This window comes from Colius striatus, chromosome 6 (genome assembly GCF_028858725.1).
Source record: "Colius striatus isolate bColStr4 chromosome 6, bColStr4.1.hap1, whole genome shotgun sequence".
NCBI classification, from domain to species: Eukaryota; Metazoa; Chordata; class Aves; order Coliiformes; family Coliidae; genus Colius; species Colius striatus.
Genome location: NC_084764.1, coordinates 10,169,621 through 10,297,367, shown reverse-complemented (window position 1 = coordinate 10,297,367; position 127,747 = coordinate 10,169,621). Strand labels below are relative to the sequence as shown.

Here is a 127,747-nt window from a genome sequence, read left to right as displayed (position 1 = left end):
TTAGTCTTAAGAGTGTTGGTTACAAAGTGAGAAAGCCAAAGTAAATGAGATTTTACATAAAGTGGTGTTTTGGAATGAATACAATTCCAGAGAGTTGTAACAGTTGCTTAAAAAGAGAGCATGGAATTTGTTCTCTGCATTTTTAAAACTACTTTGCTATTTAGTTTTAAGGGGTTTGATTATTTCATTGATGGTCCTTTGGCTTTTCTAAGTAAAGATTAGTCAGTGAGACACTTGGCTAATTGTGTTGTGATAAAGTTCAGTTATTTTTGTATAGAACACTGAATAAAGCTGCACACTTTGACGTCTCACACTTAAAAAAAATATTATTATTTCATATTTATATGGTAGCACTGCTTAGGAGCAGATGCTGGTATCAACATGCTAATTTACTGAATGAAGATATAGGAAGGGTAGCTGGAACTTTAAAATGATATTTTTATTGTAGCCTGTCGAAAAGGCAACCTTGTGCTCCTAAATCAGGATGCACAGTGCTTTGTGGTTGTCTCGCTATATAAAGTACATGCAAGCTCTGCTTCACAATGAAACAACAAATGTTGCTTCATGAGCATTTTTAAATTTTGATGGTAACTTCAGTAAAATTTGTATTAGTAGAGTTTTATTGAATGAGTTCCTGGCCTCGCTGAAGTCACCAGTAAATCATCATTAAAACCAGCAGGCCCACACTTTCACTGAGTGCTTTTAGTCACAGTAGACCCATTTCTCAGGAGACAGATATTACCTTGATATCAGATACACCCCAGAATTGTGGTCTTCTCTATTAAGCTATTTTACTGGCTGCTGCTCATGTTGCTGCAACTGTGTCTAACCTCAAGCTTTTTCACACCTGGCATACACCACACTCACAGTCTTGTTTTCCAGATCTGTAAAGAGGAATGGTATTTATTGACCTCAAAGATGGTAGGTGAACAAGACTAGTTAGAAAGCAATGGCTTGTCTTGAAATTACTGCATATTGTATTTTATGTTATTACAGCAATATTTGGTTGACATTCCTCTGTACTGTATCAGATGAACTGGTTATGTGGTGTTTGCCTCTCTGAAGTGGTATTTAGTATATTCACACACTAAAATCAGATCAATTTCATTCAATGATGTATTCATGAAATATACTCAAAAGTACCTCAGCTGCACTAAAATCCGCTGGCCTTTCAGATTTGCACCTGTAGGTAGGGCATTGCTGTGTTTGAAGCAATGATTCTGAAACAAGATGAAATGTACAAACAATCAAAGCACAGATCTAAAAGCAGACGCTTTTGTTTCCATTTTGATGTGGCAGAAGTTGGTTTGCAAGTGTAAGTGAACACCACCTTACATTATTAATGGTCTGAGGTTTGGTTTTGTTTATGTGATTTACTGTATCTTTGAGGGTCTGGTATTTACCATTTATGGACCATGCAAAATAGTTAAGTATTAGTATGAATTTTAGTGTTATTCTGATTATGTTTTTCTTTTGATATTAACTGAAATACTATTTTTAAAGTATTCTGTAATTTAGGATTTTGGTTAAATATGGTTTCTTTAGTTTTCTTTAGTTTTTAGTTTCATAGTTTAGTGTTATATCAAAATGTGCAGTTGGAAGTAATGCCTTTTACCTAGAACATGAACTTTTCTAAGCAGTCGTACGGGCTGCAGTGTCTTTTGTATGATGTACCGGGTACAGAGTTCATTTCTAGATTATTCCTCCCTCCCTAATCCTTTGAATAAAACAAATATTTCCCATAGAGCACAAATAGCAGGTTTACCTAAGTCTCACTCTTTACCACTAAATGCAGACAATAAGTACAGCCGTTTCCCAGGGAGTAGAACTAGCAGATCTAAATAGCATCCCTTAGCAGTAAATGCATATTGACTCTGCATTTTTGGTCAGCATGTACTTCATTATGCGAATAGTTGCACGCTTTTCTGGTTTCTCTGCATATATATTTGGGACAGCTATATTACCTTACTCTGCATGAACAACCTAGGGCCCGGTTTAACTGCCTTGACTGGCCTCACAGTAATTTTCATGCCAGTTAAGTGGTATCTACAGTTTCTGCTGTCTTTAGCACAGGAGTGAGTTTCACCCCCAAGTAACCTGGCCCCACACGTGTGCTACTGGAGTGACAGACCAGACTTTGCTCATTTGGCACGTGTCATTGCAGTGACTGCACTAACATTTGCAAACTCCAAATTGACTTTAACAAGCAGCTGATGTAACTGCAAGTGATTCCACTTGCTGCCTCCGAAAGCATTGAGTAAGTTTTATCCATGTATGTACGATTTCTTGAGAGAAGGTTTATATCCCGGGGTAAAACATCAGGCTGAGCAGAACTCGGGCAGGGACAGAGGAATGCAGTGGCACGTGAAAGCACACTTTTGTGACATGTTATTAAGTCATCAAGATAGCTGACACAGACAACTACTACCATTTTCCTTTTCCCTTTTCTTAGGACTGAATCTAGTTTAATCTTCTTTATCTCCATTGCTGACATCTCTAACTCAGGAGACTCTCACTGAGGTTTTGGAACTCATTAGAACAAAAGGTAGGCACCTGGAAGTCAAGCTTTTTTAAACAGGGATAAAACAATGATGCTGCATGCACACAGCCATGCAGTGGAAGGCAAACAAATGCTGACTGCAGGCAGGTGCCTCATCTGATTACACACACACTATTGTTAGCTTTTTGATTCTGAAGAGGCTTTAGAAAAACGGGGACACTTTTCTTCATGGTATTTGTTCAAACTCTCACATTTTCTTTTTTATGTTAATACTTTGTACAAATCCTTCAGTAACTCATGGTAAATAGTTTTCTTGTTCTGAAATTGTATTGCCTGTAGTTTTTCTACAATCACATTATATACCTTGTTTTGTTTGCTTTTATTCAAGGGCTTTGCATTGTGAATTGCCTTGTTAGGAAATGACATGAACTACGTTATAAACCATGGTTCTGATCTCATGTATTTCTTTCCTCACAGAAATAATTCTATTGACTTTAAGGAAATCATCTTTGACTTTTAGTCAGGGAGATCAGAAACATATTCTAGATATTTACAGTACCCTAATTTCTGACTACATCAAGTTCTGTGCTTTGTCTCACCGCATGGCTTCATAATTTTACTTGTATTTACTTCAGCACAATGTCTTAATTCATGAACTCTGTTTAAAATAAAGGTCATATAAACATTGAAGTTTCTGACTTTGTGTTTCTTATCAGTTTTGCAACTATGCACATAATTTCATGGCAACAGTTTTCCTTTTCATTCAAATTGTGGATGCTTTTCATATTTAGGCTGTTCTAATACCCAGAAGCAGCTGTGATTCCAGCTCTGTTCTGGAAGTCACTAAATTAACACAGATGAAGATTACCCTCTGAGTCTCAGCAGTCCTTTCAGCACCTTTCCTCACAGGCAACTGTTTGTCAGAAAACTAAACTAATTTGAAAACAATTTTATTTAGTCTCTAAATGGCTTTTGCTTCATTTACAAACACCATTGCTGCCATTCAGCGGGATCTCGATCAGCATGAGAGTTGGGCAGAGAGGAACCTTATGAGGTTCAACAAGGACAAGTGCAGAGTCCTGCACCTGGGGAGGAACAACCCTCTACATCAGTACAGGCTGGGGATTGACCTGCTGGAGAGTAGCTCCAGGGGAGAGACCTGGGAGTCCTGATTGATAATAAGCTAAATATGAGCCAGCAATGTGCCCTCATGGCCAAGAAGGCCAATGGCATCCTGGGATGCATCAAGAAGAGTGTGGCCAGCAGGTCAAGGGAGGTTCTGCTCCCCCTCTACTCTGTCCTGGTGAGGCCTCATCTGGAGTCTGTGTCCAGTTCTGGGCTCCTCAGCTCAAGAGGGACAGGGAAGTGCTGGAGAGTGTCCAGCGCAGGGCCACCAAGATGATCAAGGGACTGGAACATCTTTGATACGAGGAAAGGCTGAGGGAACTGGGGCTGTTTAGTCTGGAGGAGAGGAGATTGAGGGGAGATCTCATTAATATTTACAAATATCTAAATGGTGGGTGTCAGGAGGTTGGGGCATCACTTTTTTTCTATGGTATCTAGCAAGAGGACAAGGGGTAATGGAATGAAGCTGGAACACAAAAAGTTCCATTTAAATATAAGAAAAAACTGTTTCACTGTGAGGATGACAGAGCAGTGGTACAGGCTGCCCAGAGGAGTTGTGGAGTCTCCTTCCTTGGTGATCTTCAAGACCCGCCTGGACATGTTCCTATGCGACCTCATCTAGGTGAACCTGCTTCTGCAGGGGGGTTGGACTAGATGATCTCTAAAGGTCCCTTCCAACCCCTACCATTCTATGATTCTGTGTTTGTTTCCCTTGCACTATGTCCATGCTAATACGTTAAACCTCTTTACTAGCTTCTCTGCATCCTTTGCCTCAAATTTTGGCTTCTCAATGCAGACTGACCTGCAAAGATTCGTTCCAATTTACCTTTCAGTTCATGATTTGTAGTTTCCCTGTATTCCACTCCAGAATAATCTTTCTCTCTTCCCTGCAATGATATCTCAGGGTTAAAAGACTTATGCAAACCAACTGGTTTGCATGGAATTGATGATGAGCAAATTAAGCTAACTGATTTCCTTGTGCAATCAGGTAATTAGATAACTAATTTCTGGACTTCATAACACCAACTTAATTCTTTTGTTTAGCCTTGAATAAAAAACAATGTTGGATGGAAAAACCAGAACCCATTCAAAAAAGCAAGCCTCAGTGAGTTTCCTGGTGAATTAGGATGATTTGACTCGTTTATTCCTAAATCTGGAATAACTGTTAGAATTTTACTTTCCCTTTATTCCTATTGGAATTGGGATCAGATGAAGAATGATGCCTTCTTCAGAGTACTGTTCTTGGTGGCTGAATATGTTGTAGTTTTCAAACCAGATTAAAGTGTGGGACCTTTTCTACCTTCTGCATCAAGCTTAATATTGTCCATCATACAAAGAGACATGTTAGAAGGGATTTAATTAGCACCTTTCCCAGCAGGACTGGGGGAGAGGTTAAGCAATGGGTGGCTCTTCCTCTGAAGTTGAGCATTCTGAACCAGCAGACAAGAAGATACACAATAAGCATTGCTTGAGGGGGGTCCTGCATACCTGTGGCAGTAGTGGCCAGTGTTCTGTTCCTCTTGTGTGTGTAATAAGAAAGGTTATTGTCTTGCTCTTTTTAAAGAAAAAAATGGGCTTTGGTCTCAGCATTTTCAAAGGTCAAGCAGGGAAAGCAAATCAGAGTTTGATTTTCAGATTTTGTTGTCCAAGCCCTTCCCAGAAGTTAGTCTTGTTTGAAATGGGATAGGATAGGAAATCAAATACAGAGGAAGCTATAGCCACCAATCAGGAAAAAGGAAAAAAGCAAACCCATCCTTCTAACTTTAATTTATTGAGTCTGGCAGTAAGTACATTTGCAGATTCCTTTTCAATCAGAATCCAATATTTCCCTTTTGCTTTGGGCTCCCGGTTGCATTATTTCCTCTCCTTTCAGTGGTCTGTTGGTCACTCTGAACTATGACACATGCTTTAGTGCTACCATTTAAGTTTGTGCTGTGCCTTTCCTGTAGATTAACCAGGTGCTTCAGAGTCCAAGCACCTTTCAATAGCAGTAAAATCCATATATTATTCTCATAAAAGCTGATAACAATAGAGTGTTATTAAAATGTGTCTGGGAACCATAGTGCTGCTTGTTGTGGTTCCAAAACACACAGGTCAGTTGGATGCAGATACAATAGAGATTTACTTCTGCAGTCAAATCTGCTTCATTTTATCTTCTAATTCTAACCTGCCTGAGGAAGAAACATTGATTAGCTGATTCTGAAGACAATCAATGCTCTAACAAGTACAAGCCTCAAAAGTGTCACCAGAATTATCAGAGAATTAAGTACTTTCTGCAATCTTGAATGCTATGTCAAGTATCTTCTTTACAGGCTAGTGTTCATCTGTCTCTTTCTGTTCAAGTCCTTGGGAATAGTGTTTTACTTATGACTTACTCTTCCTTCAGTGACTACAGTCTCTGAGCTGTGATTTAATGCTGCTTGTACTGCTGTTCACTCTGAGGCTGGGACATGGTTTGGCCAAGCAGTTTCTCCTTCCAGATTTCCCTTTGGAAAATGTTACCATCATTTGTCTGCACAAGATAGGGGTTGAGGAATTTGAGGTAATGACAGTAACTGAGAGAGTTTAACTGGACATTGCCAGGCAGTTCAAGAATTGTGGGTAGCCTTTTGGTGGTGTAAAATGGTGAAGGGAAGGGGTGGAGTTCCATTGTGTATCTTGTCCCCCTTTGTTGGTGTTGTGATGATGTGGCTTTAATTTGGTGTGGATTTTTTTTTCAGTTGATGTAGATGAAGCATGTGAAGAGTGCATGATGAATGTATAGTTTAATGACAATTCAGCTGAGTGAGATCTAAGACTAACCAACAAAAGGAGATGCTGACTATTAACTTTCACCAGTTGGAAGGGTCTTTACACGGGCATCATATTAATTTATTCTGTGGAAAAAACAGATAGCACTATATTTTTTGAGCTTATGTAAAGTAGTATGACAAAGGAAATAGGAAGCTGGCATTGAAATGTATGATTTTATAGCAATACCAGACTGGTGGGAGGGGAGTTGGGATGATACACTTTCCATTTACAAGCTCTACCCAAACTATAATCTCCCTTAGCATGTGAAAAGGTTAGAAACAGAAACTCCATACTCTGCTGTTGACTTGAGTTGTGAAGGTTTTTAAGGGGAGTACTGTGCAGGCATGTCTGTGTTGGTAGGAACACTGTGCTACACAAGCTGCTCTGTAAAGGAGTGGCTGCTCAGGGTCTGCTCATAGGTATCAAACGGCCAACAGCTGCTCCTTATTGGCTTTGTTATTCAGGGGTCCAGCATGAGAGCTGGAGTGTGAATACTGAGCTATTATTGTTGGCTCACAAATGTTGAGTGGATGGTATTGATTTTTTGAAAAGATGTTTGGAGCAGTAATAAAAATAAAAAATAAAGTCAAGAATGATGAGGCTTTACAAATAGCCAATAAAGGAATCCACAAAAAACCTTAGTAAACTCTTGGGCTATTCAACCTTGACAATGTCCTTTTCCATCTGAATCCAATCTTCTTGTGCTCTGAGCAGCCAGCTGCATTTGTTTCCACCCTCACAATGCTCCACTGGCTTAATGAGTCACTCTGAGCTACAGCTTGCACTTTTAAGCTTTCACACTCTACACAGTCACCCCAGGAGAGCTGAGAAAGAAATGCACAGTGGAGGACCTGGAGTAAATGATGAAAGTAAATTCATCAGAAGGAATTTCTTCTGAAGTCAATGGGAGCTCATGCCATGGGGTGGTTGTGAAGCCAGGCCCCTGAGCAGACTTCAGATGGACCTCCCAGGTACACATGCTGTCCTTTCGTAGACTTTGGGATTTACAGTGTTTGATTCACCCCGTGAGAAGATTAAAAAAAACCCAGTCATTTTTATTATAAACTTTGCCATCTTACTAGATTTTTAAAAACACAAAGGAGTTGTTGAGCACAGTGGTTTAAAAAAGCAATTTGATGATATGATACGACATGATACTATATTCCACAACTGTAGCCAAAACTGATGTGTGATCATTCAATACCTCTCAAAATAAAAAACTAATTATCCAGAATTAAATGCTCGACATGTAAGCTTTCCATCATGGAAGCCCCTGAAGAAACCTGACCCTCAGTGCCTGAATTGTTTCTGACATGAGGCACTTAAGCTACCACTTTAGTTTAAAACCAGAGTAATTAGTCTAATTTTATTTCACTATACCAACATAAAATTGGAGTAACATGGCTATAAATCAGGCCAAATATTTCTAGAACTACTAAGACACACAAGAAAATGGGTAATACAATGTTCTTTCTGGATAGATGCTAACAGCACTACTCAGTGCTGTACTCACCTGGGAGAATGTCATATCTTACCAGCAGTTCCATGATACTCACTGGGGATAACTGAGGGTTTAACTGTAGCACAAAATGCAGCCCTCTGCAAGAAGGCTCTTATGCAGATGCTACAAAAACACACTTAAGAGACAGAATAAATTCATGAGCTTTGAAATGTACACCGAAACACTGAGATAATGAAAATCAATTTAATAAAAAGACCTCTTCCAGCTCCAATAAGTCATTCTGCTTCAGTCATTATTAGCTGTCTTTGAGTGTGATTTCATTCCCAGGTGAAGAGGAAGTGGCAGTGCAGCACTATTGGAACAGTCTCCGAAGGAAGGACTTCCTTGCTGGTGTGGTTAACTTCCTGGACGCCTTTTTGCCCAGTAGTTTCATGGGCTGCTTCTTTGGATGGGCCACCTTTTTGGGAGTTTGTAGCCCTCTATTAAGGTCGACATGCTCGTTGCAGAAATACTTGATGTTAGCTTGTGAGAGATACAGGAGCATGGGCTCTGAGAGGTCCATGCATTGTGCATGGACCCAGTGGCCCGCCCCACCGGAGCACAGGATCATTGCAGGCTTGTTGAGCTCTGTTGAATAGAAAGGGACCCAGGTGTTAATGTCAACATTGCAAGTGGCAGAACAGGTGATCCAGTAGCCCGTTTCTGATTCATCTTCTTCATCATCTTCATTATAAGTGTCAACGTCATCAACATCAAAGCTATTGGCTTCAACACTAAAACAAAACTCTTCTGAATCTTCAAATGGAGTGGAATCTCCAGGGTCTTCGGATGACGTCTGACTGCCCATTTGTGTTGTCAGTTCTTCCTCCTCGTCTTCTGTTGCTCCTTTGCATCTCAGAATGTAGAAGTAGTTTGCGTCTGAGATTAACTGTTTGTTGGCCCCTGGAATGCCCAGCAACACGGATCCTTTGCCCATATCACAGCCAAACCACATCCTGCAGTGTTTAATATCTGGTGTCCAGTCTGGGCTTGGCCCGTCAGTGATCTCTATCTTACCATCCTTCAGAACTAGGGTGTTACAAACCAACCGTTTCTGGCTGTCAGGTTGGTAGCCCCCAACAAGGACAAATTCGGTATCACTGGTTTGAGTCACTATAGCACTTGACACAGATATTCCCCCTGGCAGGATAGTACAGGTCACGGCAGGGCTGCCCAGGGGGAGATCAACTTTTAGCTTGTACAAGGTGGGGGGCCTGGTGTTGTTTTGAAGCGAATGGCCTCCCAAAATGTAGATTGTATCATCTCTGGCAACTGAAACATGGAAAGCAAGTCCATCTTGAAGCTCGGGAAGTACGTATGACGTACAGCATCCGAACTCAAAGTCAACGAGAAACACAGATGGCAAACAGTCAACTACACTGTTCCATTTTTCAGTGGTTCTTTGTGCAAGAGGAATATATGATCTCCCTCCAAATATAACGCTCACGCGTTTTCCCCGGCTGTGAACGACATTAATTGTATGTCCATATCTAGCTTCGGGGACATCTCCACCCAGGTCTTTTTCAATGCACTGGAATGTGGCTTTCTTGCTGCTTTTGCTTACCAGACTTATCATGTAAATTTTATCAGATAGCTCATTGTTGGGTGTTTTCCCACCGTGGATGATATACTGGTTCTCATCAGACTCCGCATCGCCTCTGAGCATGCAAAGAGCAGGGTAGCGGAGAGGGGGAAGGTAACAGGAGTCTTTTGAGAAGAATGCAGGTTTCATCCTGAGCTCATTCTGCTTTATATCAAGAACAAAAACACCAGTTGGACAGGATCTCTTTGGCCATCCTTTCTGCCCGAAAAAGAAAACATGCCCACCAAAATTCAACAGAGAGAAGCCTGGCTGAAGCAGGGATGAATTGCTGAGGGTCGACACTACTTGCAGTGACATTTTGTCAGCTGATTGGGCCACACTGTGGTATGAGAGAAATATATACTGTGGTTTTCTAAGGAAAAAAAAAAGACAAGAAAACAGCTGAAACGTGCTTTAGACTCTGCAGGAGTTGTTTCACAAGACATGAGTTAAAACAGTATTCAAAGCCCATTTATGTTCACCCTCTGAGACCCAAATTGAGGCCCTTTTCTGCGCCTCAGGACACAGCAGGAGCCCGCCCGCAGCAAGGCGCGCTTTCGTGCAAGCTAAGGCCCGTGACCGCCGCACGCTCCGGGCCGCGCCCCCCGCGCTGCGCCGGCCATCGCGCCGGGAGTTGCCGTGCGGCGCGGCCCGGAGGCGGCGCGGCCCGGAGCTGGCGGTGAGTGCAGCCTCGGCGTCGGCGCCGAGCGTGGCGTAGCGGTTTGCTGCCCGTTTCTCGGCCTGCTGCCGTTGTCGGGGCGCCGGTGGCCCCGCGGAGAAGGGCCGCGGGTGTGCCGGCCGCCGCTGGCCTCTCGGTGCGTGCGAGGCCGCCCGCCCGGGGCCTGGTAGCCCGGCTGCGCGAAGGCTGGGGAGCTGCCCGCAGGCTGGGGAGCTGCCCGCCCGGCCCCTCGGAGCGCCTGCGGAGCCGGATGTGAAGTTTAGTCACATTTGGCAGGTTTACAATGAAAACGTAAAGATTTGTGGAAGCTGTTTCGGAGCAGCCGGTGCCAGCTGCGTTCGCGGCCGCGCAGGTATCGCTGGGGCTGTTGGTGCCGGGGTGAGCAGCTGATAAGCTGCTTGGGGCTGCGGGCTGGAGCCTGTCTGAGAAGCCTCTGTCTGCTGTGAGCAAATCCCTTCTCTCTGGGGTTGTCATTTGCACACGCTTTTGTGAGGAGACTTGAAGAGGTGTCTTTTACTCTTTTTTTTTTTAGCCTGTTTGTTCAGAAATCCAAAGGAGATTATGTAGTTAGCCTGGATGCCAACGCTGGTGAAAGATCTCTGGAAAGCAAGACACCAGTGAGGGAAACAGCAACACCATTAGCACGGGCCTTTGGTGACGGCAGACTTGTGCCTTTTAGTAAACATTCAAGTTCTCTGCTGCAGCCGGTGTTGAATCCTCATAATATAAAGACGTGAACTAGTTTTCAAATATCTTATTTGAATAAAAACCCACCTCAAACATCTATTTTTAGACTCTATTTTTTTGTTTTGAAATATTTAGGATTAATATTTTCTTTGATCCTGCTTTTAATTTTGCTTGTAAGAGCTAAACCAAGACACACAGGGTTTCTTTTTTAAGGAAGGGTCTGTATCTTCTAATTATGTGACATCAAACTTGTTCCATGAGAAGGTAGTGTACAGTGAGAGCCACAGCGAATTTATGGGAGCTGGTGCCACCAACAGCATCAGGTCGCCATTGGTGCATGTCTTTGTGCATGGGAGGAGCTGCTGTACCACCTTCCCACAAACTGGCATGCAAACCCCTGGGCTAAAATACAGATCTGCCATGAAATGCTTTCAGAAGGTGGGCAAGTCTTGTTAGATGTACTCAGGCCAGAGTAGGCGTAGCCATTGCTGAGCCTATTGCAAAAATAATCCATACACATTGAGGAATCTTCCCAAGGTCATGGTCAAGTTCTGTTCACTTGAGTAGTTAGTCCTAAAGCCTGTGCCCTGAAAGTGGTAGTTTTTCTACATTTAGAATCCTTTTCAGACATCCTGCACTGTAGGTGAAGTTCAGTTATGAGTTAATTATTGAACCCTGTTCTCATCATGTCTGTATACACAGCAGGTTTTGGTCCAGTTATATGCATGAAGAAAGATTTGCCAAGTTCTTTACCCTCAAGTGATAACACTAAACAGGAATCTCCGCTGCTTGTTTCTTATAGCTGTTGAAAAATGATGCTGTTAGAGAAGCTTGCACTAAATTGGCTTTGCTGGGTTAGATTTGCTTTTTGTCTCCCTTAATATCATATGGTTACTTAGCTGCTTTGTTTTTACAGAATCTTTAGAAAAGTAATACATCTTCTGTAGTGAAGATGCCATGGGCGCATCTGTAAGTTAATGTTCTGTATTTTGTAACACTAGTGTTCTACATTTGACTGCTGGTTTGTGTTTGAAATCTAACAAGAGTATTGAAAAGGACAAACAGCTTAATTGACAAGTTGATATTCATCTTATGTTCTTACGTGTACTTCAAGAATCTCCAACTATGACAGTTTTTAGTTTCCACAATGTCACTATTTCCCAAATACCGATCAGTAGTCAGTTCTGAAGAGTGCACTATCTGAAGAGGCCGTTGGAGATACAAAGTAGGGAAAAGCCCAGTGAAAATGATTAAAAGAGAAATTGATAGACACACAGAACTTGCTAGTTAAACAAACACACTTGAACACATTCCTCCGTGTTATCCCTTAATATTTCTTGAACTTTACATAAGGAAGTAGTTCAGTAAATAACAGAGAGAATATTTATCCTAGATTCTCTGTCAGAAGTAGCTCCTTAGGCACTTGCTGCAATTGCTTTGAAGTGCCAGGTTGTTTTATGCTAATTATGGTGTGTTAATACAGTGTGGTTGACATTTGGCTGTGCGCATCTCCACCTCTAACCTTCCAGCACTACTTTGGGTCCACGCTTATCAACCCTAAGCAGCTTCAGGGAACCCAAAAGGTAGAAATCTAACCTTATAACAAAAAAGTTTAAGTGTTTTTTTGTCTTTATGCTCCAAACGCTGTCACGGAGGAGTTGGATTAGCATTCGTTCCAATGTGGAGGGAGACAGACTTTGTTGTGGTGCAGCACAAGGTAGAGGGGAAAAGACACCAGACAAGTAAAGATGGATAAGTAGAGAAGGGTGGAATTAGATAAACACTAGCTATGATGACTTGCGTCATGCTTCATCAAATTTGGTATTTTTATAATAAAACATGAAGCTCCAAGGATTATAGAAATCAGTGAGAGTCTCAGCATTACTTCTATAACCTCTGTGTTTGGGAAGCAAACTATAGAGACCTAAGCTGGAAGCTAAGTTAACAGAAGGAAACAAGCATTCTCCTCTATTTAATTTTAAAATCAAACATGATTTTGAGCTGTTGTTTTTCAGTTAAAAGTGGTTTGTATGACAAGAGCTGGTTACAAGGAATTCAGATTTAGATAGATTCATTGGGAGATTTATTTACCGAAGGATCAAATGAAGAGAGAACGTGCCTTTTAAAAGCACTAGCTAATGGAATTTGAAATGTGCTTAGTATGGAAATAGATGGACATAATCACAATTTTGGATGTGGGGTATTATTTTAGAACTTATATTAAGCATTCACTGAGAAGTGTAGGATGAATGTGCTTTGGAAACAAGGAGTAGGATTCAGGCACCTGAACATTAAGTGACATTTCATATGCCTTTGGATATTCTTGTCTTCTAGCACCTTCTTTGGAAGGTGGCAAAACTTCCATAGGTCCTGTGTCCCAGGGAGAGCTAGGATTTGTAAAACATCACTAGATCACTAGGTTTAGTCACTCCCAAACTGTGTTTACTGCACACTGTTCTCTTTGCCTCTGTGTAGTATTGTTCCTTCAGCTGTGTGCTGTGCCTGTTTCTCAACAGAAGCATTTTAATCAGGAGAACAGTAATCAGTACTGTTGTTTAGTCTAATGTTTCATATTTCTATTTGTCAAGATAAAAAAACCCACAAACCCACAGTCCTAATAATGTCACAGTAATTTGAGAGTTAGCAAATAATGAATGATCTGATCTTATGAGCTGTGCAGCAAACCCAAAGCACCTTTCATTGACACAAAGATAGGTATTTTGCCAGCAGTGGTTGGACACAGCGAGAATGGATTGTGGGGTAGCAGAGAATCTGAGCTGTGAAGTGCTCATTGCTGACCGTTAAATTCTGTCAGTATTTTGCAGTTATTTCTAACTTGGCATGGACACAGATATCTATGGTAGAATTACATTTATTTTGCAATATTGTATCTTTGTTTTCCTCTGACTGCTCTGCAGGGTCTCCCTCTGCAAAATTAAAAAACATACCCCTGAAAAGCAAGTGCTTTTCATAGGTTCTTCACAATTGAAATCATATCCAGACACTCAAAAGAACTTTGAAGCCCTCCATAGACAGGCTTGAGGAAGGAAATCTCTATATAGTATTTCTCACAACATTCACTAAGTGTATCAACCATGTCTGCTTTGGGCAAAACATTAAGTTGGACATACCTGGCTGACAGGGAGCGTGTGTGTCCTCCGAAGTCTTTCTATGTGATTAGGATTCAAATGTGAGCGCTTAGAGGAATCTTCTCTGACAGCACAGGGGGTTTGTGGCAGGGAGAGACAGCCCGACGGAGGGGAATGTATTTGCTTGATTTGCAGATGTGCTCCTGCGAACCTGGCCTACTGTGGCTAACTGGCTGTGACTGGTTGTTTTTTTTTTTTTCCTTTCCTTTCCTCTTGTGTTCAGATGGCACAACCAGAAACCCACCAGCCTCCAGCGACTTTAACTCTTTGCAGTAGAACCAGACCAGAGTGCCAGTAGGTGTATTGTCAGTTAGATCACAATCACCTGCAGCATACGCTCCTTTGTAGCTTAACATTTGACACAGCTAAACCTGTCAACCTCACGATCTTCTCTGGAATTTTTCAGTGCCATTTTAATATAAAAGTGTAATCTAAAGTAATTTTTGAGTTCAAAGAAAAAAAATACTTTCATTAGGCAGTAAAAAGAACTCCTGCTGACTGGCATGCTACTGCTTTGCCCAGAATGCGCTGCTGCAAGGATGTAGTGACATTGGAACAGAGCAAAGGAGATGACAAGTGCATGCAACCCAGTGAGTGAGGCCTGACCGAAAGTCCAATTCAAAGTCCACTGAAGTCATTAGGAATGTCTTTTTTCTGCTTCAGTGGCTTTTTGATCAGACCTTAAAAGGCTAATAAAACTTTGCACCCTTCTGTGGTGTTTTTCATCAGTTTCACAGCGCTTTTCTCCAACAAAAAATAATTAGACTCTGGGAAGTCCTCTGGGAGCGTGTCCTCTCAACAGCTAGCAGTGCTGGGGCACACAGGATAAGCCACTTGCATAACATAGCACAGCAAATAAACAGAAACAATCCACTCCTTATAGTACCCTGCTTTTGTTTTCCTCCCCCTACGTCACCCACTTGGGAGTTACATCTGCTGCACGCTGTTTTAGACATATCTCCCATTCGAAGCTGCTGTGAGAATAGGAACAGAAAGAGCTCAAAGTGGAATTTGATTAGTAAAGCAAAGCAAACATACCAAATGTTTGCAAAAATTGTCTTGAGAGGTTGAATAACTGTAATGCAGATGGGAGGCAGTGAGGTCTCTCATCTAAAATACAGCAGCTCTAAGGCACTGTACCCTGTAGCAGCCATGTGGGCTATTACTTCTCTATGGAAACAAAGATAAAAGTAGACTGTACTGCAGAACTGAGTGCTGAAGAATGTAACATCCCCTAGATTTAAGGGCATTCAGATCAGATTTATTTCTATGTTCAGGAGCACCTAGATGACATTTGACAGCTTCTTATTGAAGTGCTTGACATAGTCTGACCCTTGTTTGGGTCTGCTATCAAAGATCTGCTGGCAAAAGAGTTACGGATGTGTGAGTGAAAAATCCAGTCCCCCAGTTGTGTCTCATTTAATATTTTACCTTCATTTTGTCCTCCTTCTGCCAGTTGTTGAGCCTTATCTTTAGAAATTCTTTTTCCAGTTACTGTGGCTGAGAAGATGGACAAGTTAAAAGTTTGTAGGCAATAGTGTGTCAGGTTTGGAAGAACATAAGCTGGTCTTCTGTTAACTGCCAGTGACAGACTGCTTTGGAGAAGCTGCAGCAAGTAGCCTCAGAATACTACCTACAAGGCAGGAAAGTCATGTTCAGAACTGTCTACATCATAGCAAGAACATCTAGGCTTTGCATCCTGAATTTATTTGGCAGAGAACCCACATGAAAATGAATAAATAGACTTTTCCTTTATAATTTCTATTCCAGTAACATTGACACAGGTATTATGTTTCCAGTAGATTGTTTGCTATTACAGAAATGCTTTGTTTCACTTGATCTTCTGCAGTTAATTACTTACTTTAGTATGTGGTTTAAATCTTCTTCATCTCAACTCACTCCAGATTGTATTGAGATATTTCCAGGTCTTTCACTATATTTTCTGCCAGTGAAGCACAGTCATCTCTGAGCTGGAACGTAGCTGGGTCCCTGTGGGCTGCAGGAGCACACTCCAGCTTAACAGGGGAAGGGGAAGGCTGTCTTACTCATTTGTATAGAGTTACCCAGCCAGAATGCAAATAGCCTGGATTTTCAGCCAGGACCCAAAGGCTGAAACCTGTGAAAAAATGGCACAGGGAGTCCAGTGTCCCACAAGTTTCTGTCTATTTGGTAAATAGTATTTAACATGTGAGGGACACAGTTTTATTCAGAGGCCTCATCTAAAATAGATGATTGAATCCAGCAGTGCTTTGACTGTCAAATCCAGGATGATCTCATTCACAGAATCACAGACTTGTTGAGGTTGGAAGATCATCAGATCCTCGTTTTGACCATGGCAAAGGTTGGCTCTGAGGCTCAGTCATGCACTTGGGCCAGCAGATGCAGCTCCCATCCATGGAGATTGCCGATGCGTTAAGTGTGTGCCCTTAAGACCTCCTGCTGAAGGCAGTGGCAAGCATCCAGGTGATTTGAACAGGATTAGCTGTTGCAGATGCTGTGGAATTGAGATATGCTGAAAGCAGGTTCATCTGCAAGTTTTTGTCCTTTGTGATTGAAGGTTTTTCTTTTGTTTGGTTCCCGTGGTTCAGTTGACCTGCACCTGCTTGTGGGCAGCGCTCGGTAGTGCTGCTTTGCTCCAGCTCTGCTCCTTGCAGCTGCTGGGTCTCTCGTGGGGGGAGCAGGGAGAAAAGTAGGGCAGGACAGCAGAGCTTTCTTTTGCAACTGTGGCTTTGCAGCTGTCTAGACAAGAAGGAAACAGTTGACTGCCTTCTGGAAAGTGAGTAACCTTCCCGTGTTGCTCTGCTAAGAAGATTTTGTGTGGTTCTCAGGACAGGAATTCCCACAATTTCTCCTTTCACTTGCTGCCCGGGGATATTTGTTTAGGTAATGACCACAGTCCATAGCTAAAAACAAACATCTATTAAGGACAGACCTGGGTTCAGCTTTGTACGCCTCTCTGCTCCGTGGAGGCTAATGCTCCACATTCCAGTCTCTAGCTCCAGCAGCATTGCGGGTGCAAGTGCTCTGATGACATCTGCTTGTGCCAGTGTGGAGGAAGCACAGCCTTCTGGGCTGTTGAGGAGTGGTGTTTCTGATACGGCTGGGATTTCAGGGTTGCATAAAAAGCTACGAGAGGCTGTCAAAGGGCCAATCCTGCATCCTTCCCTCACTCCTGCTTCATGTTCCCAGTGTTTCCTTGTGCAGGCACTCACCATCATGAGGCACATCAGAGAAGGTGTGTTTGAAACAGGACATATGCATTTGTTCAGTTTAGTTTCAGGTTTTATATTGGTTTATTTTGTCTGGCCAAGAGATGGACTGGAATAACAAAGCAAGGGATGAAGAGGGACAGAGGGTGGTGGTGGCATTTTTGGGAGCAGTCAGTACTTAGATAGGCTTAAATGGATTCTGACTGCAGCCCGATACAGGCTGATTCTTTTTGCAGAGGTGCTTTAATAATATTTTAGCAAATCCATTCTCCTCTAGAGTCTCCTTGGCTCACTAATGTGGTAAATGGTAGTAACACAACAAGGAGTGGAAAACAAATACTTTTCCTCCAGAAGTACTAGTCCCTGCTCTTCAGATTGAGTTTAGCTGCTAACAGTATAGGACCCAGGTCACTCATTTTGTGTGTGAGCCAGATTCCTCCAGCAGGTGTTACACAAATAGAGGGGTACATGTAGGCCAAGAGAGTCCCCAGAAGCAAGATCTTCAGTGCAGCCTGACGTGTAAAACCCCTGTGGCTGAGAGGTGTTAGAGAAATGCTTGTCGCTTAGTTCTGTTTCATGGATTGGAAGAGAGTAGGATTGCTTTGATGAGAGGTTAGATCTGAAGTATTAAAGACTCCTTTGAAAACAGTGAGTTGTGAGAGGTGTAGTTACTGTGCTAGCTCTGTAGGGAACAAAGATCAGGCATTGTCCAGTGGCAACGGAGTCTAACATGGAAAACTAATGTATTGGTGTTCTGTCTGATTTTTGCAGAGATTGTAAAATCTTGAGGTCTATCTAGTGATGTTTTCCATGAACCTATGAGTGATCTATAAATAATATTTCTGAATATCCTTTTTTAAATTGAGAATGATTGTTGAGAGGGCAAATTCATAGTGTGAAAAATTCAACTTATGCCAGAAATACTAGTGATTTTTTTTTTCCCCAGAAAAAGAAAATTGTGTAAGGTTTTAGTGAGTTTGTAGAGAGGATTAGCTTATTGCTCTTTCCATTTACAAATTCAGAATCTTGATTTTTCTTTCACTGCCTATATTATATTTAAACGAAACATAATAAAGCACTCAAAATGCAGCATAGTACAGGAAGCCTGTATTGTGTAATAGAACTAGTAACTGCCTAATTGAAGTCATGCTAATACTCACTTGACCTACCTCTGTGATTCAATGCAGATATTTCTTGGTTGGCTTAAACTACTGGGAAGAAGACTGCGTTTTGAGATATAAAATTGATTTTGCCCAAGCTGCTAATGATCAGCAAGGCTTAATGAATGATCGCCTCAAGAAACCTCATTACAGTAATTTGGATGGATGAGCAGGAGTGAAAGGCAAAAAGGAGAAAGTATAGTTGTTGCTTGAATGCGTTACTTACTGAAATTTGACTCTCAAAAGATCCAGCACAGGGAAGGGATGGGATATCCCTGCCTTACTTTCCTTGAAACCTCCAATTTAGTTTGGTGCCTTTTTGGGAAAAAGGAGAGTTTTAGTTTTCAGCAGTAGTTACTCTCTAGCAGAACAAGGCAGTCTTTTCCTTCACAGAGGTGTAATTGTTCATAAACTTAGTAATTCCAGTCCATTAATGGACATTTGTTTCTTTAATGAGAGCTGAAAGAAGTCATTGCCTTGAGGCTGGGAACTGGATGGTTGCTGAAGCCTTCTGCTTACGTAGAATCTACCGGTTAGCTCCCTGGCAAAGGTGACAGTCTTCTAGTGAGCCTGGTTTCAGCTGTTCACATTACAGAGCTTCTCTGCAGCAGACACAGTGTGGTGTTCATTTATGTTACAGTCACAGAATCACATAATCTTAAGGGTTGTGAGTAAAGGAGCTGGGAAGCAGCAGCGGAATGGAAATGGAAAATATTTCAAAAAACCTTGATAGGTTGAGATAAATTTCAGAACAATTCTGTTGTACCATCCATCCTCTCCCTGTGTTCAGTTTCAGAGATAGTAGGTGTTCTCCACATACCATCCTCTGTGCTTGCTTTCGTTCAGAGTGATGCACTAGCTCCCTGTAGCTCTTCCAAGTCATTGAAAACAGGAAGAGATGAGTAGTTCTACCTGCATGTCTCTCCTCTCTCTTGTTCTGACACAACCTAGGCTTTCATTAGGATCTACTTGGTTTTTCCTCTCCATTAGGAGATGACTCTGTAGACATAAATAACAGCTGCGCAAGGAAATATTTGGTCTGTGTCAGACTGTGCCTTCTGTGGTCTTGCTTTAGATTTTTGAAGCAGAACTGTGAAGTTTCTATAAAAAGCAATGGAAGATGGATGCAAAAGTGACAAATGGGGATTTCTCCCTTCTTTTTCAATTTAGGATTTATTAAAATATGGATAATTTAGTGAACTCATGCTCCAAAATACATTCTTAGAGATTTTTGTTTTTTTCTGAATAAATAAGGAAATGTGGCCTATGAATTAGAAGTGATTTTATTTTCCTAACCCAAGATGAATACCTTTGACATAGTTGATAGCAGGTCTCATATATCGTTGCCTTTAATAACTATATTGGCTACTGTGGATTTATACACATATGAATTGCATACAAATTTGAGCCCTTTCTGGTGAAGAAAAAAGCTGTTAGTCTTGAGATTCCATGCTTGGACTATCCAGGGAATTTTTTCTGCTTTTTGAAGTAATGCTGTTTTGATGATGCTTCTCCCAGTGCACATATGTTGAAGGGCATGCTAGATGAAAATATATGGGCTCAGTCATGCCTATGTTTAAAACCTTTAGCGATAACTCTCTAATCTCTACATGTCGGGAGATTTCAGGTACTGAATTTTAGAGTATATTTTAACAGCATCCAGTGCTTGCTTTTTCCTGAGGCTGATGTGCAGGATTTCGCAACCTTAGTTAGACTGAAACTTGATCAAATTGAATTCAACACTCTGTTACCCAACTGTAAGGAGTCAAAAGCCTGCTGTCAGTTCAAAATGTTGTTGCACTGTTCCTCCTCTAGGGTTTAACCAGTAGATGATGTTAAAATCTTAAGTGAAGTTTCCCAAGGTCTGTAGGAATTGAGAGAGTATTTCCCAAGAGAGTAGGAAATGAGTGTTTTGGTAACACCTAGTCTGAGTGCTTAATCTCAGGCTGACGCTCCAGTGGCTATGGAATGTGAAATTCACTGCAAAAGCTGCCATTCAGGTTGGTTAAGGATAAAACTGTTCCCCGAAATTGCTTATCAATTTTCTGGCTTCCTAGAGCATTTTAGAGTAAAGAAATCTAAAGCTTTACTGTCAACTCTCCTCTGATCTGTTTAGAAGTCAGTTAAACTCTTGGTGACTTAGTTTTTTCATCTGTTAGTGAGAGTAATATTTGTTTGCTCTGTCTCATGGGACTGTTACGAAGTTTATTTCATTAGAGTTTATAAAGAACTTGGAGATCCTAGATGCCAGATGCCAAAGAGAAAACAAAAGGCTATTACCATTTCCTTGATTAAATATACATATATATTTTTCTTTGACACTGGCCTTACAAATCACTGCAGTTTTCCATCTAATGAAATCTACCTCAAATAATGACTGTAATAACTGAGCAATGATGAGGAATAGAAGGCATTGCTTCCCTCTGAAACCACTGTCATTTGCATAAACCACTCTGAGAGCCGAGTAAATTATATTCCACTTGCTCAGTCCACAGAGAGATTAATACTGGTTTGGTTTTTGTAAAATGTTAGAAAACTTAAAGTTGAGGTCCTGTGGGTGTGCACTTGTTTTTATATCTTCAGAACATTAGTCTTCTTTACAAGCTGGCAATCCAACCAAATTAGAGTTTTACATTAGAAATCATGCTTTATTGTCCTGCCGGGCTTGGAACAATTCTTGTTTGATCTTATTTCACTTTAAAATCAGGTTGGCAGCCTTTCCTTATTGAAGTTGATTTGAAGTTTTGCTGAAGAATTAAGCTTTCATTCCCAAAAGCTACTTCTTAATGCTATGGTAGATCAAGAGAAGAAACATGGGAACACATGAAAATCAAGCACTTAGTGTATAACGAATTCTTGCATCTTTGTCCTGTTTCTGTAAACAGAACAATCATTTCCATTCTTTAGTTAAGTTGCCATCATGTGAGACAATGTCCTCACCTGTGTGGACAGGTTGTCCACATCTGCTTCTAGTAGTCTGGTCCTACGTGTATTAGAAGTTAGCAATATTGTTGACTGTACCAGTTAACAATTGCACCAGTACAGGCTGGGGGTCGACCTGCTGAAGAGCAGCTCTGCAGAGAGAGACCTGGGAGTCCTGATCGATAGTAAGCTAAAGATGAGCCAGCAATGTGCCCTTGTGGCCAAGAAGGCCAATGGCATTCTGGGATGTGCATCAAGAAGACTGTGGCCAGCAGGTCAAGGGAGGTTCTTCTCCCCATCTCCTCTGTCTTGGTGAGGCCTCATCGTGGAGTCTTGTGTCCAGTTCTGGGCTCCTCAGCTCAAGAGGGACAGAGAACTTCTGGAGAGAGTCCAGCGCAGGGCCACCAAGATGATCAGGGGACTGGAACATCTTTCATGCAAGGAAAGGCTGAGGCAACTGGGGCTGTTTAGTCTAGAAAAGAGGAGGCTGAGGGGAGATCTTATTAATGTTTACAAATATCTAAATGGTGGGTGTCAGGAGGTTGAGGCATCCCTTTTTTCTATTGTATCCAGTGATAGGACAAGAGGTAATGGGGTGAAGCTGGAACACAAAAAGTTCCATTTAAATATAAGAAAAAACTATTTCACTGTTCAGGTGAGGGAGCCCTGGCACAAGCTGCCCAGAGGATTTGTGGAGTCTCCTTCCTTGGAGGTCTTCAAGACCCGCCTGGACATGTTCCTATGCGACCTGATCTAGGTGACCCTCCTTCAGCAGGGGGGTTGGACTAGATGATCTCTAAAGGTCCCTTCCAACACACACACACACACACACACAGCTGCCCAGTTCTGTACAAACACACACACGTCACCATGCCCGCCCTCCACAGTGAGTGGTGCACCTGTGGAATGGTGGGTTCAGGCCAAGGTCTGAATGTGCAGGTGTCCCTGTTGTTCAATCCAACACTCTTGTGAGTGGAGTCACTCTTTCTGCTAAGAAGGCAGAGGTTGTTCATTCCCCCTCAGCAACTTAAAATGAGGGGGAATGAGCAGCACCAAGAGAGGCTGGCACTTCTATGGCTCATGTTACCCAAGGACATAAACTTCAGGCACAGATGGACAGTCTTTCCCTTGGCACCCAAAATTGCCATGTCCACTTGAGTTTTAGGGAAAATGTTTAAAGTCTCATGGAAAAGATCAGAACTTCACAAAGAAAGAAGAAAAATTTGATATTCTGCTGCTGCTCTGTGTGAATTAGGGATGCTTCAGTTAATTAGTTTCCTGCCTACAGATACACATCTTTTTCTTTCTGTTGCAGAAGCAGCCTACTAAAGCAGATAGACCCGTTCAGCTGTCAAGGTTTGGACCATGGGAGAACAGCTGTTAAACAACAGCATCCTTGATCAATTTATTAATAGCCATGAGCAGTCATACGAGGAGTTTCTGAATACATTCACTTATCATTTGAAAGGTATGTAACTTCCCAAATCCCCTCTTTGAACTCACAGTCAGAAGGGAAGGTGAAAAGAGAGTCAGTAGCATAGAGTGTCATTCTGCTGCTCACTTGTGTTATGACCTCAGGCAAATCCTTGTGATGCTTCTGTGTCTTCTGTGAGTGGTGGGATCCCTAAGGACACCTTTCCTAGATGTGGTTCCCAGGTTGGTCTCTGCAGGCCCTCAGCCACATCTTAGAGAGGTGGGGGAGCATGCACTGCTTGGAAGGATTGGCTTTTCCTAAGTAGGTCCTGCACTGTTCTGCCACAAAAGTTTCCATAAAAGAGGAGTAGCCTAAGGAAAGACTTGATAGTATGAGATAGCCTAAGATTAGGGCTGTGCAACGTGGATACTTTCGCAGGTTTCTCAACTTGAGCTTGCTGTGCTATGCTGCCCCATGTGCCAAGCTAACAATCATTTTGGAGGAAGGCACATCAGGACATCAGATTAGGGTAACTAGGCTGACAAGGTCTCATGCTCTGCAGATGAAATAAAAGGTGGGGCTTAACCTTGGTCTGAGCATTACTGATTTACAGTCAGTTCAGATCTGTATCCAAATTCTGTACCTCAGGTTTATCTGTTGAGTCAGGTGCTGTAAAAATAAATGTGAGCTACCCATTATTCACTCAAAATTCTCTTTAGCACAGCTTTGCACTAAAAATGATGTCCTCACATTATTGCAGAAGCACTGTATTTTTCAATTACAGCATGTGTCGTGCTCCATTGATTGGCACTCAGAAGCCTGTCCTGTCCTTGTCCTTCAGGCAGAACTAAGTGACAGTCACAGGCACCGAGCAGAAAACCAGTGGGGGAGTTGAAGCTGCCACGGAAATAATCTCATGGCAACCTTCTGTCTCTCCTCTCAATAAAAAATAGAAGAGAAAGGAGACACTGGGGGATGAGATAAGAGGATTGAAAATTAGGTTCTGGTCTTCTTTATGTATGATTGATACACTGGGGATAGCTCCTATCTTAGAAGCATGCTGCATCTCATGATGCTACTTGCAAAAAGCCTCAGCGTGTGTTTCAGTCACTTTCACTGTCACTATAGCATCTGCCACTAAAACTGTGTAAAAGGTAGAGCTTCAGCTGAATCAAATGCTTAGAAATGCAGTTTCCTGTGCTGGTATAAACAAAATGGCTCAGCTTGTTTTCCTCCCACCTTCATTTTCCTTTAAAAATACCCAGAGGTGCTGGTTTGCATTATAAACTAATGACCTGCAAAAATTCCACTTAAAGCACAAGGCACTTGAGCAGAACAGTGCAAAATACTTTAAAAAATATCACATTCTGTCTTGCTTGATTTTGCATTTGAAAAAACAGTTATTTGGCTTATTTTTTTTCTTTAAACCAATGGTGATAGCTTAATGAGCTTATGTGCTAATAGGCTCCAGACATTCTCACCGTGTGTACAAGCTCATATATTTCCTGTGGGGATATATTTGCGGTTACTGTCAAGAAAAATCTAAGCATTTTCAGATCACCTCTCTGGATTTGTCCTGTGTCATGATTCAGGCCGAGCCCCGTGCTGGGATGGGGAGGAGAACTGGAAGAAGGTAAAAGCTTGTGATAAGGGCGGTTTAATAGGACAGCACAAGGGGAGAAGAAATAACAGTAACACTAAGCCCATTCAGGTGTGTGGGTATGTACATGTATAGGAGCTTTGGAAAAAAACAGTTCCTGGACAAACTTGACCATCTGATACATTTTTGATTGTCACAACATTGGGAACAGAAGACACACATGTAACTGTTTGGATTCTGCTGATTTCACTGGCTACAATATTTATGTAATGTGATTTTCACTTGTTGAATTTTTAGTTTTGTTTGTTTATTCTTTTAGCTTTGAATATAAAAACAATCTGATAATGAAACAGCCAGCTGGCAGTTGCTTTGAGGTTGTACAACTCCTCCATGCTGTTTGGAGTCCAGAGAAAAAAACTTAAGAATGATTTCTTGACTCTTCAGTTGAAGAAGCCTCAGAAGAGTTGGATTCCATGACAGATGAGTAGATCTATAGATGTGGTCAATAGGTGGTCTCTTCATATAAAACACTCCCTGGAACAACTTTAGACAAAATGTCATGGAAATAGACCCAATCCCCACTTTTAAAAAAATTGCCACACAGGACAGAGGCTCTTTCAAATCTTAGGGAGTGTGTTTGGAATCTGGAGAGGACTGTGATGTCTAAAATTAGAAGGTAGCATCTTCTCATTTTTCTAAACTCAGAGGAGGACTGGGAAATTCACTGGAAGGTGAAATATCTCCTTTGACCTCCTACAAAATATTCAACCCCCCGAAAAAGGTCCAAGTTTCAATTTTTTTCATCTGGATTTTAAATTTCTCCTCTCCTGCTTATAACAATATGGGATCCTGAATCAGTCAGCTGCCATGAGTAAAATTCTTATCCAAACCCAAGCTTGAAATCCTACTTTTTCCATGGCCCTGGGCATTTGACGACTGGGATTAAAACCAGTGCATTCCTGCTGTTAATTTTGCTGTATTTCATATACCTCGCGCTGCCTGTCAGTGCCTTGAAATCTGAGAGCTTTGATCAGACCCATCTCTAAGGAAGCTGAGCCTTGGATATGTACTTCATAGTCTCGGTGCTGTTGTTTTGATGCTTCTGAGCCGAGCAAGCTGTCGAGTGGAGGAAGTTGGAAGGTGGCTGACCACTTCTCTGCTTCCAGGTGGCAGGCAAGAGCCAGTGCCTGCCTTGCAATTAGATTAATTGCATTCCCCAGGGAAAGCTGAGTGGTGTGTTTAGTTCACAGTCCATTTGTTGGTTGCTGTCTGCTTCCTTTTTTCGTTGACCACGTTTAGAAAAAACAACTTCAAACTTCCCATATAAGTGTCAGTGGAGGCACTTTACAAATGCCAGCCTTAACAGCAGAAAGCGTAGCAGCAAACCATATAGGAAATGACAGTAAATTCACGTCAATTTTAAAAATAGACCAGTAGGACAATGCTAACCCCCAGAGAAATTTGCAGCCTTCTTCCTATGAGTGGATTTGCCAATAAAAGCAACTAGACAGTCAATAAAACTAATTAAATTAATCTGTCATCCCCAGGGAACTTAAACAGGGCATGAAATGGGGAAACAGCGTCAATTCAGAGCTTTTTATTGATGTGTTTTGCTGGATCATTGGAAAGAATTGGTTGGGAGAAAAAATGTGCAATTTTCTATTGATCATAAATTTCGTAGCTATCACTGTAGAACCCTCATTCAGCACAGAGCCCCTAAACATAGGAAAAATCCAGACAGAGGGATGCAAACATTATAGATTTTGTTTGAAGTAGTAATAGCTGATCTGGTGGATGGGTATTTGTTGTCCTTAGATCTCTGTGGTGTTTTCTATGCAAAGTACTCCATCTCCATCAAATAGACAGGAAAAAAACCCAAAAAAGGCATAAAGATGGGAAATGAGTTTGTTTGCACAGTGGCTCACAGGCAGCACCACTTAAGGACAGAGGCACTTGGGCTCCTGCACCTTCGTCAGCCCTTGAACAATAGTGCTTTCCTAAGAGCAATTCTATGATTCCATTATTGCTACATAGTTTCTAAAGATTGTTTCAGGCAGAAAAACCAACATATTTTCTTCTTGTTGTCTAAGTCAGGGATTTCCTAGAAGGTAGAAAAGGGAACTATTTAGTAATGTTGTCACTGATGCTTTGATATGGATTCCATCCTATAGCAACATATTGGCCGTGGCTGAATTCTGTAGGACTGTAAAAAGCAGTAACCACAGAAGAAAATCTTGCTGTCACTCACCACCTTGCCCTGGAAGGCATCCAAGGCTGCCAAGTGCAAGTGCAGCTGCTGGCCCGGTGTTCTGGCACTGCAGGGAGCTGAGGGAGCCCTCTGTGCCATGTGTGGAAACAACACATGACGAAGAAAGTCAGAGGTCAGAGCCCTATAGTGTCTCACCAGGACGATTAGAAACAGAAATCCAGTGACCTCACTTCCAGTTTAGTGCTGAAGTTTTTATAGCAGTATGTGCTTTTTTGTCTCTAGTGTAAAATCACAGAGAAATGCCTAATTTCAAGAAAGTAGGTGTTTGCCTTTAAAATAAAATAAAATCAGGCCTTTTGAAGATGCCTTAATTATAACGAGCCTCTTTTGAAACTCTTGGTGTCTCTGACATTTTATCGGTTTGTTCCCACCTGCTGTAACCTTTTTATGATATTATTTGTTAAGAAAGGAATACTTTGTGTGGACATGTCAGATGCTTTCAATGATGGACAATTCACTTGTTTCTTACAGTGCTTATCTGCTTACCTGCAAGTGCTGAATTCCGCTGGAATGCAAATCCTGATTTATCAGTGTATCTCCTCATTTAAAGAGCTCTCAGCATGTGTATTTAATATAATTTCCCTGTGCTGAGGATGAATTTAAGCGTATCTGTGGTTGCTTTGACTGCAAGAAACAAAAACCAAAAAACATTGAGTGTAACACTCAATGTTGAATGTTTAAGTAATACACTCAAATACGTTGTTTCTTTTAGCTAAAGTTCAAACTGTGGCTTAGTGTATCCCAAGCTCAGAAAGAAGTGTGGAGTTCCCATACACTGAACTAATATTCTACCATTAGTTACTGTTTAATTTAAAACTTCCTAAGCCATTCCTCAAACACAATTTCCAAAATACAAGGCTGCCTTCATCCTGCCAAAGACAGTGTGGATTTTCTGAGGCTATTGGAAGCAGGCCCACATTTTATACATTTTTGGAAAAAGTCTTCCAGGTTTTACACCCTGATATGCACTCAAATTCTAATTGCAAAACCCTATCAGTTTTACAGCCTATGCCTGTTTTTGCTGTTTTTTGCCTGCATGACCTAAACACTTTATTGTTCGAACTAGAATTCTGATCTAGGATGTTGGCATTGCTTGATTGTAGTCCTTTAGGCCCATCCAGGGACAAAAGATTAGATTCAAGTACCGCAGACTTGAGAATTCCTAAAGGGCAGGGAGGGCTTAATTGCCACCTAAGGTTCAGGACAAAACAGACCAGGCTACTCGGCTTGGGGAAGAAAAGAGAAAATAATTTAATCCAACACCAACTAAAGCATAACCATAAAACCCCAAAACATAACCAAAATAAAACAACACAGAGTGGTACACTGATGAAGAGCACAACCAGTCCTTTAAGACCACCTTCTCCCCACCCCTCTCCTCTTCCTGAGCTCGGAGCCCTGATCCCGGTGTCTTTTTCTCTTCCCCCTCTGAACAACCCAGGGGGGCAGGGAATGGGGGTTTCAGTCAGTCAATTCCTGATGGTTTCTGCTATTTGTCTCTTCTCAGGGCAGCTGGGCTCCGCACCAGTCCTCCCTGCAAGTCTGCGGAGTACCTCACAGCCAGCAGCTCTGCACAGGCTGCGCCCATGTGTGTTCATCCCCAAGGCTGCAGCTCCTCTCTGCCTCTCATGTGGGTCTGCTCTGCGTCCCCCAGGCTCCAGCATGGCCTGTGCCATGGCCACCTCCTCACACAGTCTCTTGCCTGTCCAGGTGCACTCACACGGAGTTGCTGGTGCCTCTCAGTCCTGCCATTGCCCTCCATGGGTTGCAGGGGCACAGCCTGTGTTCTCACCATGGGTTGCAGAGGGGTCTCTGGTCTGGTGCTCCTCCTTCCTTCCTCCTTCTCTGACTGTGGGGTCCATGTGGTTGCCTCCATCTTGTACCCCTCTTACACCTCCTCCCAAGCACTTCAAATTCCCGTCCCTAAATAGTGATGGCAGAGGTGCCAGATTGGCCCAGACGAGCTGGAGGTGGGTTTGAACTCAAGAACTGGGGGAAAATCCAAGAACTCTTTACCAGATCTGCACTGCAGCCCCCTCCCCCTGTTACCAAGCGAAAGTGGCTCCTTTCTAAACCATGACATTGGTAGAGGTAAATACCACTAGATGCCTGGTAGAGAGGTGTAGCTCCCTTAGTAGGACTGTGCTTCTTAGTGTCAGCTGAGAATCTACTATAAGATTTCTGAATTTTTTAAAGGTGATTTTTCATCATCATCTGTTGGAAGCAGCCGGATTTTGCTCATTCAGGCTGCTGAAATCACAGAATCAACATGGTAGGGTTGGAAGGAACCTTTAGAAATCATCTAGTCCACCCCTCTGCAGAAGCAGGTAAATAAAAGAGCAGAGCACATTTGCCTTGTTTAACTGAGTGCATTATAGTATTGAAATAGAGAAGCACTGTTGGACCATGGAAAGAACAGTACATATTTTTAAACGATCAGCTGGAGTGAGTGTGGTGTAAACAGGAAATACTGCCCCTTTTCTGACACTGACACTGTCTAAAGCACAACAGAAACACAGATACACATAAACACTACGTAAAACCAGAATGTGTAGGTTAAGGAGAAATAGAGAGATATTGATACAGTGAAGGAACAGTTAAACTTTTGAAAATTAAGAGCTCAGTTAGTTTTGGAGAAGTGTTTGCTGTACATAAGGCTAAAGCAGGTGTCTGAGAAGGGCTGAAATACACCTGACAGTGACAGACATTCATCTTTTCCCTGAAGGAGCAAATACAAAATAAAGTCCTTTCCTGTCAGGTTTTCAAAAGTACTACAGTAAGGGAAGTATAAAAAATTGGCAGTCAAATGTAGTAACTGGGACTTAAAAGTTTACCCTTTTAAGTGTGGAAATTGTCCCACTGAGGTTAGTTGCTCATGTCCATGGAGTATGTGTTTATCCTGTCTGAGAACATGGTGTGCAGAAATTCCTGTAGGAAACTGGCATTACTGAGTAAAGAATCAAACCCACATTAGGGATAGACTAAAAGTTGTCCTTTCTTGAGGGGAGGAAAAAAAGGTTAAACAATTCTTTTTACTAATTATTTATCATTTAATCAGAGTAAGATAAAAGGCCTTAGGGGAAAAGGCTGCAGCAGCTGAACCTATGTGCTGGTTTAAAGACCAAAGAATTCCATAGGTATCAGCAACTTACAGTGGGGAAACACTGCAGTGAAGGAGGGGGATTCAGCAGCAGAAATGTTAATCAGAGGTAAAGTACAGAAAGGGAAGACTACAACGTTTGACATATTGGACTTTCCAGCTGTGTTACAAATACTAATTTGCATGCTTGGGCAAGTAAATTGCTGTTTTCTCTGCTGTATAGATCAAGTCACTTTGACAGAAGAGTTCTTATTTTGAGCCTCTGTAAAATCTGTGTGGTCAAAATTAGTGAGGGTTTTGGATGAGTAAGATTGGAATGAGTCTTTAGGGCTTCAGATAGCTTGGGGATAGGCAATTCAGACTGAGAGTTGGCAGATACAGTACAGTATCTGTGGGCTATCCACTGCCTTTTTGTGTGGTAGCAGGAGGCTTCGCAGGATGGCCACGGGCTCTGAAATCAGCACAACATAATGAAGTTTAGGTACCTGAATCACACCTGGATTGCTCTTACATGCAGGCATACAGGACCCCAATACTGAAATCCTCCAGGTGCTTACTGTATGGTATCTGTGGACTTTGTGCAAGCACTGAGAATGTGAATCAGAGCAGGTTTTGTATACTACATAGCTTTGTTCTTTTCTCAGCCAGGCAATATATACACAGAAGGAGGCTACCAGTTGTTATTGGGTTGCTGTGGAGAATCCAGAAGCTGGTTTGATTGAATGATCAAAAAGAAATAGAAGAAATGGAAGACTTCAAAAATTATCTTCCCAACAAGTGGGATTTTTTGCCTTGAGATTTGTTTTTCGCCATTCAGCTTAGCGTTTAGGGTAAATGAACTTGGCACCATGCGATGGTTTCCATAGTTGCAAACAGATCTGTCTCCTTGGGAATACCCTGAAGCGGGGTTTTATGGAAACATTTAAGTGATGGGGTTTGTTCTTCTTTAAAATGATGGCTGTTGGCTGATGATGCTTTTGAAGAATGGAGATAGAGAAGCAACATGACATTTGTCCTCTGGACTTCTTTGCAAGGCAGTTATCAGACTACTATGAGTGAAGCAATTTTTTGTTCAGGAGTCCTGCACAAAGTCACTGTATTATTTGGATCCTAGGTTTCCCATCAAAGCATAACTTGGAAGGTGTTTAAGGGATTCTGAGGCCTTCCCCTGGCCCCCAGTCCAGCATTTTGAGGACAAAAAAGTAAATTGGGACTTAAAATAGTAGCTTTGCTCTATATGTATTTTTATTTTATAGTTAAAGGGGCATGTTTGCTCTATATGTATTTTTATTTTATAGTTAAAGGGGCATGTTCCTCATTCTCACCCAATTTTGAGGTTTGGAATGAATTCAATCGACAAAAGGTGGGAAATACCCGGTAGTTTGTATTGTTTTGTCTGATGTATGTTTCCAAGACAAGTTCTCTAGGATTTGTTATTGATTGCTCTATCCAGTCTGGCTTTGAAATGTTTCAGACCGTGAGACTTTTATCATTCTTCTGGGCCTACTATTTCATTTAAAAGATTTTACTGATAGGAAGGTTTTTTCTTGATAATCCTGGTAGCTCTCTTCTCTGGCTTTGTGATAAGTGACTCCATTATTCTTTGAAATATGTGGGTGATCAGTGGACAATTTCAAAAGATTCCCTTCCAAATTGGAAGACAAAGAGAATTTTAAGCAACATAAAGGATAGATAGTGGAAGAGAAAAAAATTTATCAAGCTGGAATATAGTTTCTGATGGAAATACGTTACTGAAGTCTGCAACATACTTTTCAGTGACACACAATTATGATGGATACTGCTCTTGAGAGACTCAGATTTACTTTTCCAGAGACTTAAGCTGGCATGTTATTTCATTGTTAAGGTACTGACAGTGGAATTTCTAAAAGGCAAGACTGAAAAACTGCCTGCAGACTGAATATGCGAATCTTTCCATCATTTCAGCCTCCTTCTTTGTATTGTGTTTGTATCCCTCATTTTGGACTTTTGTCACATGCTGTACAGGCCAGTGTTACACATCTGAGTCTTGGCAGGTTGAGAACTGTACCTATGAATAATGAGTCAGTTATCACTTAAAGGGAAGGTAGAGCGATCCTCTTGCTGCCTCAAATGTGATCCTTCCAATAAGGACAGAAATGGTTGAAATTCAGAGCACTGACAAAGCAATAGAGCTGCACTGTTTCCCTGCAGATTGTTTTTTCTTTCAATTTAGAACAATTTATGTGTGTTGTTTTTAATAATGTTTTTTAAGATCATGACTGTTAGTGCTTCAAGAGAGCCAGTTCTGTGATGCCTGCACTGAGAAACTAGAGGTATCAGCAGTTACTTTGGACATCTGAAGGTGGATCTGACTGGGCTCGAGTGGATGTGCTTGAGACTGAGCAGCTTAGTGTTTGCTTCTCCTCCCCTCCTCCAAGTTCCTTGGTGTAGCCTTGTTATGCAGAGGGCTGCATATCTGATGTTGTGTGTGCAGAGTGCATTTTACAACCCGATGCTTTGGCTTGCTTGGACTTTCGTCTTTTCCTTCTCATTTTTTCTTCACTTGCAGTCATGAATCTAGTATCACACTGCAGTTGGGAATGTTTCATCAAGTGTGATCTTTAATGTTCTATAACCCAATTGGTCTTAACCAGTAAAAAGTTTCTGACAGCAGGTTCTGACTGATCTCTTTTGGAAAGGGGACAGTGCTTCCAGCTGTAGTCTGAGGTTAATAAATGGCACATAAAGGCTATGAATGCACTTGATTTCTTATTAGCTCATTTTATCTAACATTTCTAACTGTGACAACAGCTCAGCTGTCCAGAAAAGACATAACCTAATAAAATAAGTTTGTCAACTCATATGTACTAATTATAAGTGTCCCAACTATGTGTCACAGGTCTTTTGGTGCTGAAAATGATATTCTTAAGATAATAATTTGGAGAATGCAGAACCTGTATTTTAGAGAAGGGTGATGTGATTTATATCCTAGCAGAGTGACCACAGTGGTATCCAAGATAAGCAAGGGCTTGTGCAGGGATACCATGTTTATTCAGAGCCTGTCAGCTGTATGAATTATATTGCTGATCATTCCAGACAATGGCATCTTTTGTCTTGCTGTTGATCTGGCTGAGCAGAGTGTATGGCTTCCAGAAGCTTTGTCTGACTTCTGGTACATAAAGGCTCCTGATGTGGGTTCTGGGTACTCAGTCCATGTTTGGGTCCCTGCACGTGTTTGGCTACATAATTTGCTAATTTGTACACAATTTGTAATTTGACACATACCCTAAAGTACATTAATATCCTTTTGTGGCGTATCAGCCTTTAATATAAAACTTGTCAGTCCTCAGTACAAAACAGGAAGACCATGTTGTATTACAGTACCAAAAGACTGAAGGCTTTTCAGCTGGTCATCTAGTTCCTCCTGTCAAGTAGGGTGACAGAAGGAGTATCTTCAAGCAGGCGGGCCTACTCTAGCAGGGAGATAGACCTAGATGATCTTTAGAGGTCCTTTCCAACCCTTACCATTCTGTGATTCTATGATCTTTAAATAGGGGGTGACCATTTTACCTGTCAAGAATTAAAAAGAAAGTTTCTTGTGTAAAACTGCTTCATTTCCATGGCTTGAAAAAGAGGGTGTGTGGGAAGAAGAGATTGCCTATATGTACTGCTATTTCCAGATATTGTTTTGGGAAAGTGCTTGCTAAAAAAGCAGGGAGAAGCCAGATGTTCTATCAAGGGACCTGAGATTTAGGAATTACTCAGAGGATCCCTCTGTGGTCAGAGTGTTAAAATCATTTTGCTAGATTGCTCTGGTCTGGTGCAATTTACTTCCTATGAACCTTGACTCTTACGAGTGTAGACTTCAGGTTCTGCCCAGGCTGGCAGCCCTCTCTGTGTGTCATAGTAACTGCAGCACAGAACTGTCCCTGGGGATTAATAACTCATTGGCAGATGGCTCGATGCAGTAACCCCAAGGATATCATTAAAACTCTCCACAAGAATTACTTCAATGCCTGTAACATATAATTATGTTTTAGAAATACACTGCAGTGTTCCTTATTGTTACAAAATAGATTTTACAAATGAAAACCAATAAATGAGCATTTATTTTTCATTGAGGACATGTGGTGTAGAGTTCATTTCAACTGATTGTCCTATAGCAGCCCTATATTTGACAATGGGACTCTTAAAATATAAAAAGTCCTGCATTTTTATTTTGGCCACAATTAGTATATTTTTGCATTGTTGTAGGAAAGAAACTATTGAGCATGAGTTCGTAAATCCATGCTTCCATTCACGTGCTAAGAGCTGTAATCAGCTCTTAGATCCAGCCTGTACTGTTGAGGTCTCATTTGATGACCACCTATTTGTATCCTAATTCTGCTAGCTGCCCTGTGCCCTGTGGATTTGGCTGGTAAGACAGTCAGAAGCACTAATAGATGTCTTAACTTTGCCTGTGTTGTCCAAGGAGTTGTTAAAGGTCTGAAAGATGGCACAAGCTATCATTGAAAGGTGCAATCCTGTTTCTGCATACTTCCCTGTTTTCAGTGAGGGTCCAATTAGCCACTATTGATGTACAAAATAAACATCTGTCAATGCACTGGCAAAATGTTTTTTTCCAGTTTGTCTTTCAAGACTAGAGGAATCCCCTAAGGGAAAAAACCCTGCTTGAACATCTGTAATTAATCTTTTAATCTCAGGACCTAAACTTCTGGCAATTAAATATCATTGCCTACTGCTGTTTGTCTAGGCCTGATAAAGAAATATTGACTTGCCACATTTTCCCACCCAGTACTCCATCAGTGAGCAACACGTGCACTTGAGCTGCTTCAGATACCAGGTGATTTTGTGGGCACAGATCCCATGTAAGCACAGCTGTGGGCTTTTAAAACTAGACATGTAATTATTGGGAGGGAGAGTGTTTGTGTTGGGGAATGAGGGTTTTTTTGCTGGTTTTAATTCTAAAAATATACACCCAAAATATCTCTGCTGAGTGCGTGTAGTTGCTGTAGGGTGTATAGTGGTGTTGCAAAGAAGAGATTCTTCATCTGTGCTAGTGTTTGCAGTGCCAGATGAAGGCATGGGCACAAATTTTACTTACCATTTTGTGCACAATTCAGAGAGCATTTAAAAAAAAAAAAAATTAAATAAAAACCAAGATGTAACCTTAGTTACTGTCTTGCTTTTTTGGGGGTATTTTCAGCTCTTGGGTTATTTTATCAAGTTTTCTGTATATCACATAAGCTTTTGGGACAATGAGTTCTTCAGTACTGAGGAACACATGGTACTCTGTGCACTTGAAGTTCAAACTCCATGTTGGCTTTTATGCTGTATGTGATGCACATGGAACCTCTGAGCATGACAGGAAAAGTGAATGTGTAAAATAGCCAATATTAGCTGTAACGAAATTCCCATTTTCCTCAGGCAGTGCATTATGTTATCTGACCTGGTGTGACTCTCCTTGCAGAGGAAGAGGGGAAGACAATTCCAGGAAGTAAAGTGGACTCCTTAAGCAAAACATTTTCTGCTTCTGAATTATCATGCAGAACTAAACACGATGGTTCACCTGGAAGAAGTAAAGAAGCGTGGGTGTCTCTACCACTGCAGATGCCAAATGAGAACAAGGTAATGAGTTAACATTTGTCCTTGTGGACAAGTACCACATTCAAACAGATGAAAATAATGGGGAGATACACTGTCCAAATGTTAAAGACTAGTGGCATTTATCCCATCCAAGGCAAATATTTTAAATACTGCCTCACTGTGTAATGCTTACAGAGGCACCTGCAGGGATCACGTTTGGCAGTGGCATTTGCTCTGCTGAAGAGCTACCATAGCCTGACTAATAACTGAGGCACCCTGCGAGGACCTTTGTAATGTCCTCACTGAAGACTGCAGTTCACAGTAGAGGCTGGCAAAAAGAAGAGAATAACTTGAGAGCGTGGGTGCCAACATGCACAGATTTATTTTGTTTCTTGGGGATTTTAGCAAGTACCAAGTTCTGTGTTACTGAAGCTGGATTGCTTCAACTACCTAAAGTAAACAGTAGGCAAGCCAGAGGCATTTTTAATCTTCTGAAATGTATGAGATGAGAGATTTAATGTGTAGGGATGGGAAAACAGCAGATATCATCTGGAAAGAGTGAGATGGAAATCTGAGTCTGCTTGTTATGAGTTTCAGCCCTCCTGCCTGAATAACAAATAACTAAGCTGTGATCTAGCCTGTTCTCAGAAATTCCCTTCATTAAACCTTTTATTAAAAAGAAAGTAGCGGGTCATTTTGTGTAGTACTCAGAGCAACACACAAGTGCTGTCAAACTGTGGGCCTGTCAGGCCTCAGTCAAAGAGCACGACCTGTTGTTTTCCTCCCTACTACCACATGCCTTTGAGGTGGAATCAAGCAAGGCTTTTAAAACAATCACATTGTGTCAGTTGATTGTGTGAAAATACTAGCAAGGATTGTTTTTTCTCATGAGGAATATATCTACCTCATTGGGATAGACTGCCTTTGAGTCTCTTTCTTTGAATTGGCTTTCTGCCCCATAAAGCAATGTCCAACGGCCATTATACTTAGTGGAACATCTTCAAACTTGTCTTTGTTGCCACTGAAAAAAAGTTGCAGGCACGGCTGCACCTTTTTGTCGTATTAACAGCTTATGAAACATACACAGTAATAATAGAATGCATCAGAAAAATTGCTGCTGTAGTAGAAGGAGGAGGCTGTAATGCAGTAAGTTGGGCACCGTAACTTTTAAGCCTGCCCTGAGGAAAGAGAGGAAAAAACTGCTACTGCAAACAATGCTGCCGTTCTAAATGCTTCTTTTTAGGCATATTATGATTACTTGCACTTTTGTTCTAATCGATTCAGCCTGTATAGGTCCTGTATAGGATTTCAGGGGATTACCTGCTTATGTTCTGTTCTCAGGAGCACTGCATTAACTTTTTGTTTAAAAAAAAATGCAATGTAAAGGACATATATGTGTAAATGAGTAGGAACTTTGGCTGTGATTTTAGGTCTGTTTCATGCATGTAAGTACTTCTGCCTATCTCTGTACAGCCAGTGAGGAATGAGAACTGGAAAGCTGGTGGCTCTGATGGAAATTATCTCAGTCTGTCTGAAAGAGTGAAGGTGAGATTTTCTTTGATTTTCTTCAAAGTGGGGACTATGAGCAGAACAAGATGGAATTTTGCTTTATTCATTTACAAAGTCCTTGCATTTTGTTGGTGTGTTTCTTCCCGATCTGTGGGAAAGGAGGATTAGAGCATCACCATCTAAAATTTCTTCAAATGTTAATGAGCGTATACTTTTAAAGTCTAAAGGTTATATGATTGTTGATTGTCAAATGAGGTTGGGAAAAATTATCTAAGAGCATGTCTAATTGCTTCCTGGAAACATAGAAGACTACCTAGGGCATACAGTAAATCCTGTATGGTAACACTGTCTGCGCATGGGCTGGGAAAGGCCTTTCACCCTCACCCTGTGTGTCCCTTCAGAGTGCTACCTGAAATATAAAATGTCTTTTCTTGAGGTAGTTTTAAGTAGTTTAGACTGTTTTCAATGAACATTAGCCTGAAAAAAAACACTTGTGGAATGTCCCAGATGAAATAATAATAAAACAATTCTTAGCTGTTTATTTCCCGTTTGGTTCACCATTGGTATCAAAATAGAGGAGACGGAGCTCTGCTTTGCCTGCAGCACGTATTGTCTCTGTGCCATATGATGTGAGCTTGCAAAATTGCACAGTAATGTAGCATGTGTCTTTTTCTGATGAAAATATTTTACTTCTCCATCTTCCCACTAAGTTCCTGAAAAACCTGCTGTACAGCTTGAGCTTCTTTCCCATCACCCTAGTTGATTCATAGCAGTTTTGGCAGCAATTCCTTGCCTGTGCGTAGAAGTATTTCCTTTGGGTTACACGTTTCAAAGAAAATTCATGTGCTTTCTTGGAAAAATGCTGGGGAGAATGGAGAAGATGAAGCAGACAATGTAGTGCTCTTTTGCTTTGCTCTAGATTGTACTATAAAGAATGGAATGAATACATTTTAATCTGTTTTCCCATGTGGTGTTTCAATGGCAGGTGGACAAGTGCTTAGATTTGGAAGACCCAGACACAGATGAAGAGACATACAGTGGTAGGTTCCCCCCTCCCCCTGCATATTCACTAGCTTTATCTGTCTTTGGATGCAAGTGTATTGACATTGATTCTATGAGTCCTCTAAAAATGTTTTTCCTCAGTCCTTTTGTTACTAGAAAATTCTGCAAATTACACGTTTCCTCACTCTCAGAGGTAATGAGATAATAAATCATAAGGAATATTTATTACTTTGTGTTCTGGTGAGCAGGTGGGGTTTTTTTTCAAGATTTTTCAGAATGGCAGCAACATTCCCACACTTTTCTGCACTTCTGTTTTGTATTGAAATTATTTGGAAAACACAAGTTTTTCCACAAAGTAACATAGTTTCTAGGAGAGAGTTCTATAAAGTGGAAACATTTCATGAAAATGGTGTCCTTACCCAGTAAAATGATTTAATCCTAGGCCTAAGATGGATAAGACTAGTTTTGAATTCATAGTGAAGTTATTTAGGAATTCCATTTACGAGCATTTTAAGCTGTGTTGAACTGTTCCGTGCATCTATAATAGTTTTAACTCTCCCACCTCTTAAAAGGAAACAGAAACCTAGTGTCTGTAGTTACTGTCTATCACAGATACTTGTGTGGTCTTTATTACTACTGGAATTAGTGGTTAAATTTATTTTCTCATCTATACCTGTGTCTGCACAAAGAAACCAAGCCATACAGATAAAGGATTTGCCTAAGAAAGCTGTTACAGGGCAGGACTTTTGTGCTTGGTTCCTTGCGTATTGCTATATGATTAGTCTATCTGATCCATTAAAGATTTGATTAGTCTCTCTTTTCTGTATGTGCAGAATTCCTACGAAGTCAGTGAGCTTAGAGACTGATTAATATTGATTAATATTAGTCTCAGTTGATTAATATTTGGAGCTTGTCTGTAACTCACAAGAAAATAATAAACCAACATAAGGCAGGTTTACAGCAAATACTCTTTCTCTGGCCTAGGCATTTCAGGAAGGAGGGAGTAAGACAGCAGTCCTGAATCACATACAGACATCAAAGATTTCTTTAGAGTGTGGTGTTCATCTGTGCCCATTTTCTCCTTTGTAGAACATTGTTCTGTGCTCATGTCCTAAATTCTGGTAATACCTATGAAAGTCTGAGGCTTACTGGTGGAAGCCTAAAACCACATTTCATGTGTATCACGGTGAAATGAGATTGTCTGTGTCTAGTGCCTAGTATTATTAGATATCTCTAGTTTAAAACAGGCCCCAGAGTGGATGATGAGAAGTAAGCCCAACACTGAAATACCAAGTAGGGCAGTGCGGGAAGAAAAGCTCTTCCCAAGCTTTGGGATATAGCTTGCCACTTTCTGGAACATGCCAGACCTTGTCTCTCTCCAGGCCTTTCAGGCCTTTCTGTGTGTTTGTCTGTGTGCATTCACGTAACATCTAGAAGCACCTAGTAAACCATACTACATTTGAACAAGGGGAGAATTACAAACATGATCATCTGCTTCTGTCTGCATAGCACTTTATGCAAACCACACTGGAAAACCTTTCAGTTAGTGCTTTTATTGGTGATTATAAAAATAATAAACATTACATTGTCTCTACTGCTGTAGGTTATCAGTATGTTAACTACTAGCTTTCTACATGACACTGGAGTTGCCTTTAGGTCTCTTCTCTCATCAGCTCTTCCCACAAGGCAGCTCTCCCTGCACATACCCCCTGCACAGATTGCCTCTGTGCAGGAAGAAGCTATATCAACCCCTAAGCAATCAACAGTGCTCACTAACAGTACTAAGCATTCAGATTGTGTTTTATAACAGCAAAACACTGTGTAGCCAGAAGCTAATTATCCCTTCTAAACTCTGTAAGGAAAGTGAACAGCCTCTGAATTTGCATCTGGGAAACCCACAGCCCGGGTCTTGCCCAGGGCTGCTTCAGTGGAAATAGGTGTTGAGTCAACATGAAAAATTTCCCCTTGATGCCTAAGTGCAGAAAGTACGGCTTATAGTTTGATATCTGTCTTACCTGTCAAAATCCAGTTGATGGGCTTCATAATAAGCAAGGTACACCTGTAGAAACCATAGTGTCACAGTGCAAATTAAAATATGATGTGGTATGACTTATATTGTTTGTAACAATACAGTGATATAAAATAATGTCCTTGTTGGCCACCTTAATAAAGGATAAATTCTGAAGTTTGTAGGTTAAGCAAAGTGTGACACAGATGTGAAAGACATTCAGTTGCTGGCCTTTTTAAATGCTAACACGTGTGTGTCAGAACAAATGATACACTCAAGACTTCAGATTGGCAAAACAAGCTAGGACATGAAGTGAAAAAATATCATAGCTTCCCAGTATAATTACAACAAGCTTTTATCTCAACTTGTTAGTGGCAACCCTTCATTATCTCCTTACTCCATGTGCCTTTAAAGGGCAGCTCAGTTAGCTGAGTTAGCAACTATACATTAACACAGTTAAGTGTTCACACTTACAGGGAGGTGGCTCAGAGCTGACAGTGTGAAAAGCATGATAGAAAATAGGTGTTAAAACATCCCTAAACCAGTGCTTTTTGGAAGGTGTCCTGGAAGAATCGTTATAGCAGGGCTTTTTCTTTTTTTTCCCCCCTACTTATATTCTTAGGTCCAATGTCTTTCAAGGTGTGAATGAATACAGCTGCTTCTTACAAAAACAACAGAAAAGCAGCCCATAGATTTGGCCAGTATGCGAATTGATTGTAGCTGTTTTCATTAGACAGCACTGGGCTGAAAGCCTGAAAGCAGAGCAATGCTTTGCATTGTGGGACTTTGGCACAGTAAACCAGGATTGGCACAGTGAAATTGCTGCCCTAAACCATCGCTTAATGCCTCCTGTAGAGGCAATGTGTGTATGGTGGACTGTTTAATCACTCTTTCTCACTGAATTTAATCTGTAACTGTAAGTAGCTTAAGGCAACAATAGAGGTGATCAGGCTTTCTCCAGGGAGGGATGGAGAATGCCTAGGACCAACAGAATTCCTTTCCAGGGCCGGAGACAAATCACTTGCCTCAAGGCTTGGAAGATAGGTAGTAATAGGCAATGTTTGTGTAAAACACAAAGCATATAAAGAGCATGTCTGGAGACTTTGAGTGTGCACATTTTTAAAAACAAGGGAAAATTAAAAGAGGAACAATTAAATGTCTGGGTGGGGCTGCACAGGACATCAGAGTCTCATCCTAACCCACCTTGGAGCCCTGAGGTACTGTGCACTTGTCATTTCAAGGTCCCAGTTCTGTGTAACCCCACAGAGGTTGAGGATGAAGCCAAGTGATTCAGTTACTTTGAAGCTCAGGCCAAGGATTTGATTATTTAAATAATTCCTTAGGCAAATTATATAAATATCTGTTATTTTCTCTAATATAAATAGAAGAAATTATATTTTGCAGAAAAGAAATTATATTTTTTGCAGAAAAATCAAGTTGAGAAATGAGATTAGGAGTTAAATTATGTGGATTTTTTTTTATCGTGGGGCTCCCCACAAGTGGTCAATCTCTTTTTTTCCCCCCTCTTCCAGTCTCTGCAACCCACTTAACTCTGCCTTGAGATGGTTTCACACTAGGCAGCTCTTTGGGGCTCACAACCTGAAGCCTGAGAATCAGAGGAGACTACAAAAATCTAGCTTTTATGCTTTTTTTTGTTATTACTACCCTGAAAGTGGTAAAAACCCTGTGTTAATGTATCTATAGCTGGGAATCATTTAGCAACAGTAACGCTAAACCTATAGAGAAGACTTTAAACTTCTTCACCCTTGAAAGTTCAAATCAGGTTCATGCCAATACTTTTTTTTTTTCCTCTAGTAATAATATCAGTGGTACACAAGGAACAAAAAACCCCAAACTCTGCAATGTTCACAGATTTAGTAATCGCTTTCTGTGGGGGGAAGAGAGTAAGGAGAAGATAATTGCTCAGCTTTCCAATCCACCCTCATTAAGATATGCTGGATGAGTACAGTGATGGGAGTTCACTGCTGTATCACCCAGGAAAGGGATTCTTCATGGTATGAGAGGCACAAATCAAAATCTCTGCTCAGATGTTTCATATCGCTGCCTGCTTGGTTATCTCTATATATGGTGCCGTTGGCATTATCCAAGGCTTTCCTGTTGCTAATTAATCACCTCCACAGAGAACATAATTAGCAGCTTAATTAGGATCATCATCCACAAGTGCTGTAGCATCAGTCTAAACCAGCTGTGAGGTACTGGCTAGAACTTACAGTAGCCTACAGTTCCTTTGGGAGCACCCACTGAGAAGGAGGACTGTCAAAACTCCCTAATTTTTCTCTCTGAAGGAGTTTCTTGATTAAACATTATCAGGGAAAGCAGCATTTACCGATTAGACTGTCATATGCTGTCACACAGCCAGGGTAGAGAGACAAAGCTCATTTCTGGCATCTCTACTGGCAAATAAAGGTTGATTACCACATTCTTATGGGGTGATTGAAGGGAATTTGAAACATTGTTTGCATTACTAACGAGCCTCAAAGTAGTGGAATTGACATTCAGAGTATGACAAGCACTTCTTGCTAAAAGCAGAAATACATTTCCTTCTGTTGTCCTAATTTTCCAGAGTTGCCATTCTGAGCCGTTGCCAGACTGTTGCATAACATTGCTTCCTCCTCACCTTCTCTCTGCAGATGAGTCTGTTGAGTGGGAGAAGGGAGGCTCTTAGGACAGAATCATGAGTGTTTGTATCAGGAGGCGATACAAACTTCCCTGCCTTCAGTGAGAGTAGATATTTAGGGCGCAAGTTGGAAATGACAGAGGAAGATGCCATAGCCTTTCAAGGAGCATTCACATCTTTCTTCTGCCCTACAAATAGTTTTGACATGAGTTAGGCAAGATAGAAAAAAGCAATTGCAGAACATGTGAAGACACAGCATGTAATACCTACGGACTGCAGTGTGCTTTTCAGAAAGCTTTCTCATCTAACTGATGCAGAATAAGGTGCTGAGAACAAGTACTGAAAGCACATAGATTACTAGAGATAGATAGAAGCAACCAAGTGAATAGAAATGAAAACTGGAAACCATGTAGATGTAAATCGTGAGCCAAAAGACAAAATTCAAGGAATAAGATACCCGGAGGAATGAATTCAACTCTTTTAAAGAGCATTCTACTTTACAAGTCCAAAACCGTGCTGGCTTTGAAACAGTACCTGGTTCCCAGATTCACTCATGGATTTTGTATGAAGGCCTAGCTGGCAAATCATTATTTGCAAATGCAGATTTCCAGGAGAATAAGAGGTCTGTAACACCACCACTGTGGTAAAAGCGTGCAGGGAGAGGTAACTAGTCACCTTCCTTTTCACCCTGCATCTGTGCACTCTCTTACTGGTTCCATTAACTAACATTTAAGTGACACTTTGAAAATTAATCCTGAGATTTCAAGAGGAAGTCAGGCTACTAAAATGTAGTGTAAAGCTGTAAAGAAACTTATGTATCAGTCAGAAAAAAACAGTAAGTAGATTGATATAATCCTTTGACTAAATGACAAGACATATGGTACCTTTAAGTTCCTTCATAAAAACATTACTGGGACAAGACGGACACATCTGTGCTGTAGCAGAGCTGAGACTGATTCATGTTAAAAGATATTTCTAAACCCAAGACATATCCTTCTGAGCTGTCACAGAACGCAAACCCGCTGTTTCCAGTATGAACATTTTGCTTGAGCGTGTAAAGGAGAAGTGATTCAGAAAGTCTGAGCCGTGAACCATGTGCCAAATCCTGCCCCTGTGGAAAGGTTGCATGTTGCAGTGTCCCAGGTATAGGGAGGTCCTCCCAAGTACCTCTTCTTGGAAAGCTTAGGGAAGGGTAAACATCCATGAAATATCCTTGGACAAGAGAACCACCTGGCACTGCAGTGGGCAGTGTTATTACTTCTACCAGGTAGTTTTACTCTCGTTCAGGAGAATTACGATAAGATGCTCTGCATCCATCAACATACAGGTGGTGAAACTCTAACAAAAAGGAATTGAATGTAAATGTCAATGGTCTTGGTGGAAAGGCTGGGATTCAGTCTGGTATTTTATAGCTCCTACTGCAGACATCTCAGCTCAGGACCTTCCCTCTTTATTATCATATAATCATAGAATGGTAGGGGTTGGAAGGGACCTTTAGAGATTATCTAGTCCAACCCCCCTGCTGAAGCAGGGTCACCTAGATCAGGTCGCATAGGAACATGTACAGGTGGGTCTTGAAGACCTCCAAGGAAGGAGACTCCACAAATCCTCTGGGCAGCCTGTGCCAGGGCTCCGTCACTCTCACGGTAAAGTAGTTTTTTCTTATATTCAAGTGGAACTTTTTGTGTTCAGCTTCATCCCATTATCCCTTGTCCTGTTGCTAGATACTATAGAAAAAAGGGATGTCCCAACCTCCTGACAGCCACCCTTTAGATATTTGTAGATATTAATAAGATCCCCTCCTCAGTCTCCTCTTTTCTAGACTAAACAGTCCCAGTTCCCTCAGCCTTCCTCATATAAAAGATGTTCCAATCCCCTGATCATCTTGGTGGCCCTGCGCTTGACTCTCTCCAGGAGTTCTCTGCCCCTCTTGAGCTGAGGAGCCCAGAACTGGGCACAAGACTCCAGATGAGGCCTCACCAGGACAGAGTAGAGGGGGAGCAGAACCTCCCTTGACCTGCTGGCCACACTCTTGATGCATCCCAGGATGCCATTGGCCTTCTTGGCTACAAGGGCACATTGCTGGCTCATCTTTAGCTTACTATCAATCGGGACTCCCAGGTCTCTCTCTGCAGAGTTTCTCTCCAGCAGTTCGACCCCCAGCCTGTACTGGTGCATGGGGTTGTTCCTTCCCAGATGCAAGAAAGAGATGAGTCTAATCCCAGGTGTTCTAGGGTCTAAGTCCAGATTTTTATTTCAGTTTCCTGACTTATTTTCAACCAAGTTTGATTTTTCCTTGGTATAGCGTATGTAATTATCTAGATTTTATCTCAGGTCTGCATGGGTCTGTTTTAAAGGTAGCTGCCTATATTATATATTATGCAACAGTAAATACAGCACACTTTGACTAACGAGCTTCTGTCTGTGAGCAGTTCAGGCTTTTGCTAATTTATACACTGAATGGAAGGTAAAAGTTGATTCTTTTTTTGTTCAGCAGGGTCATTAGTTCTCCCAGGAGAGGTGGAACAGATAGTGACTCCTTGTACACCCTTTTTGGATAAGCCTGTTCAACTGAAGTCCAGAACCTTGTCAGTTCCACAGCCATTGGACAGCAAATCCCAAGAGGTATGAGGTCAGATTTGTTTATTTCCACACTGAGGGTTTGGGGTGGTTATTTTTCTACCTACTGGTTCCTAATGCTATTTCCACAAGAACAGAAGGATGTGGATGATGTGTGGAATTGCTATGAGTTAACAAATCACATTATTAATGTAAATTATTATTAATTTAAGAATTGAGATCAACATTCTAATAGAAAGTAGTATTTTATCTTGCACACTGCTACAACATATTCCTGCATTTTCAAAATGCACACTTCAAGGCTTCAAACTGTATGTGGGCTTTTTAATATTTAATTGGTGTAACTTGCAAAATATTCAAGTAAACTCGTGGAGTTCCTGGCCTTTTAATAAATTGTCACTCACACAGAAAGATGGGCTATTTAATTTTCCACTGATCTCACGATCTTACAACACCTTGCAGTTCTCACTGAGATGGATGTAGGAACCATCTTCTGCAAAGATCCTTTTAGTGAATGATCCCTTTAACATTTAAAAGTGACATTTAAGAGAAAAAAGGGTTTTAGAATATAGTGTGGTCAGAAGGGGATTTGTCCTCTTGGAAATGAGTAGTAGCAGGATGATGGGGAGGATCTGCATTTTCTGGGTCTGGTGTGAGGAGGTTTGCTTTATGGAGTCTGAGTCTTTTAATCAGATGCAATCAATACAATCTCTAACTTAGAACTGCCATTTCCCCTCACAATTTCAGTTCTTTTCAAACTGGAACAGAAGGTATGGATTGCTCACAGGCTTATTTTAAGACGTTAAGCTTCCTATCCAAACAGTCAGTGTGAGCATTAACTTTTGGAGACATTTCTGTTGCAGAGAATTCTTTGCTACTCTTTTCCCCTGCCTAATCATTGTAATAGAAGCTGAAGTTAGCTTCCAGCTAAAATGGGCCAGTTTGATAGTTTCATATGCTTATTGACGTCCCGTGAGGCTTAAATCAAGTCTATAAATGACACGTGACCGATGAAGGTCTGATGTTACAGCAGTACATGCGATGCCTCCTTTCCTGAGCTCAATTGTGTTTAGTTCTTTTCAATAAACTCTTTACTGTAAGGAACAAGTCTGCTTTGGGAAAAAGTAAATGTTCTAAAATGACCTTTCAAGCTTTAATACCCACCATTCTATGCATAAAAATACTCACTCTTTTCCCTAAGAACTGGCATTATTCAAAGTTTTTGCCTTGAGAAAAATCCATTGGCACACAAACAAAAGCCTGGAATGAGGTTTTACGCTTTGATATTTGATAACTTCTGTATAAAACCAAAGAAGGAGGAGGGTTTTGGCAGCCTGCAGTGTTCATAAAGGATCGCATATGACTCTTTAAACTATAACTCATGAAAAATAGATGGAGATCCCTCTGCATGCAAAATTCATTTCCATTTGAGCAAAAGTTGGGTTATGAAAGAGAAACTGAGTATTGTTACATTGGTTAAAGGTTGCTGCATTTTTCAAGAAGGAGGACTTACAATTTTCAGGGCCCTTTGGTTGGTGCCAGGCTACTCAAGATGGAGGCAGATTTTCCCCTAAATTATACACTTATTTGTGCTTTTGTTTAGGTACTATAACTGTGGCCTGATTTTTAGAACTGTTAGGACCGAACAGGTCCATTTAAAAATCCCTCAGTGCTTCAAGTTGTCATTGCCTTGAAAGTGAAGTCTCATATTGCTTATGGCAGGACTAGTTTGGAAAGAGAAAAATATTTCCCCTGGAGACATCCCTGCTTTGAAATGAGACTATTCTCTGTCCATCAAAACAAATCTGTTAGGGAAGGGCAGCAGAATGTGGCTGCCTAGTTGGTTTTCATAGAGAACGGGAAATTATCCCCTATTGAAAACAAACAAGCCTAACAGTGCAATGTAGGCTGTCAGTTGTCCATGCTAGGGACATGTTTGTGAGGACTGCAGGGGAAGGTGTGTACTTCTGAATGTATTGCTGGCAAAAGTTTAAAAAGAAAAAGCAGCTCTGCTAAGACCCAGTGTGTAGCTTGGCTAATTGTTAAAGAACAACTGGTCTCCCTGAAAATGTTTTTCTGTCAAAAGCTGTCGGGAAGAGGCTTAGTGAACGGTGCAGCAAATTATTTGTGTTGTCATCTTCCTTTGGGTTTTGACATAAATGTATTCCTGGATTTGAATATCGACAGGGCAGCACGTGACTTCCCACGGGCCACTGCAAATTTAAACAGCATTTTGACTCCATGGTTGAAATACATTGTCACAGAACATTTGCCTTCCCTTCACAGATATTTATTCTCTCTCTTATTTCTACTTCATACTTTCCTTCATTAAAGACATGATAGTATTTTTAATTAACGGTATGTCTTAATGTCTGCTTCCTAGCATCCATATTTGTTCACATTTCATCCCCTGCATACATATGAGTGCAGCTGAGTGTGTATTTTCCATCCACTTACCACAAACATGCATTCAAATTAGGGTCCCTCTCACCTAATTTTAGCTTCTAAGTGTAGGCTAATTTAGTCCTTCTGTCATCAAGAGGGGGAGATAAGCACCTCCACAAAGTGCTTCATCCCACTTGCACTTGCTGTAGATGTTTATCCCAAGATGTAATGTGTCTCTATCCACATGCTGACTCTCAGCCTGGGTATTTTTTTTGGCTAATTGACTACCATAATCTAGAAGCCCAAGTTTTATAAGGCTGGGATTACAAAAGGTGAATTCTACCTTTCCATTCTCCTCTGTTTGCCTTTAAGGATTTACTATACCTATTGTGTTATTTTTATCTGTGAAATGGCAGCATCCTTCACCTAAAACAGAGCTCCCTTTGGCTTAAAGTTTTCCTGATATGCCTCAGTTCAGGTTTGTTTCTGCTAAGTGCTATTCATAAATGCAACATGAACAAAGAAGAACTTAAAGACAGGACTGACTAAGTGAAAGAAGATGGAAGAGTTGCATCTTCTCTAAGGGCCATTAAAGACACAGAGATTGAATGACTTGTCCAGAATGATGAAACAGAAGACAAAAAGTGGTCAAGATTTATTGACTCTCAATCCAGTGCCACAAGCTTAAGACAAGCTTTTTGTTTTTTATTCTCCCAAGTACCCCAGTATATATTAAGCTCCTATGAGAGAAAAGCATACTTGTCTCTTTACCCTCTTTGTAACTTACTGCTGCTGTAAGGTCTCCCTTGAGTATACAATGAAATAATTGGTGAGTGTATCACAGAATCACAGAATGGTAGGGGCTGGAAGGGACCTTTAGAGATCATCTAGTCTACCCTCCTTGCTAAAGCAGGTCAACCTATATCCATGTATCCTTTACATAATTTGAACAAGTGAATCATACAGTGCCATAATTACACAGAAATAAAGGTTTTAGAAGGATGGAGACAAGCTGTTCAGTTAACTGTAACTCCACACATTAATAAAAAGAACTGAGTTGCCAATTATTAATAGACTTTTGAAAGTCTCAACTTTGAGGTATTTTATTTACAACATTAACAGCCTCTAGCAAAATGCTTCTGTTATTAATATGAATATTACATTCTTTTCCACTTTAATTTGGACATGCAGGAACTGTAAGTGAAAATGATTTTTTTTACCTGATAGTAAATCACAGGAGCAATCTTAAGCAAACTGACAGTTTTCTAATAGAGCAAAATTGTATTCCCAGAGAGCTCTCAAAAAGATTTCAATTAGATGTTAAATTAGACACCTGAAAATCACATTTTTCTCTCAGCTCCTTAGGCAAAAATAACAAGATAATAACTTGATCAGCTCAGAAGGATTCACTGCTCTATTGCAAAATGTCTTCCTTTTGAAATAAATCAAAATTGCGGTTTGCAGTGTAAACATTTCAGATTACTTTTCTGTGTGGAAGGTTGAAGTGAATGGCTTCTTGGGAGAGGAAGCAAAAGAAGAATCCCTAGTGCTTTTGAGTCCTCGTTTGAGAGATGAAGCAGGCTGATAAATGTGCAGTGTGAATAAACTTTTAAATGTGCAATGAGTGGGAAACAGGAAAATTGTTAACGGTGTAGTGGGGTAAGTTCTACTTGGGCATCTAATTTCAGTTGCTGTTTTGGGGTTTTGCTTTTTAAACAGAACTTCTTCCATTATTTCTCTGCATCTGCATAAAGTGTTCCTGGAATGAAGGTCAACACAAGGGCATAGTGAATCTCTGATTGGCAGACAAAGAGTAGACTCAATTTTGTAGAAACCCTATAAAGGCTTACTGCAATTTAAACACTTCTTAGCTTAGTTTACCTCTAGATGTGGTAACCAATACTTTTACAATCAAACTAACTGAAAAATGTTTGCACCTTGGGTTGGAATTTTGGAGAGCGTTTTGGATTTCTGCGAAGGAAAGGCAGGCAGCAATGAATCCTGATATCTGGTACCAGTTGTTACCCAGTTGCCAGTACCTTTACTGACATGGAGTTTTAGGAGCTGTTTGATGTGAAAAAGATGTGACTGGGCAGGGATATGGTGAGGAAGTCATGGAGCTGACCTTAGATTTATGGGGAAAGAGAGCTTGTGTGCAGACTTTGTCTCCTATAAACATATTTTGAATGTGCTGTTTATAAAAGTTAATGATGGTTTACCTGGGATGAACTATAGACATAAGCAAGGTAATGTTTGTATGCAGAGTGAATACTGTTTTCTAGACCAACTCTATCTACAAAGGTAGTTTTTTCTCATTTATAAATGCCCGCGGTCTACAGGTCTGCGTCTGGAGTGATTTATATGCTCCAGCATCTGTTGAAGCCAATGTTAACCAGGTCTTCAGGACATTAAGCAATACAGTTGGTTAATAAAATTATAGAAAACCAGAAAAAAAGGTCCCGATCAATCAAGAAATATTATATGTTATTAAAAAAGGGTTGTAGATACTTGCGAGGTACTCACTGCCATGTCTGTCAGGTTCCTGGCCACCAGAGAGGAATCCAGCTACCACTTCTCTGATTTAACTGTGTCAATGCAGCTTCTAACAAAATGTTACCAGAGATTGTGTGTGATGTGTTGCCTTCTGAACTGAGCAACAGCCACAAGATGCTGAGTGTTCTTCCTCCCTTCAATAAAATGAATATGTATATGTTCCAGTACATCAGCAGTCATTGGCCTCTTGGACAATTCATCTGAAGTTGGAAAAAATAAGCAAGAGTTTAAATGTGTTGCTGATTTGATACTTAAATCTTTGAAACACAGAGCCCTTGAGGAGACGTGCTCTTTGTCATGGTTGAAACCTCTGTACACTTTACATTAACTTCTCAAAGGACAGGGAGCATTCCTGTCTAATTTGGGCAGTGAGGACACGTCTGCTGCGTAGCTCTGGAATGGATTTAATGTAACTGCTTACCATAAACCTTTTGTGTCATGGCCTCCTGCAGTTCTTTGTCAGCCAGCAGCCTGCCATAGTTATTTGTTTTCATTATTTTATTTTATAGGCAGAGTGTTTATTCTAAGATATTTCATCAAGAAGCAATACTGAGAGGCTGGACACTGTGTCAGCAGAGCAAATATTGCCAAATGCAGTAAGGCTCTATGCTCCTCATGCAAGAAATCCAAACCAGCCAGTTGCAGATCTCCTAGATGGTGAAAAACAATTATTAGTCTGAAAATTGATTTTATCTCATTTTGCTCATTGCAGGCATTTCCTTTGTGTTCTGGGAAGCATGTTACATTAGCATCAGATGTGTGTATGCTGAAGCTTTGTGTGATACTAGCCCAAATTTTAAGGATGTGGAATCTGTCTTTGAAATTGAACGCAGCCGTACATAACTTGTCTGGATCCCCACAGCCCTGCTGCTACGAGTGGCAGGAGTGTGATGGATGTGTGCAAGGGAGGCTTTTAGATTCCTTGCCTCGAGCAAAATTAGCTAATGATATTCATTCACATACAGTACAGTACAAATGGGGCACATTAAATGGCTTAAATTAGGTCAAATTGAATAATTGAATTTATTCTTTTACTTAAAAAGAGCTTAATCAGCTGAGAGTGCTGGAGTCAGAAAAAATAGTTTAATTAAATATTAATTAGAAGTTTATATTTTGAGCTCCCTTACCATCACTGGCAGCAATATTTTTTATGTATCTGTTTTTCCTCATTGCAGCTACTGGGGGATGATGTCCAACCGTTCTCACTTGATGAAGAATTTGATTATGACAATGTGTCACTGACCCCTAAGTTCTCTGAAGCTGAGCTGAAGGCCATTATAGAATTGTCTGAAGAGAAGAAAACGGGGACAGATGTCAAGTCAGCATGAGGTGAAGACTGAGTCCAAGGCATTCAGTGCACTGCTGTTGAAATGGCATTTTTAGGGGGTAAATCCTGCACTTGTTCTACTCTTATTTGGTGTTTTTGTCTGTAAATGGTGTACTTGAGACTTTTTGTTTATTCTGCCAAGGTGCCTTGGAGCTTGAGGAGATGCCTGGACCTCCTCCTCCTCATCTGACTGAAAACACAGAATAGGAAGATGGTGCTTGCCCAGCGTTGCCTGGATAAGTAGCCCTTCAGGCAGTGAGGAAGTGTTTCCATCCTTTTCATATGTCTGTACACCGATGTGTTTAGGTGTTCAGGAGGGCCAAGGATGCCTGTATTTGGCCCTAAACCCAATGGGACTTTTTGGTCTATTGATGACTTTTAATATGTTTAGACCCCAGCTGCTTTGTGCTTTTCCAGGTGGTACAAAGCAGTTGGAAGGATGTCTCAAGTGACAACCACTTTTGTAGAGAAATCCTTAAACAGGGTGAGCCCTGTATTGGCTCAGGCCTTTTACCTCCTTCTTTCAGTAATGCAAAAAGGAGCTTCTTGCAGCTGACAGATCAGCCTGTAAACTCTTTTCCTATCATTATAAGACTTAAATATACAGAGTTATCTGAGGGAATAAGTTGGGGAATATTGTTTTGGTTTTTTTTCTCTATGTTTTGAATTACTTCAATTCTGCAGAGAAGTAAATATTCCTGTACCCAGTAAACTTTTTGAGTTGATCAAAATTGATGCTGTGAGGCTCCTAACAATTAGAACATGAACTGCTGCAAAAAGCCTTCCACACAGAGGAAAAAACAGGGATCTCATCCATTAAAGGAAGTGGCATTGAAAGACTGTCAGATTTTATGGTTTTTACAGGTGATTGTAAGTACCAGCGTCTGGCTTAACGCTCAGTGCCACTGAAGTGTGGCAAACCAGAGTTGGGTGAAGAGGAGTGTGTGCACCTCTGACACAAGGCAGCATGTGCCCTTGCTAGGAGGTGTTTACAATTCCCTTCTTTTTTTTCCAGCTCACTGTAGAAGCATTGGTAATGAGGCTTGGTTTAACTTCACAGCACTGAATTGTACTATTGGTCATTTTCTGGTATGACTGCATGAGCTAAAGTTTATTGACCCAACATTTCGTCCTTGGCCTGTCTCCATTATTTCTGAAGTGGGTGATTAACGTGATGGATATGGGAAGAGTGCCTGAGCAAACAGACCAGAGACCCAACCACAGGTTGTTTAAAAAGCCTCTGGATAGAATCCCTGTGGGCAGTTGGATGCTTCATTTGCAGCAATTTCTAAAAGCAAAGAAAGGATCTTTGATGCTCCAAAGGAAATTTTCTGGATCAGTGATTTTGTAGACCAGAATTACACACCACTGAAATCTGAATTGTTTTCAGGAATGGTGTTTACCTTGATTAGGATTTTAAGAGTGAGATTAACCAAAGCCAGAAAAGGAGATGTTCTCAGACAACATGTTTAAGGAGAATTAAAACAAACTGCAAGTATGTTGTGTACAAAAACTGGTCTCTACAGGACCTTGCTGGTAGAAGGTAATGAGAAATTATTTTTAAGATCTACACTCAAAAGGATGCCTGTGCTGTAGTTAAACCAGTTTTTGATGCTTTGGGCTGTATAGCAGATTCTCCTGTTGTTTAGAAAACATCTATTTTATTTTCTTAAAATGTAAATTCATTGAAATTTAATGAAGTGTTTTATTGAACTCAAGATATTTGGAATTAAATGCTTCAGATCCAGCTGGAAACATTAATCTAAAAATTCCTGAGCAGATCTAATTATTAATTCATCATCTTCAGGAAGACACAGATAATGTGTATAAATGGGAAGAATAAGAAGTAAGTTCTGAAAGAGCTTCATGAGCAAATCTGGGAGAAAGAAATTGAGAACTGCTGTACAAAGATGTCAAGATCAGCCTTTAAAAGCCTGAACAGAAAAAAAAGGGAGACAGCCTCATTAACATATATATGTACAGCAAAAAGAAAGTGAGGAGTCTTCAGTTAAAGAGACCTTTGCTCTCCTGCAGACAAAGAATCAACCATAATTAAAGGTGAACTTTTGTGGGTTTATGGAATGGTGAATTTGGCACTTTTTTGGTGTGTTTTTTTTTAGAAAGGTATGAGACACACAAACTATAGATAGTCCTCTTGGAATCCTATTGCCAGTGGTGTCACCGACAAGGCTTGTCAAGGGGTTCATAATGATCTTAAGGCCAGATTAGCTTTGGAATCTCTTAAGTGCCTCTTCATTTCATAATGAGTTTTTCCCTGTACCCTGGGGATCCTTTGAGCCGTTCAGTCCCTTCTCTCACAGGAGGGTGATTCTCTCACCAAATGTTCAGGGTACCCATTGTCCTCCAGAAGTGTTGTTTTGTGGAGCCAACAGATGGTTTCCTTTGGTAGAGAGGAGGCATTTTGCTGTGGAATGCCTCCAAAAATTGGCACTCTGCAGTGCCATCCTCCTTTCACAGAGAGACGGGGATAATTCACTGACATTTACACCACTCATGAGTTACATTTTTGCTCTTTGTTAGCAGAGATGAGTATCACAATGGAGATTAGGCCATGTAGGCTGCATTTTCTGCACATGACGTGTTATTGGCCTGTCCCTGTGGTTGGTTTTGGCATATATGTTTCCTGTGAATATCTTTCACAGAGGAGGCATATTTTCCTCTTCTCGATTACCGGGTTGTCATTTTTAAGAACATACTTTATGTGCATGTTAAATTTTATACATGTACATGGAGTTAGTTACCTGGAATTGTTTCAGTGTTTGCAAGGTGGTTTGAAGCCTGAGTAATACATCTCTTTTCCTCTTGTAGCTTGCATTCTCTTTAATGTTTTCATCAGGGATTGGTGAAGGCCATTCTCCTTTTCTGTTTATGGTCTTTTCTAAACATTTTTCCTGTTTTCCAAAAGAATTAAAGACAAAGCTCATGCATGGAACAGGAAACTTCAAGTGCTGCTTGGAATTGACTTGGGATTGCTGCAGGAGGGAGTATGCTTTTCTCTCTGCCATGCTGACAAGGATCTTGGACTGCAGACTCCCTGATGTTGGGTGAAGCCATTGGAAGTGAAGGCTGTTTAATGCAGCTCTCTAATCTCTCTTTATTCATGACTTTCTTGATGTCCAAGTGCAATGGAAACATGCATCCATGCCAGTCCCTGAGCTTGCCAGTATTAAAGTTGTTGCTTACGTGGGTGTTACCAGAAGGAAACTGACTTTCTTTCCACAGTCTTGATGGATCCTGAGTTAGGGGAAGAACTTCTTGAGTTTTATGGGAAGGATAGTTCTTCTGGAGCAGGGGTCTCAAGGGTTGTTTCCTTGGCTCGCTATGCTGCAGGGTCAGTTATTATTAATGCTCAGAGTTACTCCTTGTGGGTGTAAAAGGAAGAGTAATTATTTGCTGAGGTAATGGTTGTGAAAGAACAGGATAAAAATTGAGGAAATGAAAAGGGATGCTGACAACTCTGACTCAGACATTGTTACAGTTCTAAATACATTTCTATTAATGCACAAAGGTATCATTATGTACACTTGTATACACACTGTGCTACTCAAAGAAAGTAATTTTAGTATAGAGAGTACTCACCAGATAATTCAGAAGCTTTTGAAGAAGATGGCATGGAAACAAATCCATGCTCTTACGGAAGAGACCCTTTGATCCTCTGGCCTTGATTTTCTGCTGCTATGAACTGGCAGAACTCCACTGAGGCCATTTGTATTCATACAGAGCAGACATGACCCTGGTATTTATTGCCTTAGCTGAAAGAATATGGAGCCAAATCAATTCTTGCTTTAACTTCACTGAATATATAGCTATGTATATGACCCATTACTGTTAAGAGAAATATTTAAATACAGAACCAATGCAAATGAAATGTATAAACTAAATCTTGAACTGTTCAGTTGCTAATTTTACATAGGTCATTTTGGTGTTTCTGTGAGTGGTGTTTGCTTAGAACGTTGCTTTTTGCTTTAACAAAAACATCACATACATTTTCAGGTCCTATTCAAGTCAAGAAACTTGATTACATACATAACTGCTAAAGTTTCCCATCTCCTTTAATGTTTATTTTTTTCCCTCTGCATCTTGTCAGGGATTGGAGGTGGACTTTACTTTATCTGCACATAGTTTTGAAAAGATCTGATACCCATATGAAAACACAGACCTTCTTAAAAGGTGGATTCTATCAGTTAGTGATGCAATGCTAAATGCAGAAACAAAACCAGGGCAAAATTTGTAGTTATTCAGCAACTTCATGTATGTCGTGGTCTGGCTAAGAAGCCACTTGGTATTCATGTGTCTGCTCAAGTATCAGACTGCTTTGTATCCTGTTGTCCTCTGCCTTCAGTTTGACTTGGGGCTCTAAGCAGTTGCTTGGTCCTACCTGGTTATAAATTCTTACAGCCCTGCAAAGACAATTCAGTGACACTGGCCAGAGGAGCTGACCCAGCAGTCTGTCACTGGGGCTTCAGGCACACTCCAGCCTGCTGAATCATTTAGCTGACTGTGGCTGTTCACCTGTGTGTGGCAGAGGTTTGTGTTTAAGCCGTTGCAAATGTGACAGGCCCGAGGAACTGATGACTGTGGGGTTGTGGCCCAGACCCGTTGGACTTTATTCCCTTCCTAGGGTCATGCTGAGCTGCAGTACCCCTTGGTGAGGTGAGGCCATGCTGAGGGCTTTGGGAGGAGGGCTGCATTCCCACCCTGGGAGCTTTCTTGTGGTGAGGTGGCAGTTAGTGCAGGTGGCATGAGATTCTTTCCCTGAGGGGCCACAGCCTTTGCAGGTCTTGGGCACACGGAGCTCTCTCAGGTGCAAAATGTCTGGCCATCCCTTGGGAAAACAAGACAGACAGTTTTCTCTGAGGTGGTGTTACGCAGTAGAACATCTCCAAAGGTGAAGATTTTGGTTAAATTTGTGACTGCTGGCTGTTGAAGATGGCACCTTGTGTTTTCCTGACAAGGTACTGTGAGCTGACATTGCAGTGCACGAGGGGTGAAATGTCACAGAGTGGGACTGGAGATAGTTTTAGCACTTGTTTATGACAAGTTTGCCAGAAGAAAAGCAAGCGTTTAAAGGTACTGTCATTTTCATAGACAGGCTGCTTCATTTGCAGTTGCAGTGCCCCACAGTTAAAAATGGAAATCAATTTTAATGCCTTATGAAAATGCAGAAATATTTGACTCATTTACAGCACGTCCAAAAGGGACGGATAATAAAGTTCCCCTGATTAACAGCCCGGGATTTTATATGCTCTGTGGTGTCTTATTCAGTACATCTATCGGCATAAATGGTTCGAAATAAAAACCAAAGATAAGAGTTGAACAAAATCCCTAAATCTAACCATGCTGAATTGCAGGTAGTAGGAACTCTCTCTATATACTCAAAGCCCTCTTTGATCTGAATTTTCCATAAGTTTTGGGAAGTAGATTCTCTACTTTAAAAATCCCTAACCAAACATTTCTCAAGAAACCATTTAGTACCCAGCTGGATGGCAAACCCCAAAGCATTCAGGGACCCATGGAACATAACTATTGAAATAACTGCACTCTACTTAATGGACACAAGAACTCTAAAGATAGTGGAATTACATGGAAAATTACATTTTTCTTGAGAGTGAACCATACTAAAATATTCTATCGACTGAATACAATCCTTGAGAACCTTTGAATGCCCAACTGAAAAATTAGCGTAATCTTTTTGTAATTCACGTGGATTTACAACACAGTTATCTCTCGAACCATTAAAATGAGATTAAAAATTGTGTGGGATTCTTCAGCATATTTTGTGGCAGTGCCAACACCATAAATGAAGGCTTTGGCCTCATTCTATCGCGTGTTACAGCAGGGTTTGTTCTTTTGTGGCTCTTGTGGTTGAGGACTCTGGTGGCACTGTTTCTGGAGTGCAGGTGTGTTCTTCTGTCAAATAAGCCTTAAGTTTCATACATTTTCTTGAATCTGTCTGCTTTTCTGGCCATATGTATTAAATCTTGCAATGTGCATTACGATATGCATAATTCCTAGAGGCAGTTGTCGTTTATTATGTTGCTTATGGTCCTCAGAATAACTTAAGCGGAGGACGGATTCTACTGATTACTTGTTTTTGTTGATTCTGCCTGTTACATTAGCTGCAGATTGCACATTTGTTCTTTGAGAGAGGATTGTTGCAATGCATTTTTTCTCATCCTCTTTTCCTTATTTTTATTTTTGCCTTTCCCACATCAGATTTGCAACTGGCTTTCTGAAACTTGACAAGACAGTACATTAATCCGATGAGCTACTCTCCTGCTGCATGAAATTTTAAAGTACAAAAGATGGAAGTTCCAGTGTCCAGGCCAGGAAACATCAAAGCACTGTTAGCATTTCATGCATAAAGCTTAGGATTTGCAAAGCTTACAGAAACAAAACAAACAGGAAAACACAAATAATGGTCAGCCTGCTTATTGAATGAAACTTTTCCTCCAAATTGCTTTTGTTTAAGTCAGCTGACTACATTTCGGCTCCTCTGCCCACAGAGGGTTCTGGTAACTCACATTTCAAAATCCAGACTGTCAAAACCACTGACAGCTTGTGCTAACTGAATAGCGTTCCCCACAACAACACTGTGGTCCGTTTAAGGCTCTTTGTTTTGGGTTGTGCCTCACTTTCTGAATTCTGCAGATTTATTTGCCATTCATGAACATTAATGTAGTAAAGTGTACAAAAAACAATGGCCTGCTGGATGTCATCCTGTGGAGAACAGGAGGAAGGGAGCTGGTGGGAGAAAGGTTTGCTGAGCAGCCAAATATTGCCTGTGCTCTGAATGTGATGCTTGGTGTCTTGCGTTTGATTCTTTTGTAGTATTTGTATGAGAATCTTTTTGTCAAAAAAACTGGCTGAATGACACCTCTCCCCACTTCACCCCTCAACCTGCATCTATGAGTGTGCAGGCAAAGGAGCCACCCAAATGCAGTTGGCTACTATTCCAACGGTAGTATTATTCATTGCAAGATGTGTTGTACAATTGAAAGCGTTTACTGACTGTCAGGATAAGGCTCTGATCACAAATGTTCAAATGAGTATTTATCTGCTACTGCCTGCACTCCTGTACTTCTCAAAATGTATATTCTTTTGAGGCTTTTCACCTGCTGCCCCAGAACCAGCAGGTCAGGGTCGTCATTCAGAGATGATACTGAGCAAACATGACTTAGAGTGCTCTGAACAGAAGTGGTGAAATTAAGAATGAAATAAAATTAATGTTGAATTTAGGAACAACTTGCTGAAAGTCAAATATACCAGGCTATGCAAGTGCCACAGAGGGAAGTTGGGGGAGCAGATTTGCTAGTGTCAATTAAAAGAAATCTGAAAAAAACCACTGGGGAATATGCTATAGGAACAAAATACTGCATCATCCAGGACTTGGATTTGATAAGTATTTCCCCTCTAAGATAAAAGTATGTGAGAATGAAAGGTTGAAGACTGAAGAATGTTACTTAAGACTTCTACTATCTTGGTATTCCAGTGCTGATAATGGGAAAAAGAATGGTTCAGTTTCGTGGTGCAGGTTCAGTTGAACTATTTTAGTTCCAGAGCATCTCTACAAGCTGTTGGTTTGTACACAGACTGGCAACTCATTTATGAAGCAGCTGTGCCAACGTGAGAAATGTTGTATTTTCTGAACAGTCTGGTTGCATTACAATTGCACAGTAAGACAGGAGATAGGGCTTTTTTTCCCTCACCCCCTATTAAAAAAATGCAGTTTAATTTAAAATTTTGAAGTGGAATGTTGGATCAGAACCACATTAGGGCTTTGAGAAAATCAGCATCTATGTGGATATCTGTGGCTCAAGACTTCATGTCTAAGTCATGATCTCTTTGCCCAAGTAAAAGACAGCACATTTGATCTTACTTTGGAATATGTGAAGCTGACTTTTTTCTAGAATCCAAAATCACTGTCAAATTTATATACAGAGCATGGCATTTTTCAATGGGAAAAGGGAACCTTCTCTGTATTGAGAGCTGAAGAGGCTGTTGAAACCCTTTGCTTGGTCTCTTGTCGGATGGAGTTAAGCATTTGTATTACCCAAACCAGGGAGGTGCTGCTGATTGAAATAACTGGGAACAAACGTCAGTTCACTCACCTTCAAAGCAGCCTGTACATTGGTCACAGTGCTCCCATCCCCCTGGCAACACACACATGGACTCACGCTGCTGTCTCTTCTCCTTGGGCCTTTGTGTGATGCTGTCAATTCTCTGGGCCACTTCCAGGAGCTGCCACTTACCAAGAGCCTCCTTGGTGGAGAAAGCAAGTTTGATTTATTTTCTGTTCCAAAACATGCCTCCATCTGACTCTACCTCACCCTGCCGAGCCGAAAGGAACTGCTTGGGGAGCATACCAATGCCTGGGCTGATTACCATTTGTTGGTTTAACTGAGTGTTCCATTTGGCCTCTCAGATCCCCTTCCCTAACCTTTCTTTTCCAGATGGAATTCTACCTCTAGTGCCGAGCACTGGGGAAACAAAAAGGTATGTTTCTTCAAACCACCCCCATCTTATTCAGAAAGGTGTTTGCTGATGTTTTCAGGAGAGGAAACCAATTGCTTCCTCACAGTAAAGTTTCTCTGGTTGAAATGTTAATTGTTTTAAGCACTCTGGAGTTTTCTGTGACCTCCAGGTCATTTTTATTATTATTATTATTTTTTTTAATGATGGTTGATATGATCTTTCAGAAGAAGGGAAGAAGAAAAGTACTTTGCTGGCCTAGTTTCAGGTAACCTCTAAAAGTTCAAGTGGGCCAATTACACATAAAAGAACAACAACTTTTGTAAAGCTTCATTTGAATCCCAGAGGGGAAAAATGATAGAAAATCAATTAACTTTCCACATGAAAAAATAGCTCATATTGCTAAGCTTTCCTTGCATAGTTTCTTGATTATGTTTGGAAGCAAATTGCCTTGATTATACCTTGACGGGAAGGGAAGCCTTTTAATTAATTTAATACATGCTATAGCAGTGCTAAATTGTATCATGGAACAATTAAGTGGGCCTACACCGATATTTTTGCCCTGTTGAAAATGGATATTGCTCACTTAGTGAGTCACGCTCTCACTGGGTTGACGCAATTACCCGTTCATTGCAGAGCATGTGACAGAGAAGCTATTAGGGCCTTTCACACAGGAGAGAGCCTAAATGGAGTAAACAAAAAGCCAGTTTCAGAGTCTGAAATGTCTCCTCTGGCCAAAATTTGGAGGAATCTGAGCTGAATTTCAGAGTCTGTACCCACACTGGGGACTGAACTGGACACCCAAACCGTAAGACAGCCCCTACTTTGGGAACATTTGGGCTTCAGATCTGTGTCATTTGGTCCTGGACTGAAAGGAGGAGTGAAAGTGATTCTGTCTTTGTCATGTCCTGGGAGATGATCCTCAAACTCTTATGCAGCTGTGAACTGTTGATAGCAAATTTGTAGTAGCATTTACAGTAGCTGTTACACTAGCTGCTTTTTAAACCAATTTTTGCCTCGAGCTCTTGTCCAAAAACAATTACATTTGTTATATTTGCTGAGATAAGGATTTTGAAATGACACTTTAAATTCAAATGCTCTAAATGTAAGAAGAAACAGCACATTCTATTTCCCCCTTTTTTTTACAAGTAGTGTATACTCTTCTAATGATGTTCCATTATATTGTTGAAAGAAAATAATATTTGGAATCTTCTCAGTGTGTCTCTGGTGATAATGTACATTTTCTTGCCTTGCTGAACTAGTAGAACTGGGCCACTTAATACTTTGATGGGTCTTGACTGTTTGGAATGTATGTGCCCGCACTGTGCTTTCCATACTGAGGTCTGCTGGTCTCTATTCAGAGGATAGAATCATGGAAGGGTTTGTGTTGGGAGGAGCCTTAAGGGTCATCCAGTTCCAACTGCCTGCCATGGGCTGAGACACTTTCCACCAGCCCAGGTTGCTCCAAGTGCCATCCAACTTGCTTTTGAACATTGCCAGGGATGGACAGCCACAACTTGTCTTGGGCAGCCTGTGCCAGGGCCTCACCACCTTCACAAGGAAGAACTTCCTCACATCTAACCTAAATGTCCCCTCTGTCAGTTTGGAACCATCACCCCTTGTCATGTCACTCCAGTCCTTCTCCAACTTGCTTGTCAGCCCTTCAGGGACTGCTGACTGCTCTAAGGTCTCCTGGAGCCTTCTCCTGGCTGACGCTCCCAACCCTCTCAGCCTGTCCTCTCAACAGAGGTGCCCCAGACCTCACATCATCTTTGTGGCCTCTGGACTCACTCCCACAACTCCACATCCTTCTCACGTTGGGGTTGCTAGAGCTGGAGGCAGTACTGTAAGTGGTATCTCACCAGAGTGGAGCAGAGGGGGAGACTCCCCCTTCCTCCTTTCCTGGTGAGTTGCAGAATAAATACCAAGAACGAAATAATAAAGGAAAGAGTCCACCACCAGAGAATCTCGCTTATGAATTCACTCATGGCTGTCTAAACTCAGATAAAATACTACCACACTTTTTTTTCTAATATTCAAAGGTCATAAGTCATGAAAAATAAAACCCTGTAACAAGTGAGGAACCATTCTCATTGCATGCTCTCTGTTCTTTCTGAGATGATACTGATACTGAGATGATACTTTCTTCTCTTTCTAAGAAACAGAAGTGCCAACTAGTAAGGGATTTGTAAAGGGAAGCTGGTAACTATGGTTAGGGAAAGAACCAAGATAGGAGAGGAAGCTCTTGTGCAGCAGCATGAAGGAGAATCTGTGCTGTGAATTTCAGAGGTGTAGAATCATAGCTGTGAGTGCAGTACCACAGGGCTGGTATGTAGAGTTTTAATTTAATTAGAAATCTTAGATTTAATAACTAGCATTTTGAAATGTGACAGAATTGGGCTAGAAAACATCTATGAGTATGCAAGGAGCACTGTCCCATACCCTCTCTAGGCTTGTGTACCAGTAAAAATACCAGTACCAGTACCAGTATTGACCAGAATGGCAGAGCCAGTAACCAGAATGGCTGCATGACACTACCTGACATTGGGGGAGAGGTGCAATTTAATTCAGTAAAGACTGACTTTCCTGAGGACAGTTTTCAAAACTACTTGTGAGTTACTGAGGGACCACCCTATTCCTCCCTGGTCCCCACTGCCAGGCTTTTGGACCAGCTGTTTGGGGGCTGTAGCTTCAGTGACCTTGACTGTGTTGATCAGGCTTAACTGAGTGCAGTCAGTAAATGGAGCTGAGAAAATGCATATGTTTGTTTTCTACATTGCTGGTTCAAACATGTATTTACTTTTTGCACCTGTGGCAGGGATGGTCTAGTGTAGCCCTCTGTCTTCCCATCAACAGGGATTATGCAAAAAACCCCCTCTTTTCCTTTTTACTTTAAATTTGTCTTTCCTATTGTCACAGCTGCCATACATTTATGTACTTTTCTGGTTCAAACAAGTGAAAATTAGCAAAACCAAAATATCCATTCACACTACTGTGTCGTTGTAGTATTAAGGTTCTATTTTTAATGCTTAGCCTTCATCAAGAGGAAAAACCCACACTCTCATCTTGTTGAAAGGCAAAGATAGGTGGTTTGGGAACTCTGTTAGTGCTGGGATCAGCATCACAGTTAGCCAAGACTTAACCCCTCTGAAAGATGGAAGAGTGTGTCACAGATGACTGAAAACATCACTGTAGCATCAGGACGGTGCATTGTGTGTGGCTCACCATTCCCATTGTAAGTGGGATGTGATTTCCACTGGGTTACTCTGGAAAAGATTCTGCTTGACATTTGCAGCAAAAATATTGAAGACAATTTTAGAAAAAAACCAACAAACCCAACACAGTTCTTGAATTTTGCACTTAGATGTGGGAATGTTACCTCCCAACTCAAGTTGTGCCCCACAAGAACAACAGCTCTCCTGAGGGGCTGATGGATGACAGGCAGGGTGTAAGGGCAACCTGACAAAGGGAGAGAAGAAAGCTCACTAGCTGAAAAGCTTTTTCTTTCTCTTGGACAAGAAAGATTAAAGGGTTGAGAGCGAATATGTGATTCAGTTTTGGAAACAAGATTAGAAGATCAATGCTGAGCATCATGTAAGAGTTCTAGAACACGTTGGGCACTGCTTCCCGGGGGCCAAGTCCACAGTAAAAAACCGGTTTGCTGGGGAGAAATGACATAGTTACTCTTTATTTATTTATTTATTAAAAAGACTGAACTCGAAAAGGAGGGTAACTAAAACCAGTTCTCTGTGCAGAGCACGCGGTGGCAGTGTTGCACCACTTCTCAACCACTGCTGGTCGGTGCTTACACGGCCAATACTCATTGACTGAGCAATAAATAGGTAGATACAGTAGAGTGCTGCTTTACCCAGGGAATGTTATACTTGTACATGGCAGCACTGATTGTGTGTTCTGTTAAGACAGAGACTAAGGTAGTATAGGAAAAATACTTTTTTTTTTCCTCTTTACCATGCTGGTATTATTTGGATGCACCCCAAGCACTGGTACAACTGGAGTTTTGCAGGGATAACGTAGCTGGTATTGGGAAAAGATGTGGCTAATTAGTTTCATTCCATAAAACCAAATACACCTACCTTAGAGGAGCACTTTGGGTAATATAAACCTCTACTCATCACGCATGCAGAGGAATCAGAACTGTGAAGGTTTCTCCCTCTCAAAAGCAAGCTTTACTATTCAAACAAGCTAGCCATGAACTCTCCCTCTCAAAAAGATCTCTAACCTAAATATAAAGCTTCCCACAATGTGTACAAAGGGATGGTGGCATTGCTCAGCAGGAAAAGTTTCAGGTGTACCTAAGGGTGAGTTTCTGGGTTCATGGCCGTGGATGGCTCTTGGTACAAAGCCCTTTGTAGCTAAGGTGGTTTGGCTGAACTCTTCAGGTGGTTGCTGCGCTGAGCAGCTGAGGGCTCACACAGCTGTGGCTTGCTTTGTTCGGCCTGACAGGAGGGCTCTTCAGAGGCAGACTGAGCAGGAGAGCACTTACCTTACAAAGACAATGCCGACTGCCAAGTGTTTCGGGTCTCTGAGGCTGCTGTCTCTCATGTTTGTCCTACTTTTGGTGTGCTGTTGCAGCTCCACCACCTCGGTTCCCAAACCATGGGCTTCCCTGACTTTTCCTTTGCCATTGTTGAGCTCCAAGAGGAGAGGCCCAGGGGAACAGCAAAGCTACAAGGACTCAAGATGCTTCCTTACACTGCCAGAAGGAAAAAGCAGATTTTTTCCAGCCAACAAGCAATGCCATGCTTGCTTTCTTTGTTTCTCCCCATTCTGCCAGACACACATGTAAAGTACAATGAAAAACACCCGAAATCCCCGAGCATGGTAACCAGCGCTCCAAGCAAGCACACACAACCACCTGCTTAGGTTCATGCCTGGGAGATTGGTACTTTCAAACTGGTTGATATAATTGTAATTTTGTGAGCAGCACAAACCCACACAGGCCAGCAGAAAGTAAATAATAATGAAACTAACCAGGTATGGTAAGGCTACTATAAATGAAAGGTGGCTAAAACCACTGGGAATATGTTGAAGTAATTGGTTCAGCAATAGCAGGGAAGTTAAGTGGGGTTCTCTCATGCTAAAAGTTCTCCTTAGGATGAATATAAAGAGCCTTACAATTCCACATCTTCTTTATTGATTAATGGGAGGTGTAGCTTAAGTGATAGTGGAAAAAAAGAGAATGGAAATTTGCCAACAACTGCTAATCAGGAGTTTGGTAGTTCCTACCTCTCCTTGCATCCAGCAACCAAGACCGAAGCCTTAAAAAATGTATTGAGGGAAGAAATATATGTGCCATGCAATTCTTTTTGAGGTGTGTGATGTAACCTCTATGTTATCGTAATTCCTTCTACTGTCAGTGTTTTTTAACAGGAGAAATTAATCAGGAGAAGTGGCCATGGTAATGAATTTTCTTGAAATGTGTCATTCTTGCACAATGCAGCTCAAGCTGTAGAGACCCCATTTCAGTCCCTGCCCATGAGCCAGAATACCCCTGCCACTGTCACCAATCTTTCAGTCTCACTGCCCACCCTAAGAGCAGACTCTCAATATGGCTGCTGAAATCCTTTCAACTTGTCCTGCCTCAGAAATGCTGTGATAGCACCCACACCCCTTCAGCCACTGTCTACTGCTTCTTTCATTGCTCCCTATTCAGCCTCTGCCAAATCCCCATTTGCCCAACACCTCTGTGCATGGGGATTAGGCTGCTTGGTGTGATTTTCTGCACTCTGCTTCCCAGAACATGCTGCTGGAGGTTCACAATCCAAGCAAATTTTGTCAGTATCCCTTGGGGCAGCTGCTGACACCCACAAGGCAAAGAAATGCAACCCTCTGTATGCCTAAGATTGGATTTGGTTTACCTGCATCTTCCTGTTTTGATTTTAAACCTGAGCTCGAACTGACAAGGAACAAACTCAAGCACTACTAGTAAGAAAATGATAAATCCCTTTTGTAAAAATGATCGTCCGTGAGGTACAGAGAAACAGCCAAGTTAAACGTTTGCAATTTAGAAAGAAGGCCATTAAGAAGACCCATTCCAGAACACTTCAATTCCTGCTGGATTTTGCTTGTTTTGTCATCCCCCCCGTCCTCTGCTCCCAAGTGAAATATTTGCTCCCTAGCCTCAAACAAGTGCTAAAGCCTCAAACACTCATCAGTAGCTCTATTATTGCTTAGGAGAAAAAAATGGTGCATTTGGCACGGTATGAATGGCATGTTGATCTTCTACAGCATCTTCTGCCAATCTTTTCCAAAGGGCAGTACGAGTGTCATTTTTGTAGCTGAGACATTAAGTCCCCAGAATGCCCAGTGAGGCCTCCTTGGTGTGCAGAGTTATTTCCACTGAGCAGCCAGAAGTATTTCAGCGAGGGAAAGATGCTGAAGAGAAATACAGTAGCTCTGGGTAGCAAAGGCAGATGCTGTAGAGTAGTGACTGATGCTGGAAAGTTACAGACACTGTGATATGTAACACTCATCACTACTTCACAACTGAATTACCTTTGCTCTCCTACCCTGATAATATTTCACTTTGTCAAGGTTTGATGGTAACAAACACTGAAATCCATAGTGTGTCACATATTTTCAGTGGGAATGGCACACAGAAAGCCAAATGAACAATCCTGCTTTCATGCAGTACATGGAAAGGATTTAGTGGGTGGGTTTCAGATGGAATATTAGCTCTTTTAGAGGTGGAGGGTGAGATTCCCCATTCACTACTGCAAGTGTGGATGGTATAAAACTCAAGTAGTTCAGACAGGACCATGGGAACGCCGTTGCCCAGCCTGCCTGGCGCCTAAAACCAGTTTGTTCTCATTCAAAGGGATACAGGAGAGAAAGTGACTACTGGAGACCACGGCTCTGCTCTCCCAGTGACCAGTCGCTGTATTCCCTGCTGCCCTGAGATCACTGGGAGATCTGTTCTGTGGCAAACAGCATTTGAGACTGCACTGTCTTTGTCTCACTTCACGCTTCATGACTTCTCAGAGGAAGCTGCTTGCTTTGGGTGGTCTGGGCACCTGCAGCAGTAAGAGAGCACTCCTGCAAGACTCAGAAAATATATTCCAAAGTTTTCCATGCTGTTCTGTGACAGAGGTTTGGCCTCATCGTATTAATATATCATCTTGAAAACTGGTTCCTATGAAAGAAAATGTAGACCTCATTTGCCTTTCTTTTCCCTACTTCAAATATTGGCTCTGCTGCTTTATTGAGGTCAGAGTAGTGGACCAGCAGTAGTGTGCTTTAATTTTTACCTCTTGCATGAAGGTATTATCTTTTTGTTCCCAGTCATATGCTATTTTAGAAACAGAAAATTTATTAAAAACCCTTAGTGCTCAACTCAGAGTTGTCTACTGGGTTTCCTGCAGTTCTGCGATGAACTGTAGCTGTTTCACTTTACTGAGATCGCTAGGGGCTTGTGTCTTCCTTGGAACCTGTTATTCTGCTTCTGAGATCTGCAATTCCATTGGCAATCATGCTTTTGCCCTCATGTTCACCATGAGGTGTTGCTCCTGAAAGCAAAGGTTGGGTCTTGGTTTCTGTGCTATAAGCGGAGTGGCTTTGATGCCGCCGCCATACCTGCCATTCCACAGGGTCCACTGTGCGATGACCTTGTTTCTTTCTTCATTAATGTCTGTGATACAAAAGGGATGTGCCTGCTAATAAAATTTACTGGTGGCAATGCTGGGAAGTGCTTTCAATAAAGGGCCAGAACACTGCTCAGGGGGGCAATGGTTTCCCTTCAGTATAGAAGCAATGTGAATTAGATAAAATTTGGTAATCTAAAGTGAAAGGAAATCCAGGTGAGGAAAGGTTTGCTAATAAGCACCCATTCTGGGAACCATCAGACTTCCAGGAAGAAGAGTGGGAAGAGGACTTTGATGTTACTATGTAACAGAATTTCAGCTTCAAGTCCAGTCTTCTGTCCTGGCCCTTCAAAACGTAGGCTTACTTAGCAAATAACATCTTGGACAATAACAAGGAATTAACATGAGGCTTGTTTCCCCCCATGATATGATAAAAACATGTATTTGCTAATTTAGTTAATTAATGGCTCATTGGTGTCTTCACATCAGAAGATTTTTTCTGTACCAAACCTTTGAAAGAAAAGTCTATTGTCTAAGTTTTTGTTTTCTTGAAATGTTATCCCTGAAGGCACAATATTTGCTAGAAAATAATTGCAAATGTCACAACTCTGATTTCAGCTTATATGTTGCCTGACTTTCAGGGATAAGGGCACTTAAGTTGCTCGTAAACTCCAATCTAGAAATACTCTGGCCTTTTCAGTTCCTAAAACATATTTCATGAGCAGCATTTCCCTCCTAGCCCACAGCAACAAGATTTGACATTTATATATTGCCCCACACATACGTTGTACAGTATTGCCAGATTCTTTGTGATTAACTGGTGTAATTGACTTCTGAGATAAAAAGAAATTTAAATGGGAGAATCCACAGAATAAAACCAAGTTTTGATTTCATTCTGAAGTTGCACTAAGAAGTGGAAGAAACAGATCTTTCCTGAGGACGGCCATTCCTTCAGAAGAACAAGCCTAAGAAAAGCCAGTGCATCAATACTGGTGAGAAGCAAGGGCATGCCAAATTTATCCCACACCTCAGCACCGTCTCAGGTCAACGTATGGAAGATAATGCAGGAAAATACAGAACGGACATCAAGCAGATAAACAGCACTTTGCAGCCACTCTTTTGCCCTCAGGAAGGACTGACACGCACTTATTTTCTTGGACTAAACTTCTGCTGCTCAAGTATTAAGCTTTCTGGTATACTTCCATGCCACATCTGTCTAAATACACCTGCTTTGCATCTGGATGTGTCCCTGCTGATGTTGAAAGAGCAAAAGAAACTATACAGCGGATGAACATCACCTGACTTGGACCCAAACTCGCAGAGCAGAGGGTCACACGTAACATTCTTTCACTACCTGGTGCACCGAGAGGGTTTTTGGTAGTTTCTAGGAAAATGCCAAAACTAAAGCATTGAGTGCCACTCCTAACAAACATCTATAGTCTGCTTTGAAACCAGCTGAGCACCTCTGGGCTCTCAACTGCAGATTTCTGCAAGAGCTGTATTTATTCAACAACATTTTGGTGGGAATTCAACAAAACAGGAAACAGCAACAGCAAGCTTCAGGCAGCAGTGCAATCATGACATCCAAGAGGTCAGATAGGAGAGCAGCCCTTTGAACATCAGGAATATTTCAGATCTCATTGCAACTATGATGAGAAGAAAAGGCTTTTGTTTCTGCCCTGAAGGTTTTACATCTTTGCTTGCAACTCTAGCCTTTAACCACTGTGTGCCTGGAGAAAAGACTATGAGGAAGGATATAATTTCTCATTTGCTTGGTAATGAAAGGGTTTCAGGTTAGTCAGACTGATGGGAAAGGGTAACTTGCATCCAGGGATTGATGTGCTGTGCCTCCTGTTTGAAGAGCTGAGGAGGCTTACTTGACCTTCCTCACTGCATGTACCAAGAGTTCCTTGGTTTATTTCCTGTTGCAGCAACTGATCATGAGAAATGACAGTCACAGTGCGAGCCCCTGGCCAGTCAGCTCTTCACTGCAGAACTGAGCTTCAGCAAAGGGAAATAAACAAGAATGCTTCAAGACCTAAAGAAACCTGTTGTTCTCATGTTAATAAAAGAAAATTGAACAAAGGAAGGAATAAGACAGAGAAGATTAAGTGGCTCCTCATCTCATAGTGCAGTGACATTTTCTTATCCTTCTTAGAGCTCGTGGTTGTCTCTAGACGTTGTGTTAGTAAACTTGTATATTAGAATTCAGACTGCTGGACTTCAAAATGTTTTCCCTAATGCCCATTAGATTGAAAAGAAATCATCATCATTACTCTATTTGTTAATGTAGCTCCCACCTGTCAATGTTACTTTGTGAGCCACCAGTAGCTGATGCATTGCCTTACCCGTATTTGAAGCAGTTACAAACACAGTGATACATACCGTGAAGTAAGTAATAACTTATGACAAGGTGTGCAGTATGCAAAATGTCATGTAGTTTGCAGAGATTAATGCATAAGCCAAGTGCAAATACATTAACTTAACCAACTATCTGGAAAGCAGGCTTAATGAACGAGGGAAATGAATGCCACATAGGAAGAAAAAGGCGTAGTGACAGAAAACTCTATACAGCATAGGCATTTATACAGGGACCTCCAGGAACGAATCACTCATCTCTGAGTTCAAGTACACAGGTAGCTGTCTCTGGCAGGGACAGTCATATAATTCAGAGGGGACCAGTTATGCCTGACAATCAAAAACTGAGCACTGAGTTTAGTAAAGCTCAGCCTGTCCCAGGACATCACACATCAAGGCCGAGCATTTCAAAGTAAGCTTCTAGAGTGTTTTAAAGCAAATGCCCATGTCTCATTCTGCTAAGTCTCATGTCTGTAACACCAAGCAGCAGGAAAGGTAAGATAACTCACTGTTTTCAGCTCTAATGAATTCCTGCATGTTGAAGAAAGATCTGGAAAGATCAGGAAAGATCTGCCTGTACCCTCAGGCACATGTGCGAAACCATGGCTGCAAATTTTTGGGGATATGTATCTGCGTTCCATCTTGAGGTCAGCTTCAGAAGACTCTAGGTTTCTTGGTTGCATGCTAAACCTGGCATCTTTTCCATGGTAACACCAGCATTTACACTGCAAAGCTCATGACTTTCAAGTCAGGCGTTTTCCCTTAAGTTTTCTGTGTTGACTTTACTCACTTTACTGCTTACTATGATTGATGCTAATTTTAGCCTTTGCAGATGCCATTAAGCTTAGGCTTAATGAAGGCCCTCAGAATCGCCACAATTACACTAGCAGAAATGCAGATCTGCCATCTTGCTCTCAGTTCCTATAGTGCCTGCCTCTGTTTTCCCACCAGTACTTCTGGCCTCAAGTGTCACAGCTTGTTATGATACAGAAGCAGCCAGTCTGTGTTTTGGTAACTTTTTACAGTTGCAGGCCCACTACAGCTGGGCTTTTATGTGAAAACAGCAGAGACATGAAAGAAAGAGAGCCTGAAGAAGCAAGTTTAGAGGGAAGCATTCATTCTGGTCAATGTCCTTCTTCTGTCCTAGAAGCTGTGGTAATCCCTCCCTGTGCACCCCACGGGGGTTCTGGAGCTCATTAAAAAATGCCACAGGTGATAAAGATGACTAGCTATGTATTTACTCCTGCATCGTGCGCTACAGTGTGAGATTTAAGAGCCCCTCAATATATAGGAAGTCCAACTAGATGATTGAATGGGCCTTTCTAGCACCATGAATCTCTGTCTATAGATATATAACCATTAGGATTCTGTTTTCTGTAGACTGCACCATTAAATTTATGGGACTTGGCAGTCTGCAGAGGTAGCTGCCATTCTGTGCGACAGAACAGATGCTGCCTGCTACACTGAAATGCACACCACCTTGTTCTGAAACTCTTTGTGGTTCCTATTAATCTAAAATAAATCAAACATATTGAAAACATACCCTAACTTTAGGGGCAAGGACAAGTATAACATAATTGTGTTTGACTGACTTATCTCCGTTGGGAATTTGGAGCAGAAATCATTAAACTGTAACCAGAGGATGTCCACCAGGAATCAGAATTTCCTCCTGTAGTATTTTGTCTTTGCTTATAGTTTTATATCCACAATTGCTATTTAGTGTGAAATCTTAGCCATTCGGGTACAGTAATATTCTCAATAACCCCTTATGGAAAAGACTGCCACAACAGTTGTTATGACACTGAGACACTGTAAACCTGAATATGCAACAGTATTAAATCTTACTAATCAGTAATACAGTGATGATCCACGTTTCAGGAAAATGCAGTTTTAAATTTTTTATGCCTAATTTAAAAAAAAAAGACACTAAGGAATGGAAATGTTTTCTATTTCAACTCTTGATTTGAACTGACAATAAATAGAAGTGCTGACAAGAAGAACTCTGTTTCTGTATCACTAGCAGAAGAGCGGGTGTTGCATATGGAATAGATGAAATGTATTATAGAAGAGAAATTGCCTGGTTTTAGGAAAACACACCTTGGAAATCATTAACTGAAATTATTTATTTTTCAGTCACTAAAAATATGTGCAGTCTGCATTTTAACTAGCTTATTTATAATTTCCCTAAATAGTTTCTGGGTTAATATGGTAAAAGAAAGAAGACATTCTAGTTCCTTTTTCATCCTTTCAAACCACATGTCTACAGCATGTGTTTAATTTTGAAACCAGAGTAAAAAGCCTTTTTTTTTGTGTGTGTGTGGGTCGGTATGACTGAAAAATGGTGAAAAATAAGAAAAATACATGCGAAAAAGCTCTGTCTTCTGCTCTGTCTTTGCCATGGGGACTTGGATGACATTGATAAGGAACAAGGGCACCTGCTAAACTGGCTTGCACAAGATAAACAGGAACAAAAGTCAGCTTGGTTCATCAAACAGTGGGTCTGAAGTTTCAAATCATCCCATTTCTGGGACCAAGATTCAAAGAAGAGCCTTCAGTGGAACTCATTCATGGATTTCTTTTTCTTCTCACATGGGTTAAATAATTCCACGTGTCCTGTGCTCACAGCTGTCACTGAGCTAATGTGTCTGAAAAGTTTCTGTGCATTTTAGAGAAGACAGGTCATGTTCCTCTGCAGTACACTCTGAGAGATACCTTCTGCCTCACTCTTACAAAGCCATTAATTGGCTTTTTTTACCAGTGCAACCATCTCCCACCTTTTGTTGTGCAACAGCCTGTTTTCATACTATCTAATAATCATTTTCAAGTATTGCTTGAGCCATGAGGGAAAGACTGTACTAACAGCAGTGCTAAGCTTTTGTTTGCTTCTGGCAATCTAGAGAGATTTGTTGGTTCATTTTTTTCCCCCACAGTATCCTCATGATATTCACACTGCCTGGGAGTTCTCAAAAGAAAAGCATTCTAAACCACTTACATTTTAACTTGAACTATGGCCTCTTTGCCTCATTATTTCTTTTCATATTCTTCTCCTTGGGATAACTTAAACTGGCTTTAAAGTCTTTTCAGTTATTATTGTTTCTATTTAGGATATAGAATGCTGTTCAAGGGACTCCTGACTCACACTGGGAAAAATGCTTAAAATGAATTAAAGGAGGAGACCTGAATGGGCAGAAGGACTCAAAAGGAGGAATGGGAACTTATGCTGCAGGCAATGTCTTTCTTGGAACCTCTCGGTCCTCGAGGAGGGTAAACCGTCCTGACATCATTTGGGCAAGGTTTGCTGAAGCGACCACCTCCTATTATGTTTGCACAGCATTCAGTTTGTCTAGAGGCTTACAAATACTCAAAGGCCTTACATTCAGCTTCAGGGGATGAGCTGGTTCCCCTGCTCTGTCTTGCACTAATGGGGCAGAGCCATCCATCTCATCATCAGGCTAGAGGCATACAAATGAACCCAGTGATGTCTGAGAGCAGGATCTGTCTTCGTGAAGTGAGATTGAGCTCAAGAAGTGCAATTTAAAGGCCAATTAGGCATTCCTACTCAATCAGTTTTGGAACAGCCTCTCTGGTTGTGTAGTTGCATGGTTTTGGTGTCTGTCTCATATGTACATGTTTTGTGACACGATATGTCATTCATGGAGCTGAGTTTGACAATGAGCAAACGTGCTGCTTTCTTTTATCTTCTACTCAGTAAATGTGCTGTGACTTCTCCTAATTTAATTGACCAACAAATGATACAGCTTTATTCTGTTTCATTTTCTGATGTGTAAACTTTTGATCTCATTATGTTTAACCGTGTCCCTTATAAACTGAATCAGCATCCACAATAGCATAATTGCATGCTAGGCCTGCATGTTATTTATTCCACAATCTGTGGCTCATTTGAATTTTGAGATGTAGTTATCCACCAATCCTTTCTGTTTCTTGAGGAATGATGGTGAAAAATACCAGAAGGGAACTCTATTTCATGAATTTTTATTTCAATTATCTCTGTCTGCTAAGAAAATGGAAAACCGCTTCAGGTAAATGTTTTATTACTTGATGAACCCCTTCAATTGCCTTAAAATCAGTCTTTGAGAGATAACTATATACCTAAGCCCCTTTTGTTTCTGTTCCAATATGTCTGGAGTACCAATGCGGTCTGTATTCCTTCTGCTTGATAACTTTTCTTTCATGTCGTTTATCTTACAGCCAGAAATGGAGCTGTATTCCTTCATTATTTTGAATAGTTCTTGGATTGATTTTGAACAGATCGAAATGTCCTATAAAGCAACATCCACATAAAACGGAAATGTTATAGATGACATTTCCTGGTTTTATTGCCCTGTTTTTTCTCCCTGTCTCTTAGACTGGCAATGGTTCTGCTGACATGGGTGCTGACAGACATCCCGACGTAGATAGGGCTCAGCATAAATAACTGGGCTGCATGTGAAGTGTCCTCATTCCTTCTTTCATCGTCTTCCTTCTCTCCAAACAAAACAAAAAATGGAGTAAATCACAGGGGGTGCTGGGAACCATGTTTCTTAAAGACAGTTGAGATGATGGAATGATTTTTTACAGGGGTGAGGCATAAGGGGTATAGGATGGGGGTGACCTCCCCTATAACCTCCAAATTGCAGAAAGAAAGTCAGAGACACCAGGGAGAAGTCTTGATCTCTGAAGATCCCCTGGGGAAACATATTTCTGTAGTTATCTTGCACAAGTTGCTAGTGAAACATGACAGCTCACCATTCCGTTTTGTCACAGGATTCTTTCCTCTTTGGAGTGAAGCCAGACCTGCCACTAGCTAAGAATCTGCCTCCTTCAAAAATCAAATATGGAGGGTCTGCTATTCTCAACAAGTGTTTGAAACACACAGAAACTCTATGATTGTTGGTTGACAGATTTTTTAGTCTAATGTACATCTCTGCTGTTATATTTCTCTCTTCTCCCTCCCAAATTGTACAGAATGTTACAAAAATCACTGCAAAATCTTTCTGTCACTAAAAGGAATCAGGCAGTCATGAGCAAAGACACAGAGTTTGGGTCAAGTAGGTGTCAGGAGAGATGGTTTCTTTCATGTTTTATGATACTTTATAGTACAGTGTTCTTTCACATAAAGGTGCAAAGGAACTGCCTGTGTCATGGCTCTTGAGTGCTGTGATTTTCCACCATGTATCACAATGATTGAAAAACTTCTGTCTAAATAACCATGATCAAGACCTTAGAGTTTTCCATTTCGTGTCTCCTGTGCAGTGGTACAAAACACGAACAGAAGTGGAAACCACTAAAATGGTGTTCTCACAAAGCTACTTATTAGATCAGAGATTTCTCTCTCACTCTGTACCACTGGAAAGGGAAGGCAAAGAAAAGGAAGGGGTACCTGTCAGCTATTTTTTCAGTCATTATCTCAAGTCCAGCTCTAACATCAGAAGAAGGTCACAGAAAAGAGAAAAGAGGTTTTGGTAACTGTAGTTATGGGTATGAAGCTAATAATTGGGATGATTGAAATTCAGTCCTAATCCTTACTGGGAAACAGTTATATGTGATGTAGTCCAATGAAAGGCACAATGGCGTAAGGACAGATGGGTGCAATGACTGTGACAGAGCTGGTGGGTGGGTAGAGCAGATGGAGGGCTGCAGTGAAAATCATCACTGGGAAATGGCACTGATGGGTATAGTGTGGAAAAGCGAAGTGCATCAAAAACAAACATGAGGGTTTGGTGATTCTGTCACCCAGTTTTAAGCTGATACATTTTGCACTACTGCCCATCTCACTGTCCTGGCAATGCCATTAGATGGTCCAAAATAAGGATATAAAGATAAGTGCTAGATCATCCTGATCCCATGCAGCCCACTGACAAAACTGGGACTGATTTACCACATATTTTATTCCAAAACATTAAGCTCCCAGACTCCATGTGAGGCTGAAGGAGACCTCCTCCCTCTCGGCAGCCCCTTGAAAAGAGGTTGTGGCCAGGGGGTAGTTGGTGTCTGCTCCCGAGTGACAAGTTACAGGATAAGAGGAAATGGCCTCAAGTTGCACCAGGGGAGGTTTAGATTGGAGATGTGGAACAATTTCATCCCCAAAAGAGTTGTCCAGCCCTGGTACAGGCTCCCAGGGCCGTGGTGCAGTCCCCATCCCTGGAGGGATCCCAAAGTTGTGTAGCTGTAGCTGAGGGACAGGGTTCAGTGGTGGCTGTGGCAGTGCTGGGGGAACAGTTGGACTCAATGATCTTAAAGATCTTTTCCAACCTTAATGATTCTGTGACTGTGAATTTGCCACCCCAGCAGACTCTCAGGCAGGCATGGGAAAGGAGTGAGGCCCTGGTGTAGGCTGAAGGTGAGCACTGTGTTTCCTTGGAAGCTGCACTGCTGCCAAAAGGCAGATGAGTAGTGAAATTCCTCTGCTTGTTCCACTGTGATCTGGCTCTGCAAGAATGAAATTGTGTGAGGAGGACTGCAGCCTTTGTGCTGGCACCATCTTTATACTGTGATGTGTGCTGAGATACAGCCAAATGTGCAAAAACATTGCTAATCAACAAAGAAGATCCATTTTGTAAGGGAAGCCATGACCTACTTCTGTGAGGATGGTTGTTCCCTTTATGGTAGGGAGAACAGCTTATTCTATATTTAGACAGCAATATTTAAGGAAAATGTAGCTCTAGTGAAGGCATTTATGGAGGGAGGGAGGGAGGAAAGAAGGAAGGAAGGATAGATGATCATTTGGGATGGAAAATCTTTAGATCTCTTAGACCTATTCAGAGCGCAGGTAGATTTCATGCTTTCTAATCTGTTAAAGACTCGTCTTTGTAGATGAGTTCCCCTGATATTACCCAGGGCAGCTACTACACATAATCCAACTGGGCTGTGCATTATGTAATGCAGTCTCCACTTAGTGTGAGGAACAATCCTCAGGTAGCAGCTAGGTCCGGTTTGTGGATGATGGGAGGACTGAGAATGGCCCCCAAAAATGGGCACTTGGTTGTGATGGTGATTAGTGACTTGGGAAGGCAGAACATTGGGCACACATCTGTGTTTGCCTCCAGGTGATGAGGCATCCAAAGTTAGGAGTCATCCCAACAGGAAACCCAGTTGGCTTTCTACGTAGTTTGCCTTTGCCTAAAATTGCAGTTTGAGAGATGAAGCTAGATAGGCTGCAGCGACCTGTAGAGGCCTGTTGAGCAGTTTCATGACATTTGTTTTCCCTCCTTACACTACAGTCTACAGTCCCTGAATGTGCTGAGGAACCACTTGAACACTATAAGCAATGAAACTGAGGCAATAAATGGAGAGAAGAGACATATCTGGGCCTGACACTTGTTCACGACTGTGATCAGAAGCACATATAGAATCTAGGAACCAATTTGTTCTTTAGCAGAAGAAGAGAAAAAAACCAATCCCCTACTACAGAGTTGAGGAGGATATGAGAATAATTTTTAATTACAGGTGTGTTTTTTCATCTGCTTGCCAATAAAGCTTAATTTAACAGGGCTTCTTAGGAAAAGCAAGTGAAAAAATGTAACTATGGGAAGGGATTAAAGACACCTCCCGGGTAAGCAACAGGAGGAAAACAAAGGAAAAGTAATTGCTAATTATGGATTGGAAGGGCAAAGCTCAAATAAGCCATCAAAGTAAAAGGCAACTCTTGAATAAACTAATAAAGTATGCCACATCTCTCTGGAAGGACAGTGTTGCTGCAGAGATACTACTCCTGGTATCCATGGTGCTCATACAAGTGAGCTCTTGTGCCTCTCTGGAGAGTGCCTGTCTGGGAGTTTCACTACAGAGGCAATATAAACCTATTGATGAAGATGCAGTTAGAAATATTATCGGAGATATAACACCACTTTGTCCCATACCTGCCACAGTATTGGCAAAGAACCCAGAAATTATAGCGCGGTGACTTTTGGCAACAGAGGTGTAAACACCAGAGTTGTGCTCTGTGGAGCTGCAGGTTGGGGTCTATCTCTTGAAGGGAATACATCTGAATGAGGAAATTCTGAGTCTGGCTTGGCCTGAGCTGTTCTGTTAGGAAAAGGATAAGCCTTACTGCAGAAAGGTTTTACTACAGTAAAACCAGGATAGATTTTTCTTATGTGATTTTCACAGATCCAAGCTTCGTAGCCTTTAAACTCAAATTGAGCGTTACACCTGAGACAAATATCAGCTGCTTGGTCTTTTATTCAGTGTCCATTTACCCTGGCATCTGGAGAGTCAAGTGAGTTGTTTAGGTTGGCTAGAACTTTGTCTGGAGATGTACATACAAGGCCATTAATACCCTTTCAGAAGCTGCACATCAGCGTGCCCTGCCACGTTAATGTTTTTCATTCATTCAAAGGCTCTCGAGGGCACATGTTGAAACATAAGAACTCAACAGGCAGTGAAGCAGCGAATCTGAAAAGATGAGATGCAGTGAACATTACACAGTAAATGTGCCTAGTTTCTAGTTTCCTGGATAATCACAGCTTGGAACAGAGCTGCTGAAATATCTTAAGCCTTTCTGTAGACTGAAAGCAGAGCTTGTGAAGCACAGACAATCGTATTTAAAGAGGTTTCTGAGATCTGTCACATTTTCTAGCAAAGCAGTGAAGGTATTGTAACAGACTGAACCCTGTATGCCACCTTAAAAGGAAGAAAGCCATACAAAAAAACCCCCAAAACTCTCAGCAAACAATGGATTTCTGCATAGGAAGGTGTCTGTAGAATGATTAATTCACCATGGGTTTGTAACTCCTTGTGAGGCTTGCAAAACGAGCTACTGAACATAGGGCTATTTGTATTACCATTGCAAAAAATAAGGGCATGTGAGCAATGCACTGAGACTGCACAGAACCAGCAGAATTCATTCACCCAATGCATTCATTTCAGAAAGCCATGCATTTTTATTGCCAAGTTATTGCATTAGTTTTCCATGCAAATGGAACCCAATGTGTCAAGGAACACAATAGTATTTTAACATACAGTTAGAAGACCTGTATTAATAATAGGCTCATATCCCAAGGCAGATTTACTCTGTTTAATTTTGTCTCTTGGAAAGGAGAGGTTAAATCTAGATACATTATTAAGCAGATAAAGCAACTTTTTATACAAGGCTTAGAAGAGCAACACCAATTCCTGAGAGATTTGTCATACTGAATAGCAAACTTTATGTTTATGAAACAGCTCCTGGAGCAGCCTTATTAGCTGGAGGTGGGCTTGCTCTATCTATTTATTTATTTTAAATAGTAGATCTGAATATGAAGACAATTTTCTATCATTCATCTCCTTCCTGAAAGCTTGGGGGCTCAGAGCTGCCCCAGAGCTGAGGACAGACACTCGTGTTTCCTGTGCCATCACTTGGCATTAGTATGTCCAAGATAGCCATATCAATGTTGTGGTTTGACCCTGCTAGCAAAGAAGCACCACGACAGTCTCTCACTTGGTGCCCCCATTCACCCCCACCCTCATTAGGATGGCAGAGGCCTCAGCAAAATGGGAGAAAAAAGATAACCAAGGATATTGTGAATGGAGACAAGGGCAGTGTGGGCTCACTACCCATTATGGTTCTGGGTGAAACAGAGTCCAGTACTCAGAGAGGAAAGTAGGAAAGTTTATTCTACAAGAAACAGAACAGAATAAAAGGGAGTAGGATGACTGAGAAAAATACAACCAGCACTTTAAGATCTCCTTCCCCTATCTCTCCTTTCTTCTTGGGTTCAGCTCACTGCTCCCGATATCTCTACCTCCTTCACCCTCAACGGCTCAGGGGGGCAGGGAATGGGGGATGTGGTCAGTCTCTCACAGATGGGCTCTGCCGCTTCTCTCTTCTCAGATGAGGCCAACTCCTGACATTCTTCCCCTGCTCTGACACGGGGTTCCTCCCTCGGGACACAGTCCTTAAGGAACTTCTCTGGTGTGGGTTCTTCCCAGCAGCTGCTCCTTCTGCTGATACAGGGTCCCTCACACAGGACCTAGTCCTTAATGAATATCTCTGGCATGGACTCTTCACCACAGCTGCAGCTTCTGAAGATACAGAGTCCCTCCCTTAGGACATGGCCTCCTCTGGCCATAATTTTAATGAAGAAAATCACTGCCCCTGGCTCAGGGTCTGTAACAAAGTGATTGGGTCCCTCCCATGGGACACAGCCTCCTCCAGCCATAGTCATTGCCCCTGGTTTGGGGTCTCTAAAATGAGTCTCTGCCTCTGATGTGGGGTCTTTAATGGAATGCAAATCTATCTCAGCTTCACCAGTCTTTTCCGTAGAATGCAGGGGAATCTCTGCTCCAGCACACCTCCTCCTCTCTTTCCTCACTGGCCTTGGAGTCTGCATGGTTGTTTCTCTCACTCTTTCCACTCCTTGCACCATCACCAGGCTGAGAAGAAGAAGGGGAGAAGAAGGAAGAAACATGAAGAACCCTTCTCTTCCGGCTTCTTCTTAAAAAGTGATGGTGGAGGCATCTGATTGGCTCAGCCCCAGCAGTGGGTCTGACTCAAAGCTGGGGACAGTTTTGAGCAACTACTTACAGGAGCCATCTTTACAGCCCCTTCCCCCTTACCAGAAATGGCTGTCATGTCAAACCGTAACAAACTTAAGTGGTAGAAAGCAGGAGCTGCCACCAGGCCAAAATCCTGGAAGCTAGAAGCAGAAGCAGGATCTTCCTCACAGTATGTGCTGTGACTACCTGAGTAATGAGCTCTGCATTGGCCTGTTCAGTGTGCAGTCTTCTCAAGTGCACAGCACAGTAGTAGATAGTGGGAGCGATTTTGAGGAAGAGAGTTATAATGCCTTTTCAATATATTTGTTCTCCAGATAACAGCAGTTAGTTTGTTGAGCTTGATCTTTCCTGTGGCAAAGTTTGCTTTTATCTGTTTTTTGAAGCTGAGCTGCTGTATAAACTCTTAGAGGTCAAATTTGCTGCCTACAAGCAGGACTGTTTTTGTCTGAGCACACAAAGTATTTCCCATCTTCACACAGACACTCAGGCACAGAGGATCTTAGAAAGACACCTTTGGTCTCACCTGTCCTCCTCCTCTTATCTCTTTCAAGCTTATTAATTATTCCTCGTCAGGCAGATGGGAGCTATTCTGTATTTCTGTGTGTTTCCACAAAGCTGAAAGATGAGCATCACCAGTGGCTTCATGAAATTCACCTCAGATTGGTGTGTATTTCAGTTGTCAGAGTTGTTCAGCTCGTGACATCCACAGGGTTCAGAATATATTGCAGTCTTCCCTGGGAGCGTGAGGGAGGCATTTGCCAAAATAGAGAGTCTATTTTCTCCCCTGCACAGCCAACTTCTCTTTGATGCTGAGGGAGATGAAGACATGTATCAAAAAGGTGGGCTGATGCCCTACAAATTTACAAGGCCCAGGGTCAAATATAAAAAAGCATCAGAAGGCAGCAAGCACCAAGTTGTAAATAAACAACCATGCTTGGCCTTGACTTTCAGTATACAGTGAGCTATGTACTTTAGGCTGTGAGAAAGAGCAGGAAAAACACAAAGACATATTTACATTGAGGCTACTACACTATTTCATAAAACATATACTTGGATGTATGCATAGACATAGCAAAAGTACCTACCACGAAAACCAAGCAATTTGAGATATTCTACCTTTTGTGATTCCTTGTAAGAGTAGATGTTATTTGTTAACTGATAATACATGTTTTTGATGGCAATAACATTTCAATACTTATGCTACTGAGGATAAGGGTCCAAAAATGCAGTATGAGTTGTCAGGGATGCACTCACTAAAAGCTAAGGTTACTTTTCCAACCTTGTGACTGGTAAGAGGAAGTGCTGATCCAGTGACATTGCATGCATCTATATTTACACGGTTTGTTAGACCTTTAAAAGGCTTTTTACTGGCACAGTGTCCTGCACTTGCATCTATATATGTTGAGTAGTGAGAAACAAAGTCTTCTAAAATGGCTTGCCACTTTAGAAATTAACATCATCTGTCCTTCTTTCAAGAAGCATAGTTTCTTCTTGTCATAGTGTATTACAAAGTTATGACTTCATTATATTTTGAACCTCTCTTTCCATAAGGCAATTTAATCAGACACAAAACACAGAAGGTCCTTTTGCTTCTGCCTCATTTTATTACACTGCTGTTAGCAGATAGTTTACGGTAGTGTCACTGGTCCTTATTTCTGCTCCATGTAGGCTACATTATTCATATGCTGTGTCTTATTCATTAATGTAAGACCCTTTGAAGTTTAAGAGTGGCATAGCTTCTCTGTGGACTAATAATCCAAGAAGGAAAAAATGATATGGAACCTTTATGTGCCCCTCTCCTGAAAAATGAGGAGGAGCACAGGATGCACAGGAGGCCCACCAAACTCTGGCTGCTATAAAACTGAAAAATTAATTTCTACAATCCTCAGGGACAAACTGCAAGGAGTAAATCCCATGACAGTATCTATTTAATGGTGTGTATTTCAAAAGCTGTAAGACCAAAGTGAGCGAGAGAGAAGCACTCAGTCCGCACCAGAGAGGTAAAGGTGGAGAAATGAGAAGGACTTGGTGGCATTAAATTAAGTGACAGAAAAGTCCAATATTAACTGCTCTGCAGTAGAGCTATTCAGAAGTTGTTTTTCAAAGACCTAAACTGGAAAATGAATGGCTTATAAAGTAAGACCGGATAGCAAGTGATTGCATATATGTCAACACCACGTAGACAAACTTTACGCAGGATTTGTTTGTGTGTGGATCGATGCTTTCCAGGGACAGGCAGAAGTTTGCAGTGATGGGCCCATAAAATGGCCCTTGCAAACTTTTTAGGTGAGTAGTTTTCTGCCATGCAGTAAGTCTGGGGTACACTGTGAGGCTTATAGATGTTAGCACAACCGAATCATGTTGTCCTGAGAGCAAGAAGCCAGGGATGGAGAAGGGCTGTGGATGGAGAGCCCTGTGGAGAGCTGGGCTGGTCCTTCTCCATGGTGGCTGTCAGAATCAGCCTGGGCAGTGGGCCTTGAGGCAGCACAGGCAGCTTCTTCAGCCCTGCCCATGCCCCACACCAGCTCCCCACCCTCAGGAGAAGCACCAGGTGTTTTGACTTTCCAGGACTATGAGAAGCTAAAACAACAGGCTAGGTCCTCCTGTTTCGCTGTCCGTACAGAGAACTCATCTTTATCTCTCTACTATGCCCTGGTGAGGCCACATCTGGAGTGCTGCATCCATGTTTAAGCTCCCCGGTTCAAGAGAAACAGGGAACTGCTGGAGAGAGTCCCATAGAGGACTACCAAGATGCTGAGGGAACTGGAGCATTTCTCTGAAGAGTAAAGACTATGGGACCTGGGGCTGATTTGCCTGGAGAAGAGACTGAAAGGGGCCTTTATTAATGCTGCTCAATACCTAAAGGGTGGATGCCCAGGAGATGGGGCTAGTCTTTGTTCTATTGTGGCCAGTGTCGGACCAACAGGTAATGGGCACAAGCTGGAACATTAAAAGTTCCACTTAAACACAAGGAGAAACTTCTTTGGTGTTGAGGTGAGGGAGCCCTAGCACAGGCTGCCCAGGGAGGGTGTGGAGTCTCTTTCTCAGGAGGTTCCTGAACCCCCCTGGACACTTTCCTGTGTCCCCTTGTCATGGTTTAGGCCCATCAGGGAACAAGGACCACGATTAGCCTTGAGTGGCTGAGAATTGCCCAAGGGCAGGGAGAGCTTAATTGCCGCTTAAGGTTCAGGACAAAACAGACCAGGCCACTCGGTTTGGGGAAGAAAACAGAAAATAATTTAATGCAACATCAACTAAAACATACCCCCAAAACCCAAAACATAACCAATATAAAACAACACAGAGCAATACATCAATGAAGAGTCCAACCAGCCTTTTTAAGAACCACCTTCTTGCCCCTCTTCCCAGGCTCAGAGCCCTGATCCCTGGGTTTTTGCCTCCTCCCCCCTTGAACGGTTGGGGGGGGGGGGGGGAAGAGTGGGGGTTTCAAGTTAATCTGTTCCGGATAGCTTCTGCCGTTTGTCCCTCCTCAGGACGGGTGAACTCCACACCAGTCCTCCCTGCGAGTCCGTGGGGTAACTCACACGCATGGCAGCCATGCACGGGCTGCTCCGACACGCACTTATTCCAAAGGCTGCAGCTCCTCTCTGCCTCTCGTGTGGGGCTGCTCTGAGGCGCACAGGCTCTCCAGCACGGCCTGGGCCATGGCCGTCTCCCCACACAGTCCCTCGCCCGTCCGGGCTCACTCACACGGAGCTGCTGGTGGCTCTCAGTCCTGCCATGGATCTCCATAGGTTGCAGGGGCACAGCTTGCATTATCGCCACGACTTGCAGAAGGGTCTCTGGTCTAGTGCTTCTCCTTCCTTCCTCCTTCTCTGGCTGAAGGGTCCGCGTGGTTGCCTCCATCTTGTATCACTCTTACACCTCCTGCCTCACATTCCAAATTCGCGTCCCTAAATAGTGATGGCAGAGGCGCCAGATTGGCCCAGCCGGGCCGGAGGTGGGTGTGAACCCAGGAGCCGGGGGAGAGTCCGCAAACTCTTTACCGGGTCTTCACTGCAACCCGCTCCCCCTGTTACTAAGCCAAAAGCTGCTCCTTGCTAAACCAGAACACCCCTGATGGTGGGGAACCTGCTTTAGCAGAGAGTTGGGCTGGATGAGCTCTGGAAGGCCCTTTCCATCCTCATCACTCAGTGATTCTGGGATTCTGTGTGGAGAGGAACCTGCTTTAGCAGAGAGTTGGGCTGGATGAGCTCTGGAGGACCCTTTCCACCCTCACCACTCGGTGATTCTGGGATTCTGTGTGGTTCTGTGATCCTGAGATTTACTTAGCAGTTACTAGGATAGAAGGAAATAATTCACAGGTAAGCAAAAGCAAGCAGCAAAAGACACAGGAGTGTCTTGGCCAGAAGGATTGGTCATTTCTAAAACTGAAAGAATGACATTGTAAGGCTGAAATAATTTAGAAATGGAGGTGAGGGGGTAAAAATACATTACTACAGAGATGTTAAACTATTAGCAGGAAAGAATTTTTTTTTGGTGATTTGAGTCAGAGAGTGTCTCTCTGCCAAATCCAGCAGAAGAAATTCTGGTAATTAATCCACAGAGACACTTATGTATCTAATCAGATTTGAAATAGCTGTGTTCTTGGCACAGGTAATGTTTCCTTGTTACTTAGGCCTGGTATAAAATGGTGTTTAGCTAAAGATGGCACCTGCACTGAACACATAAACTTTGCTTGTCAGTAAACTACCTGAGACTTTTTTGATCAGAGAAGCAGAGAGAAAGCACTGGGAAATGCTGAAACCTTTGACCCCACTGATAAGAGCAGCCAGCATTACAGACTGTATTTTACCCACTTTTCCCAGAACCCTTATCTCAAAACAATCACCGAGCCCCAGCCCTAATCACATAATTCTCATGTCACCTCACTGCCCAATGGGAACAAAAGCTGATTTGAACTCTGATTATGGTGATCATCATCACACTGCAGCCGCAGGTGGTACCAGCAGCACTGGGGCTGTATTAATGTGAGCAAGAAAACGTCCTCTGGTCACACAGTTTTGCTGCTGGGGACACACACTCCCCTAGGCACAGGGGAGTCTATGGCAGGCCCAGCACTGTAATCTGCTCTCCCTAGTGGCTCTTTGAAAATAGTTCATCCTTTCTCATCATGCTGAGGAAAGATGCAAGGACAACAGCTGGATTTCATCACAGCTCACTGTAGCAACTCACATGCCTGAAATTGAGAATGTAGCTGTTACAGGCCTCTTGTATAGTCAAGGAAAAAGGGAAATTCTGTCCATCTGTCGGCACTGGAGATACATTATTTATCTTTTGTTGAACAAAGGGAAGCTTAAGGCATTTATACTTCTAATCTAGTGGTTAGAGCAGATATAAACTGTGCCTATCAGTGCTGTGAAAGGTGCTATGATTACTATATCCTTACTAAATATCAAGGAAGGGTTTAGGTTATTGGCTCTGCTCTGTGGTGACTCTATGTGTGAGTACTAGGAGACCAATACTCTTGAGGTTAAGATTTCAGTGTTCAGCAGCTGGTAGGGATTAGCAGAAGGTAATCATCAACTACTGGCAAAGCTTGGCCTCTGGACCACTATATCCAGTGACCTCTCTGTTATAACTGGGCCAAAGAATATCTACACATTGAACCTGATAGTCACTGAAATTTTGTTTAGGGAGTGAATGAGACTCTTGATCAGTGATTTTGTCCAGTGTTCTCAAATAAATATTGAAACAAAAAAAATTAATGGGAATATTTCAGTGTGATGCCTTAAATGATATCTTCACATGATTCTCTATCAATAATGCATTCAAGCAAAGTGGAATTGTGGCATTAAAAGCACACTGGACTCAGCTAAATAATTTCCATTTATAACAGTCTGAAAATTCTTTGTACTTTATAAAATGCTAAAAATAAACTGGAAAAAACCCGTGGTATCTCCCTATAAACAACACAGTTGTAACCAGACAATTGTTGCAAGGCATATTTAATACTGTCACTAATTCACTCTCAGGAATCACAGAATCATAGAATGGTAGGGGTTGGAAGGGACCTTTATAGATCATCTAGGCCAAACCCCATGCAGAAGCAAGTTCACCTAGATCAGGTCTTATAGGAATGTGCCCAAGAGTGTCTTGAAGACCTCCAAGGAAGGAGACTCCATAACAGCCTGTTCCAGTGCTCCATCACGCTCACAGTGAAATAGTTTTTTCTTATGTTTAAATGGAACTTCTGTGTTCCAGCTTTATCCCATTACTCCTTGTCCTGTTGCTAGATACCATTGAAAAAAGGGATGCCCCAACCTCCTGACATCCACCATTTAGATATTTGTAGAATGGTGCAGGAAGCAAAGGGTTTATTTCCCACAAAAGCTAGAAGTCGGTGAATAGTTAAAAAAAGAAAAAAAGAATATTATATTCCTGTGAATAAATTCAACTTGGGTCATATTCATTCCAATGGAATTTAATGCTTTCATGATTTTTTAAAAATAAAATTACCACTAATATTATCACCACCACAAGTATTAGTCAAGTATTTACACATAAAATGTCTGACATTTTTAACAAACAAATTTAATATTTTCACATGCAAAAGAACGGTCTCTGGTGATTAGTGGAAGCAGTAAAAAGATTTGTCATAAAAAAATTTCTCATAAAACTTTGCTAATCCAGTCTGAGAACCAAAAGCTAGCATGTCACCTTGGTGCCTGACTGTGTGGTGTGAATTATGTGCTAAAAATCATCATTGTGTCCCGAAACAACAACTTAAGTCTCAGTAAGTCATAAAAGAATGTGTATTGCTGATTGATTGTCAAATCTTGCCTTCATAGGAAAGCATTCATCAAGCAGGAGGGGTTCAGATCAGACACTGTGTGAAAGTCTCTGCTCTCATGAGTTAGAGAAGGTGAACCTCCGGAGTTCCGTGATAGGTTTTTAAAACAGAGGTGACACAGTCTTATAATATAAAGCTTCTGGTAGTCACAAAAAAGTGCTTTCCTTTCTTGAATGCAGACAGACTTTCAAGCAGAAGCTGCAATATTACCAAGTGATTTACATATAAATTAATCCATATTAAACCATATGAATCATTCACTCCTTCAGGGGAATGATCACCATCCAGTTGCTCTCATCACCTAAGCCAAGTGAATGTAGAAAGTTAATCGTAGTACACACTGCCTCGCATCCATCATAATCAACAGTTTTAAATCATTAGGCAGACACTCCTGTTAATGGGTCCTGTGTTGCAGTGCTGCTGAAGTGACAAAGTCCAGCACTGCAGCTCAAATTTCCAGTTATTTGGCAAGACCACGAGTGATCCTTAAATGTGTTGGTGTTGCTTTGGACTATGCAATTACAGACTGATGTGCAGGAATCCTGAGGGAAAGCCTGGACCTTGCAGTCCTCCGTGACAGATTGGGCCAAGGCAGTCACGCTGAATGCCCTTCTCACACATCATCCCATCATCACTGCCTCCAGCTTCCTCTTTAGCAAAAATTGCATCTAATTTCTGCTACAAAAACTGTTCAATTCCCGCCTGGGCGCCAGGTATTTGCTTTTCCTGGCATAGCTTGCTTTCTCTGAAGTGGACCTGCTTAGGCGGAGGAGTGAATGTGTTTTGAGAAATCAGAAATTGCTGAGTACTGCAGCTATGAACCTGACAATTCCCAAACTCACACAGGTCTCTCTGGGAGCTGCATGTTGGTTTCTAACACAGCAGACGGTATTTCAGAATGAAACCCCAACCCAACCAATGAAACCAGACCAAATCAATCTCGACTAACTTGCTGAATTAAGGAAGAAGCTTTTCTTTCTTTCTTTCTTTCTTTCTTTTTTTCTGTCTCTAGAGTCAAGCTAGAACGGAACACAGTCATTAAAAGGTTATCTAGTGTAACAACTTAGCCAGTAAAAGGCAGAAGGAGAAAGCGGTATTCTTCTGTGAATTGTTTTATGAAGTATCTCACGGCTGACAATCAGTGAACTAAATCCTTCGACAAGGAGAGATTTACAGGGACTTGTCTACAGAGACAAAGTGTTTCTACAGACTTCAGGCAGCCCTGGGACCAGGGATTAGCGGAACTGCACATAAATATGGCTTACAGCTACAGAATGCCTCAACTGGGAGCCTTCAGTAGGAAACTATGTGTAAACATGCCTATTGCAACAGCCTTCTCATACTGATCACAAAATGTACAGGGTTTTTACAGCTTTACAGACCTTTGTATTGGCCTTTGAAAAGGTCATTTCATTCATTAACTCACACTGTCATTTATGCCCCTGGAATTTTGCTGTCAGACTTTTTTTTGTTTGTTTCTTCAGGGCTATTTTGAAGTCTCCCACTTAGAAAATCCCAAGCTGCGATACTCCGGTTTGGATCAAGGCTGAGTGTTACTCTCCACCGAGCTCTCTCTTCTTAAGAGGCTGCAGTTTTGGTTTTGTTTGTTTTTTTTCCTTTTGTGTGTATGTTTTCTTTTAATGGTGATAAGCATTAGAAGATGGATCAGACAGAATTTAAATATCACAAGCTGTTAAATACTAACCATTTGAGGAATACTTAATTGAGCAGGAGTATGAAGCACACAGTCATGTTATGAGCGGCTATCACATTCCTGGGTTGGTACCATGCTGGAAAAGCCCATCTGATTACATTTATTAACCACCTTGGAGGAGTAGTAATTAACTACAGCAGAAATTTACTGCCTAAAAAGCACATTGTTATCAATGAAATGCATGCAAATTTTCACAAGGCTGCACTTAATGGGCATTACTGCCACACACAAAGCAGTACTGGCAAATCATTTTGCAGCCCATTTGTGTTCAGGTGATACTGAACCTGCTACGCAATCCTGATCTGAAGCAGCCTCCAGCTGGATAAGCAGGTGGAGTGGTGATTGCTGTTACCTGTGTGGTGCTGGTAATCTGTGACTACCATCCTTTGATAAGTAAATCTGGGGAATCTTAAGCCTGATCTTTAGAGATTGTGGCTACATCCCCTCTGTGAGAACATATTCTTATCATATGGCCCTTCTTTGACACTAACGGCCAAAACTGTAGCCACTGTGGATTTGATGTGGCTATGCATATAATTACAGCAAGAATTTAATTCAAGAATCACCATGTCAGGGCAGCACAGTGATTTAGGTCTGGTGAACTGATGAAAGTATGGAGCATCCTTTCTGGGCAAGGGAAATGATCAGACCCCGAGAATTAATGGTCTCTTCAGTCATCACATACTCCCTCACGTGATGGGGCTCCTAACCCCATGTGTTCAGCAAGGGACAACTTACTCTCTACACAATCAAATCTTCAGCAGGAAAGATGCATGCAAGCATGTCACAGCTGCTGTTTAAACATCTCTCTGCATCAAAAATCTTCAACTGCCTCTTTCTTCTTCTGTTTGGATGTAAGGTCCTTCTTACTTCTTGCCCTAAACTCCTCAGCATCATTGGTCTGTGCACTGTGAAACAGCTACTACCTCATGGATGGTTGCTGGGCAAAGTCGTCTCTCCATTTACTTATCTCTGTCTTTCCAGAATGCATGAGTATGCCAAGGAATGAACTATGCCAGGCCCTCAAGCAGCTCCAAGGACTCACCATCCCTTTTAAAATCTCTCTGACAGAATATATGTCCTTCCTCTTTCCTCAGAGGGGAACAATTACCCAAGCCATCCAGATGGAACCCAGGGCTGGTGATGGGTTTCCTAACCATAAAAATGACATGACCAAAGCCCGTTGTCTTGCTGCCTTGGTGGGCTAGAAAGCAGGATTTTTTGATCCTTTTTGAAAGAGGAGAATTGTGACTTGCTGGCACTTCCTTCTGAACTCTGGAACAGGCAGGAACAACAAATGTAATGTCATGACACTGTTGCACTTAAAAAAGGAATTTGAGAAAAGATGTTGTGACACATGCTGAGCCCTGTGCTGTTTGAGCCAAAATTACTGACACATCTGGCTTTATTTGACGGGTTAGAAAGTGTCTCACACAATTGCTTAAAATTTTCTGAAATATTCCTGAGATAAGCTTTTTCTAACAGTTGTAGTGAAATTACAATGAAGGAAACTGCACATTTGTATTATTTGACCATTTCAAACCAATGCCAACCACCTCTTTGTGTCGTGCTTCACCAACCTGTATTTCTTATATATCAAACTAGCAAAATACTCTGGAGTTCTCAGGATCACATGCATTACATCAAGGCAAGATATTATTATTTGACAACACATTTAATACTTTAGCTATCAAATTCATCAGTGTTGCAATTGGTACTTGCTATTTCACACATGCTACGCTTCCTAAGGATTTAACATCGAGTCATTCATGCAGGTGAAAAAGACAAAAAGGAAAGAGGGTGACCTGGGAACCAGGAGGCTTTTTTTAAACGTGTCTTTAAATCATACTGCTGTTTTTTAACATCCACTTTTCACAGCCTTTCCTCTCTCAGCACAATTACTAGTGAAGATATTATTATTATTGCATATATGGTGAAGATGTAGGATACTCTTTAAAAGGCTTTATTGAAGAGAAATAAAATCTGTAAACATTCTCATTCCCAACAGCATAGTAGAAATATTTAACAGAAACAAAGCAATAGAAATCTAGGGACTAGAGTATGAAAAAATAGTTCAAGTTCATGCTCATTCTGATTAAACAGTTTTGTTTCTGCTGTCTGTACTATTTGTTTTTCTTATTATAGAGAAGAAATCTGAGTCCCTGAAGGTGGACAATGTAGGTGATCTTGCACTCAAAAGTTATTGGTAGCACAAGTAACAGCACGTTACTTGACTGACACTGAGTTGCTACTGAAAGTACTGCACCACCAGCTTGCCTGAGAGATTTTTCATCATTAGTCATTTCACCATGGACACAAAGCATCAGTGCAGCTTTCTCCAAGAGTTAGAGATTTGTTATTGTTTTTAAAATCAGCAATTGAATAGGAAAATTCTTTTGTGCTACAGTAAATTTGTTTACTTGCAGCGGGTATTTAAACATTTAAACTTTTAACATGCTTGTACTACAAACATACACTCTTATCCTCAAAGTACCCAAAGCAGCTTTAGTGGGGTTTTTTTCCCTTCCTTTTTATGAAATCAGAATTTGACTCGGCTAAGGCTGTGGACAAATGCCCTTGGCCTTGCTGTCAATGCCACTTGTTGGCTGCAACTCCCACAGAAGTTTTTTTCCCAGACTTCAGGAAGGGATTAGATCTGCCCTGTCTGTCTCAGTTAATGGCAGTGAAAGTGCTGTTACAAAAGCAGAATGTCATGACACCAATTCTGATTGCTCATAGTCAGTTTTGTTGGCCAGTCTGGGGTAAAAGACACAAACGAATTTTTGAGGCTGAATACAAAGGGGTGTCTTGAAACACATTTAAAAGGAAGATTACTAGAAGAGACCTAATTTTTTTGAGGAAATGGAAATAAATAGTGTTTTAAAAGCACTGATGTGGATGGGGGATGCACATTTACAAGAACTCTTGTGGCTGAGCGCCAAGCTTTGAGAAGAATCACCTCCTTCCTGGAAAAGCCACCACCAGCTTGTACAAGTATTTAGGCAGCTTTAACTGTAGGGCACCTGTGTCAGCCTGGTTCAGCTTCCAGTCTCTGCAGGAGCCACAGGCTACTCTGTAGCTAGAAGAGAGATTTTTTTTAATGGAGGTCTCCTTGGTGAAATATCCTTTAATCTGACAGGAGAAGGTAGGAGTGTTGACGTGGTTAAGCTGGTTTTGTGATACCCTGTGAACTGAAGATATTACCAAGAAAGTTTTGTAAACCCATAAAGATTGACTATTCCTAATTATTCATTATCTTTGCTGTTAGGTACTTTTCCTGTCTTACATTTAGGACATTGCTTCTTTTACAGCCATCTTGTGATAACATTAATAATCCCCTTCTTTCATTTGTTTTATCTCCTTGGAAATATTTATAGACTATGTTCATATTCCCCTGAGTTCTTATTCCTGCAGAGAGAATTAATTTTGTTTCCTCAATCGCTCCCTCTCTTATGTGTTAGGATATAATCCTTCCATAGTGTCTTTTTTTCTTTCTTCTTTGCATTGTCTCCGCTTCTATAAATATCATTTTTAACCACAGACAAGAGACTACATGTAACTTCTTAAATATAACTGAACACATGTCACCTGCTCTTTTAGCTCCTTCACTGAACCATATGTAAGGCCAGGATCTTACTTTCAGCTTCCTTGTGCAAAAACTTCCATTTCAAGCAAATATATTGCACAAACCCTTGAAATTATTCAATAGGCATATGGGAAAATGCAAGAGGAAGACCTAATTATCTCTTTACAGTCCTACAGAACCACAATTGAATACGACTCATATAACTAATACCCATTAGCAATCTTGGACAGGCAGGATAATACATATGGTCCAATCTTCATATCAACATGAACAGCACTAATTAAAGCAACAATCTACTAAATAATGTGCATTCTTGATAAATTTCCATGGCTGTACTCAGCTCTGAACTGAAGGAGACTGAGTTTTATATAAAAAATAATACAATATTAAAATAGTAAATTAATAAAATAGCTCCCAAAAAGTCGACAGCTCTTGTACCTGCTTCAGGAGGATCCCTCACTGTCCCTCTGCCACTCTGTGCAGCCACATTAGGAACACAGGAAGTACCACTAAAACAGGAGGAGAAACAACTTTGGTGTTTAGGTGAGGGTTTGGAGTCTCATTCTTGGGAAGTTCCCAAACCCACCTGGACATGTTCCAGTGTTGCCTGATCGAGGGGAACCTGCTTTAGCAGCAGGCTGGGCTGGATGAGCTCTGGAAGGCCCTTCCCGTCCCCAGTATTCGGGGATTCTGGGATTCTGAGTCTGTAGAGAGTGGAATGCTGGCCTTTGATAGCAGAAACATCGAATGTTCCTCACTTGGCAGGACAAGGCTTACCCGAGTAAGGCAAGAAGGAATAATTTTTTTTGGAGTATGCTGAGGCCAACAACAGTCATTTTGAAACGTTAACTGCACTCAGGTTGTTTTAGTCTCAAAACACTGTGGAGAAGAGAGTTTCAGTCACACAACATTAACGTTTCCAACAAGTGAACAGTAAGTGGCAGAAGGAATGAATTTTAACCCTTTAAAAATAATTTCAGTTGTAAAAATGGAGCCAGAAGCAGCTATCATCAGTACTTCTACTGAGCATTTTTCAAGGCACATTGGAACTACCCCTGAGGAGGATTTCTTCTGTTAATTGCCCTGTAATACTTGGTAGGTGTCTAGCTATTGTCCTATAATTTAACATCTAAGCCAGCACTTTAAGTTTCATTCAGATAGATGTTCTATACAGGAGTACTGGTTCAGTTTAGATTAGAAAAATTATTAAGACTGCAATCTGTTATTGTGATTCATATATCTGTTCATTTGCTCCTGTAATGGTACAACATCTACCAGCCTCATTAACCATAATAGACCTTTAAGCTCCTGGTGGGTTATAGGTTTCTAAAGTGTTACAAAGTAATTCTTGTCACTATAATTTAGACATGATGTTGTTGTTATTACTGAATCTATTTTATGAACTTTTTTCCCCTCCTGACTAGATATACACAGAAATGTTTGGTTGTATATTGCACTTGGCTGCAATGGTAACAAAAGTGTGGGTAATTATAGATGACGAATGGTGAATACTGAGCTCCTGAATATCTAAAGCAACCTTCTGCCCTAACACACTTCGCAGTGGAAGCGCTCTAGTATAATACTAATGAAGAATATTACATACCTGTCTCTGAAAATGAGCCCAAATTGTGTTCATTATGCATGAAGATACTCATATTTGCTGTTAGGAACTTTGCCAATGAACCTTTTTGATATGACCAAATGACAGAACATCCTAAGGCATTATTGAATCATACACTGAGACCCTGGAAGATTTTTGCCCATAGAAAAGACTGCTCTATTCATTAGTCAACAGTAGTCACAAAAAATGTGTCTTCTATTCTTCTATGCAAGAGAATTACAGTCAAGCCCTAGATGGAGATCAAGACATTGCTTGCATTCTGAATTATACTGTAAAGAGTAGCAAGCAAAATAGTTTATTTTGCTTTTATAATACTATTTCTTATATAATCACACGTTGTGATTATATCTTTCACACAAGAATCTTAAAGGCTTTCTCAACATCAACTAGTACAACTGAACAACTTCAACTGTTACTGTTGTATACACTACATGCTCTCATTTGTTAGCTGCTCACCATTTTAAAGCTCCACAGTGGTGAGATGATTGTTGGTGAGCCAGGCACTAATATTTAGGATCAATCCAGTTCCAAATATTTTAGATACTCTATTTATATAGAGCAAACCCCAGACAGCATTAGATTTGCCTTTAAAGAGCATGAACTGTGCCAAATTGCTTGCTACAGATGACTGTTTCCACTGACTTTAGGATCTGCACCTCTCTGTCCTATTAAGATATCTCTCCCTGAGGAATAGTACATATTTTCTTACACGAGGGCTGGTGAAGTGTTTAGGAATGCAATAAATCCACAGGGGTTTGCTGGCATTTCAAGGTGGACCAGGTGAAATGGACAGGACACAAGAGATGCAACTATATCAAAAGTCAAGATCTTCACTACTTGCTAGTAGACTTGTATTTCCTTAGATGCAGCAAGGCATGTTTTGGTAAAACCTGGATAAATAGAATAAGCAACATGTTTACGTTATTCTGGAGTAGTCTGAACAAGTCGGGCAAATAGATGGTCAGAACCAATGGACAAACTTCCTTTGTACTCAACAAGAAAAAGAATACTAGGTCATTAAATACCAGAATCGGAGATCCATTTAACTAAGGGACACCAAACAATACATGGATTAGCTAAAGCTCATGTTCACAAGAAAAAACCACAGAGTCCAGGAGAATTCAGTCATGCTGCAGGAGCCTGGTATTTTTTGCTGAGATTGTAGAGGTTTCTACAAGGTCTTGGATTTTCCTAGCCTGTGTTATCAGTAGTTCTGGTTAATAATCCTGTGAAGTTCTTCGCCTCAGAGTTTTTTTGGTCTTTTTTTTTTTTTTTCCAATAAAACTCACTACTTTTGTTACTGGGATTAACTTATCCATTATTATTCTCTAACAATGGTCCAGATGACAGAGGAATATATTCAGTGCAATACTACAGGCAGCGACAAAAGCCTTTGACTGACAAACTTTGCATCTCCTTATTGTTTTAATATTTATTTATGATCTCTCACACTTTGCGGGCTTGTCAGGAATGTCACAGAATGGCAGATCTTTACTTTTTTCCTTTTTTATTCTGAACTAAACTCAGAAAAAACCAACCAGGGAATATAATTCGTTTTCCTAGCATATTAGCTGTTCCCTACGCTTTTTCTCTCAGTCTTGTGTTTAAACATGGGAGATGGAAATATTTGCCGAAACTGTGCTATTGCAAATATGTCAAAATGTTCAAGAGAACAAGTGTATTATTAATCGTCTGAAAGGACTCAGCTGACAATCCATAACAGGCAAAAGTTTCTTTATTTCTGTGGAAATTATCTGTTCTCTCAAATTGGTTCCTCTTGGCAGACTGACAACTTTGGGTCAATAATTACTCCAGCTGTTGAAGCTGATTTTGAAAACTTAAATCAAATTCAAGCAAGACCTGTTGTATCATAACCATGAGCTTTCCTACAGTTTTGTAATACTAAATAGATCACACATAACAGAAAACAATACATGAAACAGAAGTCAGTGGAAGCGTCTTGGCTAAGATACAAGTAACAGACCATAAGACTTCTTAACTGGAATCTCCTCACACTTCCTCCACGTTTACTGTTTCTAATAAAACCTCAGATATCCTGGAAAATGATCAGAGAGAATGCAATACTCTAAGTAAAACTGGGCAGCTCAGAAGATGAAGGTAGCCAAAGTAATATTTTACACCAGGGACAAAACTACAAATCTACCTTCAAGCCAACACTGGCAGAATTCATCGTTTAATGAAAATTCTCGTTCATTCAGAAATTTATGCTGTTTTAAAAAAAACTGCAAAAGGATATGTGACTCTTGACCAACAGTTGCCCACACCTTCAATCAGTGAAGCCATTTTTCAAATCCATAAAGAGTAGAGAATTTTGATTGCTCTTTGTAAAAGCGTGGAGGATCCTTTATGTGCAGATTCTACCTTTTAAAAGTGCAGAGGAAGATTATAGCCTAAAAAGAAAGACTGAAAGCATCAGAAGGAAAGTAAAAGCAGTGCTGTCTTCTGTCACTGGAAAAATGTTTGTACTGCAAATGGATGTGTTTTTCTGTGTGTATATTTTCTCATAGAAAGCATGGGTGGAAAAAAAAGTGGTAAAAATGAAAAGAAAAAGACCCAAATCATCACACTTTCAGTGAGATAAAGAAGTGTCATGGTTTAGGCAGGATCCGCTTTTGCTTAGTAACAGGGGGAGCGGGTTGTAGTGAAGACCTGGTAAAGAGTTCTCGGGCTTTCCCCCCGGCTCCTGGGTTCACACCCACCTCCGGCCCGGCTGGGCCGATCTGGCGCCTCTGTGATCACTATTTAGGGGACGGGAATTTGAAGTGCTGGCAGGAGGTGTAAGAGTGGTACAAGATGGAGGTGACCAAATGGACCTCCCAGTTAGAGAAGGAGGAGCGCCAGACTGGAGAAGCCTCTGCAACCCATGGTGAGAATGCAGCTGTGCCCCTGCAACCCATGGAGGGCAATGGCAGGACTGAGAGCCACCAGCAGCTCTGAGTGAGTGTGCCCGGATGGGCAAGAGACTGTGTGAGGAGGCAGCCATGGTGCAGGCTGTGCTGGAGAGCCTGCGTGCTGCAGAGCAGACCCACACGAGAAAGGAGCTCCAGCCTTTGGGATGAACACACATCAGAGTAATCCGTGCAGGGCTGCCAACTGTGTAAGGTACCTTGTGGAGAAGCAGGGAGGATCGGCACGAATCCTGCCTGCCCTGAGGAGAGAAAAATGGCAGAAGCCATCCAGAACACACTGATTGAAACCCCCATTCCCTGCTCCCCTGAGCCGTTCAGCAGGAGAGGAGATAAAGACACCAGGACCAGGGCTCTGAGCCCAGGAAGAGGGGAGGGTGGGGAGAAGGTGGTCTTAAAGGGCTGGTTGTGCTCTTCATCATTGTACCACTCTGTTTTGTGTTGGTTATGTTTTGGGGTTTTATGGTTCTGCTTTAGTCGGTGTTGGATTAAATTATTTTCGGTTTTCTTCCCCAAGCCGAGTAGCCTGGTCTGTTTTGTCCTGGACCATAAGTGGTAATTAAGCCCTCCCTGCCCTTTAGGAATTCTCAAGTCTTTGGTACTTGAGTCTAATTGTGGTCTTTTGTCCCTTGATTGGCCTAAACCATGACAGGAAGTTTAAACAACTTTGTCTCTCTGCCTCCTGAGCCTGTCTGAATCAACAGGGAGAGCAATACTGCTAGGAAGGTTATCTTGCTGCAGGACAAGGTAACTTGTCACAGTTGGCATGGTTATTAAACTTTGAGATTATTGCCTCTGAGCAGGGCTGGATTGTGGCTGAAAACTTAGGTGTGCCATGTCCAGCACCACTGCTGACTTAAATTCCATGTGAAAGTGATCCTGGTACTCATATATCTGGCAAAATATAGCTGTTCTATTGAAACAATAAATGTGGTCTTGCAACAGAAGATGCTCAAGAGGCCAGAAACACTCCTCTACCATCAGCACTGCCGAGGAATCACTGTCTCTGGCAAATCACGTTCCTATTGGGAACTCAAAAAGTATCTTCAGTACGTATTGCATTAATGCTGACTCTTGTTGAGCAATCAAATAAAATGTTTTGAGGTTGTTCTGGGAGAGCAGAGAGACAGGGAAAAGGAAAGGTTTTTTTTATGTGCCAACTAGCTTGATTCTCTAGAAGTCATTAAGCTACAACACCAGATGTGAGTTGGGCTGTGAGTTTTGAAGTGGGTTGATTCCTCCGTGGGGAAAGAAATGAATGCTGCATATGTTTGGGAAATTCTGTTCGCAAACAACACATATCTAAGGTCATGTTCACCTTGTAAAGAGATTGCAAAATCAACAAGCAGCCTACACATAATCAAACCATCATCAAGACTTCAGCTGAAAATGCACCTGTGTCCCAGGCTGTGCTGATCAGCAGCTGCTGCCTGTCTTTGTCACCTCTTTACCAGCACTATAATCACCTTTAGGAAATATTTTGCACTGGTTATTTTTGGATGTTTCGGAGTTTGGATACTGGAATGATGTCTTGCTGCAGACCACCAGTATAAATGGAATTTAGCCAATGATAATATGTTTGCTGCTACTCGAGGTGTGTATTATATCATCTCTAGTACATATCAGCCGTAAACACAGAGGTTTCTGTGAAAAGATGAGCTCATGTATATTATTCCAAGCCAGTGCTCTGATTCATGTTAGCAAGGCATAGAGGGAGAGAGACTTACTCCCCTATATTAAAAAAAACCCAACCCCAAAACAAGCCAATACCACCCATTTGAATGGGTAGAATGCCTTTCTGCTAGTTTATGGCTTTGCATATGGTGGCAGTGACTTCTATCCAGTACCAAACCTTGATTCAATGGCCAGGGAATCCCTGCCTAAAGTTATTAGTCATCATGACATCAAATCTGTCCTGCCTACATGTAATTGCTGTCAGCTGGCCTCTTTGCGCTAAACTTTGGCTGGCAGTGTGGTATTTAAGGGGTACCCAGAAGCTGACCTGCTCTGGTTGCTGATACTCTGCCTGGCAGGTTTGTTTCTGTTGAAGGTAAGTAGAGGCAGCAGCTGGTGAGCTGCCACAAAAAATTCCCCAGCCATAGGAAGCTGGTACTGGATCACATTCCACAGAAAGAAAAATGTTTAAAACTGATTGAACTTTCTTCAGTTTTAGCAATGATGTCTTTATTGAAGATCCAGGGTTCTTGCACTTAATTTTTGGAAAGGCAAATTTTGGTACATAGCTAAACACTGTGGGCTCTGTCTCTCTGACTTAAATGAGTGCATCAGAATCACTGAGATTCTCGATGGAAGACAGTAATTAGTATTAGATATTTATAATTAAACAGATAAAACTGCATGCCTTCAGTTTGCTGCCAACCACAGGAAAAATGCATATACAATTTCACTGACCTTTCCTTTTAAGGGAACAAGGATGAAGCAGGTGGGAAAGAATTAATGAGTACTTTTGTCACTAGAAATAATTTAAGGAAATTAATTTTGATTTAAAGGCTTTCTTTCAGAGGTACACATTGTCTTAAAGGCACTGAATCAATAAAGGTAAAGATTTCAGTAGTGCTAGGCATCTCTAGGTAAGGCTGTACATAACTATTGGGTAAAATAGAGATGATTTTATTTATATTTTTTTCCTTGAAAGTATAAAGTTTAAGAGCACAACAGAGTTCAAAAGCCTTTAAAGATACTACAAAAACAAAATACCATTTAGACATAAGTGATAAGTCAGTACTGAATAATCATCTTGCCTCAGTTGTTAAAAATTATGAAGACACACCTGTGCCTTTTATCTGTGAAGTTTTATAACAGACTTCTATTTTAAGTTTTCATTCTTTCTAAAACCTGGTTTAGGTAGACTTGCAAACAATATTCATGATTCTTTTGGAAAATTAAAAACCCAGCACATGACAAACCCAATAGTGAGTCTTGTTTTGTTTGATTCTAGTTATCACTCTTTGTGTGTGTTTGGTGCTCCAGCCCTCCTGTGTTAGTGCTACAAAATGATATGCTTTAAATGTGATAGCCAAAGTCTGTTATCAAATTATCCTTCTTACAACAGGAAGCAACAAATCTTATACTCCATGAATGATCCTTTTCTGTTTCAGAAATGAGTTTTCCATTTGGCTCTTCCATAGATTTCTAATGTTGTGTAATGAATATAAACTTATTCACTACTTCATTACAGCAGGTAATGTGTTCTTACCTCTCAGGTAAGCCACGTTGTGCAACCATAGCCAAATACTTAAATAATGGTGGGAATCGTAAAAGTCTAAAACTGCATAATTACATCTGATAGTCTGAAAAAGCACAACTAGTTCTCTTCACTGTAGCATAGAAACTACTTAATTGTGCACACCAGCTAGCCTAGGAAAATTAAACTCTCAGAAACACTGCTATGTATGTGAAATTTAATAGGAAGGAATAAACTAAACTACATGAATTTCATTTGCAGAAAATAAATGTTATATTAACAAATAGATAAATGTGTTTTGTAGATGAAAAAGTCCTTTTCTATAAAGTAAATGAAAAAAGTGTCACTGAAAAATAGACTGTCAGATTGGAGCTGGTCTAAAGCTGTTCTTTCTGCAAGGAACATTATACATTAGCAAGCTGAGAACAACAAGCTGGAATTATTTTGAGATGCTACATATTATTTCTTTAGAATAATACAATCAACTATTCTATCTCAGGCAAATCGGTCCCTTAAGCTATAAATGTATCCTGATTATTTATCTCATAAGCAGCCAAATGGAACAAAAAGAACCAGGAGTTGTACTTTCCTACTGAATTCTCCTACGTGGTAAACATGCTTGCAGAAACAATTAAGCACCCTGAAAAGAACATCTCTCATTTCCTGTGATGCATAGCTGAATTTGAGAACCAGCATGTGTGAATATAAGAAAATTGCTGCAATACCTGGTTAGTCTCTACATATTTATGAGGAAATTGTCATTTATAGTGACCTTCATGGCATGTGAAATATGATCATATCTATTAGGTAGTTTTATCTTCTTTTCTTTCAGTGAACTATATAAATAGATTAAATACATTGCATAATGGTTTTTGAGAATGCCTGTCTCTTACTGGCATATGTCTAGTTAGGCTGGGCCTAAGTCTAATTGCTTATTTCTGCCAATTTTCTAGTAAAAATCTATGGCAATATTCTAATTCTTGATGGAAGCAAGGAAAGAACCTTTCCTTGTTACTCCTGCAACTATCCTTCTGTATTTCAAGAGATTCTTCAGTGAAGAGCAAAGCTCTGTTAATCCAGCTTCTGTCCACAGCTCCACAGTCTGGGGGAGGCTGAGGAGGGATGGGCACTTGGTGAGCCTGGCCACCCCCTTGGTGCCACAGCGAGGGATGTTGAGGGTTGCAGCCTTTGAAATGCAGTGAAGAAAGGCTGGAGATGAACATCAAGAGTATTTAAATCCCTGGAATCCTTTTGTCTCTAATACATTTCAGAAGATGTTCAAAAAAGTTCAGCTGAATGAATCCTCCATGGGCCTGGCAAGGTATTGTAAATACGATCTTGAGGCATGCCTGGAGACAGACTGATTAATTAGCTAATTATTACTTGGATAATAGTAATGCTTATCTTCACCTCCATGAAGGACTGCTAGCTAAGGGACGGTTTGGGATCTAATAAAACTTGCATTCTCTGCTGTTTTGATAGCATTGCCTAAATGCAGCCTGATGGAGGGCTGCAAGGTGTGGCAATGCGGCTTTATGCAAGCAGCACTTGTTGGCTGGTGCTGCAGAGGACTCCCTGTCCATAACCACCATCGTGTCTCCCTACTGCCTTGTGTTGTCTTCTCCCTAGGGAAAATGGCCTTGGGCTGGTTGCCCTCAGCTTTCTGAGGCCTGGCATGCACTGCTGCCACACAGGGAACCCGGGACAGAACAGGTGTTTAAATCTAACTTTGGGCTGCATTTACAACCTTGAACCACTCCAGGATTAAGTCTCAAGCATTTCTGACTGCAGCATGTCTATTTAAACAGCCTGAGTGGGCTCTTATAGGGTGAGGTGTTTTTTCAATAATTTTCTTTCTTGGGTCATTAATGCTGTGAATTTCCTGAGCTCCTACAGTTCCATCTGAGCACCATTTAGCTCTGTCTCACCAGGCTAATGTGACAGTTTGCAAGGAAGAAATTAAATGCCAAAATTTCAGCAGGCAGTTGAAAAGCAGCATCGTAAAACTACCTGTGCTGACACAGAACCAAGGAGAAAGAGTGGAGTGCTAAAAATGACTGCTGTAAAGTTTATTTGCTCCCTGCTCTCACCTTCACACCTTGCCCAGAGTTGTGCTGAATGCACTGGCTCCTGCAGACTCAGTCAAAACTTTTGAAGCACAACAATCATTGAAGGTGGTATTTATCTATTACTGGTAAACAATGAACAGCAGCTACCGAAGACTGTTGAAATTGCTGTGTTTGAAAGCAGACAAAGTTGGCTCTAGGCACAAAACGTTGCCATCACCTAAGCCAGTGTGGGCTCTCTTGACTCTGACCTGGTGAACGGGTAAATGGGCAGGGTTTCCCATGTAGGATTTACCACAGAAGTGGTAAAAAAGTATACAGATTCCCTTTTTTTTTTTCCTCTTCCTTTTCACTGAAGCATTTATAAGTATCAACAAAAAGGACAGATGCTGAAGTTGTAGCCTGTCATCTTGATTGCCATAGGCTGATGCTGTCACCAAGTCATTTGATCAGGCTACTTTCCCCTCTCATCTGCAGTCAAACCATGGCATCCTTTCCCTCACTTATAAAGGGTGCTGTAAAGATTAATTAGTACAAAGCCCTTGGAGCAGAAGTTAAAGGAAAACAGTGGTGGATGTTACCCACCCCACCCCAGCTTCAGGGCTGAGGCAAATACAGTGTTGTCTTTGGTCAGTTGGTGCTCCTTGGGTGGCAGGTAAAGGTACAGGCTATCTTCAGAGCCTCAGAGAAACCCCCCATGATGGACAGGCTTTTCAAATGCGTCCAGTGCTGGCACAGCTCCATTTTAGCTGAGTCCAACTGAGTGGTGTCTTGGTAGAAAAGAGCAGAATCAGGGCACATGCTGAAGCTACAGGGACAGTAAGAGTGAGCCTTGGATCAAAGAGATTTCTGGAAGGACAGCCTCAACAAAAACTCCTTCTTGTGTGATAGGAAGTCACTGGATATGTTTCCATAAAAAAACAAATAAATCAATGCTTTATTTTCACAGGGTTAAAATCTGTGAAAAGTCAGTGATCATCTTGCTATTTAACTCATGACCTGAAATTCAACGAAACAGTAGTTGTAGAACCAAGTTTCTTTTATACATTGCTGTACAAGAAAGTCAGGGGAAAATGGATATGAAAAATGAGGCTTATTTTCCATGTGCCTTAATGTAGTTTCCAGGAGGATCTACTCCATGATCCTACCAGAAACAGAGGTGAGACTGACTGCCTGTAGTTCCCTGGTCTTCCTTTGTTCCCTTTTTAAAATGGGGTTGTTTCCCAGTCCCTGGGAACCTGAACAGACTGCCACAACTTCTCAAATACAACAAACGGTGACTGAGCCCTTTCATCCATCACTTCCCTCAGGACCCACAGGTGCATCTCAACGAGTCCCATGGACTTGTGCACCTTCAGGTTCCTCAGAAAGTGTCAAATCTGATCATTTATGGTGGGTGGTTCTTCATCCTCCCAGTGTCTGCCTTTTCCTGCTGTCACTTGGGCGGTGTGGCTGGAACACTTGCCAGTGAAGACTGAGGAAAAGAAGTCACTGAGCACCTCAGTCTTCTCCATCTCCTGGGTAACCAGGTGTCCTGTTTCCTTCTGTAGAGGGCCCACATTTTCCCTGGTCTTTCTTTTATCACAGACATACCTATAAAAGCTTTTCTTGCTGCTCATGACATCCCTGGCCAGTTTTAATTCTATCAGGGTTTTACCAGGAGAAGTTGTAAGAGAAACAGGCAGAATAATGGAGAAGACAAGGTGGTATCTGCATAAATGTCACAGATGGGAGACAGAGAAGAATTCCAGTCTTATTGCTTTAATGTAAGTAAGGAAAACTTCCCACAGATCATTGCCACTAAATACCAGTAAGAAATCAGAATCAGGCCCAGGATATGGATGAGAAGTGAGAGAAAGTAGATAAACATTAAAGGGTGCACATTTTTAGCTGGCTTTGCTAATGCGTTCTAATTAACAGCAGTAATAGGATCCACACGGCTAAATCCCTGCACATCACACTGAAAATTTACTCCTGATATCTACCTGCAAGGAGTTGGATGCGGGGAGGAAGAAGCAGGGGAATAATAAAAATGACATTTCACCTTGCTCTTTTGGAGGAATCATCTCCTGATTACTGAGAAGGATTGGCAACTCTCTTTAATGTTACATTTTCAGGAGAGGGCTCCTTCTTTCTTGTTTCTAGTGGGGTAGCAGAGAGGGAGGGTGAAGGATTAGCATAATCTGGGTAAACAATGAAACCAGAATCTGGATGGTTTGAAACTCAGGATAATCCTAGCAAGTTGGGAGCTGTGCAGTGGGATAATTTGAAATGTAAATGTGACATTCTCCTTCGTAAATTAACAAGACATGACTGCAGGGTCTCCTTGTTACTGCAGTCACATTCACAGAGTCACTCATTCTCTTTCTTCCCATCTAATGCTATGACAATAGACAATCACCAGGAGTCTTCTTCAAATAAACATCAAATCAAGCTTTTATCATATCCAGAAGTGACATATGCATGGAATTATCTTTTATTCATCTTTTGTAGAATCTTGTTGCTATAAACACCATATTACAGGATGCAGCTGGGATGCTGTCCCCTTTGCCCTATCCCCTTAACACTGACTTCTCAAAAGCTTCGATAGAATAATGGGCATAAGGTATCTAATTCATGATTATGAAACAAAGATTTAAATTTTATTATGCCTAATACAAAAGGGAATGATCCTGTGTTTCTCAACATCTGGAGGGATTTTTAAAAATTATTATTCTATTACTTTAAAAACCATTGACAAAATGCCCTTGCCTAAAATATAAATGCCCTGACTATAACAATCATAATTGATGAAGTCAGATGATATATAATATCTATACAATACAATTTGTCCAGAACATGGAGACATATTCTCTCACAGAATTTCAGAATCCTTGAGGGGTGGAGGTTGGAAGGGCCCTCCAGAGCTCATTCAGCCCAACCCCCTGCTAAAGCAGGTGCCCCTGGATCAGGAGGCACATTAATGTGTCCAGGCAGGTTTGGGAACGTCCAGAGAAGGACACTCTACTCTTTCCGTGTGTTGGTTTTAAGGCAGATTAGTGCAAACTTGTTTGTGGTCCCTTGAGGAGGGTTATCAGGGAACAGCTGGCATGTAGTTATCACCTGTCTCTACTCTTAATGCCTTTTTGACTTCAGCATGGATTTATTTTAGCCTCTCTTCAGCCTCCAACTCACTGTTCGACTGTCTTTGGAGAGGTACCATTGTGGGAACACCTGTCTTTTACACTTAGCAATTCTCAGTGGTAAGGGTTTATTTTTCACAACATTTGTAGGGCACCTCTCTCATTACTTAGCATTTAGGCAGTGGTAGAAGGATCTGCTTCGTGAACTTGATCAATAGCTCCACAATAGTGATATCTCAGCATTTCAGAGACAAAGTATGTTTTAATAGAATATTCTGAGCCTATCTTTTTCTCTTAACCTGAGAACTGCCTCACAGTGTTGCTTATAACCTGCAGGCTGTCCAGAGAAAGCTTCTAGCCAAGTTGGCTGCATTATCTTAGACAGCCATGCAGAGGTTGCCTCAGCCAACCCTCCTTTAAACTCGTGACATGTTGGTGTACTACACTCTTGAGCTTGGACATCCTCATCGAAAGAAATGCTGATCTTTGCAAAGCTCTCACGAGCATTATTCTGGTTGTACATTTCTGCAGTAAGGAGATAGCTGTTTTCTGTCTATGACATCGGTATTACTTTTCACATTTTCAAAAATATGACAGAGATCAAGGTGTCTGAAAATAAATTCTCAGAAAGAAACCATTACCAATGCTTTAGAGTACTCATTAATCTCTCAAAGCTGGATTGCTCCACAGTAGAAGCTGGCCAGCTATCAACAACAATCCTTTCCCCAGAGGGTTTCATGTAGCTTAAGCCTTACCTACATGCTAAAATAGGTCCAATTAAACATTACTTCCCATGTGCTAGCACAAACTCTCATGTGTCTAAACAGAGATTTTTTTTCTCTTGGTGATTTTATGGACTTCCATCATAGTCATTACTCCATTTCAAAAGTGAAATACACTTTCTGTCTTGTCAGTGTGGGATCTAAACAGTAAAAGCTGTCAAACAGTTGCTAAAACGTCTTTTGCTAAACTGATGGGCAACCTTGGACATTCCCAGCAACAGCAGGAGGGCCGTTAATAAGGCAAATTCCTTAAGTAATGAAGGATCATAAACATCACTAAGAAATTCTGACAAGACCTGTCTCTTCTGTGGTGATCCAGGTAGCCATTCCCATAGCAGTTCAATCCATCAAGATCTGTTAATATGGTGCTTTCGCCATCAGCAAGATTCTGGGTGTTTTCTTGCAACCGAGAGTACCATAACTCTGTAAAACATGACTTTTGCATTTCTCGATGCTTTGTTTCCCATTGTTTTTGTGTGAAAGGGATCTTATGTCCCAAAAGGCCACCTGAGATTACCCAAGTTCAACAGACTCCTGGTAATACTGGCATTCCCAGTCACACAAAAGGGACTAGGCTGTAGACATCTTTAGGGAGAAGCAACACAATGACCACAAGACATACCACTCAATACCAGCTGGAGCAGGAAGGGTTTAGAAACAAAGGTCATCTTGTTTCCTGGCCTGGTTGGATGCGGAAACAAAACTGAATCAGGTTTAAAAATTCATCGTAAACCTTGTATTGATAGACTTACAGTCACAGGGTTTCAGTGCTGCAGATGAGATAGTGAAGTAAGGACAATGCTTTCTGACTTCATCATCTGATCGAATGACATTTAAAATTGCGCTGATCTTTTCTCAAAGGGAATAAGTGAGTTTCTGTATTTATGTTCCTTGCTAAAATGTGTGTGCTAGAGACCGTTTAAACAGGATGTCACAAGTCATGACTTGGAGAGTCTGTTCCCAGTCCCATGGTGCCTTATTCAGCAAGTGGCTCTGAGCCAGACCTACACACACCCTGGTGCCTCATTTGAGGGGGGTTGAAGCTGTTGTGAGAGCTCAGCTTCTTGGTGCCTCTGTGGTGAATTCAGCAGCTGAGTAACTCTACTCTTTCGAGGCATGGCTGCTCAGCAGCACGGAGTTGTCCCAAGTGAACGAGCTCACTAATGAATCTGTCTTTTTGTCCCAATCCTGTGCTGCTTGGCTGTGACCAACAACTCTTCTGACTCTTACAGCATGCAGCACCTCTGTGTTATGCTTCACCTGGCTCTAATGATGCTCACAATGCCATAGAGGCTGTATGCTGTGAGGCTGAACTAACCCACAGCTGCAAAAAATAACCCTTTGAGATCTGAGAAGAGAAATGGTTTATGGAGGTGCAAAGCAGAATAGCTCGGCAGCGGCTGCTCTTGCTAATAATTCCAGGATGGATTTCAAACATAGAGGTTTCAATTCATGATTGAAACTTGCCCTTGTATTTGACAGGAAACGGGCAACCTCAGAGCCAGCACTGAAGTGACTGTGTGCACTTTCTACTAGAACATGCATGTTGACAAGCTTCTTTAGAACCCAAAAAGACTTTTTAATGTGATGTCCTAGCACAGCAGTCGATTCACATATTGCTTGTGATCTGCAAGTCTAAAATGCTGATTAACTGTGATGCAAGAATGCTTTAAAGTAGAGCCCTTTGATTTCCATATTTTCTGACAGATGTAAACTAGTTATTGAATAACATTTGCATGATTTGTCTGTCTTATGTCCTTAATCAAATTAAAAGATTTAAAAGAAAATGTATTATTTATAATGTTTTTATGTAACAGAGTTTCATCTCAGCCTGTTGAGTATTTATGTAAAGCACAGATATTTTGACAGAAGCTGATACTGTCCAAAGCCTGACCAAAAAAAAAAAAAAAGTGGGAAATTAGATTCAGGAGTACTTAATAGCATCTCTTTGACACTATTGGAATATGAAAACAGCAGCAAGAAGAACCTGCTGAGGATCTACATTTGACAGATATTTCAACATCAGCAGTCTTTTTCCTCAACATGTACTGCTATGACACAGCTGAAAGTTTTCTGCTTCCTCCACACCAAACAGAAGAGAAAACTGACCAATGGTGTAACTAGTTTTCCCTGGGGATACTGGACATTGTGATCAAATGATGATGTTAAAACCAAAATAGCACATTGCTGATGGGACAGTAAATATCATAAATATCAGAATCAAATGAAAAGGAGTTCTCTACCAGATGACTTTTCAAAGAAATTTACTACTCCTAAAACACTGCAAATGGTGATATTGCAAGAGCAGGAACAAGCAATATTTTGTTGTTAGAAAGATGGTATTAATTGTAAAATTAGAAAATCATTAGCTTTGGTCTACCAGACCACAGAATATCCTCACTTATTCACAGTGCAAATCCTCTCTTCTTGCAGACCTGGATGGACTTTCATCCAGTTTTCTCATTAGATTTTTTTCCCAAATAGTTTTCTTACAGCATTCCCATACTATATATCACAGTGCCTACAACAATGTATAAATCCCATAAAGTCAAATGTTTATTTTCTTTGAACTTGTACAGAACTTTAATATTGATATGGCTTCATTCAATTTGGCTTGGTGTGATCTTTTTCGCTTTCCTGTCTCCGTCAATCCTTAAAGACTAAGCAACAGATGTAGTGACCACTGGGCAAAACAATTTATTTGATTTGACATCTGTGTTCCAACAAATATAACACTGTCATTGGTTTTTCCTTTGGACAACTGAAAAGAAAGATACTTAATGGTATGACAAAGTGTCACTCCAGTGACTTTGGGATCAAGAGGACACGTGAAGCAGTTAGGACTGTATCAAAATCAAGGAGAAATAGGGACATAAGCATGTTAAAAATACAAAGGAGGTCACCTACACTGCCGTACTATATCCAAGCCAGGCTCTGCAGTGTTCAACCATAGTAACACCAGCCAACTTTCCTGACTGTTATCACAGGAGGTACTTTGCACGTGAGTTCCCTCATGGCATGATGGTCTCCTAAAAGACCAGGACTCACGATGGAAATTGTACTGGGAGTTACCAGATTTGTTGCAGAGCCCAGATCAGATGCATGACCCTGCTTTTCTTTGTATTCTTATTAGATATAGTACCAGCAAAAGCACCAAGAACCTGCTGTTGAAAGTGTAACCTACTACTCTGAGAAGGACCTGAGCACTTGGAAAGCCATGGTTTTGGTATGCTATTTAGTGTGCTCTGGAGGACGGTCTTGCCCATGCTATATACTGTAAGTTCCCATTCCAGAGAGGAAGGGATTCGGCAGGATTTTTTATGTTCAACAGGAGCAGGATGAAACAGGGGACTGTCAACATTTGGATATGCCAATATTTGTCCCCAGCAAAATCCGTGACAAATGCATGATGACATAAGGAAGACATATCCACTTGGAAAGCAAAATTATAAAAAACCATTGCACGGCCTGCTGCCCTGCAGAGATGACAGCAATGTTGAGTCCAACCATTTTATGAGAAGCTCTCCAGTAACAACAGTATTGGGGAATTCCTTGGATTGGGAACTACTACACATCAGGTAGATTCCTTCTTTCTATCACTCTGTGATTCTGTGCAAAAGTGGGTTAGAAGAACCAGTCAGATAACCCATCTCAGAGAGGCAGCAACAGACATCACCAAAACAAAGAGCTTTGGATAGCCTAAGACCTTTCTGTAGTTTTAACTGAATTTCTACCCCATGTAGATTTCTGCTCCATATGCCAGTGACTTGCCTTGTTTTTGCATTTATTCCTTCTCTGCCTTTCTCCTTGTCTTCTTTTCCTTCCATACCCAGTCATCTCCTTCTCATGATATTGAAAGGGAACAAATCTTTTCCCTTCCGTTACATTTGAAATGAAACCAAATTAATGTTTTCTTTGCAAGGTAGTCACTGTATTTGTGCAACATACACACCTCTTTGTGTGGGACAAGGCTATTTGACAGTAAGAGTCAGTAACAGAGAACAGCAGTCCTGAGTGACCAGAAACAGAGGAACAGGAGGAAAACCAACCTCTGCACATGAGAATTAAGGCTGCCTGTGTACAGGTTACTGCAGGGCACATCATCAGAGGGCCAGTGCTCACACCTGCCCACTGGGACCAACCTCTCCCACTCAGCAATAAGTCTATTTTTCCATGCAGCAAACCCTAACTAGTTCTTGATAGGAGACTGGTCCAAATGATTTACGTGAAGACAGTCCCATGAAATCAACTTGGAGTGTTCCCAATTAAACAGATTTATGAAGAACTTGTATTAAGACAAATTTGTGAAGACAGAACTGAAGTAAATTGAAAAAGCTAGAGATTCAAGTCCAGCAGGATGAGCACAGTTATAAGGCTCAGAAGAATGTGGGATACACTTGACTTTGACCGTGCATGACTGGTGACTTGGGTTAAGTCTCTTCTCTTTTCTTGATCTCAATTGCTAATCTGTAAAATGAGGATACTGAAACTTCTTTTCCTTATAAAGTGCTTTGGGTTTTCTGTCTGAAATTTTTCATCAAAAGCTGGTTGGTTACTCCTCAAGTCTTAGATCAGATACTTTGAAATTTCCATATCAGAACCAGATCACTTAGTCTATGTTAGTTTGCTGTCTCTCAATAGCGGTCAATGATCGATTCATCAGGAATCTAAGTGTTTTATAATGCACATAATTGCATTACAGACAAAAATAATTCCCATGAGAGAACATTTCTTCCTGACTCAAGCTGGTGATCGGCTTATGCCTTGAAGCATGTGGGCTGATAGCCCTTGTAATTTTATCCTACCTACTGTAACTGCAGAAGCTTTTTTTACAGTATTCATATGTGTCTAATCCTTTTTTAGAATCTTGCTAAGCTGGTTGCCTCAATAATTCACTTTCCATTTGCTCAGGTTCTGATATAGGTGATGATTTATAATATTCAGGACTGGTTCCAAAGCTCAGCTTCTTGATTCTTCACAATTCACAAAGAGTCTTGCCTCAAGGTTATTAGTCATGGCATCTTGGAAAATGTTGTGATTATACAGAATAAACCGAGGACATTAAACGGCATCCCAAGTTCAGCGGCGTGCCTACTGTATAATGCAGCGCCTTGTTTACAAGGGAGTACAAACGAACACATATCTATTAACAAAATTAATGATGAACAATTGCTGTAATTTCTCCTTGCCTGGAAAATACCTCTTGCAAATAAATTGGGTTAACAGTAGATCGTTGATTGGCTTCATCTCACAAACAAGATAATGAACAATGTCAATGAACTCACTTTGGTAACATTAAAATTGTGGTATAAGGAGCAGTACAGATTTGTGGACTGTGATGGGGAGTGGGTGGAGGCAAATGAAAGCCAGAGGAGCTGTCTGTGCCAGATACTGTGCCTTCATTTCTGAGGTTTGTAGTTACAGTGGCATAGCAGATACGGCTTAGTGAGACACAAACTATTAATCTACTCTGCTAAGGAATCTGTAAAGCGCTTATGCTTTGTTAAATAGAGGCCAAATACAGGAAAGAAAATATTTACTGCTGATGTGAAAAGTCCAGTGCCTTTGCTGGCAGAAATGTGTCGTATAGAGTATGCATGGAGAAGTGTCTGGGAGAAAGGACTATTACATGTTCTACATGTGTACTTACAGCCTGCTGCTTTATGATTAGCTCCTCTCAGACAGTGATCTACTGTATTTTGAAATTAAAGGAATGGCAAAAAGAACTAAAAAGAAATTAATATAAAGAATGGAAACATACGGACTTTCTAACTTTCATCATTAAAGAACTCTAGGGCTGATTCTTGTCAGAATGTTCTCCTCTGGCTAATATGCAGAAGATTGACTTGCACTTCCAAGGGAGATAAACACATTGGTTTGCAAAATGTTTTGAAATACTGGTATGAATATTTGTTTTACAAATGGATTAAATAAGAAATACCTCATTCAAATGGATCCCAGAAACACCAGTACAGCTACTGCTGCTTCCAGAAAGCTTCCAAGGCTTCAGGAAATTCAAGCCTTATTCTAGAGTCCAGTCTAGACTACATCAGGAAGCTTTGCAACAAAACATAATATTGAGAAAAAGCGTACTAAAAATGTTGATAGAGAACTCCTTTCTGATATGGGGCCTTATGTGGTAGTGTTTTACTTCAAATTCCTTCTCCCGTATGTACGCATACAAATGCGAAGTCACAGAACTAACCATTCTGTGAACAAAAAAAGTCTGAACCTCTTTCCAATCAAGTTTTTTCCTAGTACTCTTTCCTAGTAGGATATTGATCTTCTCCAAGGTTATAAAGCAGGACTCTACAAAAATCACAAGAACCAGAGTAATATATACCATGCACTGTGACTAAGCATAATGGCCTAAAGGAAAACAAAATGCCAAATGAGAAAACAAAGTACTAATTAGGTAAATTTGTGAGGAGAGTTATAAAAAGCCTATGTTGTCATCCTCGGACATTTTGTTATGAGGATTAATTAGTTTAGCTTTTCTCCCCTTTACAGAACTGTTAGATTTAGCCCTCCAAAGCCATGTGTGTTCTCTGGAATTCTTCCTAACAGATCACTTGCTAAAACTCATTTCAGTGTAATCTCCACACTGATTTTCCAGAGTGTTGAGCAGTTCTAGCTCCCCCAAATTGTATTGCCTACTACAGTAAAATAAGATGCCTACTTCTGGGCAAAGACTTACAGAAATAGCCTATGGACCCTGTAACTGAAAATTAATGAATTTTGAGAGGAAAATTACTCACTAAGAATTTAAAATCTGCCTAACTTAGACATTAAGTGATGAAAATGTTGTCACAGATATATAATTGCTTTCTGAAAAATGGATAAATAAAACCTTCTGCCCAAATCTGTAACATTAATGTCATTCTACTGTCACTCTCTGCTGCTCTCTGTGGTAGCGAATCCTGTGTCCTTGTCATGGTTTGACATGACAGCCATTTCTGGTAAGAGGGAAGGGGCTGTAAAGATGACTCCTGTAGGAAGCTGCTCAAAACTGTCCCCAGCTCTGAGCCAGACCCACTTCTGGGGATGAGTCAATTAGATGCCTCCATGATCACTTTTTAAGAAGAAGGCAGAAGAGGAGGGTTCTTCCTTTTTCTTTCTTCTTCTGTCCCTTCTTTTCTGGCTGGTGGTGGTGCAAGGAGTGGGAAGAGAGAGAAAAAAATGTGCAGACTCCAAGGTCAGTGAAGGAAGAGAGGAAGAGGTGTGCTGGAGCAGAGACTTCCCTGCATCCTGCAGAGAGGACAGGTGAAGCTGAGATTTGTTTGCATTTCATTAAAGACCCCACATCAGGGGCAGTGACTCACTTCATTAAAGACCCCTTGCCAGGGGCAGTGATTCTCTTCATCAAAGACCCCATGCCAGGGGCAACGACTATGGCTGGTGAAGGTCTTGTCCCATGTGAGGGATCCCATGTTCACAGAGGCTGTAACTGTGGGGAGGAACCCACACCAAAGAAGCTCATTAAAATTACGCCCAGCAGTGGCCCTGTCCCATGGGAGGGACCCTGTATCTGCAGGAGCTGCAACTGTGGGGAAGAACCCACCCCAGAGATATTCATTAAGGACTATATCCTGTGTGAGAGGCCCTGTATCAGCAGAAGCTGTAGCTGCTGGGAACAACCCACACCAGAGAAGTTTGTTAAGGACTGTGTCCCGGGGGAGGGACTTCGTATCAGAGCAAGGGAAGAATGCCAGGAGTTGTCCTCATCTGAGAAGAAAGAAGTGGCAGAGCCCATCTGTGAGAGACTGACCACATCCCCCACTCCCTACCTCCCTGAGCTGTTGAGGGTGGAGGAGGTAGAGATATCGGGAGCAGTGAGCTGAGCCCAGGAAGAAAGGAGGGATGGGAGAGAGCGATCTTAAAGTGCTGGTTGTAATTTTCTCATCATCCTTCTTTCTTTTTGCTTTTTCTTCTTTTCTGTTTCTTGTAGAATAAACTTTCCTTACTTTCCTCTCTAAGTTTAGTAGTGGAGTCTGTTTTGCCTGGAACTGTAATCGACAGTGAGCTCTCCCTGCCTTGTCTCAATCCACAACATCCTGGGTTATCTTCTTCCTCCTATTTCACTGAGTCCTCCCCCATCCTAATGAGGGTGGGAGTGAATGGGGGACTTTGCTAGCTGGGCAAAACCACAACAGTCCTGAAACCAGTGGAAAGAAAGCCTTCCCACGCCTGCTGGCACATTACTGAAGAAACTCTGAAATGGCCAGTCTGCTCAGAAGAGACAAATAGGCAGCACCTCAAAAGCACCCTGCAAAAAGCATGGTATGCTACAAGAAATCTGTAATCTAGCTGTCTGAAATCTACTAAGAGAATAAATGCCAGGTCAGGCTCTCAGACAGCTGCAATAATGTCCTTTCTCTTGGTACTGGGTCTAAATACCAAGACCCTGAAAACCCTTGCTGAGAGCCTGCCTTAGCATCAGGAAGGTGAAGAGCTTACTTCACATCAGCCATGACAATCTGTAAATACTTAACCCGAATCCTCTTTAAATCAAATCAACATCCTTTCCCATATAATTTTCTGTATCATTGAAATTCGTACAGATTATAGAGAAAGTGGAAAAGGCTGCTCATTGTTCATTAATGAAGCACAATTATAGGTATAGAAGGAAACAATTTTCTTAATGTCCGTTATACTTCTGGCACATGGCTGCTGGTTGCTTTTATTAAAACAACAGAGAAAAATCACTTAATGACAAAATAATCTTTTTTGTTAGACTGAAAAAATATCACATCGATTGCTCTCCTCTACAGCATGCATTCTTGCTATCAGACCCACAAAGGATATCACGGTTTTATTACCAATCTGTTCCTTCCATAGAAAAGAATTCAACCCAGGGAGGAAACAGAGGCACACTAGAGATCCAAGGTAAAAAAAGAACAAAAAAAAAAAAAGAGAATCCTTGTATTGAAGAGACTAAAACCAGAAAAGGTTAATATGCAGTTATCTATGTAATCTGTCCATCCATCTCTGCTCCTAATTGACTTCATTAAACGAAATCACTTTTAAAATGGGGTTTGATGAATGGGATTGAATACTGTGATTGCTTGTGAGAGCAGGAGAATGGACTCCACATCACTTTCTGTGCTGTGTTTCTATGACTACTGCTGTGACTAGGAATCAGGCAGAACAAGGCTGGCCTCCCTGGTGTGCCTCTCATCACAGTATCCAGGTACCATCACATATACTTCCCTTCTGTTATAAGGCATGGACTTTGTGTCATGTAAAGGATAAATAATATTAATTTTTATAAAGGTTATTGGGAGAAAAGTAGCAAGCTTTGATCATTATTATAAGAACATTTTCCTGTGCCAACATTTATATCTCTATTTTTTTCTTAACATAATTGCTTGCTATTAAAAACATTCTCAGTTAGAAATCAATCTGTTTTAAACTTAAAAGGGCAAGGGGAAAGAAGCCACAAAGTAGTTTCTTAAAAGAAGATATTGTACTTATTCTACTATTAATATCTTAACAATAGTCATTGCTTTATGGCACAAATGTCTCAACTTGTCATCCTTGTTTAATGCATTATGGTATGCCTTCAGCATATAACCAGGGATGGCCCTGCTCTGGCAGGGGAGTTGGACTAGATGATCTTTCAAGGTCCCTTCCAGACTTTGAGATCGTGTGATTCTGCGATTCTATGATGGTTATCTCTTAATTTTTGTTAGTAGTAAAGTATAAATATGAAAACCCAACTATTATTGTCATTACATGCTGAACACAGTTCAAAGAAGAATTTAGGACTCCTGATGCCAACTGACTGTAGCTGGTTGTGTTTGCATAAGTGCTTGTCCTTGTGACCATTATCTGGCTCCCCAGGACTCAAGCTAAGCCATCCACGCCTCACTCAGATTACAAAGGGATCCGTATTTTACACTCTTGTGGACAATGAAAGAATAGGATGTGCTTGTGCAGTTGAGCAAAAGGAGAGCAAAGGGAAGGACCTTTGGAACTATCACCATGGCTTCAGGTAGGTGAACTGCATCTTGTAAAGGTCAGAGCACCAACTCAGAGCAGGGACTCTGCGACTTTAGATTACCATTAAAATTCTTTCTTGCATAAAGGTCAACTCTTAATGTGCTCAATGAGTTGTTGTCACCTGACATGCCATAAAGGAAACCCCTTGTTTTATGGACAAGCTTACTGCTATTTTTCTATTCTTTTATCTTCCTCCGATTTAGAAGAGTAGAACCATGCAACTGAAAGAGTAGAAAATAATAGTATCTCTTAAAATGACCTCCTGTTGCTAGTTTGTTTTGTACCTCTCATTAAGATTTTTGTCCAAGGGGTGTGCCTCACATCAACCCACCTTAAACTGAGAGAAATTACTCAATGCAGTGACAGTAATAGCATTTACTGAGATTTCCCCAAAAGGGAACGTGCTGTCATAACAGATGCCTAGAGCTTACAGATATATTGATAAAAGAGAGAGCCTATGATCAACTGGGGTGACATTAAAAGTGTTGAGAGGCACTATATCTTTCATTAATGATTTGCAGGTGCACATTCCAATAAAGCAAGCCAACAAGGCAGTATCTTGACAAGGCTTTACTACTTTGAGTGGAATATGCAGATAGGAAGATGACAGATGATTTTAGAAAAGTACAATTAAATCAGTATTGAAAATGGAGAAAGTTGATTAAAGAACAAAGAAAGAATAGCATTAAAATTAATCATCCCAAAGTCATAACATCAGTTATAAACCCTTAGCGATGAAAGATTAAACAAGAAGGAAGTTAATGTTTTAAATGAATTTGAATGATCCAGTGGAGTACTTGATATTTTCAACAGACTTTGGCCTCTCAGAGTATTTACTACAGTTTCAGGCAGGTCATACTACAGGCAGGTGAAAGAATCATCAAACAAAAATGATTTCTGTCAGCCTCGTTATGCAAAAGCTCAGGGTTATTAGAAAAAAACCCAACAATCAACCATAAAGACAAACAAACAAAGTCATAACCCTAAAACCTGACACATATTTAACCAAGAAGAATATTGATGTTTTCAAAGGGCATCCTATTTTACAGCTATTGAAGGCACTGGTCTGGATCGTGCTGCTTAGTAACAATCATAGGAATGATAGTTCTGGTATAACCTTCAGCAGATGTCTGGTATTTAAAATCATGATATACCAGAAACACTATTGTGGGTGCATTCAGTATCAGGATGGAGTTCTGATGTTGCAATGTTCCACCGGAAATCACTTACACTTTTGTCACAACCAGTTATCCTGAAAGTTCATGAAGCAGTAACTTTTAAAGACAGAGTTTTCATTTTTGTAAGGAAGCCTGATCTATTGCTTAGCCACTCCACATTTTTCAGGAAAGATACAGCAGAACTTTGTCAGCACACATGCTCTAAAGAGGGTTTTCTCAACAGTGTTCAGCTCCAGACACTGCTGGAGGAAGGATAACAAATTAAATGGCTCATTGATCTGTTCCAGCACAGAAAATCCTAGGTTTCTCTGTATTTATTGTAGCTGGTACTCCTTAATACCCAAAGGCTTAATTTAACACCCTCAACAACTTCATATGAGAATCTGTGAGAAGCCTTTGAAATTAGGGCATTCCTGTAAGAGTCTCATCTGCCACAGCCACGCATTGGATTTGATTTCTGTGAACAGCAATTCTGAAATCCACACTTGGGAAAATTCTTGCTCGTGTTAGGCTTAACAGTCAAGGCTTCAGAATTAGGTCTTGGTGATCCTGGCACTTTAAAATACTTTTTATTTACATCATTTACATCACTACTACGGCATGACATTTGGTTCATAAGATTCACTGTGCATAAAATTTAGCTCAGTGGAGAGGGAGCTGTCATTAGAGAAGCATCATGTAGACCACTTAAATTCCATCTCTGCCCTCCAGTTATAGGAAGACTTGTGGCCAGTCTCATGCCAGCCCTCTGTATGAGGTGAATGTCACTCAATGCAGTTTGGTGTTATTGTTCAGTCCTGGGTTGTCTGCATAAAAGCTCCTACTTGATTAGCATGTGCTTCCCAGCAGATACATAAAATAGTCATTAAAACAGGTAATTTATTTGGAAAAAGTAAAGACATGGTATAGCATACATTTTAAGCAGAGCTCCCAATTGAATCTTTGCTGGTAACTATTTTTGAAAGCCAAACTAAACTCCAGTACTACATGGTAAAAAACCACCCTAATTAAAGGATCTTGGCTATATCCTTTGTTATTGCCATGCTGGACTGAATAGGGTAGCATAAGCAAGACAGAAACAGGGGATCTGGCATTTCATTTATTGCAAAATTATGTTTGATATGGTTTTATATTAAGATATAAGGAAGTATCTTAAACCTTGCAAATAGTATTAAAGAAAAAACACAACCAACTACTTAAACAATATCCAAATGTCTTTGCGTTTTTGTGGAATACATAATTATAGTGGTTTTTATTATTTATAACTATTAGTAGTTAATACCATCTCAACTTTAGGATCTACGTACCCACTTGAAAATGAACATTGCTATATCTGAGGAAGCATATACATTTTAAAAGAAAACAGAATGCCCAATATTTCTCTGTTAAGCAGGGGACATACACTTCCCACACAAACAGCCCAAACTACAAAAAATCTCAGCTCCTAAGAGAAGCAAAGGTCTGTACTGGAAAATCTCCACAGATGATGTGAGAAGTGTCCGTGGTGGTCCTTCTTCAATCAGTACCTACAGGGTGCAGTTGGACATTGGTTTCTTATTCAGCTGCCTTAGTATGATCTTGAGAACAAGTCTGCTGAGGAGTGGCTGAGGGACCTGGGGTGGCTTAGCCTGAAGAAGGCTGAGATCTTATGACTCTCTATAACTCCCTGACAGGAGATTGTAGTGAGGTGGGGTCAGTCTCCCAAGTAAAAAGTGACAGGACAAAAGGAAACAGCCTCAAGCTGCACCAGGGGAGATTTAGATTTGAGCTGAGGAAAAACTTTTTCCCTGAGAGGGTTGTTAGACCCTGTCCCAGGCTGCCGAGGGAGGTGGTGAGGTGCTGAGGTGCTGAGGGCCATGGGTTAGTGTTGGGCTTCACAGTGTGAGGGGAGGGGTTAGACTCAATGAGCTTAAAGGTCTTTTCCAACCAAAATGATTCTATGAACTTTATGACCTAAGGCATAGTTGTTGTATGTCACTTCCACAAGACTGTCCCTTTACACGGCCAGTGACACTGCCACCAATAGCCAGGCTTTACGGTGTTTTGCTGTACAGTGGTCAGAATATTTAATCTGAATTAGCTCTTCTCACTGGGACAGATTTAACCTCTGGTGTAACTGTGCAAAAGTCAATAGAGAAAAACTATGAAAAAACTTAGTCTGTTAAGTTTATTGATTAAATCTGATGAAAAAAAATCACAAGCCATATTCTGTCTTTGCACACATAAATTCAATTTGCCTTGTGCATAGTGAAAGCAATAGATGTACCTCTGCTACTTCTAGTATGGCTCAAAAAATTAGCTTAACGGAAAGATAATTATCCCTGATGTGCAAAGCACTGCAATGTCCTGACCTTTAACCTTGGGAGGAGCCACTGACCCCTTGTGTGAGCTGAGCAACTCACTCGGCCTCCTGCACTTCAGTAAATTCCTGTGAAACTCTGACCATGAAATCTGCAGGAATAAAGCAAAATCGCTGACCCCTGAATTAATATTTAAGTTGTAAATAATTTTCACTACTGGTATAAATATGTCACATTATGTCTGAAGCAGGGCTGCAGAATGAACCAACAGATGCTAAAATTAGATGCCACTACCAGGAAGATACATTAAGAACAGGCTTGGTGTTTTTGTTCATGGCTGTTTGCTTCTAATGTGATAAAATGAAAGAGGGCTTTGCAATTCAGGCAGGTTGTAGCATTTAGTCTTTTGTTGCATGCTACTTAGATTATCCAGATAATTAATTCTAGAGACCATTCCTGACAAAGCAAGCTTGTCTGCAAAGAAACTGAGCATCTTCCATAGCTCAGAGAGATAAAAAACCTTCCCTTCTCTCAGAAACATGAAGTGTCTAAAAAAGATGAACTACAAAGAAACATAAGCAGCTGGGCTCCTTGCTATTGGTGTGGAAAGGTGATCAATATAGTAGAGGCATTTTGAAATGGACTCTTCCTACTATTTCTATTAACTATTACTTATATTTCTAGTATATGGAAACCAGGTGGAAAATATTAGGAGAAAGAAGTGCCCACCACTTAATGAATTACCTTGGCACGCTTAAAAAAGAACTGACATACATTACATCTATAATTTGTCATTCTTCTCTTGATATTTTCATCTTGTCGCAAGGAAGAGGCCTTTGGTAGTGCTTGAAAAACCTTTTGTGTCTCTCACTCTATTTCTGTAACTCTGCTCCACAGGTGATAAAAAGGGCTCCATGTTGCACCAAGAAAGCAAGCACAAGAGCTGTGAGGTGTGAAGTGTGTACCGAAGGGAAGTGCAGCTCTGAGTACTGCTCTGGGAATTCTGGCAGGGTTTTCAGACTGTGATGAGGTGGTCAAACTTTCTGGCTCTGGATACTTCACTTTGGAGATTTTTTGTCACAGTAATTGCACTAACAAAAGCTGGCAGTTCAGATGCTATGGCAGCCAATCAAACCAGACAAATGCAGATGGTGAGAGCCCAGAGCCTGGTATGGGCCAGAAAAAACAAGGTTTATCCACCTTGGATCTGGCAGCATCCCCCTCCCTGGGCCATGGGGACTGGAGACAAGTGAAATCCTTGCTGAACTTTTCTTATGAACAAAGTGCCACCAAGTGAGTGAGCCTTGATAAAGACAGTGTGTTAAAGTAACTAACCCCCACTGCTCTGTCAGCAGAGTATAGTGTTGCATACCTGTCTGTTTCTGTGATTACTGAAGACACTCAGTAGGAACCAGTCCTTGATATCAAGCTAAAGGAATGGCACTATATGACACCATAAGGTATCACAAACATTAGCAGCCAAAGTGCTAAATCTGCTTTCCTCAAAGTACAAGAACCACTAAATCTTCAAGTCCAATATCTGGCAGTCATCATTACAATGAACCATTTCAGTGAGAAAGAATCATGGCAGGTATTTACACACAGTCTTTACAAGCATATCCTGCCATTTTTTACCAGATTGCTCATTGTTTAGTTCAAGCAAATGTGATTATTTTTCAGGCTGAGAAGTGACGTGCCCAACTGCTCCCTCTCTCCAAACAATGTGGGTTTGAAATTATAAACTAAAGGGAAGACACTTAGTAATGAAAGGCCCTTTGAGTCACCTGCATATCTCCTACTTGTGCCAATGAGAGCTCCTTCCTGATGGTACAGTGTACAGTCTAGGCTAGAATGTCAAGTGAACATCAAGAACATAAGGCTAGAACATTAAGTGATACATTAGCTGGGTAATAGCAATGGAAATAACACAGTTTATGATCTGGCTCATCTGATCCAGTCTGAGCATCACATTCTCTGTCTAAACACCACCAATGTTTCACAGAGCTAAAGTGATTCCCAGATCAACATAGCAAACCTGTCTAACCTGAGTATTTCCTCTTATGAATACCACAATGTTTACCTTGACTGTCCAAAACTGTGACTAAACTAGATATACTGAAAGGTGCTATGTTTTGCTTCATTAAAACACTACATTGGAGCATTTTTCCCTTGATAGCCCTGTGTAATCTGAATCCGTAGTTCCTTGGTTAATATTCTTTTCTTCCACTATATTCCCTAACAGACATAAGAGGAGGATTTAATACAAATAAAGATGAATTAAATACAAATGAATAGATGTTATTTTTAAGAAAAACCAAAAGAATTCTTGCTGATTCCTGTCTTCAGGAACCTGGTGACAAGGATCTGAGTAAGCATTTTTTATTAATTTTAATGAAGCGATGAATGTGGAAAATGAGCACAGAAGTCCTTAGTGCATGTTATGGAAATAGGTAAGAAAGAAAATATCAACCCCAAACCAAAACAAAGATAACTCTGGAGAGGAAAATAAATTAATTTCAAGAATAACATAATGCCATGCAGGCCTGCTTTTACAGCAAACCATCAAGTCAATTTAATTTCACAAACCCCATTGCTCCAACAAAATGTTGTTTAAATCAATTCTTTCTTTCATTATGCAGCTTAAGAGCATCATGAAGTGATGAGAAATTACTGAGTTGACTTTCACATATCAGAATCCCTTCATTTTCACTTCATTTTCTATCCTGTCATGGGATTAATGTGCTGCATTTGCATGCTAAAATAATATATTTAATTGTAAAAGTGGTGTTGTTAAATTACCTTGCAATGAGTTTATTTTAAACGGCTCATTAAAGTTTTTAAAATAGCTTGCTGCACGATTGCATCTCTGCTCTGCTTTGATGTATAGCTGCAATGTAGAAAACCTTTATTTGCTGTGCTGTTTGAAAGCAGTTCCAGGGTCACAGGCTCAGATTCAGATAACTACAAGAGTCAAGTATTAGTCTGCAGCTTGTAGAATAACAGTCTTGTTTTGAATCCTTGTCATGGCTTTTCAGTGAGTCTTTTGCAAATTTGCACAAATAGTTGTCTGCATTTAGGTCAGCTACGTGCTTATACACTGAAACATCACTTTTCTGCCATGGTGATATGGTGGAATATCATTCCTTAGGGAAGAACACTATATCAGTAAACTACACTATGCTATTACATATCATTTCTGTGTACACATATTTTAAAACTAAAAATGGTACTGAGAAGTATTGCACATTTAAAAAAAACCCAGTAATATCAGTGCTAATTATCTACTTATATTGGTACTGATTAGCTGCTCACTTACCTGATGTGTGTTGATTAACACAAGGGAAGGGAGAAGAGAAGGGCAAGTTTCCCTGGTATATGGAAAGCAAAGACCCCTGGTAATGGAGGTGGATTATGTGTCATGTCTTGGAGTCACCCTTGAAGTGTTGAGGGTGGCTTTGAGAGTGAGTCAAGTGCACTTACCATATTTCACACATTGGCTACATGCATGCTTAATGTTAGACAACAACAGGTACTTTCTGGCTTTGTGAATGATTATCTCAGCTTTAAATCATAAGGTCTACATAGTAAGATACTTGAATGAGAAAGCTGCATTTCCCAATTATTCCTATGTACAGGTGGTTATCAGCAAAAGGACATTTTATGTTTTCAATATAATGGAAGTATCAGAGCCCTTCCTGGGTACAAATGGATGTACTGCAGGCTGGGCTGACTGAAATTATGTTATCAAATACTGTTTAACTATTATTTATTGGTTTACTCCTATAGATAGGTCACATGCTTTTGACACTAGTTTCAATGAAAGAAGTACAGTTTTATTTCCTAGACCCAGAGTAAGTTTATGCAGTAAAAAGTGCAGATCTAATATAATGGATTTGGGGAATCTGTTTTCTCAGTCCATTGGCACAGTCTACCTAGCAAATAGCTATGGTATATGTGTGGGTAGTAAAAGTTCTTAATGGTGTATCTGCTGAATAGTTTCTAGGTAATACCCATGATTTCACGGAAAGCCTCTTTTTTTGTTAGTACACATTGCAGAACGATTTTTGGTGATTTTTTTTTCCCTGTTGTTATGGCAGGAAGTTTTAGTTCAAGCCTTTTAAAATAGGCTCTGTTTGTTCCTAATGCAAGTACTAAATGGCTCCATGAAGTGTACAGTAAAAAAAAATAAATCAACAAATACACAAATATTTTCCTCAATCTTTTTCCTTTCTTCCTTTGAAAGCAGACATGCTCCGCTCATCTTGAAACTACCTCTCAGGAAGCATTCTCATTTCCATTCCTTTTTACACAAAAACAGGCACAAGTTTCAACTCTGTTATTAGTTTACAGAGTTTTAGCTTGCAGATTGTTGCAGCAGTCAGAGGAAGCAGAGAAGTCCAAAACTACTGATGTTGCACCAAAGTCAAAAGTTGACAATTTTCATTTAGTAATATAATAGTCTCAAACCTAAGTCCTACTGAGGTTACTAGAAATGACCTGTGATATTCTACAGGATTTGTTTGTTTTCAAGTACAGCTTCATTTTGGGCTGGCTGGCAAATTGAGTTTTAGATGATGGCATATTAAATTACGGATCTGATTTCCAGGTGTACCCACAGACTCAAGCACTCAACAACCATTGTCTGACGTACACTGCATAGCTGGTCTGAGAAATAGTAATTGTGAACTGGTAAAGATAAGCAAAAGATATTATACATAAATATATATTTCCCTATTTTTTTCCCTAATGTTTCCATGACCTTCAGAACGTTATGAGTCAAAATATTTTTCCTCCAGCTAAAACCAACATCATACTATTCAGCTTTGCCATTTAAATGATTTAGTGGGATTACTATTAGACTGCAAAGCCTCTGTTTTCATTCACTGGTCCTGGTTGTTACAGCATCTCTTGCTCTGGCATGAGCTTTGTCCACTTCATGCTTTGGCTCCTAGTCATATTAAGCAATCACTGTTTCATATTTTTGCTTCCTGGTATAACTAAGTAGTTCCTTCTTCATAAAACAGGGATGGATTTTAATTTGCACAACTCTGCAGGTAGGCCCAGTCTGGGTAGAAGGGTGTCACAGGGTTGTGCTTGTAAGCCAGCTTCAGATACCCACTGTTCCCAGACTACAACCTACTCAAATTGCCGGTCAAATGCAAGGGGAAACCTGATTAGTTTGAGAAAAGAAAAACAATATATTTGCAAGGATACAAAACAGACCTTGTAAAAGGCTCTTTCTCAATTGGGCTGAGGGCTCAGCAATGCTTATCCCTTCTTCCTGTGGCCTGTACAGAAGAAAAGCCAATACTGAGTTAACAGGAATTCCTTCCTCACAGAACACAAATGAGATAGTCTACTGAAAAAAAACCCTCTACCAATTTGTTGGCAACCTCCTCAGCCAGAACTAGATACTTTCTCCTTATGCTTTAAGATGTATCAGCTCACAGGTTTCTCCTGTAGGCCATTGGCTCCTGAAGTCTTAAAACCTGGATCCTCCTGTTCCCAGAAGTCTGTATCCACAGTGCTCTGCTCTTTTAGCCTCCCCATGGACACTCATACCTGCTTTTTACTTCTTACAGATTACTGGCTCCCAAGGCTTACTACCACCAGGGCTGCCCTTTCCTTCCACAGCCTCTCCCCAGATTCACATAACCAACACCCATACCAGTGAAAGCTTCCCTTATTCGGAACTTTCTCTCTGAATACCGGACGGCGATCACCTCAAGGAAGACGAGAGACCAGCTTGCTGCAAAAACACGAGGTGGCTTTATTTCGGAGCTCCGGGCCGTCTCATACCTCACGCAGGAGATAGAGGAGGCGACCACGAGGCCCGGCGGGGAGGGTTTATATAGAGAGGGGAGGAGGCGGAAAATTCCAGCACATCTGCACATCAATAGTGTGGGGAAGGAGAGAGGAAAATCCCAGCACACCTGTGCAGTTCCATTCGATACAAACCCCAACATGTCCAGACATGCCCAAACGAGCCAAAACCCAAACAAGCCCCAACCCAGGTCACCCTGATAGCGTGGGGGGGAGGGAGCAATGTCCCCAGTTTTACCCTGCAGTTTCTGACGCCATTTTAGTTCAACTTTTTCCTTTCTTTCACCAGCACCATACAAAAACACATTCTGCCCTATAAGCCACTGTCTCCACCCATTCCACGTGGGGAGCAAGGCTAATAGCTGCACAGCATGACCCCTTCACCAGTCACACCTATTTTGCAGAAGGTTAAGAATATTTCTCAAAATAAGAGAGCCAAAACACTCCACATAGACCTTTTCTTTTCCCTCTGCCCTTAAATATCCCTCCTTTTCCAGCTTCCATTTCCCTGCTTCTCAGGCCTCCTGTTTCTGGTCTACTTGTGGTTTGCTAAGCTGATAATGTTTGAGACTCTATCATTTGCCAGTTTAGTTGTGGACTTAGAGTGAGATGTTCCAAGAAACATCCGCCCTCTCTCTTTAGCTGAACTTTTCCCTTAAGATGTTTCTGATGTGGCTTGGCAATGTGAAGTGAGTGGTGGGATTTGATGATCTTAAAGGTCTTTTCAAACCAAAATGATTCTGTGATTCTGTTCCCTTCCTCTCAACTACCCACACCTTGCTGGCATACTCCAAGTCATAAAACTGTACTTTGAAAGAGCAATAACTATTATGTAATTCCAAGGCTCATTTATTGGTACTAGTATAAAAAACGTGACAGATGGCTGTCAGCGAGACCATCACTAACTTGTAGCACTGAGCTGTTCTTTCTATTAATGCACTGACTTGACAATAGTGCTTCAAATCATAACAGAAATGGCATTGGAACTACACAACACCAAAAGTAAATAGGCCACAGCATCACCTATATGTATTGTGGCTCTCAGGAGAACCACCTCTTGGCAAATGTTTTACTTGGACAGCTTTACTAGTCACCACAAACATTATCTCCTGACATTCATGTTCAGAGTTGTGACAGCATCTATAAATATCTTAGTCAGGTTCAGGTGGGCTCAGTAAAGTTTAGATACGTATGTGGTATTCATAAAATGAGAAGCAAAGCCCAGCCTTGAAATCCCACAGACTGTGATAGTATTTGCCTTTCCAAGATCTCTTTGGAAGCAAACTTCAGCCCTCTACTCAGGGAAGATGGAGGGAGAAATTGGCCTGCCAAGATTTCGAGTGAAATTTAAGGTACTGCTGAAACAACACCATATTTTGAGAAGTAGAGAGAGGTGGCTTATAGCCTCACTCAGCTGGCTCCAGGGATTATTGTTCAGCAGGGGTTTTGGTAGAAAAGTTCCTAGACAATCAAATTTATCTGGTAGGTTTTTTTTTTTTACACTGAAACTATTCATGATTTTTGCAGGCACCTAAAATTCTATTTTGTGTTTTTTCCAAATATGTGTACATGGAACACAATGGAATAATTTTCTCCTAGCAAATTAATTGCAACTGCATTAAGATCAAGCAATTCTGCCTGTATTGCATGTGCATTGCTACTTATTGCACAATGTCTCTGCACCTGTTTCAGATCATCTGAGATTTGTGTAAGAAAGGGGGATGATCTGGAACCTAAGCTCCATTACACATGCAGATTTCAGTGTGGATGCCCAGACAGTTATAGACACAGTGACAAGTCTCTTCTGTCAGTTCCCGGCCTTAAAAAAATTTGGCATTTTCTGCCTGGTATCCTCAAAAGCACAAGAAATGGACATGTTAAATCATGCTTGTACCAAAAGGGAGAAATAATTTCTTTTCATAGAGTGAAAGGAGGAAGGGGGAGAGCAATAGATGTGAATGAAGGGCATTTCTTACGTATGAGGAGGGCACTGAGAATGGCAACAGCTAAATGCATTCTCAGGACACTTACTATTTTTTGCTGCAAAGCAGCAAAAGTTGTGAACAGAAAGCATGTGGATTTTTGTGCCTGCCCACCTCCTGACATTCTTTCTGAGTCACATCAAAGGATGAGAGGCCTTCCCAGGATGAAAGACTTGTATCATCTCAGATTCAGCTGATAGGCTGAGAAGTGCTTTTAAATCCTTTAAGTCCATGTACATGAAGGTGAGTATCAGGAAAGCTGAACTGGGAAAACACCAAGAGCACAGATAACTCAAAGCTGATGAATTTCTCAAGAACTTTTCATACCAGAGTCTATGAATTAAAGACAGAAAAAAGCAAGATAAACAACAAGAGAGAGTTAAGGCAAGTGGAGCAGGTGGGGATAGGGAGCTTGTATTTTTTACTTAGCACTTGAAATA

General features: G+C 41.1%; 2 protein-coding genes across 6 annotated transcripts; one reads left to right on the top strand and one right to left on the bottom strand.

Moving 5' to 3' along the window:
• Nucleotides 1–8,232: 8,232 nt before the first annotated feature.
• On the bottom strand, nucleotides 8,233–9,834 carry RAG2 (recombination activating 2). The gene has a single exon (XM_010209029.2). It carries the CDS (start codon nucleotides 9,817–9,819, stop codon nucleotides 8,233–8,235), a length of 1,587 nt encoding a protein of 528 aa, XP_010207331.2. The 5' UTR covers nucleotides 9,820–9,834.
• A 280-nt stretch (nucleotides 9,835–10,114) lies between these two features.
• Nucleotides 10,115–125,133, top strand: IFTAP (intraflagellar transport associated protein). 5 transcript variants are annotated; one of them, XM_061998194.1, is made up of 9 exons: nucleotides 10,152–10,180; nucleotides 10,457–10,532; nucleotides 22,623–22,775; nucleotides 35,140–35,297; nucleotides 36,729–36,800; nucleotides 37,750–37,804; nucleotides 44,907–45,037; nucleotides 51,106–51,259; nucleotides 125,085–125,133. In XM_061998194.1, the coding sequence occupies exons 3-8, from the start codon at nucleotides 22,673–22,675 to the stop codon at nucleotides 51,256–51,258; spliced, it is 672 nt and encodes a 223-aa protein (XP_061854178.1). In that variant the 5' UTR covers nucleotides 10,152–10,180; nucleotides 10,457–10,532; nucleotides 22,623–22,672; the 3' UTR covers nucleotide 51,259; nucleotides 125,085–125,133. The 5 variants fall into 5 exon arrangements, with proteins under 5 accessions (XP_061854175.1, XP_061854179.1, XP_061854178.1 ...); XM_061998193.1 differs by lacking the exon at nucleotides 125,085–125,133 and adding an exon at nucleotides 68,253–69,185; XM_061998192.1 differs by lacking the exon at nucleotides 125,085–125,133 and adding an exon at nucleotides 57,495–61,065.
• Nucleotides 125,134–127,747: the final 2,614 nt, after the last annotated feature.

What these genes read in the sequence shown, in the direction of transcription:
- RAG2 (XM_010209029.2), bottom strand. Translation starts at nt 9,819, where the DNA reads ATGTCACTGCAAGTAGTGTCGACCCTCAGCAATTCATCCCTGCTTCAG.
- IFTAP (XM_061998194.1), top strand. Translation starts at nt 22,673, where the DNA reads ATGGGAGAACAGCTGTTAAACAACAGCATCCTTGATCAATTTATTAAT. An exon ending in ATTCACTTATCATTTGAAAG is followed by an intron (nt 22,776 to 35,139) that starts GTATGTAACTTC and finishes CTCTCCTTGCAG; the next exon opens with AGGAAGAGGGGAAGACAATT. An exon ending in AGATGCCAAATGAGAACAAG is followed by an intron (nt 35,298 to 36,728) that starts GTAATGAGTTAA and finishes ATCTCTGTACAG; the next exon opens with CCAGTGAGGAATGAGAACTG.